The 144,179-nt window shown below is 37.9% G+C and overlaps 2 protein-coding genes across 6 annotated transcripts; one reads left to right on the top strand and one right to left on the bottom strand.

Annotated features, from left to right (window-relative positions):
• Positions 1–55,401: 55,401 nt before the first annotated feature.
• Positions 55,402–69,034, bottom strand: C1H5orf22 (chromosome 1 C5orf22 homolog). Of its 4 annotated transcripts, none has more exons than XM_032682872.1 (11): positions 68,897–69,000; positions 68,123–68,227; positions 67,252–67,376; positions 66,375–66,520; positions 64,368–64,517; positions 61,910–62,372; positions 61,225–61,287; positions 60,159–60,280; positions 59,275–59,341; positions 58,533–58,672; positions 55,402–57,160 (listed from the first exon to the last, which is right to left on the bottom strand). In XM_032682872.1, exons 4-11 carry the CDS (start codon positions 66,413–66,415, stop codon positions 57,028–57,030), a joined length of 1,179 nt encoding a protein of 392 aa, XP_032538763.1. In that variant the 5' UTR covers positions 66,416–66,520; positions 67,252–67,376; positions 68,123–68,227; positions 68,897–69,000; the 3' UTR covers positions 55,402–57,027. The 4 variants fall into 4 exon arrangements, with proteins under 4 accessions (XP_032538763.1, XP_032538772.1, XP_032538756.1 ...); XM_032682881.1 differs by lacking the exon at positions 68,123–68,227 and adding an exon at positions 68,387–68,492 and having other exon boundaries at positions 68,897–68,992; XM_032682865.1 differs by lacking the exon at positions 68,123–68,227 and having other exon boundaries at positions 68,897–69,004.
• A 26-nt stretch (positions 69,035–69,060) lies between these two features.
• Positions 69,061–139,142, top strand: DROSHA (drosha ribonuclease III). 2 transcript variants are annotated; one of them, XM_032682831.1, is made up of 33 exons: positions 69,061–69,134; positions 70,719–70,838; positions 71,969–72,826; positions 74,558–74,650; positions 75,630–75,861; positions 76,421–76,562; positions 79,440–79,594; positions 82,590–82,670; positions 84,451–84,537; positions 84,645–84,731; positions 85,516–85,587; positions 87,102–87,183; positions 88,379–88,453; positions 91,865–92,034; positions 96,613–96,737; positions 99,388–99,487; positions 102,366–102,473; positions 106,938–107,045; positions 109,409–109,547; positions 110,224–110,284; positions 112,214–112,273; positions 114,213–114,312; positions 116,912–117,014; positions 119,474–119,544; positions 120,592–120,636; positions 123,379–123,536; positions 125,097–125,202; positions 128,707–128,848; positions 129,798–129,880; positions 129,991–130,094; positions 131,808–131,900; positions 132,737–132,783; positions 135,736–139,142. In XM_032682831.1, the coding sequence occupies exons 3-33, from the start codon at positions 71,976–71,978 to the stop codon at positions 135,864–135,866; spliced, it is 4,011 nt and encodes a 1,336-aa protein (XP_032538722.1). In that variant the 5' UTR covers positions 69,061–69,134; positions 70,719–70,838; positions 71,969–71,975; the 3' UTR covers positions 135,867–139,142. The 2 variants fall into 2 exon arrangements, with proteins under 2 accessions (XP_032538722.1, XP_032538732.1); XM_032682841.1 differs by lacking the exon at positions 70,719–70,838 and having other exon boundaries at positions 69,077–69,134; positions 135,736–136,181.
• The last annotated feature ends 5,037 nt before the right edge of the window (positions 139,143–144,179 follow it).

Below are 144,179 nucleotides of genomic sequence, written 5' to 3'. Positions count from 1 at the left end.
CATTCTGTCCTTGCCAAATACATCCCGCCAGCATTGTTGTGGATTCTTTTCTCTCATTCCTCAGTGACTGCAGCAGAGGTCACAGCCTCCCCATGAACCACTCAAGCCAGGGTACTGCCTCTGCACTTCACAGGAGGAAGCCAGCTACCTGCACATTGCATCCAGTCACAGTGGTTGGGGTCTGGAAGCCCTGAAAAATAGAGATGAGTAAACTGCTTCAAGAATTCTTCCTACTCTGAAAAAAATCCACAGTCTGTCTTTCACTGAGTCAGTCATTCACAACATACTGTTTATAGGTAAGGAAGGTTAAGAGGTTACAGAATCACAGAATATAACTGCTATCATGCAAGAGAAGATTTATATAACACTGCAGACAGGTTGTAAGTCACAGAGTCAATCTATGAGGTTAGCTGACAAGGTCTAACAAGTGTCTGGGACTTGCCATCCAAATGCTGAAGCTGAGAAAGCTCAAACTTTTAGCTGAAAAATGTTACTGATAGTAACATTTCCTGATATGAGAAATTACTTACCACTGATTCGTAGCGTCACAAGTGAGTGTCTTTTCAAAGGAGATAATTTGTGCCAGGAATTAAAATATAATTTGTTGGTGTCATCATCCTGGCCAGGGGGTCTGTAGCAGACTCCCATGATGACATCTGCACAAATCTGTCTTCTTTTTTAGTTCTCCCTCCAAGGCTCAAAACGTACTTGATGTCTTTGAACAAAATCCGACACACTCTCCAGCATTTAAAAAAAAAAAAAAAAAAAAAAAAGCATGACAGTATTACTGCTTTCTAAATGGTAACTTATAGAAAAGAAAATATCAGGAAATATGAATTTTCTTTTAATTTCCAGGTGTAAAAAGGACCTCTGGAGGTCACCTTGTCCAACGCCCTGCTCAAGCAGGGGCTTTTATAGTCAGTGGCCCAGAACCATGTCCATTCAGAGTTTTGAATATCTCCAAAAACGGGGACACCACAGTCTCTCTGTGTAACCTGTGCCAGTGTTTAGTCACTCTCACAGGAAAAAAATTGGGGTTTATGTTGCAATGGAAATTAATTCCAGTGGTTTATGTTTTCTGATTGCCTGTAAAATTAGGAGTTGAATAAATTTTGAAGAAAATTAAAGAAACGTTATTTACCAGGGTGATTTCTGTTGGCTGCCTTCTTTCTTCGCCATTTATCTTTGAGAGAAAAAAAGAATTTAGACGCCTCCAGCTTGTAAATTTTAAAAAATATATTTGGATTTATTTTGGTAACATTTTCCATGAAAGTCAACTTGCATTTTTTATTAACAAATCCTTTTCTAGTCACAAGAAGGCCATGACACTTGCAGATTTTTCACCTGGTCTGTCTTCATGCTGCTGGTGTTCAGAGATGCTTATTGCTATCTTAAAAATAAGCCAAAAGAGGTGTGTGTGAAAAATGTTTTGATTCCTGTTCCCTAACTAAGGATAGAGCTGTTTATTGTTCTCTCTCTGACTCAATTTACCCAGATGTCTAGTCATGTCTGCCTTACACACAGTTTGTGTTTCTAAACAGGATAGATGAGGTAAGCAAATACTATTAAATTCTCAACTGAAACAGTAACCAGACTTTCAACGAGATTTAAGTAGCAATTTTTCTGTGCATTAAACCAGACTGTCATCACAATCTTACCTAGAAATATTTCTGAACATATTTTTTGAACCCACTTTATAACTTAATGCAATCATCACATAATCTGCAAATCCGAAAGAGAGAATGAATGTTGTTCACTGTAAGATACCATGAAAAGCTTTACTTTTCACAAAATTGCCAGAATTTTATTTTTCAATTCAAGCAGTATAGTTCACCCTCACCTATCTCCCTAATTTGGTCCTTTTGTGCAAATCTTCTCACTTACTTTTATCATTTAACAAGTAATCACTGGCTTGAAAAATTCTTATCATTTCTCAGAACCCTAAACTCATTTTATTTCAGGCAGGAAAATTTGTATCTGTTAAAGTAAAGCAGCTTCACTCTTTATTTTGACAATGCAATAACAAAGAAACATGCAGTTTTATAATGAAAATCAACCCTTCCTTAGCTGCAGGTCAATTATATTGGCTAGAGAACATTTAAGAACTTGGAATGGCCTGTAATGGAGACTTGCAACCCTCTAACAGGCAAAACAAACCAAAACCACAAAATGTTAATTTACTCTAAGAATACTCATGTCAGGCACAAGGTAACTTTTCCATCTTTATTCATCCATTTCACAGACACTGCACTCACTCCTTTCATGGGAAAAAAAGTGCAGTATAGCTTTCTCGTACCTGAATTGATTGGAATATGGTAAAGCTTCTAGAGAACTAAATCAGTGAAAGAACACTTAATGCATGACATTGAGCCATAATTCCTTTGGGTTGAGCTCATTTCCAGTTCTCCTTATGATTATAAATACCTGACTGGAAAGGTGCAGACTGGCCTCTTTAGTAAACTTCTGTTTATAGCAGCTAATGTTAAAAGATGAACAAATAAAACTCCCCCAAAAAACCCAAAAGACCCAAACAAACAAACAAAAAGAAAACCTCAATACATCACGAACTCAAACTGTTCTGCTAGAAAAAAAAGAGGAATGAAAATTTCATGACACAAAGTGCTCTGGCTTACTTTTAGAGGTTACATGGGAAAATTGTTATGGCTTCTTTATTTGCAGGATTGATGTTGCTGAAGAGTCCAAAGAGAAACAGGCATAGCCCATTCTGTTAGGGCTGCCAAATCAATGGAGAAAAAGAGATTTATGTCCAACAAACGAATGTTTAATCAACAAAAATGCAAAGAGTAAGACAAAAGTCTTAAAAAATAGATCTCTTCTACAACTTAGGTAATAAACTGGGGATATATTATAAGCTTCTTTTGTCTCTTTCTCTCTGTCCCTTTCTTATTGTGTGAAGACTAATTTATTATGATTTATACCAAGAATTCCCAAGACATGCAAGAAAAAAGTAAGTGGTGATAATTCATCATCAATCACCCTAGATAATTTAACAAATTATCCAAATCTATGAGACCCTGAAAGATATGTTTTCTCATGGTGTTTTTACTTTTATTTAGCTTCCTGATTTAAGTCACGAAAGTAATGGGGATTGTGGAATTTCTAGTTCAAATCAAACAACAACTGAAATGTTATAAAGTAACTGTATTATGTTACTTATGTATTATGTACTATACATTGTTCAAATTGTGCTTATTCTCACTGCTCTATTATTTACTTTCTGCATGACTCTGCATTAAATTTCATTTTCATCAGAGAATCAAACTAAATCAGACATTATCAAAATGTAACAAAAGAAATTAGTTTCCCCATGCTTAAAGGCCAAAGATTAATTCATTTTAAATAAATATGAATTTTAAAGACTGCCCTTTTTTTTTTATAAACTTCATATTGTGACAGATTAAAAAAAAATACAAATAATTTGATGATATAAGAATGCAGGGTTTCCTGATATGTTTTCATATTTCCTATTTTAGTTGAGGATGACATAAAAAGCAATATCAAAGGAGTCCTGCATGGCTTTTCTTCATTCTTTTTCCTCTTGAAATGTAAAAAAGCCCATTTCTTACTTTGTAGATTAGTGCTTTCTAATTATTTAAAATCATAACTAATTTATGCTCTCATTGATCTTGAGAATACGCGAGAGAGAATAATCTAATGCAAGTCCCAAGTTTCAGAATAAATAAGTACGAACATAAAGTAGCAAATCTTTCCAAAATTAATACATCTTAATTTTATGTGACTGTTAGATTTACCTACAGTTCACATGCAAATTGAGTCTAGGGCCATATATTACATTAAATAGCAAGATCAGAACCCCAATTTTCTTACAGTACAAGAGTGGAACTAGGGCTTTTAAGAACACAAACTCTACTTAAAGCTCCTACCTAGATAAATTTCTTAAGCAAATGATTAAATTTTCACTTCCCTCGCTGGTTTGCTCATCCTCCCAGTTTTGATTATATGAACTTTGTGAAGTAAAGACTATCATTTATTCCATTTTTTCATGGGGCCCAGAACAATTGTTTGAGTGAGCAGAATACTTCGAATAATACAGGATTGTTTTTTTTTACTCTGTGCACTGAGCTAGCAAAACTGTCATTCTTCTATCTCTCCACCTCTCTTCTACCAAGCACTTCAGTGTTTGGACAGGTAAAATCAAGGGTAGAGAAAGACTAGTTGAAGGAAGGCTTTGCCTGTAACCTACTACTTCTTTGTGCCTACTACAGAAACAAAAGTGAAAGGTGACTTTGCAGACTGCCACCCTCCCTGAACTTAATAAAACTACAGTTTTATTGACTGTAGTAAGTTTATTAACCGTAGTTTAAACTGCAATTATATTAACTCCCTGAGTTAATAAAACTACAGTCTTTGCCATAATATCCAGTTTGGGGGTATAAGAAAAGATCGTAACAGTGTTTTCTTTTGTTGAAGGCACTCTTATCTTATAAAACACAAAAGATACTACTTCCCATGTATGGGACCATCATATCCTACAAAGCCATATAGGTCCAGAACCATGAAATCTTGTGTAGGAAATAGAAGATGTGGCAGTTCTTGAAAGAATAACAACTGCCTCCAGCACTATCCAATATAGAAAGAGATAGGTTTTCCTGTCTGTAGGTACCCTTGAGGTAAATGTGGGGTCTGGAATCCCTTTTCTCCCAGACAAAGGTAATAAGTTCATCTCACCTCTTTGAACTAATCTGTACTATCTAAAGGCTGAACCTTACACAATAACTAGTTTGTGGGGGTTTCAGCATCAGGAAATGAGCATGATGCTTTCTGAATCATTCTCCCAACTGGGTCACGTCTGGATCATATTGACAATAGATATTTTAAAAACTCCCCTCCCCGCTCCTACTCCACCATCATCAGCAGCATGAGTTGTGGGCGTTCAAACAAAACGCAAACAACAGATAACTAGCTTTGCCTTTGTACATTCTTCTTCTTTCACTTCCAAAATAGACAGGAAGATCAACTTCTTAGTGGCTCATTACTTGCCTTTTTATTCTCTTTTATACAAAGCAAGAAATTAATTTGAAAACAAGCACTTTAAAGTAAACAAAATTACATTTTATTGCTGTATTAAAAAAAAACCAAACCAAAAAACAAAAGAAACAATCTCCACACAAAAATGAAAAATAAATAATGCCAGCCATAAAATTGTCCTCTTGAGATAGCTTCATAGCATGCTCTAGTACTGAGTACTTGACAGAAGTTCAGGGGTGTCACTGCTAAACAACACTGGTAGTTCAAGAAACTTCCTTAGACCCTGGGCAAGAAAGTCCGTTTATAACATCACTGCTGTCAGAAGAGAGCTGGGGTATATTTTAAGTACTAGTTATGAGGCACAGAGTAGACACAACCAAAAAGGACTGAATTTAATCATCACAGATGCATCATATAAGTCTGTTAACCAACACAGAGGTGTCGTTTGAAATGGTATGTTTACTGCAACAATCTCAGTCAAGGGTAAGTATTTACGAGAGATCCAACAGGTCCAGGTACCTGACAGGAAGCTCTTGCACTCATCATGCTAGTTCAGGATCAGCAGAAATTGCTGTGGTTAGCTAAATTCACCTAGCTTTTCCTTCCCATCCACTTGAATGAAACTGAGTGAGAGGACTGAGTAGAGATTACCACTGGCCCCCAAAACAGCCTGTTAGAACCTTATGCCTGACTCTCCAGTATTCTTTCTTTACTATGGCTTTGGGTCTGTATGGTTAACTTCAGAGGAGGTGGCCCACGGCACAAAAAGAGGACACTTCTTCTACCAAACACTGTAACATTCAGTCCTTCATACTGGAAGTCCTCAGCAGTTTGTTTCTAATTCTCTGCTACAGGGATGTAAAATAAATGGCTCAGCTCCTTGAATTCTTTACAGAGCAGCCCTCTTGAAGCAAAGAGAGTTGCTCACTGTATTGGGTGCAGGAGTTAGAGACCAATAAATAGAATATTGAGTTAAAAGAAGTGATAATCTTCAAGAAAAATTCTGTAGCCAAAAAGCATTGTCCCTTTTCTTCCTATGCTGGATATCCATAAAACAGAATATAAAAAAGTCATGGAATAATGCCACTATACATTATATCATATAGTTAATCTTATGAAACAGATCCATAATTACTCTAACTTAGAAAATTAATTGATACAGAATGATGAAAAAGGAAAAAAATACAATAAAGACTACTGTTTCTGAATCACATGGGAATCCTTTCTTAAACCATAAGAAACTGCACAGTAAACAGAAACAAAAGTGTAGCCAGCAAGGCTCAGCTAGGAATTACACACAGAAATGTGACAAGGGTCTCCTACCTGTCTCTGGTAAGCTGCTCCTTACAAGCTGTTCTGATTCCTTTCCTGATATTTTGCTTCCAAAATTTTTCTGGATCTGGCTACATAATGCATTTTCAGCTAAGAAAAAAAAGACAAGAAGGCAACAGGCTCAGTGTCACTAGCCACAATGCATACTATATTTTAGAAATGTTAGTGGACATAATACTTTTGATGAAATATGCATCCTGTTAGACATGCAAAATTTAGTAGCTATTGCTCCTTGCATATATTATATTTTAGATTTCAACCAAGTGTTAAATAAAGGATAGGGTGTCCAATTTTATTTTGGTTCCCTCCATGTCCTTGGGCAAGTCTTATCTTGCAATCTCAGTTATACTAGACTGTAAAATTATCAAAGAAACAACTTTATCTTCACACATGGAAAGAGCCAATTGTGAATATTCTGGTCAAAGTAAAGTCTTACTGATCATTTATTTAACTCTTTCTTACTTAGAAATATTTATAACCTTAATTCTTGCTGCTTACTTCCTGGGTATTTCAGGTGACAGGGACTTGAAACACATGATGAGGTCTTCTAGGCTGTCTGTTGACAGATAACATTCAGTGAATAAACAAGTTTGAAATAGGAAGAAGGAGGGCTGCTGAAAAATCAAAATTCAAGAATGTGTTGTTTTCAATGGTAAAAATATTTTGTGTGTCACAACTAATGAAAATACAATCAAACTTTCTTAAGGCTTATTTACAGCCATACACACACTTGTACACAAATATTTTAGACCGTCACAGAAAAATTAAAAATCACAGCTGATTGCTGTAACTGATTTGACTGTAGTTTTTTAGGTCCTATTTATTCACCTGCCACCTAGTAGTTGAAGAAGCCTTGTGATCAACACATGCCCACAGCTCACTCCATTCATGTTCTCAACAGTGAGAGCTGTGTCTGTGCTGGAACCTGTATGAACAACCATATTATCCTCATGTTATGCTCAAGCTAAACCTCTCAGTTTTGAAGCTGAGGTCAGGTAGAGCAACGTATCAGTACAACTATGTCAAGTCACTTTTTAGTGTAGGCAGAGAAAGTCCGATGTGATAGGCCTGTCTGTGCAGAAATAGCTCTCTTCTTGGAAGTATAAGGTGAGTTCCTCTTGAGGGTTTGTTATTGGAGTGGGAGAGGTGGAGGATCCAGATCCTTGTTTGGGGTGTTTAAGAGGTGTGTGCTTTTAGCAGTGCTGAGTGTCTCTGATCTTGACCTGCAAAGCTCATGTCTCGGGCATCTCATATGTTATAGCCTATACCACTGAGATTAGTAGGTAGAACACCACATGCTTTTTGTGGAAATTTGAAGTAGTGTTTCTTGTTGGGCACTAGACGTATTCCTATATATTATTGAAAATCCATGGGGGATTGGGTAGTGGTGGGTTTTTTTCAGTTTACTCATTATCTCCCGTCTTAACCATATTGATTTTGTTTGCCCTTTTATTTTGCTAGAAGGCATCTTGAACTGAAGCCTCATGAAAGAGACATTTTAATTACCTCACATTTTTTCCCACTGTGAATCCTCCAAGCATTATTGAACCCAAGTTGTTTTTAATTATTCTTCACTCTTTCAAAGTCTGTTTTCTAAGAAATCAATATCTGATCCTGTAGCCACATTTAAACTCTGTTCTGTTCACGGACTTTCTAAGCTATGTCCTATGAAGCATATAACACGAAATGAGCACTGGACAAGCCTTAAAATGAATCTTTGGGTTTTGATAGGATCCCATAAAGATGTACAGAACTGCATTACAGGGTCAAAGCTTTACACTGAAGTTAATTTTGTTTGTTGAAACAATATTTGCACTATTATCATACACATTTCTCAATTCATGAGCTTACAGACCAGATTTGGACTCAAGCTTTAAAAAATCCAAAAATGTGAATTCAGACTAATTACTCCCTATGCTGAGAGGTTTTTCCTCAACAATAGGAACAAACCTATCCATTTTTCATTGCCTCTCTGGGACCAGTGCCACTGCCTGACTCAGAGTACTAGAGTCAAATGCACTGCATGGCAGAGGAAGAAGAGAAAAAGGACATATTCTCCACCCTCCTGGATTCCTCCATGCACCCTAAAGGGGTCCAACGACATATAGGTGAGGCTATTAGAATAAGTTTTCTTATCAGCTTTTACTTAAGTAGTCTAGGACAGACAAACCAGACCAATCTGTGCTGTGCTAAACTAATCCATAATATACCAAGAAAGTATACTAATCCATACTAAGGATTTGATCTCAGTTTAACATAAGTTATAACCAACACATCACCCTTTTGCCTAAGAACATTTGAGCTTCATTTTCAGAAAATGAGCAGAAATTTTGACTAGTTGAGGTTTTCAATGACTATTGTCATACAAAGTAAATAAAGGATTTTCAAATGCCCAGTATGCAACAAGGTGAGAACTAACCGAAAATACTTTTGACAGCCTTCAGGAACTTGGCAGTCCACTCAGCAGATTTTTCTACTGTTTAGTATCAGAAAACCACTCTATGCTATTGAGCACTGTTCTTGTCTATAAAGAGGTGATAGTTACCTTGGATTTATTGGTAGCTCTACCATCTACCACTGTTAAAGTGAAAACAAGATTGCATTGTCAACATAATTATGGATTCCTACATAAATGTACTTTCTGTTATGTATTATTCAGTATTCTGCAGTGGTGCTTCTGTCACTTGTCTAGAAAAAAAATTAATGATCTAATTATATGCTACTATATTGGCTTCTTATTTTTCCAATTTAATTGATTTAAAAAGTTACTGATACTTTGAAAAGTTGCCTATTTCCCCAGTTGTCTGTTCACGTTAATTATCACATATTTTGACCATATTTGAAATGATGAAAGACATCTGAATTTGTGAAAATTGTACACAGTTTGGCTGAATGTGTTGATACACAGAAAAATCCTTCAGTGTTAACTCTATTTCCACTTTGCTTTTAAAAGTCACTTTACTAATAAGTGCCTTGGAAGTGCATACCTGTTTATTGCACTTTTAATTCTAGTTTTTCACTTCTTTCTGTGCATTAAAGGTTTTAGATGAGAAACCTTCCTACACTAATTATACGTTATAAATATATGTCAGAAACAGTACATAGGAATAACTCTTAGTACTTTTCCAACAGGTCCTGATTAAAGTAAACTTTTCTTAATACTTGGAAATTTGGATGTGTTTAATGTTTTCAATGATCTTGACATTTTCAATTTTTAGCTCTTTTGTTAAGTACATACAGCATGCAGCATTGCAGCATTGCCTGGTAAATAAAACTGCCCAAAGGCATAGACCACTACAGTGAAGAAAGGAATTAGCTACTCCTTAGAAAGACAGCTTTGCTATAAATATCAGAGAAATGAATTTATAGTTTCAGAACAAAGTATGTGTTTCCACAAGTACACTAAGTTCTGCCAAATATCCATGCGATCAAGCTGAAGTAGCTCCTGACCCTCATTTCTACCCCTTTTTAATCTTTTCTTATCTTGTTTCCTAGAAATGGTTATGCAATTATTTGTCATCTCATGTTGTAGCCTATGTCCAAGCATATATTATGTGATCTTATGACCCTGACCCTACCTTACTGAAAAAAATTGTTGTTGAGCTATGGCTACCAGTTTTAAGTGAGGGATCCCAGAGGACATTACATCAGGCAAGATGAGAAAGAAGAAAAGAACACAGAGCCCAGGAATGAGTGTGCTGAATTAATAATAGGTTAGTAACTCCAGAATTCAGAAGTGAATCACCCACATGAAAAGATATAAAAAACTAACAGAAAGTGGGAGGTCAGAGGATGACAACTCAGGAAGATCAAGGATCAGCTTGTTCATAGGAACAAAGGCTGACACATCTTCATGCACCTGGGGACAGATTGGACAGTGGATATGGGTGAGGGTAAGTATACAGATGCCTGGCCTTGAGCCGTGCTGCTCCCAACACACTACTATGAATGTTAGCCAAGAAACTTTTTGGATACTTATAGTCTGTCAGTATAATTCTGTTAAGTCTCCATGCACAGTAAACAGATGCCCAAGCAAAAGCAACTCAGAGATCTGAGGATTTACAATATCATTTGTAAACAATAATAAGTTGTGTCTTGACTACATAAAAAATCCAAAACCAGGAGTGATGTACAGTGTTCCGAATAGAAATTCATGCCAATGAAAGAAGAAAGAAAACCTCAGGTCAAAACAGGCACCCCCACCAATGCCTTAAGGACCAATTTAAAGCATGAGCAAATCAAGAAAAATGATTCCGATGAATTCGTAGGCCCTAATATTTTTCAGGGCTTTACTAAAGTCCGGGTGGACAAACTCCTTTCCCTCATCCGCTAAGCCGTTCATCCATTTCTGCCATTCCATTCCAAACTAAGTGAGAGCTTTGAAGAGAATCCTTACTGACATCTTAAGTCAATATCCCTCTTCCTGGCTTGTAACACTATCACCTCAGCTGTGGATTGCCATGGGGGTTTAGTGGGATGACATTTCAGAAGCAAAGTGAGGGTGAGAAAAGCTCTGCATCGATTTCAGGACTGCAAGGGAAATACTAAAAATGGAAGAAAAAGTTGGAAATTACTGAGGCTTGATGCAGACAATTTATGTGGACTGAGAGAACAGTTTGGTGAGAGCATTCCTCTATTACTGAAATTCAAAAGGCAGACTTTTTACAATTTAATGAAAAGGGACTTAATAATAGCACTTAGGATAAGAAGCAACAAAGGTGGGCATAAGAGATAGACATAATTCACTTGAGAACTGATTCTTGTGTGCACTACTACAAAAACACCAATTGACAGCGGTACAGAAAATGTATAGTGGAAGAAGCTTGTAGTTAAATCTTAATATCCTGAGTTGGAAGTGGCACACAAAGATAATTGAGTCCAACTCCTGGCCCTGTACATGACAACCCCAAGAATCACACCATGTACCTGAGAGATTTGTCCAAACACTTCTTGAACTCTAAGAGGTATGTGATCCTTCAGGTTATCTTTTTCTTTTAAAGTGGCAAAAAGAAACTTTTCGTCTTAATTTCTGTTCAGAATGATGAGAGGTAATTCTTTGCCATTATGTACTCTTAAAAAGCAGATGTACTAAATTCAGTTATGCTTCTTAATATTACCTGGCCTATCTAGAAGACTCATGTCACTGATGTGCTTCCTGTTGCTGGGGGGTAAGAATAGATAGAGTGATCTTTTAAAAACAGTTTTAAAACATGATATATAATGTCCTTTCATGTTTGAGTTAAGAAAAGTACAAAAGAATATGCAACAGTGCCAGAAAAAGAATAGCATTTTAAAACAATTCAATTATGTGAACTGAAACTTGCACCTCTTTTAAGCTATGGCCGAGGTTTCATTATAAATATCTGGCCTCATACTGTTACAAACCAAACCATTAATCTATCTGTCTCTTGAGGAGCTAATCTGCATGATTGTTTGTTAATTTGAGTGCAGCTGTGACTAGATTAGGAATAATTATTCTTTTCTTTGACTCCTCTGCTTAGTGCATTGCTTCTAATTTACAAATACAACAAAGGAGGAAACAGATTAATTACAAGGTAGAAAGTGAAGGGAGAGAAGGAAAACAAGAAATAACCGGTGGTTTTATTATTCCTGATAGAGTTAGATTGCATCTATCTGGTCTATTGAAGACTCAGGTTTTGGTTTTGCATTCATTTTACTAAATACAGTTGCTAATCAGAAGCATATTGTACCACTGCCATAATTTTCCACTAAAGAGGCATCCACTACATGGTAGCCTGCAGTAATTTCATGAGGGAAAAAAAGTATTCATGCCAAACTCATAACAACTGAATAAAATCTGTAATTTAAAGTCTGATTTAAGTACAAATTTCTTTGTTTTCTATCCTTACCTAGAGCTAGTAAACTGCTTTCTCTTGAACTCAAGCATTGAATAGTATTCCAACTCTGGTGAACACAGTGCTGAACAGGGAGATGTGATTCTGCCATAGGGGATTTTGCCATGTCAGAAATTATGTTCACCTACGGGAAGAAGACCCAGTGTCCTAGCCCACAGCTGCAACTCCTGAAGAGTTCCTAGTCACTAAATTAGAAGGACTGTGATGGGCTGAGGAAAAGGATGTTGTTGACTTGTGGATTTCTCTATTGGTCTGTAGGCAGATTGTTGGAGTCAGGTAAGCATGCCAGCTTGCATCATAGACCAGGATCTGTTGCTCCTCTCCTTACTTTTTGTTCAGACTTCCTTAGATTTTGAAGTTCCTGCAGAATGTTGAAGGTTGGTGTCCAGGTTTTTTTCTTTGTGTGTGTTTGTTTGTTTGTTTTTAATTAATATTTCTGATGGAATAATGACTTTTTTTTGTTCTTTCTGTGCTGGCAGGTGGTGGCGTATAAACGACTGATTAAATGCAGTGTCTGCTTTGTGTTTTCAGTTCCAAAAAGACTACATTTCTGTAGTGTTTCAGTTTATCTTAAAGTGGACCAAGTGACCCAGCATGTTTATTGCTGTGGTCTCTGAGCATCTGAAGAGCTCCAGGTCCATTTGTGCTGTGTTCTGCCAGGCACTTAATGTGATTGCAAACGGGAGGGAGCGAATTTGCCTGGAGAACAAAATGAAAAGTGTCTGTAGGACCATCTGTGGGTTCACCAAAGAACCCAAACACAAGCTGAGGCATTTTAACAGGTGGAGATATATATATATATGTAAGCGTTTTTGGTTAGATTCTTCTCTTTGCATGACTTAAATATGGTCTCTAGGCAACTGGATTTGACCAAGGTGTGATCGTTAGTGATGTCATCTTTTGCAAAGGCAAATAGCTCTTTGAGTGAGGAAAAAGCAATTCCTTACTGTAAGGAACTGACTTTCAATGAGTCATTGCCCAAACATGCCCATAGGACTATGGAATTGATGAGAATTTCTTCACAGCTTCTAATCTTATCCCACTCACTAAATGTAACAGCATTTTCAGTCATTTCTATTCTTCCCGTGAAGCTGTGCTTAAAAAATAATTTTTCCATTTTTTCCTCTCTTTCCTCCCCATTTCTCCTCTGACTACTATTTTTTTTTTACTAGTTGTTCTTTTGGCTAGAAGGTATTCTTTAGGCCAAGTGACTGAAATCGAGTCCTTCTTACAATTTAATTCTCTTAATGCCAAACTACCAAATTTGGCAGCCTCAAAAAAAAAACCAAAACCCTGCTTCCTTTCATCTCAGGTGAGACATCCCTGTAACTGCTGATGGATTGGATAGGTTCCTGCCAAATCACAATTTATGTAGCTACATTTTAATCTTAACCACTCACTCATCTAATATTGTTTACCCAGTACCATGGATTTAATGACACGTATTTGGGATTCATATTACTTACTAGTATCTGTACCTTAGAAGACTGAAATGGTTCCACTCAAATTAGACTGAACAGCAAGAGTTTCAGATTCAGTGAAATGAATGAAATATGAAAATACTTTGAATTTGGGAAAAGAAAAAACCCAACTATAAACCATAAATCAAACCAACTAAAAACACCCTTTTCCAACAAGATAACAAAAGACAAAATGTTGAGTTTTCCAGCTCGGTGATTTCAGTGGCTCATGATTCAGCCTTGCTGGTTTGCAGGTACTGCTGCAAAAGATCTAAAGGACACTCTTACGTACAGGTTCTGTCAAAACATACAAATAGGCTTTAACTGTAGTATATGGAATACTGGATAGTAAGATGATGTGGTTTAACCCCAGCCAGCAACTAAGCACCACACACCACTCACTCACTCCTTCTCCAGCAGGATGGGTGAGAGAATTGGAAGAGTAAAAGTGAGAAAACTCATGGGTTGAGATAAAGACAGTTCGATAGAGAAAGCAAAAGCCATGCACACAAGCAAAGCAAAACGAGGAATTCATTCATCATTCTCCGTGGGCAGGTAGGTGTTCAGCCATCTTCAGGAAAGCAGAGATCCATCATGCATAATGGGGACTTGGGAAGACAAGTGCTATCCTTCAGAATGTCCCCCCCTTCCTTCTGCTTCCCACAGGCATGACACCACTCGAATGGAATAAACCCTTGATCAGTCAGGGTCAGCTGTCCCAGCTGTGTCCTCTCCCAACTCCTTGTGTACCCCCAGCCTCCTCAATGGTAGGGTAGTGTGAGAAGCAAAAAAGGCCTTAACTCTGTAAGCACTGCTCAGCAGTAACAAAAACATCCCTATGTTATTGACACTGCATTCAGCACAGATCTAAAACACTGTCCTGTGCCAGTACTGAGAAGAAAAGTAACTCTTCTCCAGTCAAAACCGTCGCGAAACTAGTGAAAAGGATACAAATATAGGAGTAGATTGCCATGGGTGGATTACCTTCAATCTGTTTTCTCTTGCATCATAGTAAATCTCTTTAACTTTCAACAAAAACCTACATTGCAGAATCAGAATAGCAATTTACATTCAGATTTTAGGCAGGTAGTTATGATTTTGTTTTTTGAGAAAGAGGAAGAAATATGTTCCAGACCTCAAGAACAATGACTGTATCCATCCCTACAGTTCTTCTTATACCCTATTTCTAAGTGGTATTACTGGGAAATGATAAACAAATACATTTTTTTAAAAAAATTTCTTTCTATTTGATGTGAAGGTATAATCATGCTCTACAAAAAAATAACAAAAGCATAAGTTTTCCTTCATTCTCCTGTTCCATGTAATTTTGACCTAAAAGATATCATTAAATATTTATGGACTGGTCTAAATCACTGATTGTAAAATGCAGTCAATTATCTCGCGGTTCATTGATTTCTGTAATTCTGGTTTATCTTGCTATCAGACTTAATCGTTTTATTAAAGTAGGCAGGGAAAGAGACATGTTTAGGTAAAGCACATAGGACATATAAATCCCCTCCAGACTCTACGCTAATAATCAGTCTGGTGGAAGAGCCTCTGTTGGAAGAAAAACATTGAAGACTAAGGGGAAGAAACCAAGGAGTGGGATGTACAGAAGGCATATTCAGCACTCATGTTTCTGTGGCTCTACAGTAGTGAGCCAGTGATTAAAAGTGCTAAGTCAAATGCGCAGTTCTAATCTGGCAAGTAACTACACCCAATGAAACTGGTGATTGTGAAGTTCTGGGTAGGGTCTCTGTCACAGGAATTAAGGGGAAACAAGGGAAGGTAAAACACTTGATCTACACAGTTTATTATGTCAGACAGTGAGAGAAACACCCGGGTTCCTGACAGGACCAGGACATGTATCAGATTTGTTATTTTCTCTCCATAAAATCAATTTTGCACATTTTAATGGGTATTCTCAGCTTTTTATTGTATTAGGAGTTTGTAACATGTAGAGTTTTTCCTTAAGTTTTGGCCAATGTCTGTAATTCATATCGCCACAGAACCCTCAGATGTGTCAAAGAGTAATTACTTTCTTATCAATACAGAGCTAGCCTGAATTATGATCAGTGACCTGAGGTTAAAAGGCCTAGTAACTCATCTACAACTTCTTGGATTCCTTCTTTTGCCACTCTCCAGTTGTTTAGTTCTTTCTCCACTAACATTTTCTTATTTTCCAGAGTAATTAATCTGTTTATTAGCAATGCTACTTCTCTACCAAGTTCATATACTGAGTACATTTTGATGCCTTCTGAGTCTAGAGGGAAACTGCAGTATTCCAGTGAAAAAAGGGAGAGTTAAATAAATGTTAAGTGGTTAACATGAGTTAAGAACATCAGAGAAAGTAACAAACATGTCCTTATGTCTGTTACTCCAGAAGTGGAACTATTAATTTTCAGAACTGCTTTTATCATGGATTAAAGTCTGAACAAGCAAAGCTCTTTCTAAAGTATAGTGAGTTGGCTGATGAGGACAACAGGAAGCATCCTTTTTCCCACTCATATATTCACAGCCCTTGTTAATCTCAGCACTTTGAAGTACATAAACTACTAATTCAATTAATTCTAAAGTGTTGTTTCTATTTTTGTTTTAAACTGGAGCTTCAGTGAAAGCATAAAGTATCTGTTATCAAATGGATATATCTGGTGAACATGTTGAGAAGTGGGAAAGAATATAATTCTAGAATATTTATGGTGTGAAAGAGGGGAAGAGCATTCTACATAGAAAACAATTTTTATTTTCTGAGTATCTGTTTCAGCTTTGTTTTCATGGCTATATTTAATAGATTTATTTGGTGATATTTTATCATTCATTAAAAGCCATTTGACTTGCTGCTTGTTCTGCAAGATTTTCCAGAAGCATCTAACTTTCCTCATGGATTGTACCAGGTAATGAGTGTAGGCAGGTAACACAGGGATTTAGAGACTGAGGTTTTTATGAATTCAGTAGGAACCTACTGGCTGGGCTACAGAATAGGTATGAAGGATACTCTATAAATAAGCACTTCAAGATTAGATCCCTTCATTTGGTTTTGTTCCAGAATGGAATGTTTTAGACATTTTGAATGGCTTAAATAAACCACTTATTTTTCCCATGCACAGTGACACAAAAGTAAATCAAATGAGGCATTTGCTGATTAAGCTGCTTTTCTTTGACCTTATTATCACAGCAACACTGAACACGCTGATATTTCTTACCTCTCTGCCGATGGAAGAATCCTGACACAGGCTAAAGTACCAACGTCTCTGCCAGTGGGAGAACTGCTGCTATTTCAGAGGAGTGCAAAAGAAAGTGCAGAAAGCTCAGATCTAACATAGCTCATTTGTTCTAAACATTTAGCAACTAACAGAACAGAAACCCTGGTGTCCCCTGAAGTACAGAGCTTCATATTTTGAAATTGAAAATCTTGCTTCTCGCAAATCAACTGCAGACATTACACATGCTTTCAAGTTAAACTCTTAACAGTCTTGTACTTAGCAGTCTGCTACTCTCCAAAGCTTAGTCAGATTTCTACTCTCCTGCTGCTGTCATGCTTTTGGAGTCAGTGCTTCTATGCTAAATCGAAACTGGAAGAATATACTTCTTTCAAAACCTGATGCCCGGGTTTAAATTCAATTCATCAAGTGCTTTTTAAAAAACTTTTGTATGAAGTTTTAGGTCCTCTTTTCTTTAATGAGGATGGAAAGATGTAGAAAATTCTGGTCCAGCTATTACCTGTATTGATTTAGGTTTCACCTTGAAGTTGTGGATAGTGGAAGAGGGTAACTTCAACTGACAGGCATCTGCAAAGTCAAGATTCATTCAAGAATGTGACTACTGTGTTCCTGATACAAGAGCAGAGGTATGACACAAGTCAATCAGGAGTCCTGATTTTAAATATTAGTTGTGAGCTAGAGTGGTGTCATTTCTTTCAAGATCAACAATCTTAATCCCCCTATTTCTCCTTTCTAAATTAGATGCCTTCTTACAAATATTTTGCTGGTAGGCATTTTAAAAAAAAGTGAGGAAAAAGATCTGATTGATTAATCAGCAGATGTTTGTGTTTTCCAATTACTTCTCATTTTGATGGAGATCTCCAAATATCACACCAAGGGATTATGGTAGACTGAGAAAATTGTGTGGAGGAGTACAGACAAACCACCTCAGACATTTAATTTTTCCAGTCAACCAAGCAGATGAACTCTCTACAGCGTGGTGGTCAACTCCTCACAGCACAGTATTTCTGCACAAAGGCTTCTGGGGCATCCTCAGAAGCAGAAGGGACCACTGTGCTAGGCTGGGAAAAAACTGGATTTGCATCAATGCTGTTGCATATAAATAAGTCTGTGTTTCAGAGCTGCCCCATCATCCAGGGTAGTGCCAATGGGGAAGCTACATCCTTTTCTGTGGGGCTGCAAATCTTCATCTATTCGGGCATTTAGAAAATAGATGCTTTAACAGGCCTTAGGTTTCTTTGGGATAAAGTAGTGGCCCAGCCACCACAGGGTTCTGAACTGCTTTTGTAGATGTCATAGTCTGAAATCTGGTAGCTCCAACATGCCTAAGTCCATCTCGGATAATATCAAAGGGGCTAATAGCCTGCTGCTGAACAAAAACAATGACATTCATCTCCTTCCTCTCCACTGAGTAATTTAAGAGATGTGGGGAACTAGTGGATTCTTAATTTTGGGTTGTTGCTATAGCAACGCACTCAACATTTACACCAATGAGCTGAAGAGGAGCTATTACATTTTTTTTATCCCCTGTACATTGGCCAGCCATCACAAAGCAATAACTCATCCACTGGAGTGTAAACAAAATAATCTTGTTTACTACTTGAACACTTAAGGACATTTTCTAAAAAGCTGAAGAAGGCTAATGTGTTTGTAAGTGTTCTTTTGCATACAGCAGCTGAAAAAAGTGCATTATAAATATTAATAAAAAATAATTTGTTTGTACTTCAGTGATGTAAATTGTATGCTAAAGAATGAAAGACAGTACGTGTTAATTAAGCAGAAACTTCCAAGAACATATGCACAGTTTCTACAAATCTGACTAACTTCTGTTCAGTATAGCTTTGTCATGTTTTATCTTCACTGAGGTAGCTCTATTGATAGTTTCTGTATTATTGAGACAGCTGAAAAACTGGATAGAGTTCTGCAGACAGTTGAAAATCATTAGTAATGGAAATTACATTACTCCCTTTAGACTTCTTATCTTACTTAAGAACGTCTAAATGTAGTAGTTATACCTATGATATAATGCAATATTGGTGCAACAAAGTAGACTTGTTTTCAATGCCTACTACTTATCTGGAGAACTATTTTATTCTGACTTGAATTTTATTATGAAACTTGGCTGGAAAGTCAGTGGCAGAATTAAAACCAGTCAAATTATTTGAGATTAAAATGGAATAAGGTGGGAGGAGACTATTTTTATTAGATATTCAAAATAAAGTAGCACATGAATCTCCTATCTGAAAAAGAAATTTCTCAGCCTGTTTCTTTCAGAATATATACTGGAGCATTATTACAGCTATATTGTGAAAAGAAACTTAAATAAAAGTAGTTATTTTTGCTGTGCACCAGTAGATGATACATCACAAACTCTGCTTGCAAGATGTTTGTACAGATTACTTCATGCACACTCCTTTGGGAATGTAGACCCAATTCTCATACTTCATATTTTTTTCTATCGGTGAGAATAAGCACTCTGTCCATTCCTGTTTGAGAGCCTCTGAAACTCTTTCACAATACCAGAAAACACAGGCTACTTTCAAATCTGCCAGAACAAGTCTTATTTGGCGTAGTAAGATCACAGAATCACAAAATATGCTAAGTTGGAAGGGACCCATAAGGATCATCGAGTCCAGCTCCTGGCCCTGCACAGGACCATTCCGAAGAGTCACACCACGTGCCTGAGAATATCATCCAAATGCTTCTTCAATTCTGTCAGGCTTGAAAAGAAAAAAAGAAACATGGTTTTAATACTCAAAGGTAAGTATTAAAACATGGTTTTAATACTCAAATGCAAGGTGACACAGTTATACACTCTCTGTATATCACTTTTTGGAGGGGCAGGAATGAAAAATGCTCACTGGGATATAGGGAAGTTTCAACCCCATGGCCTAATGCTCCTCTCTCTCCTCTCCCAGGAGGCACAGCCCCTCCATGACCCAGTGAACCAAGGTTAAGGAGGGCTGGTACCACAGCTGGGGCCCAGGGTTGGTTGCGGTCCAGCAATCACCAGGTGAAGCTGCAGCCATGACAGAGTTCTCAAGATAGGAAACAAGGAGGGCAAGATAAAGTCAGGGTCATCAATGCAATGGCAGGGCACAGACATTCCTGCAAGAAAGCACGGGGGGGAAGGAACACTGACAGGCAGCAGAGGGAGCAACAAGAACTAGCCGTGATCATATCTCAGGTCTTGAACTAATCTGACCTTCCTTCCCAAGCAGATACGGCCTGAGGGTTTTTCTTATTAGAGCACTGTGATAAATAAGCAAAAGGCAGAATCCATTACAGAATGGATTTGCTTTTCCCAAGTATACTCCTTCCCAGTGAATTCTCTCCCAGACTGAGCTCTCAGTGAGGAAGCAAAGTGAGAAATTGCTGTGGTTTAACCCCAGCTAGCAAGTAAGCACCATACAGCCTCTCACATCCACACACCACCACCACTCCCAGTGAGGAGTAGAATATGAAAGAAAAGGTAAACTTCATGGGCTAAGAACAGTTTAATAATTAAAATAAAATACTATTACTGCTATAAATGATAATAATAATTTTAATAAAAAAGAGAGAGAAATAAATCCCAAGAGAAACAAGCAATTCACAACTGCTCATCACTGCTGCCCTTGAGCATAAATTGGTCCACCTCCTGGATAACTGCTCCAGTTTATATACTGAGCATGACATTCTATGGAAAGGAATAGCCCTTTGGCCAGTTCAGGTCAGCTGCCCTGGCCGTGCTCCCTCCCAGTTTCTTGTGCAGCTCCTTAGCTGCAGAGCATGGGAAACTGAAAAGTCCTTGACTTAGGGTAAGCTCTACTTAGCAACAGTCAAAACATCAGTGTATTATCAACACTATTGTCATCCTAAGTCCAAACCACAGCACTGTACCAGCTACTAAGAAGAAAATTAACTCTACCCCAACTGAAACCAGGACAGAAACTTGTCCATACAATAGTGAGGAGTGAAGCATTTAACTTCTACCTTGATGGGTTCTGTAGAGAAGCATTTTCACATATGGAAAATTGTTCTCCAAGTGAGAAGAGTTTCAAAGATTAATAACCAATTTTTGTTGATCACCTGTTCCACTAGGCAAACTCCTGCTTTCTCATTTAAGAACACATTATCTACTGCTTTATCACAGACTTCTTCCCACACGGTTAATTCTCATCAGCTCACAGAAGCAATATGTTCCTCATCAAGTCTGTTCATTTTAATGATTTTTAATGGGCTTTACTTCTTTGCTCAGTGCCTCTTCAGGAAGCTGTATCAAGGTAAAAAGAAATTTCCCTTTCAAATTAATTCAGTTAGCACAAACTCATGAAAACTGGAAGTACAAAATCAGTTTGGACTCTATACAACGCTTACAGTATTAGATACGGTTTGTGATTTCTCAGCAGTGCTCAGACAAGTGTTTCCATGCCTTTGCATGCAGAATGTAATTGTAATACTTGTGAAAGTACAGATGAGCTCCTACCCTGGCACACTACCATCCATATTAGTAACTGGAAAAGAGGAGAATATGAGACTGTAAAGGACTGACTGCTGTTTCACTTGCAGAAAGCTTCTGCCGAATTACAACTCATTGCAATGCACACTCAGTCTGTACCATTTATATGACACCCACATGCTGCTCCTGTCCTGTGTATTCACTGTTAGTCTTGCTCTTGTTTCATCTGCCTTAATGATACATTTCTATTCACTTGTGTTGTTCTTCTATTAAAAAAAGAACTTAATATGATCTGACTCAGATAAACTCTCTGTTATATCTTTTATAACAGCTCAAAGACATAGGCCAACTTAAGTGGATACGGTGTTATACAGAAAAATATTAAAAATCACCGGAGTCTTCTGTTCCACCAGGAAGGTTTTTGGCACTGAATTTGCTTCTTTTTCATTCTTCTATCTGTTGGTACTCTGCACTGGCACCATGGAGGGGAAGGAACTCTCTAAGACTCTAATACCATCTCACTGGCCTCACTCAAATCCTGCCTCATAATTCTCTTTGGAAGAAATGGCTATTACATACACAAGTGGGGATGAAACTGTTGCCTTGTCTGCTATTGTCTCACTTCTCCTGACAAATTTTTTCCAAGTGTTTATTTGTTACCTTGTCTTAGTCCCTACACATGAATTTTCAACCTTTTATTTATTTGGATAGCATTTTGCATACAGAGGCAAAAAGATTTAGATAGTACCAAACAAAAAATATTTCAGTAAGAAGAAGCAAAATAAAACCACCTCTACCTGAGTGACTTCAGCTATTGTCAATATCAGATAACTCTTTAGCTCCAAAGTGTGACATTTCACAGAAAATTCTAGCTATTTAGTTCACATTTTATAAACATGAATTAATAGCCACAGCCACTATTAGCTGCAGCTCTTGACTAAATGTGAATGAAGATTAATCATGCTCTGTATACGAGAGCTCAACAGACAGCATTGTCAAGCAAAAGCACTTGATTAATATTCAGAAGGCTTTAGATGGCTGAAAAAAACTGTACAGTAACAACAAAAACAACAAAGCAAAAATGCAAACAGTCTGCATTAGCAACTCCCTTGCTGGTTCCAGCATTCAGGCTACTCACAGTGTCGAGGACTGCTATTCAAATATTTTTCTCCTATGGGACAATTAGTTCTGTAAATATGGATCTGTTAAGAGAGTATAGGTGCATGGGGAAATATAATCCAGAAACCATCTGCTACAATTTTCTGATAGAAAAACCCTTGACCCTCCAGTGTAGCTAAACAGAAAACACAAATATTACCAATACCTGTGTCTCCCACTAACTTGAGTGCAATTTCTGCCCAACATAAACACTAGGCATAACACTAAACAGGAACTACAGATAACAAATCATCCCCCATCCACACTTCAAGGGTTCAAACTTGTCTCCTTCTGCTTTTCCAAAAGCTTATATTAGCCTGTGCATTTGCTCATTTCATCTTTGGCTAGGTAGAAATAGAAAAGAGAAAAAAGAGATGGGGAACAGATATTTTTATATATTTTGTTATTTTTACATTGTATTGGGATGCACGGCAAAATTTTGATAGTGAGGGGGATGGAGAGACTACAGAGGTGACTTCTGTGAGAAGCTGCCAGAAGCTTACCCCATGTCCAATAGAACCAATGCCAGCCGGCTCCAAGATGGATGCATCACTAGCCAACACCAAGCCCATCATCAACCACTGTAGTGCCTCTGGGATAACATATTTAAGAAGGAGAAAAATAAAACACAATAGAGGCAGCCAGGGAAAGGAATGAGAATATGTGAAAGAAACAACTCTGCAGACAGCCAGGTCAGTGAAGAAGGAGGGGGAGGAGGTGCTTCAGGCACCAGAGCAGAGATTCCTCTGCAGCCTGTGGTGAAGACCATGGTGAGGCAGGCGGTTCCCCTGAAGTCCATGGAGGTCCACAGTGGAGTGGAAATCCACCTGGAGGACCCAAAGCTGGAACAGGGGAAGACCGTGAGGAGTCCCCCCTCTCAGGAGGAAGGAGCAGCAGTGGCAACATGTGATGAACTGACCACAGCCACCATTCCACATCCATCTGTGCTGCTAGGGAGAAGAAGATAAATAAAATCGTGAGTGCAGTTGAGTTCAGGAGGCAAAGAGGGTTTGAGGGGGAAGGTGTTTTAAAATTTAGTTTTTATTTCTCACTGCCCTACTCTGATTTAATTGGTAATAAATTAAATTAATTTCCCCAAGTTGAGTCTGTTTTACCCTTGATGGTAACTGGTGAGTGGTCTCTCCTTGTCCTTATTTCAAACCACTTCACAGGAGAATGCAGAAATAGAAGGCATCAAAATGGAACTCTACTTAAAACCAGATTATCATGTAGTTGGTGGTGTTGCCCGTAACGAAAACACAAACCAACAGAGTGCCGGTTTATGGGTGCTTTATTCGGGGCCCGGGAACCTGAGGACTAGCGTCCCAAGTCAGGATTCCGAAGACCCTCATTTTCAGTTCAGTTTTTATACCTTTACACAAACATGTCTACGTGCAGTTCTTACTTGTAAGCAGTTACACTTAGTTACAAGCACAAACTCATATTTCATACTGATAACAATTGGTAATCATCTACTTTTAATCATAAATCTGTTTAAGTTGTCCTACTCCATAGAAACCCCATAGAAACTGTTCAGCAGACCCTTACTATATCTAAGGTAACAAATCGTTATATACATGCTTGGCTAAATCTTTTGATTATTGTTCCTACCTCTTCAGTACATTCCATTCTCACGAACAAGGCTGCTAACCTACTACTTTGGAGTGCTGCTCTCTAGGCCTACTCTCCTACTAAGCCTTAGCCATTCTACTACTAAATTTGAATCATTCTGCAACAGTGGCCTTACGGAATGGTGAAATATTAAATGCATTTATTCTAGCAATTTGTCTTCAGGTAAAAAAAAGCTGAACCTTCTGTACTGACTTGTCAATATAAGAATGTTTTGGCTAATCTAGGTTTTTTGTTTACACTTTCATGATTCGAACAGGAGTTATCGAAATTAAATAGTTGCCTTGTGCAAATTTTGATCAAAAGAGCACTAATAACCTATCTCAGTGAATTCCTTAGTCTCTTCACTTCTGTTTCATACCTTTCCTGCCTCTGTAGCCTTCTAAGCACAGATGCCACTCATTTCATCTAGCTGAAACTCCTGCCAACCCATCTCTTGTCCTCAAACTGTTAACCCAGTTGTTGTTCACTCAGCTGCTTAGAGGTCTTTTCTTGTTAACTATATCCAATTTCTCCTGGATCTATGCAGTCTACTATTTGTTACATCAGGCGCTCATTGCATATGTATTGTGCAAACCAGCACCAGGCTCTATTAAGAGAAAGATGACCAGCAGGCTTAGGAAAGCTTTTATTCCCACTCTGCTTAGCACTGGTGAGACTGCCCTGGCATACTGTAACCAGTCCTGTGCCTCCCTGTTGGAAAGGAATGTGGAGAAATCAGAAAAGGTCCTGCAGAGAACAAGTATGATGGACAGAGGCTGTGGGCAGGTGCCCTGTAGCGACAGGTGGAGGGAACTGAACTGGTTACATTTGTTGAGAGGGATCTGCCATGTACAGCTATTTAAAGAGCTGGACCAAGGTTATGGGGCCAAATGCCTCCTGGCAGGGCCAAATGATACATTAGGAAGTAGCAGTCACAAATTGTTCCTTCAGGGGTTCACACCCTGAGATCAGCTGGGTTGGTTAAAGCATGGTGCTAGAAACACCAAAATTGTGGATTTGATCCCTGTATGGGCCATTCACTGAAGCGTCTCATTTGTTCAGCATCTGGAAGACCTGGCTAGACATAGCCACAGATGATCCAGACTCAGCAGTAGCCCTGACTTTGAGCAGGAGGTTGGTCTAGACAACCTCCAGTACTCGGTTTGTGACCTGAGATTTGGTTAAGCTATGTCACCATCAGCCCCCAACTAAAAAGTTCATTTTCTATTCCTAGGGAGAAGATAATGCTGTGAGCCACAAGGACCCCCAATTCAGCTTTAGTGATAGACTTGGCATGAATGGAATGAAACATCAGAAAAAGAGAATAATTAAGGTAGAAAGATATGCCAATATTTGAGTTACTAAACATCTCAAAACTTTGTCAGCTATTCACTCTCATATTTATTATAGGTAGGGAGAGAAATTTATCTTTTTTTTTTTTTTTTTAATTCCTTGGTTTAGGTCTTTGAAGTTTTGGCTGGTGATTAGTTTCTTTGCCAATAGGCTGCCTAGCTTGGTTACTGTTGATGAAGCTGTTACGGTTATTAAACAATTCTTTGTAACGACTTAAGCTCTGTCTTGTTTTCAGATAAGGCAAGCAAACACATTGTAATATAAGTTATAGACAGGAGAAGAAAAAAAGTTTATTTTTTTTTATATAGGATGTGTGAATGAATTTACTGGGGAACGTAGCTCTGTCTCCATTAGCATAGGCTAATACTACATACAGTCTGGATTATTTCATGGCAATTACACTTCTGTCCTTTCCCATAAATTCTCCATCTTTTAGTTCAGTTTCAGCCCTGACATACCATTGTCACATTCATCTCACTGAAGTCAAAGGGAACGCACTCATAAGCCAGAAACTTGGGACAAGAGAGAATACAAGAAAGTAAATCAGCACTGAAACAGTAAACAGACTTAAAACATGTTCAGCACATTCTGTAGGTTAATACACATGAATACATCTGAATCACAGATGGACTTCCTTTGCACCTTCCAAACAACATGACTGTATTGGATAACACCTTTTAAGAGTAAATAGTTTCTAATGAGTAAGGGTCATTTTCAAGCCCCATGACTATGTGCTCAGATAATGAATTATATGATGAAATATTAGCAGTGGTCAGGATTACCAGCTAAAATAGCAACGCTAAAGCAAATATACTCGACACCTCCCAAAGATAAATGAATATTGAGTAAATTTTGTAAATGACACGTGAGAAATGTGGTACATCAGCATGAATGAACTCTGCCTTTTTCAGCAACATTTTTATGGAGTAATAATTTAAGTGTGTCTTAAATATTTTCAAAGTTCCCCAGTAACCCCAGTGGAGTTATCTCAAAGCACCTAGAAGCCTAACTCTTACTGTATTTTTGAGGAAAATATGCCAAATATACTTCTGCACCTTGACTATATGATACTCTTTATTTTCAAGTTAACTTTAATTTATCTCAAATATTAGATCCCCAGAACATTAAGACACCACTGAAATATACTGAACTATAGATATGAAATATTCCAAGATCAAAGCCAACTGAAGTCATGAAGAGACAGAATCAAATGACAAAAGCACCTTTTACTCTTCTCTTGTACATATGTTGTCCACCCACACCTTCCCTGAATACTTTGCCAATTAAACTGTCATTTCATGCTGTTTTCTCTATATGATTTGGCATTGCACTTTTCTGCTAGAGTGGTTTTTCCTATCTGGCCTAAATGTGAGCCTTTTGTCTGGGATCCATTTTATAGAATGAGCTCAATTCTATAGACAGCTGGCGGATTATTGCCCTCACTACTGGGGCTAATCACGAAACGGTTATTGGTCTGGATTTATAGTCTTGCAAAGAGTTCCATAGAAGAAGAAGATCAGCATTGTAAAAGTTATTTTCAGCTATACTGAGGGGTTAATTCCCTCTCTGCAGCTGCGTTTTCCCTCTCAAATATGCTTCCATGGTAACATACACACAGCTACTGCAATGGTGAAGTTAATATCAGAAGTTTAGCTTTCCAGTTGCTAATGTTCTGCACTGAGTCTTAACTGAGATCCTAGTAGTACATAATAGTAGCACATAGCAGTCTTTGTGTTACTTTTCCTTCCTGATCTGTTTCCAATTATCTTCTGTTTCAAGTAGTATTTTAAAAAGGATTGCTGTACAAAAGAGGCTATTTAAAAAAAAAAAAAATATTCTAATGAATTTCTAAAAAAATTCTAAAGGTAAATACTCTAAGGGAAATGGGGATAATTCATACTTTATAGCAGATTTATTTAACAAATTTAGTAAATATTCCAGGGGAGGAGCAGCAGTTAAGTAGGTGGATAATATCTTGAAAAAAGAAGCTCTTGGTATTGTCAATGCTGAGCACAATCAGATGTTAAAGCACCTTCTGATATCAGCATTTGTGGAAAATTTCAGCCAACATCTTATTGTTCACATCAGAGTTGTTCCTTTTTACTGGGAGGGCATCCATAAGTTCTTTGTTGCATAGCTTTGATAATACGTGAACTATTGAAATCAGAATATTCTATGTGGTCTATCCTTGAGCATCCATCAACGCTGATGTAAAACATCCAGAAATAACTGGATAGAAGTTTTATCCATGGGTGAAAAATCTAATTTGTTATCCCACTTGCACATTTTGTTTATTTAACAGGCTTTTTAGGTGGAGTCTATGCTCAATTGCAACTGCCTTGCAACTAAAGAACTACTTTTGCAGTACTGTTATGAACACTTGTATTATGCAAAATGTGGTTTTGGGCATTGCTCAAAAGCTTCTTAATTCTGGAGAACCTTAGGTTGGCATTAATGTAGCTAGGTCAGTTTAGTCATGCAGAATACGGGGAACATGCTATTAAGTGATTATTCACAAAAATCTTATTCTTGAAGATATTTCCCAACTCCTTGTAGGAACTCTGCTGCAGAATGAGAATCTCCAGAGGGACATTTAGCAGTCTCTTTAAAAAACAACAACAACAACAACAACAACAAACCAAAACAAACCAAACCAACCAAACAAACAAACAAAACCCAAACCAAAACAAAAAAAACCAAAGCTTTTTTCTTCTTGTCTTACTGTAGATAGACTCCAAAATAAGCATCAAAGAGGAACTGCTACCAACAGATTTTTTTTCCACTGCCACTCCCTTTGTCATATTCTAACCAAGAGCATAACGAGCCTGTGGTCCCAATGAAAGTAGGATATGAACGTTTCTTTTAAAAAGTATAAATAAAGATTAATTTGATATGCATGGACAATCTGATTTTTGTTACTCTTAACTTATAAATGCCTAATGTTACATAAATCCTGTCACTTCTTAATAGGTTAAGTATGAAAGGGAAAACCACTTGTCTGTTTCGGTTGCAAAGACTACCTTTCAAACACAAATAGCTGTTGTAATGTCCTAGTCTGAGAAATTAAGCTTTGGGCTGCATGAACATTTTCCATTACATCAGTGTGGCATTAATCTGCAAGTAAATTCATGGCTAAGGGTCACATTTGCAAACTGATGAGACATACACTTAAATGACCATTTCTGTTTGCAGGCAGTCTGAGTGTAAATCAGATAGTTGCATGTGTAGCAGGCCAAATAACAAATGCTAGAAAATTTCCAGCACATTTCCTCTCCCCAAACAGAGATTATGAATGAAATGCTAAATATGCTAGCAGATGAAAATTGCTAATGCTTTATCATGTTCAGCATTCCATTGGCAGTGACTGGAATGAGGTGACAATTAAGTTATTGCCACTCATACTGCTGTTCATGTGCTTTGTTTTCTGTCAGCATCCTGGGGGAGTCAGGTTCTCTGCTCCTGTGGTTAAGAAAGTGGAATTGTGGAGCCCTGTGAGAGTCTTTCTTTACAGTAAAATGTTGATATGTTCAACCTGAAGTCATTCTTCACCATTATGTTTGCTACTGAAGATGCTTTGTATGTAAACAGTTTAAACCTATGTGACAAAGTTCTGTATGATACAGAAGTTTATTAAAGATACATTTTGATGAGTGAAAACAATGAAAAGAATCATGTTGAAATGTAAAACTTGTAATAACATGTAGGTTCAACTTAGCTTTAGATGGTAAAAGTATTGCATAAAAAAGAAAATTTTATTCCTGACCTAGCATATGAGAATAAATAAAGGTTTTTACTGGGCTAACTTCAGTTTACAACTGGTAAAAATGGATATTTGCCATCCTTTAAAACTGATATGGTAGCTTATTCCTTTCTTTTTACAGTATAACTGAAAAAGGATGGAAGATTAGAGAAAAAGATTATGAAAGATTCCAGGATGGTTGACAGAAGAATCTTTAACTTTTAAAAAAATCTCTTATATCCAATCCAGTAAAGATTAAATGATGGCAATAAAAGATATAGGACTGTGTTTTCCCAAAGTTTCAGTAAATGGGACCCATGTTTTTATCAGCAAGTGATCTTTCTCTTCATTTTCATGTTTCAGCATCATTGAAAAAAGGCTGTATATATCATAGTATTTTTTTCTATGAACAGTAGTAACTATAATGTTAAATGGGACTGTACAGTCAACAGTTTTTCTACATGTAGCCTTACAAACTACTAGTAGAGTCTCAAGTCCATTCATTTAAAGAATCAGTGTCCTTCAATCCCTCAATTTCAGTTAGCCATATATTGCCTTCTTCAATAATCTGAGATCAAACATTACAATTACAAAATGAACCAATTTCAAACATATTTAAGAGCAACAGAAAAGCAATTTTTCAGACTCTTGGTACATGATACTAGTAATGAATTTTCATGATCTTTGGTAGAAGTAATTGAATTTTCCAGGACAATTTAGAATTATTATAACCATATCAAAAATAACTACCTAAAAATGAACAAAAATGCATCACACACATGCTCTTTTGATTTTTACAGCTTTGATTAATTCTTGTCCCTGCCCTTCCATTTATTTGGTCACTTAAAATTGTATGCTTATGATAAAAAAAAGGATATATCCATTCGCTGTAGGTGAGTCTGTGTCAACTGTATAAAAGTGCTTAATAAATGAAAGCAAAATTATCCTTGTAAAGTCATTATGAATTCCATTAAGGACAAAAATATGTTTAATTTCTCCCCTCTCTCTTCCCTCTTTCCTCCTTCTCAGCAGCAGGACTCCAAAAATACCATTTCAGGCCCAAGAGAAGACATTGTAGTTTCCGGAGACTTTTGACATAATACGCAAAAGTAGATGGAATAAGAAGAGAAGCAAGAAATTTTACACATTTCTGACCAACAAAGTGTCAGAAGTGTCAAGAAACTTGGAAGCTTACCAGTAATAGGAGTTGGAAGTTCTAGAATTGTCTCATAGTGTCATTGTGGTAGTGCAGTGATCCTAAATACGTGTAAATGAAAAGCAAAAACAAAGCAAAAGGAATGTATCAACAAAACTGTTCTATGAGTCTATAAATAACAAAAGTAACTTCAGTGTATTCTTGTAATCATTTTGCAGAAGTTCATTTTGCTCATCCAGACTGAAATATTAATGCTATTTGTAAAATCAAATTTCAATATGTAGTGCTTTTTTAAGGAACAGCTCCAACAGATCTATCTCTTCAAATATCTCTTTTACAAAAAAATTTTGAGAGACCTGGGAAAAAATGAACAAAGTTTTCCAAAGAATATTTACCGGAACATCAGAGATGGCAATCCATCAGTTTTCTACTTATTTGCTATGGAAAGTGATGCTTGACTTTCTGATCACTAGGCTTAAAAAATCAGTCTTTTAAGAGATCTTCAAAACTTACTGGTAGGAAAGCAACAAGAAAGATAGTCAATCAGGCCTATTTTTCTCATAGTGGAACATGGAATTGATAGAATCTGATTTCAGAGTACTTCTCAATATCTCCATGCAAAGTAGTAGCTCTTTAATATCCATCCTCTGGTTGCTTTCTCATTTGAACTACCTGATGATACCAAATACTAGAAGCAGGGGTTTTATTAGAGTGGTTTTTGTTCACAGCCAGTTCAGGAATGAGACAGTTTAGAAGCAGAACAATTATTTTCCAGCAGTTCAGGCATTCTGAAATGCAGGCTTGGAGTGTCAAAAGGTCAATTGCATCTGGAAATTTGAATCTGAAGATTTTGGAAGAGCTGCAAAATTGTAAATTGGGTAGACAGCACTTTATTTGGGAAGTGTAATTACTGGCCTTTTTCCTCCACTACAGTAAAACAGTCTGGGTTTTTTTCAGCTTGCAGCAACATGTGCCAGCCACAGCATTTACATAATTCTTTGGCCAGTAGTTGAAAAAAATATTTTTTTTTCAGTCTTCTAATTGTGTATGTGTGTATGTGTGTGTGTTTTCAGTGACTGCAATTAATTTGAAAAGACAACTCACATGTACAGGCAATGAACACTCATTGAAGTCATTGATAAAGAAACACAACAGGAAAGACTTAATAGACTCCCACCTGCTAAGAGTAGAAGGTATGTCAGGAAAAAAGGAGACTTTCTTTCTCCTTAAAATCTTTTCCACTGGGATGCAGTTCAGCACCTCTTCCCATACAGCCATCACGTTGGCCTTTCCTATATGCAGGGGACCCAGTGTGCAATCCTACATGCAAGGTGACCGTGAAATGGGTTCCAGGCCAGGCTTGGCAGTCAGGGAGGCCAGTGACTCGAGCAGGACTAGGGCTGCGGCTCCAAGGCAGCTCCCAAGTATGAGGTGAGGGTCCTTCCCTGCTTCAGGAAGTCCAACCAATGCTGCAGTCACCTCATCTTGCTGCTGATCCCTGCAGAATGAATGCCTGCAGGAGTTCCCAGTGTGCAGCTCAGCAAGGGAAAATAAATGTGATGGTACTGTGTAATTCGTAAAGTCATGCCTTGTGTCTGGCTAAAGCATTAAACACCTGCTCCAAGGGACTGAGACAAAGGAGGAATAGTTTTATATTTAACTAAGAACCTAAAGAAAACAGGCTTGAAAAAGCTGTTCAGCAGGTGTCACAGAGTACTGCAGTTTGTAGCACATTAGCCAGACCTGTACTTGCCACCCTGCAACAGACACAAGGCAAGGGAGCACATCCAGAGCAATGCCAGATGGAGACAAGTGGGTCTTCTCCTGCTATGGATGTCTTGTCATCTCCTAGGATGTGCTGTAGTTCTGCAACTCTGGGCTGAAGTACCAGCTGCAAATACCAGGCTATGGCCTTGCGCATCATGTTGGCTGTAGCCAGCAGTGCATCTTCACATAAAGCACAGTGTTCAAAACAAGGCCTGTTAATCTAAACTGCCACAAAAAAACCACCCAAACAAACAAAAAATACCGCAACAACAAGAAGAAAAAACCACCCCAAAAAACCTCCTTCCTTTTTTAAGCGCAGACTCTATTTCTGTTTGCTGAGATAATTGATAATTTTAAGCTAAACAGTTTGGAAAATGTGGGCACTTCAGCTGCTAACTTTGTTGACAAGCTTATTGCCACAAAATGCATTGGAGATTTGGGTAGCCTGCACTGAGCCTCAGCAGCCACTGGACAATTGACTTGTGTGAAGGCTGTTGCAACTCCAGTGATGCTGCTGGGACAGGAAGAAAATGCAAAGTCTTACAACAAAATCAACATTTCACAGATTTATTTGTAGCTTCTGGATGACATTTCAGAAGAACTTATCTATTCAGTTGCTGATGCATTCATTTTAATCTTTCCTCCTGATTTTTGACCTATATGATAAGGAGTAAATCACCTGTAGCCTTTAATGACTATTGACATCTCAGAGTCACTGAATCTGAAATAATTAGCTTTTGTGAACTGACCTATGTTGCCATGTGAACAGGTATACAGATTCGAGCTATAATGCAGACGAGGATTTAGCTGGTAGAACTAAACTTCAGCAAATGTTGGTGTTAATGAGAGTTCACAACCATCACCACAGTTTGTCAACAGCAGTCAGATTAATTTTGACTGCCAGAAAGAAAAAAGTAGTTGGAATTACCCATGCTGCAGTGCAATGAAGATGCACAGTAACAAAGCTGATGGTTAGTAAAGGCAGCTTTTGTTCCTAGATCTTCATGTTTACTAAAGCATCATTAGAACTCACCCAAGAAATAACATCTTTTGCAGGGACTGAAAGGTGAAATACAGGCTGGGTCTCCACTCCTCTATTTAAACTAATCTCTAACCTGAATTTACTGGAGGTTCACTTACAACTTCTATTCAAGGTAAATTTGTAGCTCTAACTTGAAGGACCAACACCATTTTTACCTTTGATCATCCAGACTTTAAAATTAAGTTCATCTTAGTTGCACATCATTTCTTCCCCCTGTAATGCAGGCTTTCTGATTTTATACCTTCTCAGAAACAGTTGCATTTCCAGAACTGGTCTAATCTGGAATGAGTTTCATTTTCATTCATTCTGAAAGAGTTTTGTGCTTGCTTGACATGCCAGAATCTTTTTCATGGGCTTGAAAAATTCCCAGATACACTCCTTATCCAGTCTGAGAGGAATGGGATACTTGGTATCTCAGATCAGCATGTTTAAGCCATAGTTGGACAATTCTTATAAGTCTATTAGATAATTGGCTAGCCCAAATGCAGTAGATGTTTGAAGAAAATTCTTATAGCTTTGCATTCAGAGTGCTATTTGAAGTTTGAGAATAAGGTATTTTCCTCACCCCTGTGCTACTTGTCATCAGGCTCCACAAAAGTCCTGAAAGTCACTGGCTCTCCTGTTACCATGCGACTGAGTGCCTCTGTCCTTGAGAAATAGTATTTAACGAAAGCCATAAATCTTCAATACAGTTGAATCGAGTTTGCATTATACAGCATTGCTCATCATCTTTTGCCAGTTTTTGCTTTCTCTATTATTGTCACTACTTGAGCATTTAACTAGGTTTGTCACTGTGTTTGTTATCATATCCTTCATCATTAAAAAAGTGTTTTCACTAGAATTAACACTAAGTTCCTTTAATTGATGTTAGGTATGCTAGGTCACTAATCTAACAGTCTTTACATGGTCTTCTCAATAAGGGTTAACTTCACGTATTAAAACAAACTCTGAACTGAAGACGTGGGGGTTTGTAATTACAGGACATAAACTGTGTAACATTTACTGATTTGTTAGACTATTATGCATTCATCTTTTGTCAGTGAAGTAATTTTGGAAGAGTTTTTTTAAATCTACCTATCAGGTACATATAAAGGTAAAGTGTACACAGAAAATAAACATGATAACCTGACTTTAATTCTACAAGAACCAAAAAAATAGATTCTTACAACTGTTCAGAAGGTGTATTCCAATGTATCAGCACACAGATTTACCTGAATTTGAACCCATTATATCAATTTGTGTGTAAGAAATATTGTAGTCTATAGTTGAACTGGGTCTTAACAGCAAAGATAAATCTTAACAGAAGCTATTTCTTGTGGTAAATTGACAGATCTATATCCAGTTTCATTGGGCTTCTAACTTCCTGTACAGAGGTGTGACATTTAAACAATTCTTAAGAGCTGTCTACCTTTCACTTACTTTCTGTCAAGAAAGACCTGCAAAGATATCCAGATTTTCAGGCTAGAGCTGCCAAAAATCTCCTGACGGGTAGAATTTGCAGAAGCACAATGCTTCACTATGAAGCACAATTGATTCTTAAGTGACCATTATTTGCAAAGTAGACAGTCTGTTCATTAATGGAACTGATGAAGACCTGAGATGTTAACAGAGAGCATTTTACTGCCAGTTTTCAGAGCTGCAAGGGGAATATGCAGAAGGAAAATGAGCCTTTAGAATCTCTCTTCCTCATCATTACAGCTACATCTTTAGCAATGCAAAGAAAACAGAGGAACAATTTTGATGAGTTACCTTTTACAGCAATTCAAGCCTCTAGTAGTTTAATCATATCATGTGCTTTTCTTCAGAAGTCTAGTCACTAGGCTCTTATGACTATTTAGCCTTGATTTATCAGAAGTTTGTGCCAGGAAAAATCCCAGACTTTTCCGAAGTGCAGAACCCTGAACACACTCACAGTGCTGCTATCTTCTAGTGATGGAAGGTACACGTCCTTCTTTTGCAGCCCTACACAGAAGTGGACTTGATACTACCAGTGAAGAGTTTTCAGGGTGTATGAGAAGCATCTATATTCTCCTTTCAGCCCCTCCGTGGTTACCCCTTCTAATGCAGAAATATAACCTCCTCTCTCACTTGAAAGTTCCGTTGCAATCATGTTTTGACCATGAACCCTTAGAAGTATGGTATGGACATGTACAGTTTGTTTAAAAGAAGAACTAGTTTCCAAAGACAGTAACAGTAAAAATTACTTTTAAAATGTCAGTTATGGTTCTTAAAGGCTTTATTTTGAAGTTCTTGGTGAGTAAGAAGAATACAGCCAGATATGGCTTCATTTCTATCACCTCTGCTCAGAAACTTGTGAATACAAAGGACAGAATGATGGACCTTTCCATGTTTAATGGATCACAGGGTCAATTCTCAGTCGTGCTCTTGTTTGTCAGCCTTGGAGGGGAATTTCATTCAGCTCAGGCAGAAAAATCACTAGGAGATATCAACATAGGATTTTTCTGTGTTCCAAGAGACTCTAGAAATTCCTAGTGCCTTTGGATATTGTTATGGTGACAACACGAACCAAACTGCAGTTTGGTCATTTGACAGACTGACACATATCTCAGGAGTTCAGCCAGGAAGTTAGAAACAATAATTATGATCCCCTGTTTCAGTACATTTGAGATAATTGATGAATAGACCTTTTGGGGTAAGCTTTTGTCCCTTGCTGACCACAGCCACCATGTGAATACACTTAGAAAAGACTGCAACAACCTTTTAATATTGAAGATATTAGGTAACTGAGCTGTTAAGCTATCTGTCCAAACACATCTTAACTTCTTTTCAAGGTCTGATATACCTCCACTGTCAGACAATAAATTTTAAACTCCACTGTGACATTTTGCCAATCATCATAATTTCTTCTGGTTACATCATCCAGTCACTATGCCATGGGATTTGCAGAATTTACACTACTGCCATATGACCTGTAGCACCATTGTTTTCATTAATATTTCAGATTCTCAGAGACCAACAAGGGATACTATTAATTCCAAGTACCATAATGCATTGAAAAGAAGCTCTAACATAACTAACTTTTATCTCTGGTAATCTGCATTTTAGATATCATTTATGATTTCTGTTATGTTTTACATCAGTTCATAGTTTTTATTTGCATCTGCTCTGTGTTGCAGTTTTCTATGTTTTTGTGCCAAGAAGTGTTATGTCTAAACGTATTTACAGTGTATTATTTATTTAAGCAATCTTGTCAAGGTGGGGTTTTTTTCGGTTGGATTTGCAAAGCCCTTATCACAAGCCTTCCCTGTGTTCTTGAAACAGGCAGTTTGAAATGTGAGAATTTGGTTAGAACTGAACAGTTTCTTTCCTTTCCTCTTAATGACACTTTCCTGTATATACCCAGAGGAGCTGCAAAATTACATTATAAGTGGAAGCAGGTATGTTCCAAATAATTTGGTTTGCCTGAAATTGGACATGCTAAATGCATTGCAACAACACCATTTCCTTATCAATGCAGATTGTGTGCAATGACAAAATATATATATTACATCTGATGATCCCAAAAGTGCTAAGCAATTTTCATCAATTGACAAATTACCCAATGCAGAACATTTAATGCAACTGCAGGAGGCCTGTATTTTCCTGTAGAAATAATAAACAGATTGCAGAGCCTCAGGTACAAGTACAAGCCTCAGGTTCTTATTCCTAAGTAGTTTCTTTCAGTAAGAAGTCAGCTCATTCATTGCTGAAGTATATTGACCTACAGTTATTACTTCTCCATTAAAAAACACAAATCAATGACATGACCTGTCTCAGTCCCTTCCCACTGAATTACTATAGTGTAGAGTCTTGTGAATGAATCAATTGTACCAACGTAAATTAGAATCTCTTGCTTTAGGCTTGTGACATCTGACTCAGTAAAGACAACGCAACTTCTTCTGTCAAGGATGATGGGTGAAAAATTATGTTCCATTATGCATGAGTACCTTGATCAATTTATTATTTGCTGAAAACAAGCTCTTAAACCTACAACACCACCTTCTCAAAAGAAAAAAAAAACAACCAAAACAAGTTACAAGTTTGTACTCAACCGCCTTTGAGGATTATTGCTAATTTTGTTTCTGATGGGTATATGTGATTCTGCTATAAATCAAGGGACAGCACCATATGACAATTGAAGGATGATCTGTGTATTTCAAAGGAATGTGCTGGCTACAAAATGGTGTCACTTCTTCTGCCTGGAGGTTTGAAGTGCCATTTGATGGAATCAGCCTCAGGCAGGCTTGGAGGTTGGAGTTCTACTACCTCCAAAGCAACTAATGATGCTAAGTACAAAACTGAACCGCTTAAAGCAAAGCATTACAAAGCACAGTAATTTTAAAGGGAATGCATAACTTGTAAGACAGATGCTCTGTTATTTGATATTCCTTTTTATTGAAATTGAATATCTGATCTTCTGAATTTAATGTGTGCTGAAGCACCCATACTCTAGCTCACTAAAATCACATGCATGTTTGCTGCTCAAACACTTCTATTGGGCAGATTAATGCAGTAAAAGGACTGGGCTTATGCAGTCTCTTCACTGCACATACTCAGTCAGAAAGTTTATAATGTTATCAGGCCCATGGCTGGGTACACAATGTTACTGTGTTGTTGACAGGAACTGCAAATACATGGGGTATCTTTTTAATCAGTATGTTCTTATGGCTCTCTTTGGAGGAGATGGTGTAGCTGTAGCAGAACTGTAGTCTACAGCCTTCTCTTTTGAAGTCACTTTTTGAAGATAATGGGCTACCCTCCATGCCATCACAGTCATCCTACAGATCTCACAGAAGCTTGGCTGTCTGTCCGCATCACCTTTGTGCTGGCCCTTCCACACACTGACAGACTTTCTTTGAAAGCAAAGCATGTTTTACCCCAGTGCTCCCTTCTCTAGCTTTCATACCCTAACTCCTATCCCTCAGTACCTTGAGCTCACATATCTTGAAATGTTCCTCCCAAACTCTCTACCCTGTCCCCAGCCTTCTTCGTAAGGACTTCTAGCAAGGGAATTTGTAAGCTTGATATACTCGAAATCTTATTAGCCAACACCTTAGAATACAGTTCCTTCCCCAGATGCCTCTTCCTCACTCCAGTCCTAGAGGTACCTTATATTCCCAGTGTAGCAGCCATTTGCACCTCAATAAATGCAGTGGCTCTGCTGCAGGAGCAATAAGGAAGTAGTATCACCTGTCCTTGAAGCCTCAAGTTGTTCTGGTAGCAGCCTTACCCCCTACTTTCTCTGTCTGTGCACAGAGAACTATTTTCCTTCCTTGACTGTGAAAATTTTGGAACCAATGGTAGCCCTTGACCTAGATCTCAGTTACAGAATCAACACTTCTATGGCAGTCTTGGACGTATTTGGCTTGGGGATTCTACTCAAGAGAGTAACACTGTCACTCCTCCTTAAATGTACACCATGACTAGTGATTTTCTTTCCTTTAAAAGCACATGTAGGCATAAAACAAGATATGGAGACTTAAAGATTTAGATGTTTTCTTAACCACTACAAGCATGTGTGTTGAATTACAACATTAATATTTAGAAAAAGCCATACATTTTTATGCTCTTTGTGATCAAGTAAACCCGCAATGATATTAAGAAATTCTGTTCTGCAGTTTCTAGTTATGAATAACAATTCACAAATTTAGATAAATTAGAGCTTTGACAACTTTGATTATTTCTCTAATTATACCATTACTTTTATACAGAGCCAAAAATGGGAAATAATTTTCAATCATAGGTGCCTCTCCTAGGCAAGGGAACTTTTGATGTATGCTTGTACATAATTTCCTAATGCATGGAAAGAACTGGAAAAGACATGGCAAAAATCAATTCCTTCTAATACCATTTCACATATATTTTAGCTACCCTCAGGTTTAAACCCTGATTAAACATTTGCAAAGTTAAGATAAAGAAAAAATAAACTTCGAAGATATTTTTATTTTGCAAGAGCAACAGAAGCAAGGGCATGTTTTAGAATTATAACTGAAATACATTGACTGGTTTTTTCCTCTTGCCCCTTCCAACCTAATAACAACTGCAGTATCTCAGAGATACATTCTCAGTTGTAAGAAGATCCCTATTCAGATGAATTCTGTAGAGCATAAATAACATTTTCCAAACTGTGGTGTTTCTCTCTGACATGAGACCTGTCCCCCACCATAAACAACACTCTGCTATTAATGTCTGCTTTATAGCTTTGTCAGGGCTTGCATCATGGTTTTGTGCAGTCTTTGAAAAATCTTCTGCAAGAGGTGATCAATTTTCCCTCTGGTTCATATGCTACAATTTAAAATGCATTGTGGTGAACTTTAAATGAGAGCATAACAAATTAAGCTAGAGGAAGCCCTAGGCATTTATAATATTAACAGCTGGAGCACTACAACAAATATTTTTCAAATTAAAAAAGCTCTAGCTCATTAAGTGTGAGGGAAAGTTCATTTCAGATCTTCAAATGTGACGGGCTACTAAACAGACAATTAACTTTTGAGTCATGTCTTGTCCTCCAAAGTAAATGTTAATAGGACTTGAACAGTATACCTAAGAGAGAACAAACAATCCATTTCATACCTAGTAATTTTTTAATGAGCCCACTGATAGGCCACTGTTAATGCCACATATATTACATTCCTAAGTTCAGCACACATACTGCCTGCCTCACTGACTTCGAGATTTAAGTTCTATGCGATAACCAGAACAACGATTATGCTGCCATAGTGAGAGTGATGGTTAGAGACAGTCAAGGCTATGTTTCCTTTCACTTTCATATAAGCAATTTTACCATTTTACCATTTTTATCTATTGCCTACTGTTTCAGTCCTGCATATTGCAGTTGGTACACCTGTGGCTGTTTGTCTTGCTTTTTTTATGTTTGTAAGGACATCTTAACATGCATAGAGCCCACATTTAAAAAAAAATGCTCTTGGGGATAAGAAAGGCGGGTTGAGATGCAGCTTGAAGTGCACAATGTTTTTTATGGTGCTGAACCATATGCTTTACTGTAAGGAGGAGCATTAGAAATGGCTGCACATTTTTCTACAAATTACTCAGAAAAAATAAAATTCCCAGAAGTATGAGTAGGGAGATGATAATTTGCAAAGAAGCTTTTAAACGGAAAGGTACGACAGGCACAGTTTCACTTCAAGATAAGCCTCTATAGAGTAGCTCCTTGTTGACACAAGATAAAATTAGATGAACTGATGTGACACTGTATCTAATTGTATACCAGAGATCTGCACAGCCAAGCTCAGGGTTTGAGCTTGTGGTGACAGAGTTTTCTGAGCTGCATATTTTTTCATTACTTATAAAAGAATAACAGAATATCCTGAGTTGGAATGGACAAATAAGGATAATTAAGTCCAACTCCTGAAATGAAGAAGGAATGTTAACTGAAGAGAGAAACCGCATAGATTTGAAGGAGGAAGATATTTGCATTAAGGAAAGGGCATGCACAGAAATGTTCAGATTCCAGATATATATACCATGTTATCTTCAAGAACAACAGTTACTGCATAGTTGTTAAACCAAGATAATGTTTATCAGAGATTTTTCATGGATACGCAACAGAGGACAGATATATTTTGAAAAAGAAGTTTTTAAGCAGGAAGTAGTGAAGAAAACCCTGTTCACAAAAGATAACTGCAGCCAGTTATCATAACCCTACTGACAGATTGGATGCTGAGAGATCTGAGCCTGAACAGGGATTTTCTTGAAAAACTTACCCTTGGGCACAGGGAGACAGAATCAACTTCAAAAGATTTTGTTTTCACCCTCCTTCATTTCATTTTTTGTTTTGTGAAACAAGAATCCCCAGATCGGAAATCATTAACCTCATTTGAGGTGCAAGGATACAGATCAGGACCACCTGAGGGTTTAATACTCTCCAGCAAGGCACTTGGGAACTGCATCTCACCCGGGAAATAGCCTTCAGCTCCAGTATGTTTAACTGCTTTCCTCTGAAGCTAAGCAAACTATTCCTAGAGCCAACTTTTGTCCATATGGTACTGAATTATGATTTAGACAACATTGCTCCTATTTGCTGTCCTGCTCCAAACCTCAGAAAGCATATCACATTTTGAGACAGCCTGTACAACTACATACAGAGAGAACACAATCCATAAAGCCACTTTTTCCAGGACAAGAACCACACTAATTTATGCCTTGGAGAAATCAAAGTTCACTGCTGAATTTAATGCCAATAGCTTGACAATTACATACAACATCAGTTTTTACAAGAAGAAAGGGCAATAGTCCATTCTAAATTTTTCTCTGCAGTACACTCCCCTCTATTTCTACAGAGTAAAAGCACATCTTCAGAATGTTCTTCCCTTCCATATCTTTCTGAAAAAAAACCCCCTCTCTTTTTATTCTTATAATCCCCATAGGCTCTTGCTGGATATTATAAACTTTCAAATCACCAATACAGGTCTACATTTCTCTTTCTCTTGTGAAAGTCTAATTCTACTCTGTCAAGTTTATAGATTACACTGGCATTTTCATACTTGTCCTGTTTCAGAAAATCAGAATGTACAGATATTTTTAAATTGCTTTAACTTCAAACTGAATAATAATTGGTAAGCATTAAAGGCAGCTTCATCTTCATCTTGGAGAATAATTTATCTTGGAAAAGAGAATAGGTTGGTAACAGTAGAATTGAGAAATGTCAGCTTCATTCAACTTGTCTCCACAGGAGAGATTCAGTACAGATGGATTTCAAAACAGCAAAGACAATGAAATGAATGTTAAAGAGCAGTTCACTGTCTATGTGCAATCTAAATCTACTACACTCTTCACATTCCTATTTGAATGCAATTTGATGCAGTTATTCTAGTATAATTTCATTGTCTTAAGAATTCAGATCAGAAGCTGTTGAGCAGTGAACAAAGATAATAGCTGTTTAACCTGGAATACTAAAATTGTGTCTGAAGACACAATTCCCTCCTAAGGGAACAATAAGTAGGTACCATAAGAAATGTTTCCTAGCAAAATGTTTTTATGTCACCACAGTTCTTTGACAATTCTTGGGCTATTTCAGCTGAACACAGTTTGAATCAGTAAGAAAGCCACCATCTTTCTTGGTGAGTTTCCTTGTCTGTTTTGATGGGTTTAAAGCTCTCAAAGTTGCATCACTTTACACTAGATGGACCAGGATGAATTAGTACAAGGCAAAATTTCTTGAGACAATGAGACATCTTCTGGTATCTTTTAAAGATCTCTTATCTACATAATGAGAGAAAATGCTTTCTAAAAACATCCTGAAGTTTTACTCAGAATACTTTCCCTTGAATGTACTACACTGGCATTCACATCTAGAGGGAAACAAGCAATATGAGAAAACAGGATGAAAATACATTGTCTCAAGGAAAGCATCCTAATGTTCAAGAAATTAAATTCCAAGTCCAGTAGAAAAGCCTATATTATAAGATCTAGTAAGTAAAGACTTGACAGTGCAACAATACATTTTCACAAATCTGTGGAGGCGTCTGCTAAGAAAACGGACAAAATTATTTTATGTGGTATATCAGTCTATGTGCTCTCTTTCTAAATTTCCAGACAGATGTTTTTGACAGGCCTAGAGGCAATGGGTGCAAACTGAAATACAGGAGGATCTCTCTGAATATCAGGAAACACTTTTTCACTGAGAGGATGACAAAGTACTGACACAAGTTACCCAGCTGAGTTGTGGAGTCTCCATCCTTGGAAATATTCAAAAGCCATCTGCACATGGTCCTGAGAAACTGGCTGTAGGTGGTCCTGCTTGAGCAGGAGGCTCAGACCACATGACCTCCAGAAGTCCCTCCCCACCTCAGACATTCTATTATTCTGTTTTTCCTAATTTTGTGGCAGGTCCTGTGCCAGGAATGCATCTGAAGACAACCTGGCTTGCATTCTCAGATCCTTAAACTCAACAGAGAGGTTGCAAGCCTTTACGGAGACTGTAGTTCTCCAGGCAGAACACTTCCTTGGTTCAAGGCACAGAAAAATAAGTACTCATTTTTCATATAAAAGACTGACTCAAATCCTAAAGTCATAGTAAGTAGCAAAAGAGAAATTTTAACTTATGATTTGTTTCTGAAGGATTCAGCTGAAGTCAATAGCTTGTGCTCAGCTCTTCTCATGCAAGGTGACAAATTCCTAAGTCTGAACTTTTACAAAGATGGTTTGCTAATGTTGTCCTACTTAAAAACTTGACTCAATCAAAACTTCACAAGGATTAGGAGTTGATTACTTTCAGGTTTGTGAAGTCTGCAGGATGAATACTCAAGCATTCATGCACTCTGACCCTTCTTTTGAGTCTCACTGTTCAAAAGCAGTGAACAGATCCCAGGTAAGTAGCTTCATTCAGAGTAGAAGTCACCAGCTCCTTCCTTCCCCAGTTTTGCCATCACCTCTTTCATGTAACACCTGTGACATCTTGAAAATTTTTAAAGCCTTTTAGTTACTCCTGTGAAAGCTGAAGTACCTGTCCTCCCAATAAGGTACTTTTGGTTGAAAACACGAGAGAGAAAAGTGACCAAGACCCATTTCTGTGGCTTATCAACGGAAAGTAAGCATCAAGATGTTCCAGGCAGCACCAAAGCTTGTTTAGTATAAGAAAAGCTTAGGATCTTAGGCATCAGATACAAGGAAAATTACCTCCATGTATATCTGGTATCCTCTCTCAAGGCTGAGTTGTAAGAAAAAGAGGTACAACTACAGAGACAAGTAGCCTGAAGGAAGGTTCTTTTCCAGCTGAAGACCAACTTTCTCAATGGATAGGGAGGCAGATACCTGTGCAAAGAAAAAGTAGCAACAACAGCATATACTTCCTCTTGACAGTATGTGCTTACACAGTATTACCTTAATGAAAGAGAATGTGTTTAGCTTAGAACAGCTCAGCACATTTCTGGCAAGCATTTATAAGTTAGTCTGCAAGAGAAGATACTTAGTCAGAGAAACAATTACTACTCCAAGTACAAAATAAGGAGGAAACATCAGTCAGTGGCTATGTGAAAAAATGAATAATATTTAGGCTTCCTTTTATGAACACTTACTTGGAAATATCAGAATAAACTGTATTTAACTCATACTGACATATTACTTCAATAGGCATCTTTGTTGCACAAAACATGCATTATAGATCAATGTGAAGTGAAATATATTTTAATTAAAATTTTCTTTGTCTTTACTATAAATTCCATCTCATGAATGCCACTCACTAATTCTCATTCACTATATCTCTTTCATTCTCAGTGATTCAACCCTTAAGCTAGGGAATAACAACAGTCAGGAGCTCACAGATCAAGGATGCCTGCTAATAGGACAGTAATTCTTTGGGCTTCATACAAGACAGATTTGAAGTTTGTTAATGTGGAAGTTTTCCAAAGCTTAAAGTACTTTCAAGCATAGGACCCATGATCATGCCAGCTGTACTTTGTTGTTGAGTAGGACATCACTTTGAAGTGATCAAGTAAAGATGTAAGATGAAAACATCACAAAGGGACAGGTAGGGACAGTCTGCTTTCCCACTGTTTTTTACAGAAGGAAGCAGAATCAAATTTGCTTGCTTTTTGCAAGACCTATTCTCTTACAAGGACCGAAACAGAATCTAGATGTTGTTTTAATCATTACATGATTTTAGAAAAGCAACAGGACTGAAAGAACCCTGAGGTTCCTCTGAAGACAATGTCTGAAAATTATTCTAATGACTACTGTGACAGTGACTCAACAGGTGGCAGTTGCCTTCTGCCCACAATGGAGCCAACATTATTCTAGGAGATTAGAACATCAAAACATTTTGATAAAAATTACAGGAGTCATTTTATTCCAGTCCTTCACAAGGAATGCTAATTCTTCATGTTTAACAAAGAAGCTTTTGCCTAAGAAGTGTACAGGTAGAAGAGAGGCTGTATAACAGACATACCTGTTTATTAGCTGTTCCCAAAGGTAGACTAGAGCAGACTCCATCTACTTTGTTGATGTAGATACAACCTGGATTTCCCATGAATGGCTAGAGAATCATCAGGTAAGGACCATTTGGTTTTGACAACCAAGAGAATCAACAGTCAGTCAAGGAGTTAGGCTAGAATCATAGGATCATTGAATGGCATGGGTTGGAAGATACCTTAAAGAAAGACCCTAAATATCTAGTTCCAACCACCCCTGCTATAGGCAGGGACTCATTCTACTAGAACACCTACTACTACAGGTTGCTCAAAGCTCCATTCCACCTGATTTCGAACACTTCCAGGTATGGAGACTCCATAACCTGTCTGAACAACCTGTTCTAGTGTCTCACCACCCTTATAGTAAAGAACTTTTTCCTGATATCTAATCTAAACCTACTTTCTTTCAGCTTAAAACCATCTCCCTTGTCCTATCACTACATGTCCTTGTAACAAGTCCCTCTCCAGCCTTCTTGTAAGCCCCTTTGGGTACTCGAACGTGCTATAAGGTCTCCCTGAAGCCTTCTCTTCTCCAGGATGAACAACACCAACTCTCAGCCTGTCTTGATAGGAAAGGTGTTCCAGTCCTCTGACCAGCTTGATGTCCCTTCTCTGGACTTGTTCCAGCAGGTCAACATCTCTCTTGTATTGAGGGCCCCAGAACTGGAGACAGTATTCCAGCTGGCGACTTACCATAGCAGAGTGGAGGGGCAGAATCACCCCCTCTACCTGCTGGCCACATTGCTTTTGATGCAGCCAGGATAGACTTGACTTTCTGGGCTGCAAGTGTACATTGCTGGGTCCTGTTTAACTTTTAGTCCACAAACACTCCAAGCCCTTTTCTTGGGCTCCTCTCAACCCATTCTCCACCCAGCCTGTATTTGCTCTTGGAATTGTCCCAACCCAGGTGCAGGACCTTGCACTAGGCCTTGTTGAACTTCACAAGGTTTGCATGGGCCCACCTTTCAAGCCTGCCAAGGTCCCTCTGGATGGCATCCCTTCCCTCCAGCATGTCAACTGTACCACAAAATTTGGTGTTGTCAGCGAACTTGTGGAGGCTTCATTCAGTTCCACTGTTCATGCCGCAGAGAAAGATGTTAAAAACTGCTGGTCCCAATACCTGCCCCTGAGGAATGCCATTTGTCACTGGTCTTCACTTGGACATTGAGCTGGACATTGGGACATTGAGCTGGACATTGGGACATTGACCACAACTCTTATTAGTAGTAGGCTAGTTCTCCAAGAAATGTTGGATTAGAGGACGTAACAGTTCTCCCTCAACTCTTTTGGAGGTCAGCAAAACAACTTGATTCTTTCTGTCCTGTGTTTGTTCCTGAATCCAAGGCTCCTGCAGTGAGATGCTGGAGCTTTCAGACTGTGTTACCCCAGTGTAACCTATACACTAAAGAACTTCTACCTGAGAAGACAGACATTAAGTACCATTTTACCTCATCAGAAATCAGAAGCTTTTACATGCAAAGGCTTTACATTATTAAAGTTCTCTTACTTTATGAATACTGGTCTGCCCCTAACTAATAGTGAGCAGTAAAAGTGAAGAGTATATGCCATTGATTAAGGACATGAAAAGCAGGCAGAGCAATTTATGACCATCAGTGCTGAAGTATTACAGGAAATAAAACCTCACAGTTAATATTAGGAAGATCTCAGTGACAAGGGCACAATGCACACATTTAGCAAACAACAGCTCAATTTTCCTTTTTACGAGGAATTTAATGGTAGATGACATCAAGTGTCTTAATTATCAAATACATGAGAAAAGCTTTTCTGAAACAATCTAATGTTAATTCCACTTATAGAATAGAATAATAGAATACTTCGGGATGGAAGGGACTTTTAAAGGTCTTCTAGTTCAACCGCCCTGGAAAGACCAGGGCACCTTCAACTAGATCAGGTTGCTCGGAGCCCGAGTCTGACCTTGAATGTTTCCAGGTATGGGGCATCTAAGTAGTGCTTACACAGTGTCAAGGCCTTTTCTGTCCCTTACACCACCACAGGTCTAGAACCTTACAGATGACTGAATGAAGAAAGCCTGTCAGTAAAGGCATGAGATAAACTACCACAACAATTTAATAATCCAGGAAAAAAACAAAAAACACATAAGGATTTTACAATTTTTGTGATTAATTCCTGAGTCTCGTGTCTCAGGATGCAGTTAAAGACTAGTAGGAATGAAATCTGCTGTACATATATATTATTGATTACTTAATTTCATAGGAGGTAATGTCCAGCCCTTTTAAATGTCTGGAAGTAACAGTTTTCACTTTGTAGCTGTTTTATTTTCCAGTAAGAAAGCCTTCTAAAGTATGAAAATGGCTCAACCTGCAAAAGGGTCAAAATGGCTATAACCTTCATTTAACCCATAGAAAATGAAATATCTTGTCTGTGGTAAGGGGCCAGTTCAGATGCTTTTGCCTTTGCTGCTGCTGTTGCAATTGCCCAAAATGCATACTATCTTGATTCTCCTCAGATTGTCAGGCAATTTATTCTCAATCTCCAGCACTGTGAAACTCATCAATTTCATATTATCTGGCAAACACTGTGTAAGAGCCCGTATTTCCTTCTAGTATCTCACTACCCCACTGTTAGAAAAACGTCCAAATCTATTAAAAGTATATGCACAGATAAGTGTCATCAAAGCGCGTCTTTCTCACAGGCTCAGTGTTGCACAGGAGTCTCTTACCTTGGGCAAACTGCAGTGCAGAGAATAGCTGTATGCATTGCATATGGAGTTGCTGACCTTGATCTTAGCTCTGTTTTCCTGCTGCAGGTGTTCTGGAGCTGTCTTTGGTTCCATACTCCTGATTTGCTGACCCGTGCACTTGCTCTTCTTCTCTGCTACATTGTTTCTCATGGTTGTGTCCACTTGCTGTGTTTGACTCTAGACACACGGGAAGCAACCTCTAGGATAGAGAGCTTTATCCCAGGCTGTGGCAGTCTGTGTGAAGATCAAAGAGATTCAGATAGACCAGAATTAATGAGGCTTCTTGCCTTGTGTGTGATGCCATCATATCAGAGAGGCTGAGCATCTCTGTCTGTGTACTCTCTGGTCAGTTCATGCTGCTGCCTCACTGGGAGAAATTGTAATGTCTCTTCCTATTTCCTGGTTTGCTCTTTACACAGAGCTTGTGAAAGTGTGAGGCTGAAAAGTCTGAGATGCTAATCCACTGCAGAGTTTGCTTGAAGAAGACCAACAGAGCCATCAATTATCTGGGGAAATGAAAGATGGAGGACAACAGTCACACTCGCTCCCATATCATGGTGATAGATGTCTCATTTCTTTAGGAGGCTACACACTTTTGAGAACTTCTCCAGCTCCCCTCTAGGGTAAATTGCTTCTCTGTCTTCCCTCTGTGGATGGGTATGGCTTAAAGTGTTAATTCACCTCCTTTTGCATGATAGCTTATTACACAGTGCAGGATAAATAGGTCTGTCACTGTCTTTTCCTTCCATGACTGGAGAATCATCACCAGCATCCTTTGCTGTCTTGAAATCTTCCTTAATTTATGAAGTAATTAAAGCTTCTAAATCATAGCTGGGATTATTTTTCTGCCCTATCGAATACCCATGTAACTTGTGTGTGTGCCTGCATGCGATTCCTGCTTCTGGGAAAAAAATAGAAAATTGTTTTGTCCTTAAATTGCTTCTCAGGCTTATGTTTTGCAACTGGAAGATCAATTTTCCAAATGCGCCAAATACAAACAATACATTATTTTCCTTGTGAGTTACATTCTACATTCTTATTTTCAGGGGAAAAAAAATGTTTTTCCTCTCTGTAGCTATCATTGTTTGAAAAGAATATATACAACTTGACCTTTACCAGCAGAGAGATCATATCTAATGTTATTCCAGCCTTAGGAAATACATAATTCTGAAAATCAAAATTGTATCATCAAAACATAGCCACAGCATTAGTCCTGCTGGCCATAGGGAGAACTCTCAGAGAATAAACGTATTTGAGATCATGTCAAAGGTACTTAGTAGTCACTCTCTCATAAACAACTTACTAGATCTTGTGTTTTCACTGCTAAATCACAAATACACAAAGAATCAGAGACACAAAAAATTTGCAGTTACAAACATGACAAATGATGGAATAACATTTCCTTCTTCCTTTTCTCCTTTACTCAGTAGAACACTCACTGTGGTTGTGAAGGTTCAATGAACAGTAGGTTGATAAAGACTAATGTATGTTTAAAAAAAATCTTAGTAAAAGATGAACTGCTATGCACTATATCATTACAGATTGTGTGTACAGTTACAGGTATGCACTAATGTACATGTGAGGGATTGCATTGTGCAGATTCCAGTTATAGAATTTAGCTACAAGTTCTTCTAAGACCAGAGACCAATAAGCTGTTTATAATTTTTTATAATGCTTTCTACAGGTAAATCCCTAAAGACAATGATGACATACTTATTCATACCTGCCCTATGTTTCCAAGTTCAATCTCATATTTACTTAAGTGATTCCTAGTATGCCATGTTGCAAAGTGTTATCAATAAAATGATCACTTTCTTTTTATACCTAGGTAAGAAAATGAACATAGGATGGTCATATTCATAAGTATTATGGTTTAACCCTAGCTGGTAACTAAGTCAGTACTATGCTGCCACGCACTCATGGTAGGATGGGAAGAAGAATCTGCAAAAAAGAATTAAAACTCCTGAGTTGAGATAGGAACAGTTTAATAATTAAAACAAGGTAATATATAATGATAGTGATAATAATAATGATGATCACAACAACAAGAATAATAACAGAGGAAGAGAGAGAGATAAAACCCAGTAGAAACAAATTATACACAATCCAATTGCTCACCACCTGATACCCAGCCTGTCCCTCAGCATCAATCAGACTCCCTTCTGAGTAACTCCCCCAGTTTCTATCCTGGGCATGACATTCTATAGCACTTTGGCCAGTTCAGGTCAGCTTGTTGTGGCCATGCTTCTTGTGCAGCTCCTCACCAGCAGAACATGAGATGGTGAAAAGTCCTTGACTTAGAGTAAGCACCACTTAGCATCAGTGTGTTATCAACATTATTCTTTACTGAATCCAAAACAGGTAGTAAGAAAATATTAGCTCTATCCCAGGTAAACCCAGGATAATATGAAAAAAATAAATTTCTTTTCAGATAAAATACGTACTGACCTGATTTAAAAACTCACCAAAGCTAAGAAATAGGCACAAATAATGGAAAAAAGTTTTCAACAAAAATAGTATAAATATTATCAGGAATAAATAAACTCTTTGGTGCAAAAAACCCCAAAAGTTCTGGAAAGCTCCTTTTCATTCATGAAAAAAATCAAACAACTGCACATTGTAAACCAATTTGTAAGATCCAGAAGTATGTTATGCTTTTTACTAACAGGGAAGAAAGCTAAAGGTAGTAAATAAATTATATACAATAAATAATCTATTGTTAAAACCCTTTCATCAATTTTATTGATTACTCCTGTGGAACTGTGGACGTCACTAAAAGGGAGCTCTAGGAAGTGGACTTGGAAGCTGCTGTGACTTGCAGACTACTGTGGTGGATATTTTAATTTTTTTTTTTTCTTTCACATTATGCAATGGGATATAAAATATGACAAGGACTGCTTCCAGAAGAAAAATACAGAAGAAATTAAGTACAATAAATCACCAAATCACAATCGTCAAGTTTTATACAGTATTTTAGCATCTTGGTTGACAATATTTTACTTGTTCTTAGCTACTGTTAGTAAATTCAAATTTTTTAATAAAAAATGCATTTTTCTTCCTAACTATGCAAGCTGGAATATTTTGATCTTATTTCAACTAATATATTCAGGTTTTCAGATGAAATTACTTGTATTCATAAATTTCCTTAATCTTAAAAAAATTTAAAAGACTACACATTGAAGCAAACATATTAAACACATTAAAACATAAGCAATGTTGAACAACTCTGTATGAAAAATTTTTACAGACTAGTAAAATTACCGATAAAAGTAGTTATTGCCAGTGAAAAAGAGGTGAATTATTATGAATTATAAAATTAGGCATCAAAAATTAGACAATAAAACACAAAAGGGAGAAACAGAAATTGGAGAGAGTATTTTTGGGAGAGAGCGGGGAGGAAGGATGTAAGACACAAAAGAAGGGGATAATACAGCACATTTATATCTGAAATTTTGTCCTAAAAATACCTTAAAGTAAGCAGGATCTCTTTGGTTTCAAGTCACTTTTCAAAAGCTTATTGGCCTGTGTCAGCATTTACCAGGGTTTCCTCAAAAACCTGAAGAATCACAGGCAGCAGCAAAAATAAACATATTAGTGGGAATTCATCCCCAATAGCATTCAGTGCTTTTAAAGTACTTCTTCTCCATGGGGTCAGTCCCAAGCATTTTGTTCACTGAATGGTCCTTCTTTTCAGCTGTTGGACCTAATTACAAGGACATTTTGGCAACAGGCTTAAGCAGCATGACTGTATTACTAGCTCTTTAATATGATGTCTAGTTTGATGATCTTAGTGTTACTTACTCTGCATTGTGCTCAAGGTTATGACTTAAAGTAGGATCCGTAATACTGACATTAGAGGTGGCTAAAGTAGAATATTTAATACTACAGCATTCTGGGATTAGAGGTGTCTCATGCCTTATGTATTTTTAAGGCTGAATATTGGATTGTTGTCTAGAGTCAGAAAATATCAAATGAATTAAAAGCTTAGAAACAAAAAGGAGACAAATAAGGCAAAGGAAGTAGATTAAAAAAATAAGGATGAGTCAGTGGGAGGGGAAGGAAAAGTGGTGTTACTAGGATTGTTTGCCTCCTTGAAATCTGAGAAATAGGAAAAAAGGGAACTACTTCTATTCTTCTTCACTGTCTAATGATACATGGAGTGACTTGTTAGAAAAGGAGAAGCATTCATAACCTCATCAAAGGCAGAAATTTTAATCCACAGGTTTTACTCTGTCTAATTTCCTATGAAAACCAGTGTACTATATATATATTTTATAAACATATATCTATTATTGCAATTTATAAACAAGGAAGCCAAAATTAGTGAACTATTTCTGTTCACTATTAGTGAACTATAATATTGACCTGCTTTGAAACTTTTGGACTATCTGGGAAATGGAAGTCACTAATGCATCACCTTTTTGACTTTCACTTCTCAGGAACTTCAGTGAGCTAGCTTTGAGAAGTCCCATATCTACTTGAAATAAAATAGCATGGAAACAAAATCCATCCATGTTCTGATTTTAGTTACAGGCATTCACAAAATGCTGCACTTAAAAAAAAAAAAGGAACAAATTCAGGGTTTGAGGAAGGACTGAGTTTATCACATCAGTATTGCCTTCGGAGAAGAATTAGCACTATGTCCTGATTGAGGAGGACCAGCCATGTTCCAGTTTAATGACTGGCCTAGAGCCAAGGTAGGGAGGAACTCAAGAGAAGCTAGTCTTACAGAAAAAATGGGGCATCTGAGTTCGGGCAACCGGAATTACAAAAGTGATAGCAGAAACTCAGTGTTAATGGGAATTGGGTAGCTGGTGACCTGTACTACTTTGAGGTGATAAGTAAAGTTGAAGTAAAGAGAAGAAAGCCGTAAGGCAGGCTTTGATACATTTAAGTCAGGCATTTGAATTAGTCTGGCCATTAGTGTTCAGCGCTGAGCAAAATCAAGTAGCGAGGAAAGATCACCTGGTGCAGGGCAGAGTGTTCCAGAAGGCTTTTGTGCACCTTGGAATCTTATTAAAGTCATGTTTATGGCAATTATAAGGATGGCTGGAAGAGATGCTGGGTAGCAAACAGAGCACAAAAGACATAACCATTAGAAAAGAATGTAGTACAGTGATATTCAGCATAGTATCTCAGCTCCATATTAATAACTCTGCTGGGAGATATTTCTTGACTGGCTGACAGCACGTTGATAAATCTGAGATTTAGTATTGCTTAGGGCAGGTGACAAAGGGTCATATGTCAGACGTGGAGATCTAGCCCTAAATTTGCACATAATGTACCTCATTCTGTAAAGTAGTGAAAGATGAACACAAACATAATATTTGTTTTGTCAAGGGCCTTAAGTAAAAATATGACAACAATTCTGCTAAAGGCATGAAATCCCACAAGAAAGCTCCCTAGCAAACAATGCAGTCCCCTGTGGTAGGAGATGTGCAAAACCATCAGGACATTTAGGGAAACCAATGAAAATATTTAACTTGCATTTAGCAAGGGAAAGCTGGAATGATTTGTCTCTCTCCAGTGAGATCTCTGCTTCCTTGAGAGGGCTAAGTATCACTATTTGAAATTATGTATGCTCAAAGTAAATTGCAATTAAACTGTAAAAAAGTACCCAGCCACAACACAGAACTAGACAAAAATTCAGATCAGAGCCATTTCTTGAATATTTGGGGATGTGGCGAGCAACAGCCTTCCTTTGTAGAAGAGAGTTACTGAGAGAGGGGGAAGATGAGCGTTCCTGTAAGTCTGCAGGGAGGTGAGCACTAGTGAATAGATCCAGCACCTTCATGAGCTCTGCTTGTGACAGAGAAGCAGGACAGCTAGTGGCCCAGAGCCTCAAAGACAGGGAAGGAATTAATATACCTTTGTGGTGGTGCTATGATCCTCTGTTGGGGCCAGTGTAGACCTAGCCAGACTGCCTCTCTCCCAAGACAGGCCTATGGCTGAACGTGATGACAGTGAGGGAGGAAGTCTGTGCCAAGGCAGGAGCTGGGACTGGGACTGTTGGGTCCCTGACTTGCCATCTACATTGGGGTGTGGGAATTGCACCTCTGCTGTCGGCACAGAGGATTTCCTCCTGCAAGAGACACTGAAAACTAAAGGCAGAAAACTGGTGTTTACATCCTCCCTCCTGATGGAGGATAGGATATGGAAAGGGTTTGTGGCGCTCATGGGGACAACAGGGGCCATCAAACAGGACAGGAGGGGCCCTTCCAGGTGCTGTCCAGTGGATGCATAAGGAGACAGGACCCATATCCTGGGTGTTCTAGAAACAGAATCATAGAACTGTTTAGGTAGGAAAAGACCTTTAAGGTCATTGAGTCCAACTGTTAACCCAGCATGGTCATGTTCACCATTAAGCCATGTCCCTAAATGCCACATCCATCCATCTTTTAAATACCTCCAGGGAAGGGACTCTTCCCCTAAGACTGAACTTGTTGGATAACTATTTTCTTCTTCCACAATAGCAGCAGGAAGAAATATTTATGCAGTTGACTCTTCAACCCCCATAGTCCAGCTCTGCCTGAGACTAGGGTGATTGACTCACAGTACAGTTACCAGAGGAAGGGAAGGGACAGAGCTGTCAGAGACAGAAGCCTCAAGGAGAGGAAGAAATGGTAACAAAGGACACGATAACCTCAGCCATCTGACTCACCCTCTGTTCATTTTTCTTGAAAAAGCTAATTTTGTTTTGCAGTGACAAGCTGGGAAACTGCAGTGTGGCTGGGCTGCAGAGCTGGTGATGCACAGAGAAGACAGACACTGCTCAGCATATTTGGTTTAAGGCTCTATTTCGTACTGTATGGAAATGTGTGATAGTTTTACTGTTTATGCTCAGGTTGATGGTCCATCTTGGAAGCTGAGTCACAATTATGACAGAACTCTCTCTGCATATCTCTACTGCTGAGACCCATCTGCAAACATCTGCAAATGCCCTCCCAAGTGGGCATCCTCACTCCTAAGTGGTGCCAAAAGGAGAAGGAGAGCTGGCAAGGACACCTAGCTACAAGAGACAATATGAAGCTGCTGTCTTATATGGTGCTGCTATGTTAATATCCTCAAGTGAATTTATTTCTAATGGGCCTTCATGTCTCATCCTTATAGCACTGATTAGAGGAGTTATGCACTATGATTTCATTGTGTTGTTCTGCATAATAGATATTGAAATGAGCTGAGAGGACATTGAGGCAGACAGGAAATGGAGGATTTTGTATGTGTGGTTAATACATAGAAGCGAGAAACAGAGATACCTGTTTCTGGTTTGGCTTGATTACTTTTTGCCAAAGTAAAAAACAACCTTGCAAATGTCCTTAATGTAGAAATTAATGTCTCTATAATTAGGTGAGACTAGCATTTTCTGGAGTGTATTACACAGTTTGTATTAGTCATACACTTCAGAAGATAACAATTTGACATTCATAAACAAAAACTGTGCTTGAAAGGAACATTTCTTTAATAACCTGGATAGCAAATAGACGATTCATGATGTTAGTTTAATTCTGCAAAGCCACAGTGAACATGTGTGTGTAAGCCAGCACAGGGAGGGCACAGGAACAACCATAAAACCACAGACAAAATGCAAAGAGTAAATTTATTTTTGTTACCTCACCAACCAAGGAATCCCCAAAGCAGCACCCAGGCAGAGATGCAAACATTGCTGAGTTTGGTCCATGCTAAAGGTTCTCCCAGTTGGATCCCTCAGCCCTGGCTGCCGGGCAGTGTTTTGATCTCCCTTGCCCAGACTTTCCCCAGGGCTCTCGCCCACCTGCCCGTGGCTGAGGGGCTCAGCTGTGCCCTACATGTTTGGGTTTTTTTGTTTTCTACAACCTTATGCAAAGCGCAGCAAGAAGCATCTCTAACTTTAAAAAAACCCCAATCTTTACACAATCAGCACATGATCTGACTGCCCTTCATTTCTATATGTAATGTATGGCTGTTCATAATTTATGAAGTTTATTAAGGAAACTGGGTCCAAGGTTAGGCATGTCCTTGTGACAGATGTGTCACAAAAACACAATGAAGGTGGGTCCATGGTCATGGAATTTATTCTACTGGAAGAAATATTTTAGAATGATTATATATTTACAATCTATAATACAGTAATTTATATCAACAGCAGAAGCAATAAAAAACTGTAAAAGTGCACAAAGTCATGGTAGAGCAAAGAGTAATGTTAGCAAATGAACCTAACTATTTCAGAAGAAATTACATGCAAAATATATTCATAACAAATAACAATATTCTAGGTGGCATTTTTTTCTTTCCCATTTCATTTTCATTCCCTAATAAATCCTGTGGGGTTTTTATCTCTAAAAGTGGCAGTTTTATCTATAACTATATTGATTTCTAAATTAAACATTTCTAAAACTGTTATTTTCCAAATAGCAATACGGAAATGAGCAAAAAACTGGTACAGAAGATTTTGCTGCTGACTTCAATGAAGCTAAATCTTTGTTTCTGAAGAAACTATCAATTCAATTCCTTACAGGATTCCAAAGATAAAAGCATGCACATGTAAACATACTTTTTATCCTCAAAATTATGTAAAAGTGAAAATATCAAGCCAATGTCTGTACATTAAGGACATTATATGAGTCACCAATGAAATACTAAGGCAAAATAAGACAATATTAATCAAAAAGTATAAATATAAATGATATTCTGTGGATAGGGCAGAAGCCATAAGCTGCTCTATAGAAATGAGAGGTTCATCTCAAGTACAAAAATTACGAGAGATCACTATGTAAACCTACAGTCTTAAGGGCATTATTCAGATAATTTTTTAAAAGATATAATGCAACTAAGGAAAAAATTCTGTTACTCACCAAACTCAATTAAAAAAAAAGTTTAATTACATAAAAGATATCTATTAATTTTAAAAAACTATATATTTTACAGTTTTTTTACAGACACAAAGAAATCAGACAAAAAGTGTCATTTTATAGACAAAAAGTCATTTCTCTTGCACCAATTTTAAGAAGAAAGACAATAAAAATAATAATCACAGAACTAATCTAAACAAAGCCAAACAGGTAATAAACAGTTCAGATGTAGCTGATTTAGAGAAAGTAATGCAACTCAAAACTAGCTCTGGGTCAGCTTGGGTTCTAGTGCCATCTGGTGAAATAACAGTAGTTTTCCCCTTGCAACCACAGCTAATATGCAATTTAAATCCACTGCATTACACAGTAATACATGAAGCAAGGTCACAAAGAAGATGAAGTGCTTGAGTAGTCTAAGTGCACATCCAGAGAGCCATACACCGAATCGAGTAAATTGAGAACCTTCCCTTGAATCATGTCAACCTGCTCCGAAGGGCAATAGTCATCCAAACTTGATCTGTAACAAGGAATTGAAAAAGGCATGAGAGAATACAGATATCACCAGCATGACCACATTGTGTATTCTTGTAAGGCTCTGTGGCTAGGCTGAAGCTACTTTCAAACTTTGGCAAGTTCTGCCTCCCAGTATCCCTTCAAAGTGTAGTGCTGTGGATCTCCTCACTACTTTTTAAGCTGAATAGAAAGTCTGCAGAATGTGCAGAGCAGGAATGTGACCTAATATTCTTTCTAATTTTACTCTCTTCCTGAATCTGACACAGAACATGTTGGCAGACAAAGTTCAAGCAAATGATCTAATTAAAGGACACATGTTAAGTTAAAATTGAAAAATTCAAATGCTACTAGTAAAGTCGGTAGAAAAATCTGAAAAACATCTTCACAATCCCTGGGATATAACATTTTTTACAGTATCTATTAATGAACTGCAAACCAATATTAGCAGAGCTGACACTTCTTGAATTTTTATCTGTCAAGATTTAGAGAGATGATTTTGTTTTCTCTGCAACACTGGATGACAATCCTGTAGCTGGCACAGGGAATATAGTTTTCTTTTATTGTAGGGATTAGCCATACTATTTCTTATTGACAAAGCCAGTTTCATGTCAGTTTCTGCTATTGTTGCCTGCCCTTTTAAGGGCACGCTTGGTGTTTCTGAATGATTAAATTGCAACAATTTGAAAACAGATAACACTGTGGCCTCCAAATTAGGTTTGGAGATCCCTGGCTCTCCCAGGTCCCTGGCCTCAAGTTCCATCCTTTTCTCCTAAATAACACCCTTACAGTCCTGGAAACATAACTTTTACTCCATAACAAAGCTTTACTAGAGCCTTAAAGAATATAGATTGCTTTCAGCCTATTAGACGAAAACCAGTTCCAGCAGAAGTTTCACTGAAAACAGAAATCCTGTCTATAGTACAATACCCTAGAGCAAGAGAAGAAGGAACGTGGAATGTCAGCCCAGGCAGGCTTGTCCTAGCTTTGCTCTAATTAGCACAAGTAATGGAAGTAGTGAAGATGCATGAACTCCAGTGACAGCTATCAATCCCAACATACACAAGGCCTCATTACAGACTTTATATAACTTATGCTGAAGCGGATTAAGTCATCATGTTTTCACAGCTTTTGAAATCTGTGCCAGCTACTTTAAAGTCCAGTAAAACTGGCCATCAGTGCAGAGTCTTCCCTTATCTGTGTAGATTCTGTCACTGCTTTATGATCAGTATTTCCAAATGTCAATGTTTACTATACTATAAGGCTTCCACTTTAAGACGGGACTTAAGATGCACCAACCAATGCTATACTGATAAAATCATTTATCTTCATGAGTACAGTCAGAGCTTTTTAAACTAAAAGTGTCCACATAGTCTTACCGAGCAACAGTCACAAGCGTAGGCTTGGGCATATCTTTTAGCAGAACTTTAATGGATTGTATGAGGCCTTCGATCTCGTCTTCAGTGCTAACATGGTGAGGAAGCTCCATATAATCACAGGTTAAACCAGCCTGATGTACCTACAGGTAAATTAAACAGAGATTTAATTTCTGTTAATGAATTATTGATACAGCTTAAGAAGGTCTCTAGCATACCACCCCTAGCCCAGTAGATAACTTACACCTTTTTAGACAGTAAGAGTTGTGGGTTTTTCTGCCCCAGCTTGTTCTTTAAACAAAACAAATAAAACTCTGGAGGTTGTATGGATTGTTTCATTATCTCCAGTACACTGTACCTTTTCTATAAATTCAGAGTGTGCTGCAGTCCTTGAAGATGATAGTTCTGATGCTTTATAAATAGGTATCTTATCTTAAATTCTATAAAGAAGATCAACAGACCCTGGCGAAATGAACCTCCCTTCATAGAATGAGGCTCAAGATATCACAGTCCTGAAAGATCACACTAATGTTGCCTAAATATAGACAAGCAGAGAAGAATTTTAGCAGCTTTAAAAAGAAAAGCTGGCGTAAGTAATGAGACAAAAAAAACCAGGAAAAGTAACAAACTCTCACAAAGTCCTGAATCAAGAAGCAAATCTGAAAGGAAGTACGAATTTTCCCTGTCTGTTGAAGCTATGCTTTTGAAATTCATCTACTTTTTGCTCTTTTACCTTGCCACCTACCATTTCATAGTCCGGGCTTTCCATCCTGGTTTTCAAACTGTGAACTAGTTGAACAAGTGGTTTCATTCTGGAGTTAAAACAAAACAAAGAAAAAGAAAAAAAAAAAGAGAAAAAAAAAAGAGGAAAGTAGAAGTTATTATGGCCTAGGATATGAAAATGAAATTTGCCTCTCTTTGTCATCTTGCACCTGAAAAAATGGAAATTATCAGTACTATTGTACTGTTTCACCAGGTCTTTCTTATAAAGCCCTTATACTCATAGCTGCCTCTGGCAAGTCCTCTTTGTGCTTCTTTTAGGGTAGACCTGCAAAGGTCAAGTTGTCACTATTACAGAGGTCTGACAGTAATTGCTGCATTTGATGTGGAAAATAAATGATTTTCCCATCAAGGAAAAGCTCAGATTTTCAGTGTCTCTTTTCAGCTGAAAACATTTACTTTAAATGCACAGTGGGCGACGGGGCTGAGGCAGTTCAGATGTTTGGCGGAGACTGTTGCTCAGATACAATTTTTCACTCATTTCCATTTTTCCACAGAAAGCTGACCCTTGGGGAGCACCAAAGAATTGCTTCTCCATGCCTCCTCAGTTTGTTGTTTTTTTGAGAACACTGATACAAACTGATGACTAAGTTTTTAGTCAACAAAATGCCTCCATCCATAGGCAACAAAGTTTGCACGAGGCTGGAGAAGACTGAGCTTCAAAGGCTTACAGTGGTGCTGAAGACAGCAGACTGACTTTCCTTTTATTTTATCTGACTCTTTCTCCTCTAGAACTAAAGGAAAAACAGTATCCTTGCATAGATCCTATCCTTCTCTGTTATCAAAGTGCTGGGCTATATCAGTTCCAAAACTTCTGTTTGCATTTTAAGCCATTTAGAATTCTCGTACCCAGGATATGAAGCCCATTTCTGGAGGGTTTCTTCATCATCACTGTCACACAAATCTGCAAATGCTGCTTCCAGATCTTCCAGCTGATGAACACGGTTTTCAACACAATCCAGCAAGCCTTCCTTTAGATAAGCATATATAATAGTATGTTAGTAAAAAAATGAAGTAAGAATATCATGGCTTACCTTATGATTTAAACTCTGTAATGACTGATCTACTGGAAGTGGGGAATCTGAAACAACTGATTCATTACTATGGCACATCAATTCAGGAGGATCACAGTGAATGCCTGTAGAAGCTGTTATACCTTCAGAATAAATCATCTCACTTTGCTCTGTCTTTCCGACAACAATCCTAAAAAAGCCAGCTTCTAAATATGTCCCTGTTTTTATTGTTGATTTACTAAGAGATATGAAAATCAGTTTGCCAATATTCCACATATCTCTATTTCTTTATATATATATTAATTGGGTTTCATTAATTTGTGCTAATTATATGTGTTGAATCTCTCTAACAGTGTCCAGATGAGATTATGAAAGCTTACACTTCCTATCAGAAGCCGAGAGCACATAAAATGAAAAAATACATTACAGTGGCATAATACCATCCTTTCCACGTCTAAATAGACAGGTAAAATACCAATTAGACATTCATCACAACTCTGGCTATCAAGCAAGAGCAACTAGGGCAAAGAAGGAGAGAGCCTGGAGGGGTTAAAAAAAAAAGAAGAAACCTCACCAATCCAAAGTCCTGTCGAGCCACAAAAAGAACAACATTGCAGATGACTTACAACGTTTTCATTCCTTCCTTGTCAATTACCATTTGTTTACAGAAACTAATTTTTAAACTCATGCTAAATATTTATGCAATTCACTCATTTAATCAAAACATTTAATAGGAAAGAATTTCTAAGATTCTGCTGATTAGCATTCAGTGTGCCACGTAGCTTAATTTGAGACCACTTCATTAAGCACCTTTGATAGGTTCCTTCCTGTTGGCGTAACTCATTTTTGTTGAGTAAATAAAAAGAATCATTCCCTCTACATCCCACAAGGAAATATCATACCTCTGTTGCATTTTTGTGCGGCTTCTTGAAATTGTACAACTCTTGCAAGAGCCCATATTCTGTCTTAGACAAAGAAAGAGGAAAAAAATTAGACTCTTCAAATGAGAAACCAAATCTTCAAAGCTTTCCTTCTTCAAAAAAATAATCTGATTACCAAGATCATTCCCCTACTCTAGTACTGCAGACAATAATGAGCATAACAGCCTCTCATCAGGACAAGCTACCACTCTTTGGACAATCAACACCACTATGCCCTTTGAAAGGCAGTCTCTTGATACCACTGTGGTTTTCTAATAGCATGTTATGAAGGGTAAAAGATGACACAATCTGCCATTCTATGATTCCTCCTTGATGACTCTTGCTGTAGGTATTTGGAAGGTTACCTGTGGAAACCCAAGCATAGCTTTTATGTCCCAAGCAACAAGCACAAGTGAGCCATATACCTCTGAGTTTCAATGTACACTCCACACCATTATCAAATGTAAGAATCTTCCCCTATTTGGCGGTTGTAAATTTCTGTCACGTACACTCCACTAGAATGTCTCTCTTTAAAATATGACCATGAATCATTAACCGTGATCAGCTAATCTGCTGACTGAGCTTAGGTGAAAGTTTCTCCATAGACATAAATACTAAGACTATGACTCTTGTGAATGGTATAAGGCCATTCAATTGTTATGCTTACCTGTGTGTACATTTCTTTGAATGGATTTTTAACTGAAAAAAAATCTAAGTCAATGTCCAAAACATATGCATCCCCTTTTTGCAGCACTTGGCAGACATCTTTAACAACTTCCCTTATTAGGCATTCACTGTTTTTGAGACAGCTTGAAGCTGAGCATTCTGGTAAGGTTCCTGCCCTATTCAGGGCACTTGTATTTGGTACTTCCTTTTTGTTCACACTTGGGGTGCTGTTATCAAGGTCACCAAGACCCATTGATGAAGAGGCAGAAGTGGTGCTTGCTGTGTCATCTGTATTTAGCTTCAGTCTTTTAGCAGATGCTACTTCACCATTTTCTTCATGGCCATTCGATGATTCAATAGGGTTGATGAGAATGACGTGCAAATTTAAGGACTTCTGGTTTTCTAGCTGATCAGCAGGAACATAAAGACCATCACTTAAAAAGTAATGATCTGTGCCTGTAACCCTACAATTGACAGTAATTCACAGTTAATATACATCTTGGCAAAGAGCTTAGGAAAAAGCATTTTATACTTTAAAGATTCAGAGAAGAACAAACAGACTTTTGATGGGTAATGAAAGCAATAAAACTGTGAAGACAAAATTTCAATCCTCAGATTTTTAAATTAAATTTTTTTCCACTTCTTTATTGTGAAATAAATATATATAAATTCATCCTACACTTTTTATGATAGTCCTACAAGGTTTTAATGGGTAAGAAAAAATGCTACTATGATTAATTTGCCATTGAATTGCATTTTAAAGACAACATCCAGAATTGAACAAGATATTGTCAATATTGTGGCATATAAGATTGCAAAGCTATAGATATTTTGTCTTTTCTAATTTTCCAGAAAATTATGTTAGTTGGGCTTGCGAAATGCCCTGAAATGCATAAATATTGATTTAGTAAAAGTAAAATATTATTAATTAATAGGTAGAATTTAACTTCTTTTACCACTGACATAGATTCCCTGCTCTAAGTGAGAGAGATGGTAACTAGAGTATAAATAGCTAGGTATCAGTTGAATCCACTTATATAAAAAAAACCCAAAACAACTAATTTAACAAAAGCAACAGTACTAAAACCTCTGCTTATATAAATAATGGAATTTTTAAGTCATATTTCAGTACATTAAGCCTTAAGCGTCATAAACTCAGACTAGAAATAAGCTTAAGTGTGAACTTCCGCTCATGTCTGTTAAAGCCTCATTTGATTACAGGGTATCACCATCAATCAGCCACAAAGACAAATAATTTCATAAGCAGGACACATTTGAAGCTCAGTTCCCCAGTGTCTTGTGGATGGATTAGCCTGAGCTTGCCAAGATGAGAGGCTGGATCACAACTTCATCTTGTTGACAGGGCATTCCCAGGACCTCTTCTCAGAAATTCTGCAGGGTTCAACATGAGCTCATACTACAGCCTTTTCCTTAGTGGACACTAACTAAGGTATCTATTGCCTATTCATCTGTTGTCAACAAAACTTTAAGCAAGTTTGTATTTCTGAGGACTCTTTCCCTTTTTTCCTTCACGGATTTGGTAAGCCTAGAATCTGAAGTGAAGGTACCTGACAGTGTTCAAAAAGAAGCCTGAAATGTTGGTTTTGTGACAGCTGAGGCCACCAGTGAGAGAGCTATTCAGCCATTATGAAGTATTTCTATATCTTGGTTAAATGATTAAATGTAATTGAAACTACTAGCTGCTTTATAATTATTATCATCATTATCACAGTTATCATTTATTATTATTATTAATATTATTATTATTTAGGTTAACTGTAGGCTTCAGATTCAGAATTGTAGAGCTTTAGCATTTTATTTAAGGTGGTAAAACAAGGCATTTCTTTTCTGTCTTCTGTTAAACTTGCTTCAAAAGATTTACTTCAATATGCTGATAAGAGACATGATTTGTAAATGCCCATTAAAACTGTACAAAATCACAACGCAGTGAATATAGTGAATGCGAAATTATCATGGACTGCATCCTGCAGAATGATGAGGGGCTCTGATCAGAACTTGAATCACAGAATGATTAAGATTGGAAGAGACATCTGGAAGTCTCTAGTCAATCATCTGATCAAAGCAGAACTAACTTCCAGGTAGATGAGGCTGCCCAGATCAATCATCCTTTATCAAAGGATGGAGAATTCACCACCTGAGTACCTGTTTCAGTGTTTAAGTAGTAGACTAACTTAAAAAAACCCAAAAAACAAAACAAGCAAAAAAACCACTCCCACACCAGAAAAACAGAATCATGGCTGACACCAAATAAAAATTTTACTAGGCAGACCAAAGAGTAAATAGATATAAGTTGAACTGCATTAGGCATTTCCTAAGGAAATTACAAATACAAATTACAAATTAAATTTTCATCTTTATCCAAGAGCACAAAAAAATGCCAGTGAAAAGCTACAGAGACAACTTTGATATTACTAGCATTATGACAGCAGACAATTTACCTGATTGTCGTCGTTGATACATCTTTCCCAACAAGAAAACTGTGTTTTCCTTCTGAGATCTGATGAGCCCAGGGTGGGTGAAGCCATACTACTTGAGAAATATGGCCAGCATAAACAGCAGGCATAATCCAGTTCTCAATACTTAATTCACTGTAATCAATAGAGAAAGACAGGAGGTAACAATATCACTTTCCTTAAAAATAAAACATGGTCAAGAACACCACAACCATCTTCCACATCTTTAAAACCTCCAGGCAAATCATCTAATATTAGTACTCTGTGTAAGGGTAACATCATCAAAGAAAGAACAAGAGGGAAATCTATGTGTGTAGTAGATTTAAATGTGTGTAGTAGATTTAAAAAAGTTCAGACATAGAGTGCAATCAGCTTCACTCTTAGTATGGTGCTTTGATGATAAACTACTTAGTGGCGGACATGGCAGAGTTAGGTTACTGGCTGGACTTGATAACCATAGAGACCTTTTCCAACCTTAACAATTCCGTGATTCTACATCCTTTTACTCTTGATACATCACACAGAGGAAAGTGCAAGCAAGGACACAACATCATTCTAAATAACTTCAAACTGACCTCATGAGAGTGTTTTATTGTAAACTGCTCTAGGTAGATTTTAAATATCATCCCAGTTATTAAAGTGAGTCACTCCACAACTGCAAGATTAGCATCTTTCCTCATTATCAAGACCCTATTTAATTACGTGTATGATGCCAACTGTATCCTGGGTCACATCAAAAGAAGCATGACAAGCAGGTTGAGGGAGGGGATTATGCCCCTCCACTCCACTCTTGTGAGACCCCACCCAGAATACTGCATGCAGCTCTGGGGCCCTCAACATAAGAAGGGCATGATCCTGTTGAACCAGGTCCAGAGGAGGCCATGAAGATGATCAGAGGACTAGAATACCTCTCCTGTGAGGACAAGCTGAGGAAATTCGGGTTGTTCAGCCTGGAGACTGCAGAGAGACCTACAGAACCATCCAGTACCTAAAAGGGAAGAAAGCTGGAGAGGGCCTTTTTACAAGGGCATGCAGTGATAAGACAAGGGGGAAGGCTTTAAACTGAAAGAAGGTGGGTTTAGATTAGATATTAGGAAGAAATTCTTCACTGTGAGGGTGGTGAAGCATTGGAACAGGTTCTCCAGAGGAGTTGTGAATGACCCATGCTTGGTAGTGTTCAAAGCCAGGTTGGCATGGGGCTTTGAGCAACCTGGTCTAATGGAAGATGTCCCTGCCAATGGCAGGAGAGTTGGAACTAGATGATCTTTAAGGTCCTTTCCAACCCAAATCATTCAAAGATTCTAAGATAGAGTCCACAAAACTTATTAGTCAAAAAAAGAGAATAAAATATTCACTATGGGTAGGACGATCCAAGTATTTACACAATTGCATTAGCTTGTAATTGCTGTAAATCACCATAACACTGAAGCAATCAATATTTATTTTAAAACGAGAAGAGAAAGACAATAGCAGACATCACCCTGTGGCTTATTCCCTACCTACCTCAGATGGTGGTAGAAAATATTGGTCTTTATGATTCTAATATGAAAATCTTGTTCAATTTCACATATTCACCATGCCAACAAATGATATGCTATTTCAATCTCAAAGTCAATTTTTCAGTGTGAAGAAAGAAAGACTGATTGAAAACTACAGACAAAGCATCAACTTAGAGTGTTTTCCCGTTACCCAGAGGAACTACTGGGGCTAATATCATAATATACTACTGAACAACTAAACAAAGCAAATTCATACATCTTAAATTGCTTGATGTACCACATAAACATTTGGCCACATTCATAAAACACAAACGTAAGTTTTTCCATTAAAAAAATAAAGTTTCAGCAAAAGTGAAAAGATGGAAGATACAACCTGAACCTGAATTATACCTCCTTTGTTCATGTCTCCTACTCAGTCGTACCAATATTCACTGTGAATCAAAGGCAGCAAGAAGTAGACTTAAAGTACTCTGAGGCAGTACCCAGGACTTACCTAAAAAGAGTATCTTTGTCAAATACAGTATCTGCAGGCATATTAACAGGAATAAGAAGGTCTGGATGGGAATCAAGATGAACAAAACTGATGTTACTGGCAGGAAGATGCTTTGAACCAATGGCACGATAGATGAAAGGCAGCACCTAAAGCAATATGAATAAAAACATTTTAATGATAACCAGTAGGCTGAAAAATGCAACCACTCTAACAGCAAAAACACTAGTCTCCCTCTTATTCCTTTAGAATTTAGATTAGAGGGAGGAGAAGACAGAAAACAATACAAAGGGGAAATAACTCCAGAGGCAAGACAACTCATGAACTGTAATCATTATAAGCCTAAGCATTCCACATGAGAAACTGCTAAAGAATCACAGCCTTACTCCCTTTTTTCTTCTTTATAGGAAGTCTTGCTTGCAGTAGCTTCTCACTAATGATTCAACTCAATTCCAAGGGCTTTTTTTTCATTTACAACTAAACCCCAGGACTGCCTTTCCTCTTCTGCAGAACACTGCCCCTGTATTTCCTTCCCCATACATTCCTCACCATGCGTGGGTGCTGTGGAGCACAAAAACATTTTTTTACTCGAGGTTTATAAGTTAACTGATATAGAATGAAAACTGACCCCACCACGATTTAGACTTTAGTTGATCATTAAACCTATTCCTCTTGAAAAATTAATTCCTAATGACTTAGTGGCTGCAATAAACATATAACCTTTCTCAACTCTCCAACCTTCTCCCCCGCTGAAGGTCTTCACTCAAAGGTGTGAAAAACAGAAGATGAGGCAACTCACCAATTTATAGCATAGAAAACCACTGAAGTGCAATAATACAGGGTGGTAAAAATGAGAAAACTGATGGCTGATTTGTGATACCTCTTACACTGAACTGCAGTACATGGAGTCTTTCTCACAGTTAGGGGACATCAACTGCCTTGGCTGCCAGAGCAAATCCAACAGGGATTGTGAATCACAGCCCTATCATACAGGGAATGTGAAGACTGTAAAGAAGTAACAAAAACTACATGTGACGTCTACATTACAACCACACCTGAGCTACTTTTCTTGGCACAAAACTGATTAAGATGACAGATCTGGCATACTGCATGGGCATAACCATAAAACATAAGTATACTATTGCAACAGTAGATAAAACTAGGTTAAAAATAACAAGGGTTCCCTGATCCATGACTTCTACTTCTTTGGAAAAAAGAAATAATCTGGCCTACCTGAAAAACCTACAATCTTTGCAATTAAAATTGAAGCTTTGTTCAGGTAGGGGTAACTACAGGTTGCAAGAGACTTGAGAGACTGAGGTCTCTAACCTTGCAATTAAGAACAAAATTTCCTTTATGCCAGCTGTTATTATTAATCAATGCATGATGCATTTACTGACAACTTGTCCTAGAGGAACATCACTGTCAGCAAAGGATTATTTAAATTTTCTGTGAAGTTCTTACACTTGGAATAAAAAGCCATTTGCATTTTGTGCATCTACATTCACATCCTGAAAATGCAGTGTATACATTTAGTATGAAAAGACTTTAAGTTACTTGAAAACAGAAGTATAGAGACTAAAATAAAGAAGAAGGATCATTAACTGGCATTATCTCAGTATTACTATCACAGTGACACTCTAAGTCCTTGGTTACCATGTAAAATCAGCTATCACAGTATCATATATCACAGTATCATATATTTCAGCGAGTCTTAGCAAAAAATGAACTGCATTAAACTATTTACTTACAATTTCATTATTTTCTGTAATGGACTTTACTACACTAAAACTTCCTGTTTGCAAAGAATCTAGTAAATAATCTGTTATTTAGGATGAAGGCCTCAACTTATGCTACTATAAAAAAAAACCAAAACATGAGAAACCAGAAACAGCAGTTCAAAAGCAATTCCTTCTTCACGCCCTTTTTCAATGACTTAACCAAGAAAGCAAAGCTCCACATTTAACATTTCTCATCAACTGGCTGTCAATCTGCTTGTTGGAATGTGATTATACCTGCTGTCAGACACTAGGTTGGGTTGAGTTTCTAAGGACTGCTCTAATGGCCAGCAAATTATAACAGCAGTGTAATGTAAGTATAATTTCTTTTTAACTACAGCAACTATGACCCAAAGAAGAAAAAAGACAGCAACAATTACTTAAAAAGATGTCAAAATCCGATCATGGAAATAATTAACTTGATCGGTGAATGGGAAAGGAAAATCAGGTCTCCTGGGCCCTGAACTTCATTTATGTTTCAGCAGCAGAAAGGAAGGCAGTTTTAATGTTTGTGCATGGCTATAGAGAGGAGGACTATTCCCAAGGAAGCGCCTGGAGGGGGCAGAACCCGGATACATGGCGGGAAAGCGCATCCCCCGGGAAGCCGTCAGCGCCAGCACAGGGGATCCACCAGCCAGACCGAGCCTCCGCGCCGCAGACAGACAAACAAACAAACAAACGAAGCCACTCCCCAGACACCACCGGAGGGACGGCCCATCCCACGGCAGCCCAGCGCCAGGCACTCACGTCCTGGTGGTCCTCCACCACCCACACCGGCAGCGCGGGGTACTCCCGCAGGCAGCCCCCGCGGGGCCGACCCCCACCGCCGGCCTCCTGCTCCCCACCGCTCATGCCGCCGCTCCCTCCCTCCCTCCCGGCAGGCGGTGCTTCCGCCCGTAGGACCTCCCATCGCTTTCCTGTTCCGGAGCCGGAGCACTGCGGGCAGGGCTGGCCTGGGTAGCGGCGGCGGCGGCGGCGGGGCCAGGTGGGCTCGGCGTGCTCGGCTGCCCTCGGCGGGGCGGGCGGGGGCTCCCCGGGGCCACTCCGCGCTGCTCTGGTGCCGCGGGTCTCGGCGGTCGCCGGGATGGGGAGGCGCGCAGGTTCTCAGGGGACCGGGCTCGGCGACTCCGCGGTGCTGGCGGGGGTCGGGGTGGCGGGCAGGAGCTCTTGGTGCGGGCAGCAGGGCCTGGCCGGGTGTCGGCTCAGCGCCGGGCGGTCTCCGTTCTGCCACCCCTCCGGGAGCAGTCGGGAGGCCGGGTGTCACAGAGTCACAGGATGGGTCAGGTTTGAAGGGATCACAGTGGGTCATCTGGTCCAAGCTCCCTGCTCAAGCAGGGTCGTCCTAGAGCACATGGCACAGGATTGCGTCTAGATGGTTCTTGAAAATCTCCAATGGGGGAGGTTCCACAAGCTCTCCTGGGCAATCCGTTCCAGTGCTCGGTCACTGCACAGTAAAGAAGTTCTTGCTCGTGTTCAGGTGGAACTTCCTGTGCATCAATTTCTGCCCATTGCTTCTTGTCCTGTTGCTTGGCACCACCGAGAAGAGCCTGGCTCCATCCTCTTGACACCCCCGTTTTAGATACGTAGAGACATTGATGAGGTCCCCTCTCACTCGTCTACTTAAGATGTGTCGGTGCCCTGTTGCTGTCAGAGGTGTGTCGTCAGGGAGAAGCGAGTTTGTTCGGTCTTTTTTAGGGACCCAATGTTGCTTTAATGTGCAACGGCCCCCACCAGTGCAATACATTTCCTCTTCTAGGTGACAGGAAAAGGGGAGTTTGTGCTTTTTGGTGTTTTTGTACTTACCTAACTTTAAATAAAAATTGGATGTGACTAGAGTTTGCAGCGGAGGGAACTTTAAAATAGTTTCTTGTATTTTTTGAATTTCTTTTTCCAGCTGTGATTCTGTGCATTCTTGAAGGAGTGGTAGAATTAAGGTGGTAGAACCAGAGCAGGTCTCTGGTGTTGAGGAGATCTTAGAGCCTATTTAAGAGAGCTGATAAAGAAAACCCATTATTTGAATGCTATGACATATTAAAAAGAAACACACTTAAAGACAAGGCACTATGGTACAGTGACCTTTGCTTAGCCTGTTTAAATAAAATATGTATGTAAATGTTAGCAAAGTCTGAAACAGTTTACTGTTACAAGCGTGAGCTGTGTACGAGCGTGACAAGAGAACTAAAGCAAAATTGATTCAGTATGTAATGCCATAGAATTATTAATAACAAAAGGTTGCACTACTGCTGTATAAAATAATGGAAGTTGACTTTCTTTTTTCTCCCTGGTTTTTTTTGAGAGCCTTTACAAAGTTGGAGGGTACTGAGCAGGTACAGGCTGACTGAAAGGAACAAGTGACTTTATACCATTGTGGCTGCTGCTTCCTAAAAATGTGGGATTCTCACTTACTTTGGCATTTGGTTGTTCTGGAGAGGGAATGAATATCACTACCACCAATTCCGGAGGCTTCCAGTAAGCCGTGCGTGTGTAAGGAGAGTCTTAGGGTCCTCTTGATTCCTCCTCTTTAATGTCAGTACTTTTCCTCTCTGTTTCTTTTCCTTTCTCCCTGCAGTTCACCAGAAGTTGTCTGCTTTCTCTCAGCAGGAGCTACATCTTTTGCTGCAGTGGCACCGAAGTGCAGCTGCGAGTAGTGCTCTGAGCAGTCCAGGTTGGCCATGTTGCACTATAGCAGGTGGGAGAATGTTCTGTGCATGTACTTCACCGTCAGGAAAACCTCATTAAAAAGCAGACTTTGCTTTGTGTTTTTGGTGATCTTTCCAAATGTCTGTGTCTTCCCTTTCTTTCTCTCACTTCCCTTTATGGAAAATAGGATTTCAGTTTTGTGGGTGCTTAGCTAATTTTTTTCCCTCTCCTTCTATTCCAGCCATAAAGTGTTTTTTTCCCCCTTTTTTCAATTTTTGAAACTTAACATTGTAATTAAAGAATCACTTTTAACTGATGAAGCACAGTGGTTTTCATTTATAAACATTAATACAATGCCTTAAATACATGCGTAGCTTTGAGCAACACTTAAGCCTACTTGAAGCAGTGGCAATTGCTGAAAGGTACCAAGGCCAAGAAGGCAGCTGAGGGATTTCTTGGGAACCATTTATTTCAATGAAAATGAAGGAATAGCACAGTCTACACAAAATTGTTTTCCGTAACCTGTAAGATTCACATTCAACAAAAATATACCTACCTCACTTAAAATTTTTTGAAGGGTCTGTTGAATTGAGTCCTTTAGTAAACTGGGGACTCAGTTGTGAATGTAAATTACTACTATCTCATTTAAAATTTGCATGATTTGTTGGACCAGATAACTTGCAATGGGGTGTTAGTCACGTCATTCTGCCCAAAGTTTAGAATTGTGTTCTACAAAGAACTCCTTTTTATGCAACTTTGGATTACAACTGCAGTTATTAATAATGAGTGGTTTCTTCGGTGTGGGGTACCTGAGGTTTTTATGTCAGAGTTTCTAAGTACTAGTAGAGGTGCTTGAATCCTTGACCAGTCATCATATCAATAGTTTTTTGAAATTAACATTGCTCTAAGTCAGAAGGCATGGTCCAGCTTTGGTAGAAAGACTCTAGAGTGCATTCATGGATTAGAGGCTTAAAGGACTCAAAGGGACATAAATGACCTGTACTAGAGGTCTGAGGAGCACAAAGCTCCCAGTGAAAGTCGGTGGACATTGTTTACTGCTTCTCTTAAAGGAAACTGCAAAAACTATAGTTTCAGCATTTTAGGATTAGTTCCTGCAAATGCAGTAAGGACATCTTACAAAAATTGTGTGACACTGGACTTCTACTTTCCTTATTAAAGGTGAGCCATGTCTTTCCATTCTGGACGAGGATGTCCCCGTGGTCAGGGAGGACCAGGAGCAAGAACTTCAACGCAGACGTACCGCCCTCAGAACCTAAGGCAGCTTCACCCACAGCAGCCCTCCATACAGTACCAGTATGAACAGCAAACTGCCCCTCCAACAACCTATTCAAACCCTCCAGCCACTGGTTACATGCCTCCCAGGCCAGACTTTGTGCCCTATCCTCCTCCAGTGCCCCCTTCCACACAAAATCCCATCAGCCAGTGTCCCATGAGGCCACCATTTCCGAACCATCAGATGAGGCAGAGCTTTCCAGTGCCTCCATGTTTCCCTCCCGCTCCGCCACCAGTGCCAAATCCTAGCAACACTCCTGTGCCAGGAACTCCTGCTGGACAAAGCACCTTTCCTTACATGATGCCTCCTCCCACAGTACCACACCCTCCTCCCCCACCAGTCATGCCACAGCAGGTCAACTACCAGCCTGTGTACTCCACGGGATACTCCCAGCAGTCGTTCCCACCACCTAGCTTCAACAGCTATCAGCACAACTCTGGCTCCTTCCAGAGCAGCACTGCCAACAGCAGTGGTGGCAGCAGCCATTTTCGGCACACGGGTCAGTACCAGGGAGAGAAGCCTCAAAGTGATCGGCGGTCTCCAGACAGGAGCAAACACTATGATGAGCACCGACATCGTGAACACGGTCACATCCACGGGGACAGGCATCGGTCTGCTAACCATGGGGATCGTCGGGATCGAGGCCGGAGTCCAGATAGGAGGAGGCAGGAGAGCAGTCGGCACCGGACAGATTATGACAGAGGAAGGATATCGCCTCATCACAGAAGTTACGAGCGAAACAGGTAACTTGAGGTATTTTCTGCCTGCAGGGGGAGTGATGTCATCGTTGCCCCGTAGTATTTGTTTGCGTCAATGTTCTTCCCTCACCCTTGTTTTTCCCTCTAGCTCAGGAGGTAGCCAGTACTCAGGTCTGATGGAAAGACCTGCCTGTGTGATTCTGTTCAGGGTGAAGACCTCAGCAAACCAGCCTATGATCTCAAGAGAGGACTGAAGTGAACATTACCATAAACCTGTTAAAGGAAGTGGGACAGTTGTAGGCTGTGTCGACGTCATTCAGATGATGAGTGTGCACTGCTTATTGTGGGATTTATCATGAAGTTTCTGTCCCACAATAGATCCACAGTTGGGTGGACTAACAAGTTGTCTGCTGTTAGCAGAGTATGAAAACTGCCCGTGTGATCTTTCCTGCCTAATGTATACAATAATTTCATAGAATCATTTAGCTTCGAAAACATCCTTAGGGTCCTCAAGTCCAACTCTTTACTAATGCTGCCAACTCCACCACTTAACTGTGTTGCTAAGTGCCACATCTACATCTCTTAAATGCCTTCAGGGCTGGTGATACTACCACTTCCCTGGGAAGCCTGTTCCAGTGCTCAACAACCCTTTCAGTGGAGAAATTTTTCCTAATATCCAAATGAAATCTCCCTTGCTGCAACTTCAGGTTGTTTCCTTTCATTGTCACTTGTTACTTGGGAGAAGAGACTGACCCCCACCTTACTGCAACTTACTGTCAGGTAGTTGTACAGAGCAGTTAGATCCTCCGTGAACCTCCTTTTCTTCAGGCTAAACAACCCCACCTCACTCAGCCACTCGTCATATGACTTGTGCTCCACACCCTTCACCAGCTCTGTTGCCCTACTCTGAACATGCTGCAGCTCCTCAATGTCTTTCTTGTAGTGAGAGGCCCAAACTGGACACAGGACTCAAGATGTGGCATCACCAGTGCCGAGTACGGGGGGATAGTCACTGCCCCAGTCCTGCTGGCCACACTATTTATAATACAAACCAGGATACCATTGGCCTTCTTGGCCACCTGGGCACACTGCTGGCTCATGTTCAGCTGGCTGTGACCAACATCCTCATCTCCTGTTCCACTGGGCAGCTTTCCAGCCACTCTTCCTCAAGCCTTGAGTTAATTTAAAGCTCTTTTGCCCCAAAAGTATGTTTGTGTTATCAAATACTTTATGCATATGTGCAAGCTGAGTCTTGTAGATGAAAGTCATAGTTTTGGCATCATGCAAATTGTCTGTATCTGTCCATTTTTTTGTGTATGCTTGAGTTGGCTGTAAAGAAGAGAGGGCTTGCCTCAAACACTTGCATGACTACTATGCTTACAAAGCTATTGTGCATGGGATGGGGTTTTTTTGTCCCTTTCTTGAGGCTTTCGGAATGGTTAAAGATGCAGTATCTTACCCTTTTCCATTCATAACCGGAGAAGAGGAAGATGGTAACAAGTCCTGTGGTGAATTCATAGAAGTTGCCTCTACATGGTATGAATTAAATGTCATATTGAGATAGATGGCTTTATGACAAAGGCAGAGGAGATGGATAGGTGACTGTCCTTAGCAAATTTCTTGGACGTCAGCATCAAGAATATCTGCGTTTTTAGCAGTCAGCACGTGGATATCATTTTGCGTAATGTGATCTCAGGCTGCTTCTGTGTACATTTCAGGTATGGAACGTATGAAATTCCAGATTTCTCATTTAACTTATTTTTCTGACTTTCTAAGGGAACGGGAGAGAGAGAGGCATAGGCACCGTGACAGCAGAAGATCACCATCACCAGACAGATCCTACAAAAAAGATTACAAGAGAGCAGGAAGGTAAGGGAGGTTGCGTATGGTCTCTTGAGTATTTGAGGCTCTGTGCATCCACTTGTGCAGTTTTGTGTATGCATATGTGTCTGGTTTTAAACTCAGAAAACCTGAGTGTCTTAAATTTATAACCATCTACTTATACATGCAAATGTCAGCTATCTCAAGACCTTGTAGAGTTAGAAACAGGATTTATCTCTGGAGAGAGACTTTCACTGCTGTGTCCTAAAGACTTCCTCTTACATATCTTTCCAGTCTGTAAAGTACCACAATTATTTAAAGTCATTCTATCTTTAGGTTATCTTTTAGGGGTTTTTCTTGGTGCTCCTTCTGAATGCTGGATAGCTGAAATCAGTGCAACATTATTGGTTTTATAGGTAGAGGATATGAAAAAAATAGTAGGTATTTTTCCTAATTCATGTTTTGAAAGCATTACTCTTGCAATACATAAGGACTGTCACAAATTGTGTTGTTCACAGGGATGTCAGAGTGTTAGAGTAACAGAAGTGTGGCTTCTGTATAATCCTTCTAATAAAACCCCAAGTCTTTTGTCATGCAAATATTTTGTGGGCTATGTATTAAAAGTTCTTACTGTAAGTTTTAGTTGTGAGTGATGTGACTTTTAGTTTTTACTGATGAGTTTCTAACTTTGGAACAAAATTAAAATAAATTCACCTAGAACAGTAGTAAGTATTTTAATCTAAGATAACATATATTTTTTATATATATTATTAATATATATTATTCTTGAGTAAGATTTAAAATAAAAAAGCACTTTGAATTTTAAGTAATTTTAACAGTACATCAGAACTACAAAGTGCTCTTCTACTCCTTATGGTGCAAGTTAAAAGCAGGAAAGGCAACTGGATTTTGCTGCAACTTGTATGATAGAATGATCTACTGCTCTGAAGCAAACTGTTTTTCATTATAAAACTGTCACTGTTAAAATAATAAAGAGAATTGCTTTTGCTTGCTTTCTCCCATTAAGCCGATCTCCAAGCAGAGAGAGAAAGAGACCGCGATGGGAGGAGGACAGAGAAAGGTGGTCTGAGAACCAGAGCTCCAGCAAAGAGAAAAGTTACACTGCTGTCAAAGACAAAGAATCAGAGGAGAATGCATCTGAAAAAAATGAAGAGGAAGACGAGGAGTTACTTAAGCCAGTCTGGGTTCGCTGCACCCATTCTGAAAACTATTATTCCAATGACCCCATGGATCAAGTGGTATGTTTGTGAGAACTTTAAAATTACTGTACACGGTCCGTTATTGATTATTTGATTGCTTGATTAATAGGAACCCTTCATCAGGATCATGTTTTATGTAATTTAATTCTTCTCTTCCCCCAATCATCTTAGTCTTTTAACCCTGTTAGCAGCTTTATATGTTGGTGCTGTTCTCTATTTTCATCAGTTTCTTCTGTCTGTTAGCATTCAGATTAGTGGTACATGGAACAGGGCTACTTTTTTTTGTCTCCAGGAAGGATTTTTTTTTCCCTGTTGTACCTGTGTTTGAGCAAAGATACCTCAAGCACCATGTATTCCCACAATCTTGGAGAAATGTTATACTAGCAAAGGAGGTAATTTCCCTGCTAGTTCACCTAGTGAAGCAATGTAATAGTATGCTAAAACCTTAATAGGTATTTCCATGTTTCATTGAACTACATAGATCTGTCTTCCCCCCCCCTTGCTTTTCTTCAGAAATGCTGCTACATGTTGTGTTCATGTGCTATTTCAACACTGTTTTGTTTTGTTTTGTTGTTGCTCTGATTTTTTTTATTGACAGGGGGACTCTACTGTGGTAGGAACAAGCAAGCTCCGAGATCTGTATGAAAAATTTGATGAGGAGTTAGGAAAGCGACAGGCAAAGGCCAAAGCAGCCAGGCCACCATGGGAGCCACCAAAGACCAAGCTGGATGAAGATTTAGGTAGGCTGAAATGATGACAAAGCTCAGGAGAAACGGAGTAATCTCTAGTTAACCTGTTTTGGTAATTGTGTGTATTTAATAATGTTGGTAGGTTAATCTGTGTTTTTAAAATCCCTCCTTTGTGTTGCGTAACCATGGGAGTTTTATTCTAGCTTTTGACTGAAGTAGAGCTAGATTCTTTACCCAGAAAGCTTAGGGGAAAATGGAGAGTATCCAGCACTACTGTATGCTGGTTTCTTCCATAGCATAAAAGCACCCGAGAATGATCAGATAGTCCAGAGAATGGTACATGAGAGGCTTTGAGGAGCTCCTGGTCTTATATTTCTAAAAACTAAGAAAGAGTAGTGGTGATAAACTCATAGGTGTGCTTTTTATGGCACCGAATCTTTCTTCTGGATTGTACTTTTGTTGTGCAACTCTCCTTACTATTATCAGACTTACACATCTGTTTACATAACATACTTTGTCTGCATTGTCATGTGCCACCCATATGGATCATCTTGCTAGCAGCATCATTTATTGGGGAAATAGTGGTTGAATTAGCGGGGCATAGATTTTTATATCAATTTGTCTACTCAGAAGTTAGTGAAAGCTATTTTTCTTATTTAGTTTTGTGAGAACTGTTAGCTCTTCCTTTCATACTTCCAGCATTTCATAGTGTGTTTTTACTCAGTTGCTTTAGTTCAGGAAATTTGTAGACACAGTAATTTAGGTACTCTGTTGGATTTGCTTCTTAACTGATGCTTTGTGTTTACCAGATGAGCTGCTTCAGACTCTCATATCTCAGCTTAGTAACTCTTTAGAATTTTTTATATGTAATTTTTAAAGTTGAAATAGCGACATAATGGCATAGCTAAATACATGCTGATGATGTAAAAGGATACAGTCAAGATGAGAAAAAATAAAACACTGATGAAATAAAATGTGAATTCACTTTTGTAAAGAAAACCATTTTTTTAACTTTTTTTTTGAACAGAAAATTTGCATATTCATTCAAGAATTCATTCAAGAATCACTAGAAAAGTTAACTGTAGGGGGTTTTAGGAGGTGTTTTTTCATGTGGATGAATCAAGGACAAAACTGCTAACTTCAACGTACCTGCGTAAAGCCCTCACTTTCTCAGATCTCTGCCGGAAGAAAGCCTGCTGCTCCAGGCTACAATGATTGGTTGATTGGGCCAAGAGCAATTTCTTTGTGTTTCTTTTTCCAGTATTTTTGGAGGACCTGAAAGCTCTGTGTCTTCACTGGTCCCCTGGGATGACTCGGTGTCTGTGCCAGCTTCTCCTGCAGCCATGCTTCTGTACTGTCTAGTAGTTTGTCTTATTTTGTACTTCAGTAAATGCTGTCTCTGTTCTGCCTCGTGTTAGCAGTAATTGTGTATTGTAGTGAGATAGCAACGCGCTCCAGGAACACTTTTAGATCATGAAAGGCTGATTACGGAAGAAATTCTTTACTATGAGGGTGGTGAGGCACTGGAACAGAATTTGTGAATGCCCCATCCCAGTGTTCAAGGCTGGCTTGAGTGGGACATTGAGCAAAGTGATCTAGTGGGAGCTGTCCCTGGCCATGGCAGAGGGTTTGGAACTAGATGATTTTTACAGTCCCTTCCAACCCAAATCTATGACTCTGTGATTTCAGTATGTGAAATCCAGAAGTTCTGCGTTGGTCTTTCAGAACTCCAGCTTAGTCTCACAGGTCCTGTGCTCATTTTGCACCTGAAATTAGACTTAAACAATAACCAGTTGTATATCAGAGAACTTTTAACACTGAAGTCTTTGTGAATATTTGTAGTGATGCACGCATGCACACGTTTAGAGAAAACTCAATTTCAGCTGAGTATATCTGACCATACATTCCAAGGACATATTTTAATAACACTTTGTGCCAAATTATGAACTGTGTAAAAATGCATCTTAAAAAAAAAAAGAAGGGAAATATTTTACTAGTGGTATTCTCTCATTTTTTCTCTCTCCTTTTTCTTTTAACTAAGGAGAGTCTTGTATTCAGTAAGTATGGGTATTTTAAACCATAGTTTCACAGTATTTCAAAGCACTAACTGTAATAATATATTTTTTCTTAAGTCAAAACTTAGAAATGAAAGAAATATTGTGTTTTATTGCAAGAATAATAAACCTTTCTTGCATCCTAGTATATACGTTGGCTATGAAAGCATTTATTCAAATTATTTAAATTATTTAAATTCCAGGTTTTCTTCTTGCCTGTGGTTTCTAATATGTGTTAATGAATTTATTAGAAAGAATTGATTTTGACAAATGAGTCTGACAGTACATATTCTGTAATAATTCTATCCATATGTGTTGTTTCAAAAACACTTAAACAGACAATATCCTGCTACAGACAGGACCGTTTTTAGGTAAAATGAAACTAGACATAAACATTTTGCTCATAGCAAGAAGAATTAACTTCTAAACAAGAGGTTCTGCCTAGCTTGTGCTAGTGACCTTATGTGTGTTTGTTTCTCTTTTTTCTTTCTCTTTTTTCTTTTTTTTTTTGTATGTGCTTTTTTTAACTTTACAGTAATACTTGTGTTGGTTATAGCTCTAAAATCTTTAACATCAAGTGATTGAAATTGGTTTTCTGTGACTGATCAGTGGTGCTCCTGGGCAGCCAAACAACATTCTGTTATGTGTGCAAACAGGTGCTCTTCTTATAGGTATTTAATATCTATAGCATTTTTTGTCATTTTTAATTAAAAATGGAGTTACTGTCCATCTTCTTCTTAGTGCGAGTGTCATGCACAACTTTAACTTTGAGTATGCCACGGTTAGATATGTCATGTTAGAGAGTGCATTGCTACAGAGAAGAGAGCGTGTGTAAGTGTTTTTCAGCTGTCTTTATCTCTACTGTGTGAACCAGAGAGCTCCAGTGAGTCCGAGTGTGACTCTGAAGATGACAGCAGCTGCTCTAGCAGTTCGGATTCAGATGTTATTGACGTCATTGCAGAAATTAAGCGTAAAAAAGCACACCCTGATCGTCTCCATGAAGAACTGTGGTACAACGATCCAGGGCAGGTACGGTGAGAGGAAAAAGTGCTGTGTGTCCAAAAGTCATTCTCCCCATAGACCAAAAATTCTGCCTTGTTGTCAAACATGCCAGGTGGCATCTATTTCAAAATGCTTTCTTTACCCCCTTTTCCCTTTTCTCTCTCATCTTCAAAGCACTTCACTTTTGATTTCAAGAGTATGGTTCCAGCTAATTAATCGTGGGGATTATTCAGTTGGAATCATGTCTGACAGCATTAATAAAGCCTGAATTGCTAACAGTGTGCTAATGTTGTCCTCTTAGCCCTGAGATAAAGGTATACAAATGAATTCTGTGATGGAGAAAAGGCAACATGTTTATGTCCTTTACAAATTCACCTTGAAGCTCTCAGCTTGTAATGATAAATAATGTTTTAAATATGCAGTTAATGGTTCTAATTTCTTGTGTAGCAGTTCTTTTGTAATTGCGTGGAGATTGTAGTTCTCATTAAATGTAATTGCTGAGCTCATGAAGTGTTGTTTTGAACATTGCACAGAAGACTAGCTTTTGTTTGCAAATTCACCATCTTCATCTTTCTTAGATAAATATTTTACAGTCTATTCTCTCGTTGTCAAGTGGCATCTCAGTAAATTTATTTTTCTGGCACTTTGTATGATGCATGAGTTTAGTGTGCAACAAATCATAATGTGAAGAGATACTGCAATGCATATTGCCACTGTGGTAATTCAAAGGTCTGTTGAATATTCTATTACAGATTCATATTTATGCTTCTAGTTAAAAAAAAAAATTGATTGAGCATAGCTAGCTATTTTTATTTGTATGGAAAACAAAAGTAGTGAACTGTTTAGATACTTAACTATAAAAATGGCGTAGCTCTTGGGCACACTTCAAAGTAATGTTCTAAGCAGAATATTAGCTAAAAAAAAAAAAGTGAAATAACAGTAGAATGAATAGATTCAGGAATGTTTAGTATATGAGTTTCCTGCTCAAAAACTCTCTCCCAAAAACTTTCTTGAGATTACCTCTTCATCTTTCTTGAAAGGGCTGAAATTGGATCATGGTGAGCTTGTCAGTGCTGTATTACTTTTGAGTAGGTTTTATTTGAAAACATTTGAAATTTGCATAGGTATTTATCTAGTATGCCAAGATGCTTTCTAGCTGCGACAAAATAAAACAGGAATGCACTGACTTATACAAGTACTCTGTCTGGCATGGAACTAGATATGTAGGATGCATCTTGCCAACCCTTCAATCTGAGAAGTTTGTTTGTCATTTTGGATAATCTCCAGCAATGCTGACAGTTGCCAGAAAATAAATTGTTAAATCCAATGCCACCACAGTGGCCTTTTCCTTGCAAGCGTTATCTGCTTGTTTTTGCTGCCTGTTGGTCAGAGAAGGTTAGAAGGTATTGCCTGTGTAAATTTGTGATCTTTCACCATCATTTTATCATCACTTCATGATTGCTCTTCTGTGCTTTTTCCATGAGCAGTGTCATGAGGGACAAAGTATATATGTATTTGACTTGCTTCTCAAGTCCTGGGCCTTATAAGTACTTCATATCTCTCAACTTTGGTCTGTGCATTTAATATAACAGAGGCAATATTAGTGCTGAACAATTCTAAGAAATAAGGATGAGATTTTTGAAAATAAGTGATGATTATTTAAATAGCCTCTGTAGGCCCTTAGTTTTGGAGCACTGATGAGCAATTAACTGTTGACTGCATTTTTAACTCTCTTCTCTTTTGTGGCTGTCTAAGCCAATGAGGAAGTACGTTTTTACCTGTAAGCATGCTTCACTTTCTTTGAGCCTGTACTTTCCTCAAGGGTCTCAGAGTGCAGGGAAAAAAAGTGTGAACAACAAGCTCTCACGTCACTGCATTGTTAAGACTGTGTGACTTAAGTTGTCGAAGTAAAGTGCCCTGCTTCTTACATTCCTTTGTACTTACTAGTCTTAAGAAACTAAACTGAGGTCAACATTCAGAGAATTAACATCAGAACGTAAAACTTCTGTCCCTATCCTAACTGCCTAAAACTAATATTAGCAGCAGTTTGGTGGTTCTTACTTCCTGTGGTGTCTTCACGTTCTATCTATTGTGTGATGATGTTATTTAGCCCCACTATGGGTGATGTTTATGTTTTCAGACTGCTTGTAAAAGTATGAAAAGTTCTGCTGGTTTTGTATTGCATTGCAAGGTTATCAGCTTTTTTTTTTCCTAAGTTGAAAAAAGTTCAAGTTCTTAGATTCAAACTTGGATTAAAACCTGGGTTGGGAACTTAATTTGTTTCTCTGGTTTGGTTCTGGTCATCTTTCGTTGTATTTCTGCAGCGAACATAATGCTAAAAGCAGAAACCTTTAAGGTGTTGCAGTAATTGATAGTCTGCATTGATGTTGGTCATAAAAGCAAAAAGGAAGACACTAGCTTTATAATATGTGCATTGGCTCTTTTTGGTATAGCTACTTGATGCACCCATATAGAATACTGAAGTGGTATTTTTCCCCCTTTATCTTTTTTACTGATCTGTTCACAGGTTGGATTTGAAGTGTTCCCATTAGTTCTCTAAAGTACCAAGTAAAATACTCAAATGGTTTGCCTTGTCCCATGGCAGAGGGCTTAATTGGAGATGGATTTTCAGTCAGTGAGTTTAGTGGAACTGTTTCAATGTTGAGATTTTGGCATGTAAATATTGGCACATGCGTGTTTAGGACTTGAATTTTACTTTAGACAGGCAGTGTGCTGTTCGTACGTATAGGAAATGGAAAAGATATATGTGATAGCAGAGAGGTAGAATTCTGCTGAGAGTGTTGGTTTCCATCTTGTGCTTCTGAAACAGTGATAAAGTTCTAATGCTATTGTGCAGTTCTCTTACATTAGTCTATACTGTTTTCAGTTTTATTGGCTTAAGAACATCCACTTAATCTAAGCATGACAGGCTTTTAGAAGCATGAGCACTCTGGGCATTAAAACCAACATACTTTTCCAAAACCACTTTCAAGAAAACAGAATCCTATTTTGTTTTTGACAGATGAATGATGGACCTTTGTGCAAGTGCAGTGCTAAAGCTCGACGAACGGGAATAAGACATGGCATTTATCCTGGTGAAGAGGTATTAGTAATTCTAAGAATTGCAATTATGAATTCAAACTTACTGCTGTAAATTCCTAATTGGGTTGATTTGAGTTTTTTCCCCATGATTTACAGGCTAAGTAAAAAACTCCTGTGCAGCTTTAAATCACTTAGTTGTGTAACCTCATATTTAAAATGCAGTACTGGTAATGAAATCCACCTGAAAACTAGGGAAAACTTTTGCCTGTGTTTGTTTGGTTCTATGTTTGGGTGTTTTTTAAGTTTCTGAAACACAATTGCTTTAAAAAAAAAGATCTTGTGATTTAATTTCTACTATCTTCATGCGTATGAGTAGGTTGTGAAGGGCCTGCTTTGTGAAGTGATTACTTTAAAAGAAAAACTAAATAGTAATTCTGCTGTTGAAAGGAGCACAAAGATTGTCAGGAGGTGTTCTTACCTTAGCATGTAGATTTTACAATTTATTGTTGTACTTTTTCTTGAAGCATTTATTTTTCGGTAGGCCTTCTTACATATATTTACTGAAACAGTCTTTTATTTCTCTGCAGCTAAAGGAGTTATGCGTGTTTCTGTGAAATTATCAAGTTTGGAAAAATAGCTTTGGTCTGAAGCTTACTCGAAATCACTCTAGTTCAGGATCAGTTCCTCAACTCATTATCTCTAGTGTGTTTCTTACAGAGAAGGAGGGATAAAAGGAGGAGAAAAAATATAAAAAATATATATGAATATATATATAAAAATAAAACTCGTTGCATGAAGGCAACTGCTCCCTGGAGCAAGGCCATCGGGGAATCTGAGGTTTCAGAAAATCTCCAGGATATAGTGATTTTTACATTGTCCTGCAGAAGAAACTGCATAGCTTTAAACTAGCTGGTGTGTAACTGTTGTTTTGCAGCAGTGAGAAGCTTATTTTGGGGTTGAACAGCCTGTGTGATCACCCTACTTACTGGATGGGTTTTACCAAGTGTCCAGAGCAGCCTAGTGGTATAACTGTCTTGCCGTTGCCATCAGGCTAACTTTTGTAGCACTGTTTAGAGTAGTACCCTGCTCACTGCAGTGGTTTTGGGTTTTTTTCCTGTGCAGACAGATGTACTCTGGACAGGCTGGTGGCAGCCTCCGAACTGCAACAAAATGGATGTAGGGCATATGAAAAACGGTTTTTATCTGACTGTTGAGGGGTTATAGGTCTTTACACAGAACTGCTTCAGAAGAAGTTGGGAAACAAGAATCCCAGGTGTCTGGTGTTGCACCAGAGTGCATGGAGAGCTGGCTACCTTTGTACCTTATAGTCAGGCATTACAACCTGGGAAACAGTGGGGTTGCTGAAGCTACCTCTGTGGTGATAGAGTAGTCCCTTCTCTTCAGGTCTCAGATTTGCCCCAAGCAGATGAGCTGATACCTGTCTGTTTTGATAAGACCTTACCATGTGAAGTCTAGGTTCCTCTGTAAACTTTTAAAAATATGTTTCCTGCAACAAATTTGTACAGAAGAGGAAATTAGCCTGGCTTGTAAACAACTAAGTGCGGTGTGTAAGAAAGGTGGAGAGTCAAATGGAAAATGAAAAAAATACAGCAATATTTTTCACCTTTTTTTCCCTTTGAGTAGCATTAAAAGTATTTCTGAAAGTGAAAGTGTAGATAAGGCTACACTTTCCCTCTCCCCAGAACGATTAATTATGACTACCTGCTTTTATTTAATTTTTCCTAATTCATATTTCATGGCTATTAGAAATGCTTTATTCTCTCTTTTAATCTAAATTTGCCTTGACTCTACATATAGTTCTACTTATCTCTTTCTTTAAGCCCATTAAACCGTGTCGCCCCATGACCAATAATGCTGGAAGACTATACCACTACCGAATTACTGTGTCGCCTCCCACAAACTTCTTAGTAAGTACTTCATAAATAATTCTAAGTAGGACTCTAATTTTGTTTTCAGTGACAAAAGTAGTACTACTTCTTGCTTACTCTGTGGTGGTTTTGTTTGCTTTTTTAAGACAGACAGACCTACTGTTATTGAGTATGATGACCATGAATATATCTTTGAAGGGTTCTCAATGTTTGCACATGCCCCACTAACAAACGTAAGTATGTTCATTGCTACGTCTTGGGGTTTGTTTAGAAGGTATGCTATTTCTACCCTGAAGCCAAACTTCTCTAAAACAATAATACCTGTATGTTACAAACATCTTGCCAGCACTGTGGACAGGAGAAAGACAGTTCTACTAGTGAGTCTCAGGTTTTGTCTTGACTAATTGTGGTAAGCAGCATCTTCAAACTGTCACCACAAAGAAACCTTCTTCAAAGATGAAAAAAAGGAATTAGATGTTTGTCTTGCTAGTTAGTTGAATGAATTCTCAGAGTGCTTATTGGATGAAACTGGTATAAACCTGTAAGTTTATCCTGAAGTTCTTATGTGGTGTTGCCTTAAAACCACATTTTAAGACATTATAGCTAACAGAATTGGCAGTGTGCTAAAAACATCTTGCTTTCAGACCACTGTATCAATCTGACTTGTGTCACCAACAACAAATTCACTTCCAAATATACAAGTGAGAAGATACAGGTTTACTGAGGTTTACAGGTTTACTTTTGCTTCTGAAGAAAATTTCATTTCCAGTAGATGGCAATATTTAACCTTCCTTTACCATCCCTCCTGTCAGCATTGCGTTATTACAAAGGTGGAGGTTAGAACTGGTGCTTCCTTTGCACATGCTTGTGTCCCTGTCTCTTTGCATGATCCTCCAGAGTAGGTGTTTTAGTAAGTGCCCTTTTCAGTAGACAGTAATACCTTTGCATACAAAATTGTATTAACTATATATTTGATGCTGTATAGTTCTTCATGCTGAATTTCTATTTTCCTTCCAGATTCCTCTGTGTAAAGTAATCAGATTTAACATTGACTATACAATTCACTTTATTGAGGAGATGATGCCTGAGGTAAGAAGGATAATTAGTCTAAAAGTCAGAGTGGGTTTAAGAATTGTTGATGTGCTTAATGGATTAAACTCTTCAGTATGTATCCCATCTTGTGAAGTCTCTAAGAGACTGATTGAGTTCTGAGTTAATGGCTGAAGAGGAATTTGCGCTCACAGGTACTAGTGTAAATCCATCTACCTAGGCTATCATATATCAAAATCAAATAGTAAGAAGTGCTTATATCCATAGGTTCCTTTCATTTTAAATTATATACAATATATGTCAGGTACTCTTTAAGCTGAGGTAGGTATTACCCTTCTCTTACAGATGACAAAAATAAGGCATATGTGGAGGTACCTGTTTGCCAGGACCACATAAGTCAGTGGCAGAGCTGAAACTTAATCGTAAGTTTGAAGCTCTGAAGATTGCTTATCAGTACTTAATATAAGCTGTTGCCAAAACAAATTTCCTGTGGATACAAACAAAGCACATTCAGTTCATAATCTGTTTATGGTGGCTTTTTCTATCACAAACTAATCCCTGGTGAAGCCAGTTTGTGAAGTAAATTGCTGCAGTGGAACAGCGTGTGTAGGTACAGAAACACCCCTGCATATTAACTACAAAGATAGGATCGGTGTTTAATTTAGTCACATATATTTGCATTTTTTTTCTAGTTATCTCTTTTTCTGTTGCTCAGCAGCATCTAAATATATGCAACAGCCCTGAAATTCCTCAGAAAGAATAATGTGATCAAAGCAATTCATTTCTTCTTAGGGAATCTGCCGTGTTGTTTGCAAATCTTGATCTGAAACAACAAATGGCCACCAAGCAAAATAGGGAAGTGACCATTTTGGGGACTTCTGGTCAAATGGCTACAGTGTTATTCGTGGACCATCTGTACTGATGATTTCTTGTGAGAGAGATTGTGGTGTTGGGTTTGAAAGTTATGATTGATATTATACATGCACAATTTATATCAACCCAGAAGTTCCTTCACTGGACTAGCCCACTTGATGAAAAGAATCTTTTTTTTTTAGCCCTTTCGTCTTTTTTCCTCCTCTTCTGTTGTCTGTTGAGGTCATAATCCTCAGTTTGTGTTGCACTGATATGTTGCTATGGAAGTGATAATGATACCACAGGTGGTGATTTATAAACTTTTAATATGAGTATGTAGGGAAAATGAATTATGCAAAAGATACTTCTCGGAAATATGTCATCTGCTTAGCTTGCTCAGGTGAAAATGGTTTTAGTGCTTGGCACATTGTTGCCGATTCATAACTTCTGCCTCAAGTGTTGATTTGAGCATTCAATAAAGAGTTTCAGTATCATTCTTTCTTGACAATGCTTTCTGAAGAGACCACTGTGCTATGTTACAGTAGATGATCACAGAGATATTTAGACTGTTTCCAAAACCCAGTATCTAATGGTTGGCAAATATGAAGACACTGGAGTTTTTTATTGTTCTATTTATACATAAGTGGCATTATTTGTATTACAGTATTATATAAGTTTGGTTTATTACTTTGTTTTTCCAGAATTTTTGTGTGAGAGGTCTTGAGCTGTTCTCTTCATATCTATTCAAAGATATTTTGGAGCTGTATGACTGGAATCTTAAAGGTAACTTTGCCTTTGAAAGGGTCCTCAAAATAGCAATGTAAATGCAGTTTTATGTGAGAGGGACAAACACTTTATTGTTCAAGAAGATGAAATATATTAGAGTTCAATAGTGTGAACTCTTTAGCAATGAAAATGCACAAACTTGGCTCTGTATTCTCACAGATAAACTAAATTTCTGCCTTAATCCAAAACTGTTCTTTTTAATCAAACAGTAAATATTATGGTACATTTAATATTTCAGAGTATCATAGGCATGGTATTTTGAAAGCCAAAGTGTCAAGTCAACTATTCTCTTATTTTTACAAGCTAACAAACAAGTTACTCATACCATATTTCTCTACAGTCAACTTACAAAGCAGTGTCATACAGACAGCTGTGGAGGGATAACATATCATTAGAGCTGAATGTTTTTTGACTTGACAAGATGAAAATACTTGTTTCTGTGAAGACTGCAACAAAGGAGAATTTCGTGGATGATACTTCCCGTGGTCTTAAAGAAAAAGGAATGTATCAAAGGAATTATATTTCAGTATCTGTAGGTCTTAGTGTCTTGACTTTGTGGAGATGCACTCTGCACTCACTGCAGTTAAGCAGAGGAGCACTCAGATTTAATACATTTTGTGTAGTCTTTGGTGTGATGCTAAATATATTCTAATATCAGGTTATCAGGTTGTCTTTCATATCACCGCTTCTGATAGTTCTTTTTTAACACTAGGTACTTACTGGTTTAGTCTTTATTTTTATGTAAAGCTTTATATGACGAATAGGAAATGAAAAATACCTGCACAAAATAGTACCATGGAAATTTTCTTTGTTATTGTAAACAAAAAACACTCCGCTAATTGGGAGGAGCTAATAAACCAGTGCTCGTATCTGTAAGGCTTAAGTGAAATAATTGATTATATAAACCAATGTTTTTGTATTACTGTTTTACGTAAAAGTACTGGCGGCTTGGTTAGGTTCTTTTTATTTTGAAATTATTGTAGATTTCTTTTAAATTGTCCATGTGAAAGCTTTCACTGCAAGTTCTCTCTGTTCTTTCTGCTGTGCGTTTCGTTACATTTCGAATTGCGACTTGGGCCCTATCAAATGTAATCACCATTCAATGATTTCCTTTGCAGCAAAGTTACTCTTTTTCTTCTTTGGCAAGTATGTTGCTGTTCATAAATTTTCTGTATTTTTTTTCATATTTAAGGTCCTTCACTTGAAAATGATTCTGTTTCCTGTCCCAGATATCACTTCATGCCACGATTTGTGAGATTTCTTCCAGGTAATGTTTGTATTACATAGCTTTATAGAAATTAGATTTAAAAAACCTTCCAAAAAAATCCCTTGAAAAAACCTCTACAAAAAAAACAAAACCCTTATTGCAAGTCCCACAGTTCAGTCAGCGCAGAGATCTGGTGCTTCTACACGAAGCCTTTAGTGCAATACTCCCGGGCACATGGTGTGATTCTTGGGTATGGTCCTGTGCAGGGCTGGGAGTTAGACTCCATGATCCTTGTGGGTCCCTTCCAGCTCACCATATTCTGTGATTCTGTGCTTGCTGGCAGTGTGGATGTTTACTCAGAACTGGAATTCAGATGGGCAGGCTAGGTCTCGCTTCCAGCTTTCATTTCTGTCATCGTTTTAGGCAGTGCTGGGTCATCCTTGTCCTGCTCTGTGGTGGAGCTGTGGCATTTGAGGAGTGCTGTTACCTAATCTCGCCTATTTCATGTCCCCTCTCCTCTTCAGGGTGTGGTTATGTTAAAAATCTTGATGTGCAATTTTGAGGGTCAGCACGATTGGCACCCCTGAGCACATGTTTTTCTGATGGTTTCTTTATCTTAATGCAAGCTGAGACCTTGTAGCAAATCGTGAAAGACAAAACCCACTGTTCCAATACAATTCAACCCAGCCTGCCATCCAGTGACGAGCTTCGGTGTGTAGCTCATTTTGAGTGAACAGCTTTTGTAGACATGTAACACATCCTAAGACACTAGGACAGACTTTCAGTTGATACTAATGTCATGGCTCTGTTGAAAATGTGTCCTGCTGTGGTCCTGCCAGTGATTACTCCAGAAGGGTTGCGTGGACAGAAGGATGCGTTTCAGCTGCTGGACTGAGGGCGCACATGAAACATGGAACAATATTCATCAAGAGGGCTGTGGCCTGGAGGTGCTCTGTGCTCTGGGCTTTGAAACTTAGTTGGGATATTAATTATAGCTGCAGCAAAATGAGGTTTGGCTCGTTACCATAGAGAGTACTGATGGCTATATGACTATATTTCTAATTGTTGTTCCTTCCTGGATACAGAGCACTGTTCAATCAAAAGCAGAGCTCTGAGGCTTGCTAGCAAACATTGATTTGGTTTTGCTGAAGCAATTTACAAAATAAGCTATCAAGCCACATGTGGCTGATTAACTTGACCTCATCAAAAGATGAGAACAAGTTTGACCTGCCTGGTTTGTGTAGCTTGAGGGTGTTTTCCTGTTCAGGGTTTTTATATTCTGATTCTTCTTTTTTTATTTTAATTTAGAAGTCAGCTCTTTCTGTGCTGTTGGATTGTTTAGTGATAGAGAGAGATAAGTCTCTATAACATGTTATTCCTCTGTGCTGCTTCTTCTTTAAGGTTCCCAGCCTTCTAACTCTTTTTAAAAATGTCTTTTTTCTGATATTTCTGCATATATAGTTGCCTTTTAGCATCTTTTTGACAGGTATTTTTTAATCAAGTTTTCATTTTTTATTGATTATTTTTTTGAGATATCCTTGGAGATTTTTAATTTTTAGATAGTGGGAATCTATCTTCTTCAGGTATGTTTGCAGAACATGTCTTATGTCTAATCAAAGAATATGTTGGTGCATCAGATCTCCACACATCCATCAGCTGTCTCTGTAAAGATAGAAATGAATTGCTGATTTCCTATCCCCTCTACTTTTCTTTCTTTCTTTCTTTCTTTCTTATTTTTCCAACATGGTCTAAAAATAATGAGGTTGGGGATGTCAGGTTTTCTGTGTGGATTTACTTAGAGACAGGCCTTGGGGGGTAGCTCTGAGCTTCGAGCTAGACGTACCAGGTGTACTGAGTGCCGGAGATGCATAACATGTGGAATAGTTGCTGTATTGTATTCATTGTCATAGGTTTTTATGTTGATAAATATAGTCCGAGAGTAAAAGACTAAAAAAACACATTTGAGGTCCCAAGTACTGCATGTTCTGACCCAGAAAGGGTCTCCAGCTTTGATGGTCTATAGCAACCCCTACCTTTCTGTACACGTTTTATTTTAATGATTGTTGGATGTGGGCTACCTCTTGCATAACAGGATAATCTAGTTTGTTGACAAAGAAAAACAAGTCTAGTAAATGGAGTCCCCCTTTAATTTGAAAGAAAATTTTGCACATTTAAAAATCTGTCCCTGTAGCTATTAAGAAGTATTTTCTATTTCCAGTGAGGCTTGTGGTATATTTTCCCCATTTAAGATTCCCTCTTGGAGTTTAAGTGAGTTGACTGTTCTAAGAGGCCAGGTTACACCATTCCCTTTCACCTTTTCTCTGTGATAGTGCTGTAATCCCAGCTGAAGTAAGAGAAGTGCTTGTTCCTTTACGTGTCTTGTAGAGGACATCATCTTACACAGCACTACTGTTATGCAGCAGTTCTGCAAGGATTTTCCAGTGTGCCTGGGTTCATATTCCTTGTGCTGTGGCATCATCTCCCATATTGCTCTAAGGCTTCAGCATTACTTTTTTGTGAGTGTAGTGATAGAAAGAATATACCCAATGGCAGGACCAGAGTGTTTTTACTTCCTGAGGAACTAAATCAGTGTTCATACTCTGTGGGGATGAAACTTGAAGATTCCTCCATACCTACAGATTAATACCCTGTTATTGAAGGAGGGAGTTGGAGAGATGTATGTCAAGATTAAAGCATTTTAGTAACGTGTAGTATCTTTTTACTCGTGTGAGCGGACATACTGAAGCTGAATAGTCGGTGTCTTCTGAGTGGTGATCTGTCAGAACCATCACTTGTCTTTCCTGTTTGCATATTCACATCTGTAGCTGGCAACCTGAAGCCAGTCAGATTATACTGTCTTCTTTTGTTACAAGCAACCTTTGCTGTGCATTTTTCCTGGAGTCTCAGAAGTATTTAGCAATTTTCACATGCCCTTGTTTCATTTAGTCACAGGAGACAGAATGAGGCTCTTTAGCCTTCATTACTGCAGTTACAGCATGCAAGCAGTACAGATGATTTTAAAGTGCAGGGATAGCTTTCTACATTCATCCAGAAGTATCCTGTAAAATTTTGAGTGTTCTTAAAAAAAGCTGCATAACGCCTAAGGGCTTTTTAACTACTGTTGTAAAAAGAATGATAAAATCGTGAAAAGGAAGATATAACTGGACAACATAACTGATTGTTCTGCGTACTCACTTTAAAGTTTTTTCAGGCAAGTTAGAAACTTTAGCTTTACAGTACAATAAAACTGTTACTCTCGCTACCATTACTGTTACTGCTTTAGTTAAGCCAAGTGTTTATGCATGTACGGTATTCATCAATAAAACATTTGCCATCATATTTGTCAGATCACTTAAGCATTTTGCATTTTATTTTGCTCATACAAATAATTTGTGTTCTGCATATTGTGTCTTATGCTCATGCTTTTAGAGTGGATCTCTAAAATGTATTTTATTTATTTATGGTTTTAAGATGGAGGAAAAGAAGTGCTGTCAATGCATCAGATTCTTCTGTACTTGTTACGATGCAGTAAAGCTCTGGTACCTGAAGAGGAGATTGCCAATATGCTTCAGTGGGAAGAACTGGAATGGCAGAAATATGCAGAAGAATGCAAAGGGATGATTGTTACCAGCCCTGGCATGGTAAAGCAAATAATTGTCATTTATGAGCAATCCAATGACATGTACATGTCTTGTTTCAGACAGTTTGTTACAGGCTAAATTGAAAAGGGAAAAGATGACCAGTGGCAGTTGCAGATTGCTATAGGAACAGCTTATTGACTTGTTCCAACCCTGAGAAGAATTATACCCTCTGCTGCTCTACTGAAGGGTGGATTTCCAAAGGGGTGCTTTTTCAATATGCATGTTAAAAGGAATGGCAATATTTTATGTGTGCAAAACTTTCCTATTTTCTCAGGCAGTCTTTATGTGCATGATTTCGTTCTCTTTTCCCTGACACAGGACCACAGAAGTAATAACTATTTACTATTTACTTTCCTCTTTCTCTTTTGACCCCCTATTGACAGCTCTATTTAATGTGTGCTGTTCAAATAATGCCCTGAATATGGAAGAAGTGTTTTTCTGCCTATGTAGTTTTTTCAACATTGTTTCTGTGTTGCTCTCACTCACGCTGAGGAATTTTGTGTACATTAATTAACGCATGTATTAATTTTCAGTGCATAGTTTGAAACCCCTATGGCCTTATTATTTTTGGAACAATTAGTATTTTAAAGCATGTGTTCTCTGAATACAACTCCTTTCAAATCTGGTGTTAATGTGAATTCATCCCGTTTTTCTGACTTTCACTGTTAAGAAATGTGGGTCACAAGAATAGATGAACGTCCTGCATTCAGGACCCATGGACTGTAGGGTTCTATTTGCATGGTTTGGTCAGTATCGCAGAGTGGTGCCTTGGTAGTGGAGATGTGTTTTGGACCTAATATGCAGCATTCTGATTTGTAATATCTTTCTTTTTCTGACTTCATTTTCCTCCTTTGCTCATAGTTCACCTTCTTAGTTTCTGAAGAAAAAGTGTGTCTTGATATCATGCCTAAGGAGAGATTTTGTTTGTCAACCAAAAAACCTGTCCCCACATTGCAGCAAAGGCAACCTGCTAAATATTCTTTTCCAGCTCATATTTTTAATTAGGGCAGCATTACATTTAGTAAATTACTCAGTAAGGTAATAATAAGTAACTTGGGCAGGATAATTTTTCCCTTGATTTCACTCTGAGTGGTTTTGTTCTGGCTAAAACTCTCTAGAAGTTTCTAAAAAAGAAAACAGGACTGTTTCTGGGAACATGAAATACAAAAATACGTGTGAACTCTTACTGTGGAAAAATCTACCTCAGCTGCTTCAAATGAGTGCTAAACCAGGATGCCATAATAGAAATTGTTAGACAGCCTTAACAACCTTAACTTGTCTGTGGTTTCTGCGGTACAAGGTACATGCTGGTCAGCGTCTGAATGGTATACACTGACATAACTTCAGTGATTTTGCTGAAGATATGCTGATTTCAGCTATCTGACAACTTGCTTTTTTTGTTTAGCATGAAGGAATGCATATATGCTTGTTCCTTGTGTCACTGAACTGTAAATGTCTGTATTATACACAAGTCAGTGCTCTTTGTGAGTGGGATTGTTAATACTGAGATTTTGTTTGATTTTTTTACTGGCAAACTTTGCATTCTACGAGGCAATGTGTTTAGAGATGCATGTGGACATCAAAATATGTAAGCATAAAAGAAATACGTAGCACTTTGAAATGTCATGTTATAATGGCATCATTAGAACATGTTTTTTCTTTCAAGATTGCAATGATTTTCTTCTTAGTTTGTGGATTTTTCTTGTACATTACTGTACTATTGTATCGAGCAAGGGAAAAACAGTGTGAAAGTATCGTCTGTGCATTTTACAACATTAGAAGATAAAACAGTTCCGTTGGAAAGACAATGTGAAACTGTTTTAGAAAATGACAGCTCTTCAATTCAATTTTATCCACTTGACACAACGAAGTAAACCCACTAAATTTTATTTTGCTCTTTTCTTCCACAACATCTCTTCAGAAATAATAATTCCTCTTGTGATCAAATCTAGGTTTTATATACATATGTATTTTAATTTTTTTAAATGCTAGGTGTGTATATATGCATGATGGAGGAGGGGAAAAAAAGCTTCAATAGGCAGATAAATCCCACTTAAACAATGAACAATAGTTCAGCATTATTTAAAACTATGTAATTTATTCATGATGTTTCATTAGTTCGATGAAACTTCGTGTTGGAATAGATTTAAAAGTTCAAAAATTTAAGTCATCTTTTAATACTTCACTCCTCCTAAAGTATTGCTGATATTCTCACTAGTACATATATATGTATATTTTAAAATACTTCTGTAATACATCTGCATGCTATCTCGTTATGTGTTCTAATGTCAGCATTAGATTGGTTGATGAGATTTGGAGTAGGAAACAAAGATAACAGGCCTCTATTCTGTTAGAATTTCTTTGGGTTTGATGTGATTTTAAAGGCAAGGTTGTCATTATTAGATGGTCTATCACAGCACTTCTAAAAGAATACAGGGATAAAACTCTGAAAGAGTATAATCTAATTTGCTTCCATCCTGTCTGCTGGTGCACCTGTTTATACTCTCTGTTTCTGTACGTTGCTGTTTGTTCATTTAATGTTCAGAAATGGCACCAGAGAGGAGGCTGGTGTTCATCATGAAATGAAAAGGCATAACCCAGCTACCCCCCTCTCATAACTGACAGTGAGGGAGCAATTGTGATTAGGTCTTGGAGAACTTCCTTTGTCCTGGTTGTTATCAGCCACCTGTGAACAGTTGTGTAACTGGGTGGTGAAACTGAAGGCAGTGTCATACAAATAAACAGGAGTCTGGTTTTGAGTGGTCCTGAGATCATATGTTTAATACAGACCCTGCTATAGGCATACTGAAGGCTCTCTTTTTCCCATTTTTGAGGATCACATTACTTCTATTGAAGTACCTAAAATGGGAAACATTTGAATAGAAAAATATTGTCTGTAATTTTTAAAAAGGCATTGATTATAATTGGTGTATTGAGTATAATTATTGTTTCATATTTTGTTAATCATATTTTGCCGACCTGGCTATCAGAGGAGTGGTGTATCAAGGCTGCTTTTTTAAGGAGGGCAGGGATGGCAGAAATTCTCATTTTTAATGTTAAGAGTGGGGAGAACCAGCAAACAACTTATGAGAAGACATGAACTTTTCAAATGGGCTTTCTGCAAACCCCACAAAGGCATATAAATTTCAGCTCTGGTTCAAGGAACGATATTCTGTCTGCTACAAATCCTTCCCATGTTTTTCTTTTGTTTTTTTTTTGTTCTAATCCCTTTTTGTAAGTGCTGTGAGGAAAACTTTTTCTCTTATTTATTTTTCTTTTCTTTCTTCCTTTTTTTTTTTTTTTGGTAAACCTGACAGCTTTAACTAAGGTAGTTAAATTTTAACTAAATTTTTTTCCCCTAATTTTTGACTGGGGAGATGTAACTCCCCAGTCAAAATATTTTCCCTTGGAAAATATTTCTATATTTGAAAAGCAAATTTTTAAGTAAGTTTTTGTTTTTCTAGAATAGATTAGAATTATGGCCACCTGATGAGGCTGACCTTTATATATAGAATTGGATTTGCTTATCCATGCAGAAAATTATTCCTGTGAACAGTTCTACCAAGGTGCTTTGAAGGGTGAAAGCTTTGTTCTTGACACAGTTTTTATTGTTTTGTGAAGAGAATGGTGGGAGCTGTTTCTCTAACACTGAAACTCATCTTTGAGAAATTCACAGTGGTAAATGAGAAGTTTTGAGATGCAGGTAACTAGAAGTAATGCCCTCTTTCTGAAACCTAAGACAAGCAAAATATACTGGCCTCATCCAGCTGATTGCAAAGAGGGGAGTAAGCAGGCACATAACAAAGCAGCTTGACAGGTAATGGAGATGATGTTTATTTGGAGACAAACTGTGCCCCTTCAGATGAGTTTTTGAACATGTTAGATCAAGAGCTCTGTAAGCAGCATGTCTACTACAGTGACGTGCAATTCCTTATTTTCTGCGTTTAGAGAGCTGAAGCAAAAGTTGCCTCCTTTTACACTGTCCATTTTAACAATAAAAAGAACTTCTGTTTTGATTTGTAAAAGGGGCAAAAGTCTCCCCATTATACAAGACTGTCTTCCTCATTGTACACATCAACCCAGGAGCCTTTTCTAAGAGTAGCATGACACAATTTTTTTTTGATACTGTTTAGTCAGTGTGATTGAATGGACCTGATAATGCTTTATTTGCTTTGGGAAATGAGGAACAGAACTAAAATTAGAGAGGTAACCTGATCTTAGCAAACTGCTAAGGCACATGGGACGTTGGATGCCAGAATGCTAATCCTGATTTTTATTTCTGGTGTGATGCTTGACCAGGGAAAGTTGTTTTACGTTCTTGGAAATAGTCAAACTGTAAATTTCCAGACTTGTAAAATTAAAATGTGCTTTTATTTTCTCTTTAAGTGTTAGGTCAAGTAGCTTTGCTTCAGTCATTGTAGTTGCCAAATGTTTATTACAGTATTAATTGTTAGTTCATTTGCATCTTATAAAGCTTGGAATATTGCTGCTTCATGGTTCCTGGATAGTGTGGGCTAGAGGCAAAAAATTTTCCATGAAGCTGTTGTCAATTAGTTGTATTTTGTGTTTTTCTCCTAGAAACCCAGCTCAGTTCGTATTGATCAACTGGACCGTGAACAGTTCAATCCTGATGTAATTACTTTCCCTATTATTGTGCACTTTGGGATACGACCTGCTCAACTCAGTTATGCTGGAGATCCTCAGTAAGATGCTTTTTCTTCCATCTTTTGTTCAGGAACTCACTACTGTTGTTATTTGTGGCTTAAATAGGGCTTGTTTATGTGCTTAATTGAGCCTGATATAAAGCTTAGTGCTTATGACATTGGACACAAGCTCTTGTAAATTAGAGAATATAAGATATAATTTTTTTCTGGCATACTGCCATATCCTACTTAATCGTCTCTTTCTGTACCTTGAAAGATCAAGTCTACATAGTGTTTCCTAGCCTGGAAGCTGTTGCATCCATGGTACTTTTCTCTGTACCTTCTGTATCCTGATACATTTTGGGAGGAATGTTGAGAAGGAGCGGAGAGGGAATCAGGACTTCAGGTGGAGCAAGAAATACTGTTTCACTGTGGATTCATGAAGGGGTGTACAAGTGATCACTGGATTTTGTTCCCAATTCTTTTCTTTAGCTCTGACAATTTCAGGGAACTCTTCCAGTGTTTGGGAAACCTGTTTTCTGCACGCTGACTGTATAGAGTCTGTCTCTGGTGTATGTATAGTTAAGGTTGTCTTTTTCCTCGTGCATTTTCCTTTGGTGTCTTTTAAGGATGTTGTGCAGTTTTGAGGTCCAGACACTCATATGCATATATGACAGTCATATTGTTTTACAACTGCTTGCTGAGAATTTTAGATTTAACATGGCAGGAAGTGGGAATAAAGAGTTGTTATCCAGATAAGAACACTTTTCTTTTTTTGCCTTGAAGATTACTTTTATTTCTCTTCATCTTTTCGTTTTCTTGTCCCTCAAAAGGAAATAATTAGACTCAAACATATAAGAATGACTTCTACTTTGATGTTGAATTTATTAATATTTGTGAAGTTCTAGTACTTTTCATTGAAATCAGTATAAAGATGCAAACATTATTCTTCCCACACTTTTTTAACTTTCTTTAAAATTTCCTTGTGGGTTTGGTTTTGGTTTGTTTGGGTTTTTTTCACCTCAAAGCTGATTACAGAATGTAGGTATGCTTCTTTTTATTAAAGTAACAACTAGTTTTTGTGAAAGAACTCAAAGGTACCATCATAAGTCTCAGGTTTATCTCTGGTGTATGTGTGAAATTGGTAATGCACAGAGGAGATTTTCCTCTAATGTGTCTTTTATGTTTTTCTAATATGCAATTTTTTGGTAATGGTAATATGCTTATTAATTCTCAAACTTAATTGCAATGACAAAGCTTGTTTCACCCTTATCAATGCTAACAGAAAAATGTGTATTGTAGATCATGGTTTCAGGTTCTTGTTTTAGGGTTGAAACCTCTTCGTGGCATTTGTTTTTTTCTTTTTGGCTGATTGTTCATGTACTCACTTTTCTTCTTTGGATGGTGATTTGTCAGAAATAGATGTGCTATTCTGCAAATTGCAAAAGTGCAAAGAACGGAGCATGAGAAAAATCTATGGATTGACCATTTCAGATGTGTTCATAGTCTGAAAAAATACCAGCATCTCTAGAGGCAGAAAGTATACATTCAAGCATGCTGCAGAGAAATAGCTATGGAAAAAATACCAGTAAGAAAAGATCTGTTTATCTGCCTGTGAATGTGGGATCCTGGGAAGACTGTGAAATAGTAAAAGAGCTGCTGCTTCGTTTGTTGCTGAGCCACTAATGTTAAAAATTCCTAATAAAACCACTGTTCCAAGTTGGTGCTGAGGAGGATCTTCTTTTAAATTGCAAATATAAGAAAAAAATAACTTCCCTCTGTACTCTAATTCCCTGCTTCCTATTCAAAGTCTGATTATATGGGTTCTCTTGAAAAAACTCTACAGATGTGATATTTTGAAGATAGCATTGTTTCCTCAGGACACAAGGTCCTTGTCGTGATTCTCTTGGTTGCTCCTCCCGTTGTAACTTTTGAACCTGTTGGTCAATTGCAGCTGAATGTAATGGTGGGATGTGGGATGTTGTCTACAAATGGAGTAAGTTTTGTGTAAGCTTGTGCTAGATTGCTGAAAGACTCTCACTGAGAAAATAGTTCTATTATTGAGACTCGTGTAATTACACACCCCCAAAATAAGAAAATGCTAGATGGTTGGAAGAAACCAGAAACCTTAAGTATGTGCTAACCACAGAGAAAACTTGAATTGCTGTTTCCATTCAGCACAAACCCATAGGGAACGAAACTTTCATTTCACTGTTCACAGAATAACTTAATGTTGTGCATGACTTGTAGACCTCTTCCTCATGTTTGAGAAAATGTAAGGACAGACACTTCCTGGGAAAGGTTACTACTGCTTTTCAGTGAGGGATAGGCAAACCACGTGGAGAAGAGGGAGTTTTCACCTGCTTGAATTGATTTGTTATGTAGCGCCAAGTCTTTTCAGCATGTGGAGGTGGCCCTTTGGAGAGGACTGGCGGGTATCTGGGAGACCTGGGATCTGCCTTGAGCTTTGCTGTTCTTTACCTCACACTGCACACTACTTTGTTTGCCCTGCTGGGGCAACTGCAGGGTCACTCTCACCTCTCTTGGAAAATGCTTTGGGATTATTTTTATTCTGGAGCAAAAAGATGCTTGTAGACAGTCTGTGTACGTTGTGTGCATTATTAGCAGCTGGTGTGTTCATAATGACAAACAGTGAAAGTCTTTCTCCTTGTATTGACCAAAATATTTGTTTTCTGATTTTGTCGTTCAGATACCAAAAGCTGTGGAAAAGTTATGTGAAGCTGCGTCACCTACTGGCTAATAGTCCCAAAGTCAAACAGGCTGATAAACAGAAGTTATCACAAAGAGAGGTACACTGGGCCTTCCTAGAATTGATAATTGAGCACTGTAATTCGGGATGGAATGAAGCCATGTGACTGCCCTGTTTATGGAAACAATAGAAATCTTTCACAAAAGATTTTCTTTTCAGGCTGTTAACAGAGATTTTATTTTTATCTATACTTGTTATTGGATGGGATTTTTTCCTTTTTTCAGCTGTCAAACTACTGCAAGTTTTTTACCCAATGATAGAAATAATCATTATGGAACCATAATGTCTTTATAGCTGTTGCCATTAATGGTTTCAAGAATTAGAATAGAGAAGGACTTTTTATTTCACAATGTACTTTTAACTGGCTCATAATTTTAGGCATTTCTCTTCTGAGATAAGAACTGCCATCCTTGTGTTTGGTTTTAAACCATAATTTATTAGGTAATCTTACTGCATTGCTTAAGATCTTTGACTTGAAACTGTGTGATTGCTGTGTATTTTTCTCTTTCCCCCCCCCCCCCAAAAGTGATGAGCAATAAGCATTTCCAAATACAAATGCTCAACTAATTGGGAATTAAAATCAATAAAACAAAGACCCCTAAATATAGACTAAAACAGCTCTTAGGTATCTATTTTTTTAAAATCTTGAACTGAAGCTTTGAATTTTTTTGGTGCCTGTCGATCAGGCACTCTGTAGAGAGTAAAGAGTACATAGAAGAGAAATTAACTTCTTGGGTACCGGATGGTATTTAATTAAATGGTGTTGTATGTCTATTTATTGATTAGAAATACTAATTATTCTTAAAATAATAGACTACCCTGAGTGGGGAAGGATCCATGAGAATCAGGGAGTCTAATTCCTGAGACTTCCCCAGTTTATTGTGTACCTTTGGTTGCAACTAAGTGTTTGATACTTTTGACATTGCACTTGATTTCTATTATTGTTGCAAAGTGTAATATGCTGTTGCATGAGCAAGAGTCTTAGTTAACATTTTATTCTTGCTGATGTTAAATAGGCTTTGGATTCCTTACTCGTAAATAAGAAAAAAACCATAACATTGTGTCTTAACTGTGCTACAGTTGTAAGGGGAAAAAAATTTCATCCCTACAGGGGATGATTTTGTTTGCCACAACTACTCGGAGCAAGTAGAAGGGAAGAGCATTGTTGTATGGGCATCTTTTCATTAGGGGGTAATGGATGACTCATTTGTAAAATTCTATTGGATTGTTTAAAAGGGGGTGATCATATTTTGCTTCAAAAAATAAATTTTTTTTTTGTATGTAGGACTTACTGCTGATTTTTGTTTCTAGACTGTATTATCTATGATAGCAAGTTTTTCTAGTAGTTTGCCATCAGAGAGGCATACAGGGCTGAAGCAGAAGCTTTATGTGAGGATAACTTATGTATTTTCCAGTGGAGGTGGCAGTAACTCAGAAGGAGCTGTAGGACTGTACCTAACTGGTACATGGGCTTTTAAAGATTATGAATCATATATTATGAGCCAGTCAAACCGAAATACAGTTAGGTGTAGCAAATACTGTAGCCCCTATCTGAGGAAAAACTCAATGATGTAACTTTCGGTAATGCACGAGGGGGTGCAGTGCTGTAAGCATCTCTATTCCCTTTACCGTCAGTCATCCATTACTCTGAGGTTGTGCAATGGTATTATTTGTGACAAGGTCATGCCTGGGGGCTTTGTTCCTTTAACCTAACTTACAGCAGGTGCATAAATTGGGACCTGAAGGCTCACTTTGAAGTCAGTGGAGGGAGAAATGCATTTTGAAGCCATTTATCCCCCTTCATTGAATATAAAAGGAGCCAGGGCTAACCAGCCTCCTACCCTAGACGCCTCTGTACTGAGGTGTCTGAGGTTTGATGAATCTGTGTCTGGACAGATGCACCTCTTGGAACTACTCTGGGAGTCTCTGCAGAACAGAAAACAGAGCCTGTTCCTGCCCAGATATGCTCACAGGCTTCAATCTGGAAGCTGGGGAGAGACAGCTTTGAGCAAGTGCCCTGTAGTGAAAAGCAGAAGGAGAGACGGGATAGGTTGCAGCTTTGAAGAGTTTTGTGTTCTGAAGAAGGAAGAGCACTGAGGGAGTCTTTACTATTAGTTCATACTGTGTGGAGAGCTTCCAACCCCAGGGCTTTATAGCATTGGAACCAGGAGATCTTGATCCAGGGATGATTTGTTTTATCTGGTTTTCTTTCGTTCCATTGTTACTGAAAAAATTTTCTTTTAATGATTCTGTCAAAATTTTTAATGATACCGACCCTTTCATAGTTTTAGAGACAAATAAACTGTTTGCACAACACCAAACAGCAGTGGTCAAGGCAAAACAGATATTTTTTACATATTTTAATTGAAATAATATTGGTAAATTTCATCATCATAGTCTCCAAGACCAGCGAATGCTGACCCCTTTTCCAGGCTGGATGTACTAACATTGTTCAACAGAAACTATTGCAAAGTAGTCAAGATCACAAAACCAAGGCCTTTCTTTTATTTAGTCTGTTTTACTCCTACTGAATGCTTCAAGCCAAGAGTACTCATGGTGATGGACTTGAATGAAGAGGTTGTTTTGTACATGGGATAAATAAGGTGCTTTCATTATAAGCACTTGAACTTTCTTATTTATCATACTGAATGTATGAGTTGGACTGGTTTGTTCTGTAATTTGCAATAAAAAATATAGTAACTCTGTTCTGTTCTTAGTCTACCAAAATCCTCTGTTTACACTGTATTCTAACACCTCTACCACAGCCTGTGATTAGCATTTAACAGATTTGTACGAGCCTTAGAAACTGCACACTAAAAGTGAACCTTAAATGGGTGTTGTGAGTGCACTCGTGTGCACATTTGTACTGCTTTGTTGTAGAAAGTTCTTCATAGGAGTTCTGTTCTCTTCCTGTTCAGGAAGCACTGCAAAAAATTCGTCAGAAGAACACAATGAGACGTGAAGTGACTGTCGAGTTGAGCAGCCAGGGATTCTGGAAAACAGGGATACGCTCTGACGTCTGCCAGGTGACTAAACTGCAGAGATGTCTGGTTTGTTTTCTTTCTTGATAGCTGCCATTTTCCTCTTGCAAAGTTTTGCTGCAGTTCTAGACTGAAGAATCAAATGGAAATGAATCAGTAAGTAATGAATCAGCTCAGTAAGATCTGTTGATTTAGGGAACTGTTCTAGTGTCCTGTCCACTCCCTTCACACGCAAAAAAAAGATATTTTAAAATTTTGATTTGCTTGCCATTGGTTGATTAACACAGAGGAGAGGGGTTAGGAATGTCCACCTTGAAGGCTAGATGTTGAGTCTACTGTGGACCTCTAAGGTCTTCTTAATCCACCAACTAGGTTGGTTTTAGATATTTTAATTTTATTGTGTTTTTCTATTTAGATAGTTTAAAAAAAAACAAGTTTTACACGGAAGCATGAAGAAATATCATTTTACTTAAAAGAAAGTTAAAAAAACCCCAAAAACCCACCATAACTAACTTTTGGATTAAAACAGGTAAGCCTCAGTAGAAAGATATCTTTCAGATTCTGTATTTCATATTCATGACATCTCCAAGGAAAGATCTCCAAGGAGTAGGATATCTATCAGATCCTATTCTGAAGCAGTTGACAGCCACCAGCTTTGTGATATGAAAAAATAAGTGCAATTTTTATACAATATTGTAATAGTAAAGTTCAAGTAGTTGTAACAGCCAAATAATTATTCTAGAGGTATGCTTGCATTATTTTTTTAGCTGTTGTTCTGGAGATGAATTCAAGAATTAAATGTGTGCAACTTAATATTAACTTAACAGTGTGAAGTATAAACTTGGAGGGTTGCTAGGCAAAGGTGTAGGTAGAAATCCAGTTGTAAGTCTGGTAAGGCCAAAGGGGAAATTCTAGAGGGAAAGAAATACTAATAACTTAAATTGCTTTTTTTCTGCCTGAAATGTTTCTTGTGCTTCTACTAGTGCTTCTGAAGTGGAAGAAAGAGAATAGTGGGACAGTATCTTCTCACATAGCTGAGGAGAATTACAGCCCTTTTCTAATTTTTTGTTGTGAACTGTATCTATTTTTACAGCTTAAGTAAACAGTGTAAATTTCCAATTTAGGAGCTTTGTAACCAGTCTGTGTTACTCAGAATATCTTGTGATTCATCTCTTAATGTCTTGGATATTCCTTTTCGTTTGTTGTTGAAGGACAGCAAAACACCAAAGAATGATGAAAGTAAAGCTGTTTCACAGTTTTTCTGCCCATCTGCAGCCATAACATCTAAATCAGCCAGTTCTGGTATGAAGGGCCTTTGATTTGATTTCTTTGAGAGGCCAAGAGTAGGCAACTGTATGTCTGTGAAATGAAAGATTGCTGCTGTTGCTACATGCTTTTTCCCAGATTAAAGAAGACTAAAACTAAATACGCATAAATCAACTCTGGGGGCAGAGCTAAAGTGCAGCGATTTAAAATTACTGCTTTTAAAAGCATTAGAGTTTAGAAGATTGAAAGTCTTCTAAGTCACTCTTGATAGATTATACTTGTTCTCAGTTCCACATAGCAGTAATGACACTGGTCTTTGCAGTCTCAGAAATGAACCACTTGAAAGGGGAGGAAAAATGGTGAGTGGAACGTTCAAAAAAATTAAAAAATGGCTGTGTTCTGACAGGCTCACTTGAAGTTACCCAGTAGATCAAGTGCAGTATTTGGCCACTAAGCTGGGCAGCACTTTAATTATAAAGTCTGATAAGATGGGGCCGTGCTGAGAAGATATCTCCGTCTCCGCACTCCACCCAATTGTTGCTTGTATTGCTGCTGGTATGCCCTCAATAGCAGTGTTAAGTGTTCAGCATGAATATCATACATTTCAAAATATTTAAGATCACCTGCTTCCTCTTAGTAGCTTCAGATCAGGAGCATCTGCCATCCTGGGGGATGGTAGCACTAGCTGAGGGCACCTGAGAGTGTCTCTGCCTTGCCATGTCAGCTGCAGCAAGAAAAAGGCACCCATAATATTTAAAATTGTATCTATTTAAAAACAGAAAAGCAATAACCTGTATGTTTATAACCAGATGCAAGTACCAAGGTTATGGGATAACTCCTGTGGCTATATGGTTTCAGAAGACTCTTTTTAATCACTAGCCAATCTTTAGCCTAATAAAATTTTTAAAAGATATATTTTATTTTTTTCTAAAGAGATAAATACATAAAACATCAGAAACGTCAAATAGTTATAATCCAAGATGACAGATATTAATTGAATCAGTCAAGTAGTTAGTGCCATCACTTTGTCAATATGATTGCAAGAGTCAAAGTCCTTCTGTGTGCTCCCAGGGATCTGTCAATTCTTTGTTCACTGCACTAGAGCTGATAAAAGTCTAAAACTTTGTATTTCAGTCCTCAAAGGTAGGACCACATGTATTGCTACAAAGAATGTTAAACCTTTGTTGAGCGACTCTTTCTGTCTAGTACAGTGGAGCATACAGGCAGGGAGGCAGAACTGTCCTGTGAAACAGTTTTGGGTTGAGTTATTTTGGGGTTTTCCATTAACTCCTTCTCTGAAGGAACACATATGAAGCACACCTTTACAGTTTATATAGCAATAACAGGGAATGTTCTTATAAATTACCCAGAGAAAAGTCTAAATGAGTGACATGGTAACAAAATAAAACTTCATTTACACTTTCTTAGTTTGCTTGGAGTGGTTTTGCATCTTTCTGCCTTTCAGGAATCCCGGGAGTCTTTTTCTTGCTGTTATCTGGTTCTTTCTGTCCAACAGAAACAGACTAGGAGGTACTGGTTGACAGCTGGCTGAACAGGAGCCAGCAGTGTGCCCAGGTGGCCAAGAAGGCCAATGGCATCCTGGATTGTATCAATAATAATATGGCCAGCAGGACCAGGACAGTGATTGTCACCCTGTACTCAGCCTTGGTGAAGCCACACCTTGAATCTTGGTTTCAGATTTGGGACCCTCACTATAAGACAGATGCTGGAGCAAGCCCAGAGAAAAGCAATGGAGCTGGTGAAGGGTCTGGAGCACAAGTCTGGAGCAGCTGAGGGAGCTGGGGTTGTTTAGCCTGGAGAAAAGGAGGCTCAAGGAGGATCTTATTGCCCTCTACCATTACCTGAAAGGAGGCTGTAGAGAGGTGGAGGTCGACTTTTTCTCCCACGTAATAAGTGACAGGACAAGAGGAAATAGTCTCAAATAGTATCAAGGGAGCTTAAAATTGGGTATTAGGGAAAATTTCTCCATTGAAGGGGTTATCGAGCACTGGAACAGGCTGCCCCAGGAAGTGGCAGAGTTACCATCCCTGGAGGTATTTATAAAGACATTTGGGACGTGGTTTAGTTGGTGTACTTGGCAGTGTTAGTTTAGCAGTTGGACTTGATGATCTTAAAGGTCTTTTTCACTCTAAATGATTCTGTGATTACCTTTCAGTTCTGCATTCAGTTCTCAAGAATTTCACAGTCTTTTACTTAAACAGAAAGCAGTGCCATTGGTTAGTCTTAATTTCTTGATCTTGTAACACTCAACAGTCTGTATCTTCTACTGTTCTGTCTTTAGTGACCTGCAGAAATCTGTAATGTCATTTATTCTGTAAATTACACATCATCTACTTTGTGTGCTTGTTTTTCTTGCTTCTCTCCATGCTATATACTCATTTCCTGTAATCATACACAATCCTTTTTCTGAAATTAATCGTGATAGACTTCATATTTTGATGCCCTTAAAACACACCATTCTTTTGAATATATTCATGTCATGTCACTAATAGGAATGATTAGAAGAAATTAAAGTGTCACAAAAAGTCACATGCAAAAAGTCTTTAAATCCTGCATTTCTTCTCTCTCTCTTTTCATTCTTATGGAAGATTTGTGATGTTGATATCATACTTGCTGTACTACTGTACCGATAAACTGTACTACTTGCTTATTTCAACCCAGATGCATCCAAAGTCAATATTAGCATAGAATTTCTGCTTTAAAATACTTAAAGAGGGAGACTCCTGTTGTTACAAGGTAGAGTTGTTGGGTTTTTTTCAATTTTATTGACGTTTTCCCCAACAGAAAAATATTGTCTGTTTCCTAGATGATGAAACAGCAACCTTTCTGATATTTCTTTAGCACTTAGGGCCAAAAAATGCCAGACTACAGCATTTCAAAAATCCCTTAATTCTTCCTCAAAAGGAAATGAAGCAAAGTACTGATAACTGTGCTTGAAAATGGAGTGGCTGTGAGTAGCCAAATGTTGTTTGGTGAAAGCTGATTAAAGTTGTTTAAAAGGGGTTAAGAAGTGGTTAAAGCTGTGCAGATGAACCAATACAATTACTTAAGTGCTCTGATAATGAAGGATGGGAAACCATGATTTTTTTTTTTCCTCATTTAAACCAAAACACTAAAACTCAGTGTTGTGACAAATGGAAAGTGTTTGTCTTTATAACTTAGTCAGCTGAGTACCCTGTACACTGAACTTCAATGTTTTTCCTTATTCCAACTGTTTTTTAGCATGCAATGATGCTTCCTGTCCTCACCCACCATGTCCGCTACCATCAGTGTCTGATGCATTTGGACAAGTTGATAGGCTACACTTTTCGAGATAGGTGTTTGCTGCAGGTAAGATATTAAAAAAAAAAAACCAGCTTCTTGATGGTTTGTCTTTAGAATATTCCTGAGTTTATCCTTAACCCTACCTGCTGTACAAACTTGAGAAATGTGCTACATTGCCACAGCTTGCATGTGCTGATTATTTCCACTGCAGATCTTTCAAAAGTTTCAGTTTTCCCAAGAGACTTCTAGTTAGAAATGTCTGTTGGGCATGCAGATATACACCTGCCTTTGCTACCGTGGTAATTCTGGACTTGCTTGTAATGTGTAGAAAGACAAAAAGATGCTTACTGAGAAGACTGTCAAATATACATTACTTCCATCTAAGTTATTTTTTTAGATATTGATGGAAAATACAGTGTTATTCTGCAGATGAGTGTATGTGCCCTGCTACTTCTTTTTATAGTCTGTTCTTGCAAAAAAGAATAATTAAAGTGTTGCCTTTTTGTTTTTCATTCATAGCTAGTGAATAGAAATTTGCGAATTTCTGTTCAGCACTTGATTTCTGAAAGTACATGATGAAATTTTTGCATTAACAAGCAGGCGTAGGAACTGGAGAGGAGAGTTTCTTATTTGTTTTAAATGCATCCATGTCACATAACCAGTCTTTTATGTTAGTGCATATTTGGAATCGATCACCTCTGAGACGGATGCTTGTCATGGTTGCTCCTTTCCTCTTAGACTTTTTCTGAAGTTAGTGAAGACAAATGGGGACTTCTTTTTGGGATTTCTCCTGAACTAAGCATCATCTCTCTCCACTGACTGAACTAAGTTCAAACATGGCAGTTTCTGTGTATATCTAGAGATTTACTGCCAAATTAATTTAAGCAGAGGTTTACAGAGGTATTTTTTCTTGTAGCTTTTCTGTTTTCTTGAAGTTGTTTTCCAGACCTTTCCTACTGAAAGTTACATCAAACATTGAGCATCTTCTAGGATTTGGTTGTTGCCAGGCTGCGATAGAAATGTTCAAAATGTTGAAACCAAACACACAAACCAAAAAGCAAATTCCAGTTGAAAAGAGATGAAAGCATAAAAATCAAGTGTATAAGCATTAGTCATGTTTGGTTATAACAAATATGCTTTTTAATACTTGATCCTTGCACAGATGTATTTAAAACCTACAAACATTTTCCAGAAGAGAAAGAACTTTAAGAAATATATATATAGCATCAGTAACCTACTTAAGCATAGGCGATGTTAGTTGTATAATTTTGCATTGATTTTTACCTGGTTTATCATAGTATATTCTTTTTAAAGTACAGACAGGAAAAAAAAAATTACACTAATTTATCTATTCAGAGAAGCTGTAATGTGCCATCCAGTTCAGATGGAACAGAATTTGAGAACGTGCAATTACGGCAAACTTACTAATATTAATAAGGAATTTAAAAGGACTTGGAGGAAGTTCTTATTGTTGATTAAATCTAATTTTACTCTCTAAGTCTTATGTTTAGAAAACATCAGAGAACGCTTGAATGAATTACTAAATGTCTTTGCTCATAGTCTGCAGCACCAGTCCTGCAATATGTCAGAAGTAACTTTCTACAGCTTGAATTTGCCAGTGTATCTCTTTCTTATATACAAGTTTTGTGTTCACATACTTTTGTACATGAAGAACATTTTGAGCTGTGTATGTGTAAAGAAGGAGAAAAGGTATGAGTTTGCAGGATGGAGTTCTGAGAACAAGCTGAAGTTCTGTTTACTGCTGCCATTTTTGTAGTGGTGGTGTCAGCAGCAGAGTAAACTTTTGATAATGCCAGGTGGTACAAATGTAAAACAGAATACTGCCATTTCTCTTTACTTCCAACTGAATAGTGAGCCCTGTATAGTCATGAGGGAAAGAGTTCTTCTGTGAATAACTGTATCAGGAGTAATATACTTGTTGTTTGATTTTTTGAACTAGGAAGACATTATAGATACTTAAATAATGCAAATGTGGATGGTTGAGAAGCTCTTTTAATTGCTTGTATTTTTATATGAATATTTATACTTCAATGTTAGAGAGAATATATGTTTAAATAAGCAAATATATTGAAATCAGGTCAACAAAGCTGGTAAGCAGAAGTCTTAGGGCAAATTGACAGTTCATGCTTTTTCTCTTCTCAACTAATTTTTCTTTAAAGAAAAAAAATGTTGAAAGTTAATTAGTTAAAGTGATGATTGGGTAGAAATGTTGCTTCTTTCTGAGATCTGAAATAGTACATCCTACATTTAAATTGCTGGAACCAAGGTACTGATTGACTGCATTACTCTGTAACTTTTCTTCAAACTGAAAAATAACAATTAGTAGCTGTCATTCTTAGATAATGTTTTTCTTCCATTTGCAAAAATACATCTAAGACTTTTTTTTTCCTGTATGTGTTACACTATAGCTTGCCATGACTCATCCAAGCCATCACTTAAATTTTGGAATGAATCCAGATCATGCCAGAAATTCCTTATCCAACTGTGGGATTCGACAGCCAAAGTATGGAGATAGAAAAGTTCACCATATACACATGAGAAAAAAAGGTATGCTGTTACACCACTAACATTTTTCATTTACTTCACACTTAATCAGTATGAACACCCTTTGTCCATTATCATTTTGTTGGCCATTGTTCTTTTGAGAGATCCCTTCAGTGAAGGATTTCAGTGGTTATACACAGACATCAGTGAGATCTTTCTAAAAGACTGGATTTTGCAACTAATTCAGCAGATAAAGAGCTGGGAAAAAGCAAGGATAATAAATGGGATGATGTATTTTCTTTGATTTTTGGCAGGTGTTGTTTTCCTAATTTGTTGATCAACATGGTGAGCAAACTGGAGGATATTTTGTAAAAAGTCTTATTAATGTGAACATGTGGTCTGTCTGCTGCAGAATATTCCTTACCCCTTAGAAGTATATTCAGTTGTAATGAAGTAAATTGTTTATTGTTTATCTAATATTTGAAATGTCTTTTTCATGCAAAGGTGGTATTTTTATCTGGCTCTCTAAATGCAGAAATACAATGGTGGTGTAATGGGACTGTGGTCACTTAGGCAGAAAACATCTATAAGGATTATATTTGCTGTAATAAACCCTGTGAATAACAGAATGATCTTCTGTACAGCAATTACAAAATAACGTTTTGAGTAATGATTTTCTATGTGTGTTCAAATTGAATTAGTGGCTGTTTATTTAATAGTGCATTGTTTATATTTCTAGGGATAAACACCCTGATAAATATTATGTCCCGTTTGGGACAGGATGATCCAGCTCCTTCCAGGTAATGAAAATAGTTGTTTGCAGATAGGAAAGCTGTTACAGAGAGAGATATTTAATAGAAGCAACCAGCTTACTGTCAGCAACAGCTTTGGCAAATAGTAGAAATGAAAAGTAATTTTGAATTGACTTTTATATTATGAAGATGTGCTGAACCTCCATTAGCAGTGACATACTAAATGTTTGGTCATGCCCGCAGAAAACTCCTGAGGAAGGCTTTAACAGATAATGTTATCATTTTTGTTGATCCCTGAAATGAGGAGGACTAAAAGGCCACCTTGATGCTTTCTGCAGAATAAAAAATAAGATTTGTTGTTGTTATCATTGCTATAAATTGGATTCTCCATCATGTTTTTTCAGAATAGTACCTTCCTGGCCTGGAACCTTGTTAACACAAGTGTGATGCTGAACATGGGCTTCACTGATTTACTGGTCTAATTTTGACAGATGCAAAAATCATTAATGTTGTAATGCAATAATCCTTAAATGACCACTAAGAATTCTGTGCAAATTAATAATATTTAAGATGTTGTTTATAGCCACAGGCACCATATTAAGATCAAGTTGAGTAAACCAAACCCACAGGGCTAACGTAAGAAGCAGTTGCATGTGAAATCTCCTAAATGCATGAACTAGATGGCTGAGTGTATTTTAATTAACTAGTGCTGTGCCTTTTAAGAGTCATAATTTTAGAGAAATCTCTGAAATAAGAGAAGTTGAATTTTGCATAAATAGTAGTTGCATTGTTCCCCAAATGCTGTCTCAGCTAGACCATGCCCTTTTCTTCTCAAGCTTATTTCAGCCCTTTTAGCATAACATGAGATAAGGCTAAATTGCATTAATTCTTGTGAAATAACACACAAATATAAAGTCCCACTTCTGAGTGACCTGTGTTTTCTGCTGTGTTGCTACATGGAGGAATTGTAGATTTGCTCATACATTGTTTTACCCAGCAGAGGTACTTGAATTCTTTCAGCCCATAACAAAAGCTTGCCATTTCAGAAATTACACTAACTGTAAAATTGTTGGGGGAGTGCAAATTACAATAAAAGCTGCCAAACACTTGAGAAGGATCTTCTGCATTAAAAAAAATAAATAAATACATTCCTATGGCAATGGCCTTGATTCTGTTACAATCACACATCAAGTCAAAAACAGTGCTGCTTACATGCTTTGATGTATAGATCAGAAATTTGTATATATTCGAAGACAGACTGGCATTCTTTTTCAGCTGTTGTGTCCTGTTAAAAGCAGGCAAAGAGCTTGGAGGAAATGAAACTTTATGCAAGACAAAAGCAAATCAGGAGCAATGATAGAAGAGAACACAGGAAATAAAAGATTCTACTAGCTTTTAGTGGCATCTTTGGATGCATCTTCTTGTACAGCCATTTTTTCTTTTGAGCTTACAGGAAACAAGGCATTTAAAGGTGCTATGAAAACTGAAAGTACTTACTGCCTCACAGCTCTGCCACACCAACAATCTCTTGCAGTCATCCCACCCTGCAGGTGTTGATGTTAGTTAGGTACAGCTGCCTAGTTGCATCCACAAGGTTGAGGACAGGGTGTTTGTTTCAATCCCCTGGTGCCCTCTGATGGACAAAGAAACCCGACCTCAGGGCCAGTCAGTGGTACTGTTTCTTTCTCCATTTGTGAAGCTCTGACAATAGCTCAGAATGGAACATAAGGAAATTTCAAAGATGGTGATGTCAGTCCTGAGTTTCACGATTCATATAGTTGTTACTCTGTTTTGGAAAGGACAGTAACCCGGAGAGGGTGGGGGAGGCTGCCAGAATGACTGTCATGGCTAATTAGCAATCAACTCTGATTTTTTTCTATTTTAATTCTAATGTGAAAATAACCAGCATGTGTTACTAGCTGATAGTAAACCATAAAGTGTCTTTTTCGATAGTAAACCATAAAGTGTCTTTTTCAGGATTAACCACAATGAGCGTTTAGAATTTCTGGGAGATGCTGTGGTGGAGTTCTTAACAAGGTAAATGGGGAATTCTTCAGTAGTTCTCACCTTTGTATGGTATTATCATACTGTTGGGTTTATTAAGCTTTTCAGTGTCTACTTTATGACTGTGTATGTTTGCAGTCCTACCTGATATTTAGACCTGCACATCTGCACACAACTCTCTTTCAGTGTTGATGATAAAACAAGAAAGATTACAAAATTAAAAGCTACACTTTATGTTTCCTGGAGTGTGATTTTAAGTTGATTTGGGTTAGAGATTAGTCAGCTACAGACAAGTTGAACTTTGTATCCTTTTTAAAAAAGAGATATTTTTCTTGGTGTACCATTTTGTTTCCATAGATCCTTTTTCTCTTGTTGCAAGGCAGAAACATTTATTGGTAATATTGAATGTGTTCTTTTATTTCTAGTTATTAGGGCTGTAGCTTCCATAAAATCTGTATGTAAATAAAATAGTTGAGCACAAATGTAATTTATTTAGAAATAATGAAAAAAAGCCAGGGTTCATCAGAGGTTGCTTCGGTTCTGGTCTGAGTATTCTGAAATCAATTAATAATACAGGGATATTATCTGTTATCTCCATTGGTCTATCTTACCTGAGTAGCAGAGGCAGACATGTAGGTTGCACTAAATAAAGATTATAATCCATTTTCAGCTGCTTTGTTCTACTGTTTTTAATAGGGGAGTAGTCTTGTTTACTAGTGAACTGCTCTTTAAGCCAGGTTGTTATTTGAACTACAAAACTGCCTTTGTTGTCTCTATTCTCTGCTAGCCTGTACTAGCCATTAGCTACGTGATATTAAAAACTATTAACCTGTAAAGGTCTCCACTGCCCTTAAAACTCATGGCCTTTTCCACTCTTACAACAGTACAGGCTGATAAAATGGAAGACTTGCTGATTAAAATGTCTTGCATTTTTCATTGTCATTGTTCATCAACCATCAGTTCACTTTCTGAGCTAACTTTTAGTCTCTATTCAGAAAAAAAATGAGCTCCATTTCAGTTCAATAGAACATGTAAGCACCTATTTAAGTCAGATTTTTTTTTTCTACCTCTTTTGGCTTTAGGTGTCTGCTGTTGTGAATTATGATGCTTGATTAGGTTGTCTCTAAGTTTTATAGCAGTTTTTGTCTTAAATAATCTTTATCCATCTGCATTTTCCTCCCTGTGTACCAAGTTAATAAAATATTGTAATAATTAGTGCCATACACTGCTTTAATTGTGGGATGTTGAAAGCCCTCTGCGTGTTAACTTTTTTTCAACGTGGGTTAGATAGTCTTACATGAAGGTGTTCAAAATCATTGATTCATTATTCAGATTTTGATTGGATTGCTGAATTACTTGTTTTGTTTCAGTTCTATGAATTATCTTACTTGCATGATGAGAAATACCATTAAAAGTTGCTGAAAGCCTGTGATTTTTACTATTTTTTCCTCTGGGGCATTAATGACTTCATACATTTGATAAATATGAGTTGTTGAGTTCTGTTATTTGTCTCCATTAGCATCTCTTAAAAGTACTCTAAGAAACTTATGCTGTTGGTCTGGCCTGAATTAGCAGCAGCACTGAAAGCACCGACCTGCAGCGTGGAGTTTCTCAAGTCTGAGGGTTCCCTTGTGCTTTACTCCTCAGCATCCTCTAGGTGTCAACCTTGCTGAACCCACCGCTGCTGATAGATAGAAACCTCAGATGAGGGAACTGGAGGTCATGGCAGGGATTTAGATATTATGTGCTGCCCAGTAGAGACACAGCACTCTTCCACCCCTCCTGGCAGTGCTAAGCCATCAAATAGCATTGGGCATTGTTTCTTCACATTACTTCAGGGTGAATTTCCACCTTGGGAAGGGACCAATTTTATCAGCTAGGGTCTGAGAGAAAGTCACAGTTGTCTGGAGGTATATGTGGTTCATCTTTAATCAAATGCTGACAGCATCTGATTTGTTGGTTTTTTTGCCAGTGTCCACTTATACTACCTGTTTCCCACTCTGGAGGAAGGAGGATTAGCTACGTACCGCACTGCCATCGTACAAAACCAACACCTGGCCATGCTGGCTAAGGTACAGTTTTATGTGTCTCTGTACTTGACACCTGTGTTTAGAATACTGTTGGTGTGTGGATTGCTTCTTGAGGGATCTGTCTGCTTTGAACATCAGTTTCTTTATTGTGTTTTGAGTACAAGATTTGGGATACAGGAACTCTTTTCAGTTTGAAAGTAGATTTTAAAGATAAAGTAGGATTTAGTGTTTTCTCCAAAGTGTGTTTTTGGAAATAGGAATTTTTGCAGGCAAAAGGGTAAGTTTCTAGCTTATGTTGAAGGTATGTCTATATTTACCTTTAATGTGCACAGGTAATGAAGCTGATAGTAGAAATTTTGTGAAGGAAAAGAAACAAACTTGATGTTTATAAAAGGACTTTCTCATAGAATATGTAGGGAGAACATGGCAGCAGGTGGTAGAGAAAATGGGGGAAAAAATCACTGTATCTGCTCCGCAACCTATGCAGTCATTTTCAGATTCACTGTGAACTGTCAAAACGAAATATGTTAGAAAAGCTTTTGGAGAAGGGTTCTGTTATCTCATGGGAAAAATTGAGATGCCTCAGAATTATATTTCATTTAATTCTGTGAATGACAGAACTTCTTATATTTCTATATGATACTGAGGTGTGGTACTATCATATAGAAAGTCTCTATTCATAGATAGGTATTCCCTTATTCATTCTTGATTTTGTTAGCTTTTTTTTTTTTAAACACTTAGTGGTGTGATTGGTTAAGCTGCACATGTGCACACACATCCACTTTGTACTACTGATAGTTTTCAAGTTGCTCTTTAATCTTCCCTGTCTGTAATCACACAGTAACTTAAACAAGCATATCCGATCTTGAGATTTTGCCAAAAAAAAGGTGTGATTTCTAACGTCATCTTTTTGCTCAGCTCTCAGGAGAGGCATGGGCTAGGGAGTGAATACAGTTATTTTTCTTCAAAGCTTTCTTTACTGATTTAGGTAAGCATTGAATCATTTCAAATCAGTTTTGTTTACAAATGTGGTATTGAGGTGCCTGACATTTGAATTCATGATACTATTTTTAAACCTGCATCAGGAAAGCTCATATTAAGGTCTGTTCACAGCCTTTACCACTGTACATGGAAAATTTTTGAAAATTTTTATTGCAATATTTTAAAAATTGTAATTATATTAGATACAACTGTAAATATTAGATATCTGCATATACCAAGTTTCATGTGTCTTATATGATGTTCCTGGTTTCATCACTGCAGTGTCATGTTGCATTCAGTTTACTTAATATAATTCTCAGCTTCTCAACTTTTCTTGAGCTTGTGGAATGCTGTTTTAATTGAGGATCTAACAGTTTCTGTAGCTTTTAAGGGACATTGTAGCAGAAATTTTAAAAAGAATCTGAAGTGTATTGTGGTCAAAAAATGAGGAGCGAAAACCTATGCAAAAAAGGCTGTATGCAAGATCTGAAAATGGGTGTAAGACATTGGAGGTGGGGGAGACACTCTAAAACACAAACAATACCTGTCAACATGAACAAATGATATAAGAAGTTTAAATTTTATATAAGACAATTATTACTCTGCTTTTATGTTGACTCTACGGAACGCTCACCATGCATTATAAAGTGTGATGGAACATTGTAAGGGGTAATTCACTGTGTTCTGGAGCAGTGAATAGTGGAAAACTCTTTTTTCCAACTGAAACACATCTACACAATGCACCTCAAACAACTTAGTCTCCAGCTTTACCTCTTAAATATAATCCAGGAGGATGAAGTTGAAAGTTAATGAGAAATTAATCAGTAGAAACTTACACCCAGCTGGGAAGAACCTATTGTCATACAAACTTTGCAAGATGTGCAAATCTCTGTAAAACTCCCAATAATGGTTTTGTGTGAAAAAGATGAATATAGAAGGAGAATTTAGTAGCTCCTACTCACATTTCTATAGCAGAATTATCATATGTTATAGAAGATATGTGACTCACTACCTGGGATTCTGACTGGCAAGCAGAACTGTAGTTCAGGCAACAGATGCACATTTGAAGGGAAGAAGGAAGCTAGGTGGCACTGTGCATTATAATATCAGCTTTCTGCTTGCAGTGCCCAAAGGCTTTTGTTACTACCACCTGTTGACAGTCTTAGAGGAAAAAACCATATGTTCAGTGGATTGTGTCTACCAGATTTCCTATTCCTCACTGTTCTTGTTGGCAAAATATTTTTCCTCGATGTTAACTCCTCTCCTTTTGAATGTACCTTTGACATTTCTGAAGGCTAATCATACAAGGGCAAACTACCAGCAAGAAGCACAGCATATTACACCATCTAACCACTATCAGGGTGTTTTTCTGTCACAGTCTCAGCCCGTCTCTTGAATTCATTCCTAAAACTTACCAGTAGCGTGTTTTGATCTGACTTCCTTTGACAATCTGATTTGATAATTCGTAGTTTTTCCATGGTATCACACTGTAGTTGCTTGCCTTTAATAAAATAATAGGAAGTTTTCTAATTTGAGCCTGTGTTTAAACTGAAACTATGGAGAAAAGGTTCATAGTTCCCTCACAATTCAAACCTAGTTGCTGCATGATAACAGTGTAATTGAGCTTTAGTGGTTTTAACTATTTTCTCGTATTCTGCAGAAGCTGGAACTAGAACGATTTATGCTTTATGCTCATGGTCCAGACCTTTGCAGGGAATCAGATCTCCGTCATGCCATGGCCAACTGCTTTGAAGCCCTAATAGGTAAAGTGTTTGTATGTGCAGACAGTTACGTTTTATCTGTGTCTATGTGCCATGTTGACTGTGATGGAGGAGATGTGAGTCTGTTGAGTAGTGCTAGTATGAGTAGGCAGTGGTAAAGCTTCTTGCATCTTCTTTGTCTCTTCCCATCTCCTGCACGTATGCCGCATTAAAACACGAGTGTGTAGTATTACAATGGAAATCTCACCTTCCGTATCCTGCCTCCCACACCCCGAAGATGGAGCTGTTTCATACTGTTGTGGCGCAGCACTTGAGTCTGCCACTGCTGAACTTCACCTCGCATACCCACCATGGTCTGCCACCTGCCCCTGGTCTGAGGGGAGCAGTTCAGTCACCGTGGCCTGGCAGAAGAAGGGCAGGTTCACTGCTTCCAAAAGTATTTGAACAGACCTGCAACCTGAGCCCTGAATTTTAAACTGCAGCTTGCTTTCTGAATGCAGAAGGCACTCCCAATCAAGTCACCAGCCTACTTCCTCTGTGCCCTGCTGGCCTTCTGTGAATTAAATGTGACATTTGCCAAGTAAATATTTTTTAGTCTTTGCATTTTCCTTACAAATAAAAAGCACGGCAACATGCCATAGCTGGTGTAATAAAGCTACCAAAACCCTCTAGCTGAGGGTGAAGGACAGTTGTGTCAAATTTGCAGTTGGACACTAAGATGCTGATTAGTGACTGGCTGCACTAAGTCCATAGATTTATGCTGGAGAAGAAATCAGGACCTGACCACAGTTACCAAATAAACAGGCAGTAAGGCAGAAGTCTCGTTGGCTACGTCTACACAAGCTCTGTTTTAAACAGCATATTTTTATGAACTTGTTTGAGTACACAAAGCAAGCTAAATCTCATTGGTTTGACTTCATATTCATCCAAATGTTCTGTACAGGATATTAGCTATGGACATGGTTTAGCCTTGATCCAGGTCTTTATGTACTACACAAGCTCCTATTTTGTCCTGCTTTGAAAAATAGATCATAGTTGGCTTAGATGTCAACAGTTCTGTGCATTCTGCCTTGGGCCAGATTGTGTTTCCTCTTATCAAGAAATAAGAGTTTTCTTTTTAACTCTATTTTGCTTTCCATGAATGCTTTGATCTTTAATTTAAAAATAAAAAACAAACAGAAGAGGAACACTAGATATGTATCTGTGTCATTGTTCATAGGCTTCAGCTTGTCTAGGATATAGTGATGAGAATTATTTGGCAAGCATTGAGATGTGCTGAGAGAGCAGGCTTGCTGTTTAACCTCTAATACAAAGTTATTCGGAAAGGTAATTGAGCAATAAGATTTTGCTAGGGCCATAGCTAAAATCTGGGAGCTTGTTAAGGGGTTATAAAAGTATATGTGGGGTCTGAAGCTCCTACTTGAGACTCTTTTACAAAGTCTGGTGCTTATTCCCTGTGACAAAAATAAAAATGAGAAGTATAAGCAGGCTGCCTAGGACATTTTTGAAATTCTGTGCTCTCATAGTATACCTCTGCAAGACAGTCTTATAAACCCCAAACTGTTCTCCAAAGAGTCCAAAGAAAGTAGTTGACCTAGTGAGGAATTAAACGGAAAGAGGGAGGGAAGGACAGCAAGGCAGTCTTCCTGTGTATGGGAACATGGACTCCTTTTCTCTGTGTTCTTGAGATAACTGTGTATTCCATTTGCTTTTATGCAGATGTGCTTACAAGAACAAGCTGGAGATTTTTATAAACCCTCCTGTAAAGCGTATCAAAGGACAAAATGTTGATACTGAATTTATGAAGTGCTTGTGCAGATACAGAGTGTGTGGAGTACACCCAGAAATATAACATGATAGCACAAGTTTTGCAGAGCTTGTTACTGACAGGCATGTGGAGGGGGCTACTGAGGGCTGTATGTGAAGTTTAAAATAAATAAATAAATAAATAAATAAATAAATAGCATGCTCTCCAAAAACTGAGAGATGCGAAGGTGCAGTTTCCAATGTATTGTTGTATCACAGTGTCTTATTGTGATATTGGGAAGACCTTGAGGTTTGTAATATTCCTAATATATCATTTATATGCAGAATATAATGTTACTGGAAGTACAGAATAAATCCAATTATTTACTAGCTGTTGAAACGTATTTCATGGGTTTCCCCTATGTGCATATATTGTATAGTTAGCTGTTTACTGGAAAGTACTTTTAGAAATGTATTGCTTCTTGGCTAGTTTGTTTAAACTTTGCTCTTTGGATGTATCATTTTCTATCACTGATATAATTATTTCAGGTTTTTCTGTGCATTTTATGACGATTTATGTTGGTGTTTAACGTACTTTAAATTTCTCCAAAATAGGTATTGCTACAGCAAGCATGGTTTTAAAAATAAATGTGTTAGAGGTGAAGAAGGCAAAGATCTTTGACTTTCCTGTGCTTAGTAATTTTCTAAATACTAATTGCATTATTGACCTTTGGCATATTGGTCCCCTCATGTAGGAGCTGTTTATCTAGAGGGGAGCCTAGAAGAGGCAAAGCAATTATTTGGACGTTTGCTCTTCAATGAAAAGGTATTTGTATGATTTGATTTCCATTTTAAAAATAACTTAAGATGTGCTCTCTTGTCCATTGTTTTACTTGAGGATCACAAACGAACAGGAATACTACATGTGTTGTGCGTAGTCCCTGGAGATTGAATATAATATAGTGTGTTTAGGACAGCAAGCTCTACTGGTTCACGCAAAAAAATTATGGTGTTTCCTCTGGTGTGCTGCAAGTTGAATGGCTGAAGTAGGGAAGAGTGAGTGGCATGGGAAACCTACAGGCTTCAATTCAAAGGGCTGCTCTAACAACAGAAATAGGTGCTGTGGATCCAGCTGGCAGGCTTTGAGGAATGATGCACTATTCCTGTTTCGTCGGTTACATCATCCCACCCCTAAAAGCTTGGGGAAAAAAAAAGAGGGCGTTTCATCCAGCATCTACCCAATTGCATAATTCAAGTCTGATCTGTTCTTGCATACTGTATCTTAGATGATTTTTAGTGCAAATATATACCATATAATGGTGAAGGAAAATACATACTGCTGAGGACAACGTGTGGCAGCAGTGAGCAGGTGAACTGTACAGAATTCTCCTTCCTCTGAGTCTGAAATGACAAAGCTTATTAGAAATAGAAGTATTTTGAAGCTTATTGTAACTCAGTGTTTATTTCCTGCTCAGTGGCTGTAGTGAAGGAAGCCCATAAGAAATAGAAAATAAGTGGTTTTCTTTTTCTTTTTCAGTCCTTGCCCTTGTTGAAATCAAACTTGATACTGAAGAGTACTTGCAAATAAAGTTAGTCCTGAGGCTTAAACAAATCTTTTTCTTCCTTTAACCATGTTTTATATGTTTCAAGGATTTTTCCACCTCTTTGTCACAAGCTAATTGGGAGAACTACAGGCAGTTTGAACAGCAAATACACGGTTTTAAAAATTAGTTTGCCAGCACTATTGAATTTGCAATAAGCAGAGTCAGCATCTGAAATAGTTCAGTATTTCAAGTAATGACATTTTATTTAGTACTGTGGAATTTGTTAAATGACTCCCTTGAGCATTAAAGACATCTTTCAATGTTTGCAGGACCTGCGGGATGTATGGCTTAATTATCCACTACACCCACTTCAAGTAAGTGTATCCCTTTCTATAATAAATTTCATAGCTCTCTTTTATTTTTAGGGATGCTTCTCTGTAGGTTTCTATTGTGATGACATCTCAGGAATTGTGCTAAAAAATAGCCAAAGGAATATATATATATGTTTGCCTTTGTGTTTGGTTTGAGATATGGGGGTTTTGTGGGTTTTTTTAAAAAATTAGTCTTTGTCTCTCTGAGGATTAATCATTCGCTTTTCCTTGACTCACATTTGTTATATAACTGTGCCTATAAAATACATCCAGTGAGAGATAACATTTTGGCAGCTTCTTGTTCGTCTTCTCGAAGTTGGGGAAAAAGGGTGCAAACACTATCTATGTACATATTTTCTTAACCTGAAATTAGGACTGAAACCTTAATAGTAGGAAGGCACATTAGTTGAGTGGAATAAGAGTTTTAATTTGATTCTGTTTTTGATGTATGCGGGTGTGTTTGTGTGTGTGCAATGATATTATGGTTGTTTCAGTGATGCCGGTAACTTTATTACCAAGTAAGCACTAAAACTGTGAAAGTGTCAGAAGGCTAACTTATTCTCTGTATATTGAAGGATACAACTTCACAAGTTGTCAGTTTATGAGGCTGGAAGTTGGGACAATGGTTTCCTAGTCCTTTTTCCATGACTCCGTTTTGGGGCAGACCTAGAGCAAGTCTCAGAGCCTCTTTGCACTGTAGCTCCTTGTCTTCACTGGAAACAGGAGTGTGCAGGGGTGCTGCAAGAACAGCAGTGGGTGCACAGCCAAAATCTTCAGCAACAAATGTGTTTTTTACAACCATCTCTTTCTGAGTGTAAATAGAAAAAGCTCTTAATGGGAAGATAAACTTTTGAGACTCAGCACCAGCTATCCTGCACGGTGGCACAAATTCCCGAGAATATTTTTCTTACTGTGAATTTCTTTCTTTTCTCTTACTTTATTTTAACCTTTTAGTCTCTGCTTTCAAAGACTTAGAGATTAGAGAGAGTGAGTGTATGAAGCTTGTAATTTCTCACTACTACCTTAAGTTGTGTGATGAAAATTTTCTTCCATGTCCCAAAAACCATCCTAGGTGGTTTTACCAGTAGGTGAAACACAGGCTGCTCAGGTTGGCCTTTGGGCACAGCTAGCCTGAAAAATTGCATTTTAAAAGTACACCAAATGAGATCCCAATTTAAAAAAAAAAAAAGCTCTGTGTAAGATGCACACAACTGAAGGTCTGTAACCCTGTTATTTGGCAGTACCTAGGTCTGTAGAAATGGTAATGAGAAAATAATTAGTGGTCACATGGATATTTATGGACTCTTTCTAAAGACATGTGAAGACAAGTCCTACCTCCAAATGAATAGGAGACAAAAAAAGCATGTAATAATGCAGATGATACTGTCTGCTGAGTTTACTGAGAAGCTGTTAGAAAGACACTCAGGAAAGGCTTTTAAAAATGTTGTTGTTGTTTTTTTTTAAAAGCAATAAAAAATGCAGCCCCAGTGAATACTGTCAGTCCTTACAAGATTTAAAGGAATGGCTGAAACATAAGAAATGGAGAACAGGAATGAAATGATTGCATTTTACAAGGGATGGTGATCACTGGCAGATTTCCACAGAGATCTTTGCTGGAGTACAGGCTGTTCACATCAGCAGCTTAGGGAAGAGGATGAGCAGTGAGGTGGCAGTTCGTTGACAGTACCAAATTCTTCAGGGTAGCAGGGACAACAGCAGACTGAAGAATTTCAGTCCAATTGTGAGAACACAAGTGACTAACTGTGGAGTTAAAAGAGCAGACAAAATTCTGTGTAGGTAACTAGAAAGTGCTGTGCCTGAGGAAGAAAAAAGCGGTCTCAGTTTCACATGCAACTGAACTCTGAACTGACCATTATCACCCAAGTGTGAGATTTTCATGCAAGGATATGTAGTTCTATGAAAATGTGAGCCAAAAGCTCACTACCGTTTAAGAACAAAGACAATTTTGAATGTAATCAATTAATAGAATATGGACAGACAACAAACCAAAAATGATGTGAATACCACTTTAAAAAGCTGTGGCTATTCTTACTTTTCTTTTCGGCATCCTCTACTGGATGATTCCTCCTGTAAGGCATTACTATACAAAAGAGATGCCCAGAGTGGCTGGAGGAAATGCTTAAGCCATTTCCCAGCTCCACAAAGGCATTTAACACTGTTACCACATCTCAAGGACATCAGACAAGAAAGTGATAACTAAAGATACTGACCCAAAGCAATAATTTTAATTTTGTTGTGTTGTTGTGCCCTTTTGAATTTCATATACAAAGTATTTATTCTTGATTTTTGATACTAAAGGAAAGGGGAGAAATTGATTTGGGTTTTGTCTCTCTTGACAAGCTGTCAGTCTGCCAGCCCTATTCTAATAATTTTTGAATCTTTTGCTCAGTTACAAACAACATGATAATACTGCAAAATGCAGACATGTACAGTTGTACGTTTTGTGGAACTAAGTATTCCATGCTATCCACACACAGAGACATGTAAGTGGTGTGTTTAAATGCCTCAACTGTTAAAAAAGCATACATCTGAGCTCATGTCTTCTTTGCGTGGTAGTTACCCAAGACCAAAAAGCAGAGGAAGCCTGGTTTTCTTGGTTCAGCTGTCCATGGAACAACTTGTCCATCATATTCTTTGCCCTTGATTTACAGAAGGCTTGCTTTTCTCTGAAAAGTTCTGCAGCAGTGTCAGCTTATCATTACTCGCACTTCATTTTTCTTGCAGCTGCAGGAGTCCAATACTGACAGGCAACTCATTGAGACCTCTCCAGTTCTTCAAAAGCTTACAGAGTTTGAAGAGGCAATTGGAGTCATCTTCACTCACGTTCGGCTTCTAGCACGTGCGTTCACTCTGAGGACAGTAGGCTTTAACCATCTGACTCTGTGAGTACATAGCAAGAGTCCTTACATAGCTCTGTTGTCCCTTCCATTATATATCCCCGAGTGCCTTATTTGTAAACAAACTATGTTATATCTGTTTTCTGGAAGCGAATAGAGCAGCTATGTTCACAAACCTCCCTGGCTCAGTATTCCATCTCTGACAATAGTCAGTAGTGGATACCTTGGGAAAGACTATAGGAGATGTTGGAGACCTATCCTGGTGTTTATCTTGAGTTTTCTGCGTCACTGATATTTGCACATCACTCCTGAGGCAGTAGCAAAACATACCTGGAGGTACATTTGGGCAGAGGAAGGAAGTAAAATCATGCTTTTTGGTCCAAGTACAACCCTCTTCTGTTGTAAGCAAAGATACTGTTTCAAGGAAACAGTATCATAGAATCATACTATATGTTGAATTGAAAGGGATCCATCAGGATCATTGAGTCCAACTCCTAGCTCTGCACAGGACACCCCAAAGATCACACCATGTACCTGAGAACATTGTTCAAATGCCTCTTGAACTCAGACAGGATTGGTGCTGTGACACTTCCCTGGGGATCTTTTTCCAGTGCTCAAGCACCCTCTGAGTGAAAAACCTTTTCCTGATCCAAACTAAATTTCCTCTGAGTCTGCTTCATGCTGTTTCCTTGAGTCCTGTCACTGGTCACGAGAGTGAAGAAATCAGTACCTGCCCATCTGCTTCCCCTCATGAGGGTATTGTAGACCAGAATGAGGTCTCCTCTGTCTCCTCCTCTCCAGGCTGAACAGACCAAGTAACCTCAGCCGCCCCTCGTACAGCTTCCCCTCCAGACCCTTCACACAATATTGTTTTGTGCAAAAAACTGCACACAATAATCAAGGTGAGGTGGCCCCAGTGCAGAGCACAGCAGGACAATCACCTCCCTCGACCAGCTGGCAATGCTTTGCCTGATGCCCCCAGGACACAGAGGGCAGGCACAGCCTGATACCCTCCTGGCTGCCAGGGCACTGCTGACTCATATTCAACTTGCCATTGACCAGGCTGCTCTCCAGCCTCGTTCCCTAGTCTATACACACAGTCAGGCTTGCCCTGTCCCAAGTGCAGAATCTAGCACTTGCCCTTGTTAAACTTCATATCAGTGGTTACCCACTCCAGGATCTCGTGTGAGTTGAAACCTCGATCCTTTTCTTTCTTGCGAATGGACAGACCTTTTTCTCTGTTGAAGTTGTTGCATTCATTAGTTCACTTTCTTACCAGAAGTTTCAGATAGAGACCTTATCCTGTTACAAATTTGATGTCAACTGCTCTTCTCCTTGAATTAGTCCCAGATCTGTGATCTAATGGTTGTGTTTGTATGTATCTATCCTCATCTGCTTTTTGCCTGAAAGTTGGTGTTACAACAGTAATGAACTATGTTTTCATCTTACCTGATTAACACTGGAAAATTGTCTTAAATGTGTTCAGAAATGAGCAAGGCTCACTTTCAGATCACTCTTTATTTTAATTTGTGTGTGCATGCTCGTTTTGGTTTTTTCCTCCCTGAGTGCTTATTGATTTTACTGCATTGATGTCTCATTTTTCAGAGGCCACAACCAGAGGATGGAATTCCTGGGTGACTCCATAATGCAGTTGGTAGCCACCGAGTATTTATTCATACATTTCCCCGATCATCATGAAGGGCACTTAACGGTGAGATGGCCATCAATCATGCTCTCCATAAGAGCAAGAGTGGGATGGAGACTGAAATTATGGGAACAACTAGTGAATTATTCTGAGTTTGATTAATAAAAGAAGCCTCAGCAACCGCTGCTCTTAATAAGGCTTTGTTAATTTTAAGTCATGAGCACTGCAGTGAATAAGAAATGGTGATTTATGAGCCCAGTGCAATAATTTCAATAATTTCTGTTCAGTCTGTGAAATGGATCAATAATTTTAATGATGTCAGCGATGAAATTGGGGCATTGTTCTTGTTTAAAGATGGGTGTCTTAAACCATTTATTTAAATAGGTGTATCATGTGACTTTTTTTTATTCATAACTTCTGGTCTGTTGTACTTGCAACCCAGCAGGTATAAAAAGTTTATACAATCTATTTTAGTCTGGTTTTCCTGTTGTCTTCAATCTGGAGCTCCTGTGGTAGCTTTTGAATTTAATGTTACTGTTGCTACACTCACCTGTTGTTGATTGCTGTAGTCTTTTAGCCTCTCTTACCTGGGCTCTGAAAACTCAGTTTGAGGATGTTTCAACAATTTACAGGACTTTAAACATAGCTTAATAGTATATGTAGTTTTTTTTCCTGATTGATTCATTTAGTACTGCAGCTGAACAGGTGGCTTTGTTTGCAAGTAAGAAATTTTCTTGGACTTACTAAATTTTTTCTTAGTTTAAAAGTCTTAATTAGAACAAAAAAAGCAATACATGTATCAGGAGTGTGAGTCAAGTTTTCTAGTTAAATTAGGAAGTAGCCTAATTTTAGAGTGGTTTCTTAAGATAAATAGAGAAATGGCAATACTAGGTCTCTAGCAGGCAGTGTGTTACCAAGAATATGATTCTTGGGTCTTTGAGGCTAAAGCTGTTTACAAGAAAGAAAATATGTGCTCTGACTAAAACTAACTTCAATTTTTCTTCACTACTTCATAAGTTTCAGTTACATATGTATGGATTCAGGAGACAGTGGATATAAAGCCTGGTGGGATTTTTTGTTTTATACATGACTTTAAAGAATGTAGGCATTAGTGGTGTTATAGTAAGATAAATCTTGCAAGAACTATTTGGACAGAAGGATATGAAATGTTGCTATTAATGGGTATAAATACTCAGAACAATAATCAGAACATCTTTGTGTTGCTTAATTTAATGATTAGTGAGTTGACAAGTACAAGTTACACAGTTCAAGTTTGTAGGTGAAACTACAAAGCTGGAGTGAAATGGATGCTGAAGCAGACAATGCCTAGAATAAAATTTGAAATCTGAGAATGCACATGCAGAGAAAAAGAAAATTATCTTAAAATGTTTTTAATTTTGAGGACAAATGAAAGGAGACATGTGAGAAAGGAGACTGATAATGTGGAATCTGAAGAGAAACAGAAAACACTGAGCGCTTTCTCCTGTCATCTGAGACCATACTTAAATTTGAGAGAATAATGAAACATCAGCTGATTGGTGTCTGGTGCATCGAGGGTGATTTTGGCCAAGGATTCCACTCGACTGACAATGCAGTGGCTTCCCAGAGTGGAGTGATTGCTTGTGGAGATATGTGTGTAAATTAACTATATTTAAGAAAAAGAAAGGAGAACATAGTCTTATCTACATATTTTGAGATAGCCAAATAATGTGCCAAAAAGAAGTTAACATTTCATTGGATGTTGGAAGATACAGCTTCTCCACTACTGGCTTATGGGTTCTTCTGGTACAGTCACAGGTAGTAGTATGCTATTTGAAGATGAAAGAATTAAAAAGTTTTTTAAAAATTGCTTTGTAATTACAGTTAAGCTCCAGCTGAGCATCTGTCACATGTTACAGCATCTGCAGTGATGCAGGCTGTTTGTTGCCAGAGTGGAGACTAGCTCTAAAAAAGCTGCTGGAAAGGCACAGGTATTATGTCTTCTCCATATCATTAAGGGGAATTGAGTTTCTTGCTGGATCACACTTGTAGAGGAGGCAAATGCTAATACAGAGCAAGTTAATAACCACAGTGCTAAAAGGATAACTGAGTGGTTTTTTCCATCTCTAATTCACTGTGTAGTGTATATGTTGCTCTTTGTTTTATGATACTACTAATCATGAGTATGGATCCCATCAAAATAAATACTCTGTAAACGCAACAAAAGAAATCCTGTTACAAGAAACAGATTTTTGTCATGGGACACTGCACTTCTGTCTCGTGGGTTACATATGGTGCTTGGGAATTTTGGAAAAAAACAAGTAGAAAACAAGTTTAAGCAGAGGTTAGGGAGGCAGGTGATAATCCTATCTATGGTCTGCCTAGTTTATGAAGATCAAGTTGTGGGTATCTGCTTCATACATCATTGCCAAACAAATTATGAACATACTGTTCTTTATTTATCTGTTGTGAGAGATGAAGTATCAAATAGAGCAAATAAATCTTGATTTTTCATAAGCTTGGTCGACAGGCTGGAGCCAGGTAGAATATAAGTTGAATCTAATAAGATGAGCAAATGTGATATGGAAGACAAAGAGAGAAAAAATGTGTATGCAGAGTCTCAACTCTAGATTACACATAAACAGTGGAAAAAAAAGACGTTCTTTACTTCTCACCCCCCCTCCTATAATACCTCTAACTTCTTAAATTAATGCTGTTTCATTTAAAGCAAAGAAGCAAACAAACAGAAAAAAGCTCACCTTGCCAGGGGTTCAGAAAATTGTATAAACCCCTAAAATTCCAAAATACTCTTTTAAGCTGTATGGGATTATATCTTTGGCAGAACTTTATGTTTAAGCAATCTGCCTAGAGCCAAGGTTAAGCATTTTGGGACACCCTGCTAGAGAACTAGGCATCCCTGACATTTTCATACATTGAAAATGTTACAGGCGATCCTTGTGAGGGATGCATTGGCTCAGCTGTGCTGCCTTTTAGTAGAGCAAATAGTGCATGCAGGCTGTCCAAGTATGTACTTTTTCTCAGACCAAAGGAATGGAGAAGCTTCCTCATCTGCTTATTCTGAAACACTGCACTGTCTTGCTTCAATATGTATTTGTTTTAATTGCTGCCTATTTATTTCTTATTTTGTGGACAGTGGGGCTGCTCCATAGACTCCAGAATATTGTTTACTTACACTTTATGTGAAAAAATGTATATAACTGTGTATTACTTAAACTAGAAAACTGCATGTTAGCTGAAAAAGTACAGGACTCCTGAAGAGATGGTGTATAATTGTAAAGAAGCTCACAAGCAGGCATTTTAAATACACGACATATATCCAGAAGTAATGTGTTCATAGAATAAATAAAGATTGGTAAGAAGAATTGAAACAGAAGGAAAAATCAGCAGTAGAAAGAATGACAGTGTGTGTTTATGTAAATCACTTGAGGTGTCCTGAAACAAAATGTCAATAAACTGAGAAAAGTGACTGCCTGTAAGGATAAAGGTCACTTTTTCTCCCCAACTCTCCCTACCTTTCATAGTCTGCTATTTGTAATTGTTACCATTGAATGAAACTTCTTTCTGTCTCAGCTGTTGAGAAGTTCTTTGGTGAACAACAGGACACAGGCCAAGGTGGCAGAAGAGCTGGGTATGCAAGAATTTGCCATCACTAATGACAAGACAAAAAGACCTGTAACTCTTCGAACTAAGACTTTGGCTGATCTCTTGGAATGTGAGTTAATTTGGTTATAACAACTTAGTGACTTCCTTTTCCTTGGGGCTTAAGAAAGCCATTAGAAATCACCCCAACCACTACTAAAAATGTGTGTTCACGTTCTCATGTGAATTATACCTATACCTCTGAAAGCCAGATTTTTGAACACTAGCATAGTTTTTTCAAGTCTGTATGAAAGCAGAAAGAGGCATAATTGCAGATAGAAAGCTGAAGACTTAGAAACTGAGGGGTCACGGTGACCAGGTCAAAAGCATGTCTTGAAAATTAAAGTTTGTAGTCTGAGTTGAGCTATTTAGCAGTTTCAGTGTTTAATTAATATGTTCTTGTCACTGTTGGAAGACAAAGTAGTTCGTTCAGCAGGTGAATATTGCTGTGGTTCATTTGTCTGCGTTTTGGGAAGTTTTAAAACAATCATTCCACAAGAGGGAAGGCTATGTGGAAATTAAATTCTTTTTAGTCCATTTTTGAAGTTTGTGCTACCTTCTTTCCAAAGAAAGTAGAAACAGTGATAAATATTCTGCTAAGAAAGTTAATCCCTATCTTGTATATTTTGATATATTTTGTGATGCATTCAGACCACTTGGCTTTTGCCAAATCCTCTAAGCAAATGAAAATAGCACACAAACAGGAGTGATTTATATCTAGATTTTTTAATGGTACCCAATAGAGATTTATTTGTAAGTATCCATGGTCTGCTGGTTAAAATGTGAGATTAGGAGCTGAGCGTTGTTTCTAGCACATTAAATGACTGGGTGGATTTGGGTAAATCACTTAATCTCTTGGTCAATTTGATTTTTGCCTGAGTATGTAGGATAATACCCTCATTGGATCACTGCTGTGAAACGTAATTGAATATGGCTTTAAAGTACTCAGTGACACTTGTTTCTGAAAGTGCAAGCCACTAATATTCTCCTTAGATGAGTAACAGTACCTTTTCCCCCCCCAGCCTTTATTGCTGCCCTGTACATTGATAAAGATTTGGAATACGTTCACACTTTCATGAATGTATGCTTTTTTCCACGGCTAAAGGTAAGATCAGTCAGATTCCTACTTTTCTGCCACTATGTTTTAACACATTATTGCATTTGAGACTCTTACCACAGTCTCAATCATAAAACATCTCTGTGAACTTCTTACAGGAGTTTATTTTAAATCAAGATTGGAATGATCCTAAATCTCAGCTTCAACAGTGCTGCTTGACTCTCAGGACAGAAGGAAAAGAGCCAGATATTCCTCTTTACAAGTAAGAGCAGGCATCTTATGGATACCGGCTAATTATAAGTCTTTCTTGTATATGGAGGAAGATATGATCAGTCACCCTACATTTTTCCCATAGTTTGGTTTTGTTGTAGTTATCCAAGCCCTCTAGTCTCTGTCTGAAGATGGAAATTGTTGAACCAATGTTTTCTAGGCTTTAGGTGTTTTAAGCCATTACGAGAAAGAATTAGTAAGCATTTTACCTTCTACAGTTTCTAATCCACAGTCAGGCACTGAAGGGCAACACAGGTTTTGGACGTTTTTGGTGTGCAATTCATCCCACATATGTTCTCCTGTTCAGTGATAGAGGTCAGAGCAGTGAACCTTTTAACTTGTACATCTCAGTTAGATGCCTGAAGCTGGATGGGATGGATCTCCATTCTCTCTTTCAGTTGTAAAACAGTGTAATAGCTGCTTCAAAGAGACAATAATAAACCTAAAACTGTATATGGCATACATATCCATTCAATTAATGTAGAATGTTAGCCCCCAAAAGAAGAGATAAAGGCTATCCATAAAGTTCAAGGTTTGTGTTGTTGTGATTATTGTATTAAAAAGATAGGAAGAATGATAGTCTGAGTGTATTTGTCACATTTACTGAAGTAAGGTTTTCAGTGAAATATAGCAGTTCAGTTATAGTGACAAACAGTGCACTTCAGAAGTGCTGTTGCTTTAATACTGCAACCACTGCCCTGCAGATCTGACTCCTCAGTGTCTCTCTGTGAGGGTTCTTTGAGTGAGGGACATGAATACAATAAAAACAACACCCAGTTTTTGTAAAAACCACTTAGGATCAAGTACCAAATCTTTGTTTTGTTTTGCTGTGATGATAAATTGATTTTTATAGTACAGCTTAGACCTAGTAATACACTGTTATCTTCCTATTATCTTGTTAAATTCCTTTTCTTCTTATCTGTTTCACTGTAGTGAGTACTATTGGTTTTAAATTCAGGATGGGTTTTATTTGCTCTTGTCACAGTGCACAGAAAATAGAGTACTTTATTTAGATACTTTAAAAATTGTTGTGAAATTCGTGCTCCATCTAAAGAGAAACAAGGTAGTAGCCAGAACTTCATCTGAAAGTGGGGAGAGATTTTGGACAGCAGGAAGAAACTGCAAAAGAAGCAATTCATTGCACGTCTAGGGGATTATCACTTCCTCTTTAGATGGTTGTTGATGCGTGTTCTAGACTTTAGCTCAAATGGAAAGTTTGTTTTGTGACTAACTTTTCAAAGCTGAATGAAAATTTCTTTGTGCTGTGATAGTTCAGTGTGTAGGGAGCTACCATGTAGGCCTTGTAAAACCTTGCCAGCTGCCAAACTCTTAGTAACTAAAATTTTAGTGCACACATAATCATATTCCTGTGTTTATTTGCAGTTGCACAGCTACACATAATTTATTGTTTTATTACAAGTCCTTTCACTATTTTTAAACACATCATGTTATAAGTTTGCATTTTTGCTTATAGGTTAAATTAAGTTTTAATTTTCATATGTTGCTCCTTATTCCAGGGAGGAATAAATGTGATTGATATAAACACCATTCTGGTAATCTATACAGACATTCTTCGACCCTTGCTTTACATTTTGCACGATTGAACTATAGATATTGACCAGACTGAAAGTTTGGTGATCTATGTGCCACAAACAGATTATGGTTTTTGATACTTCCTACTTTAATAAAATATTTCTTCTTTCAGGACTTTGCAGACAGTGGGACCTTCTCATGCCAGGACATACACAGTAGCTGTGTACTTCAAAGGGGAAAGAATAGGATGTGGTAAAGGTCCAAGGTATTGTGAAAAATTAATCACATGCTATTAGAGTGTGGTGGCATACAAAATGACTAGCCATGGAGATGACAAGTGTGTGGTTTGCCTTAGAAAAGGAAAGGTGTAGAGCCTTCTTCAAACTATTCTGCTTCAGGAATACCTGAAGGGTTCAATGTCTGTATAATTTTGAGTCTTTTTTTTTTCTTTTTTTTTTTTTTTTTTTTTTTTTCTTTTTTTTTTTTTTTTTTTTTTTTTTGCCTTCAAGGTGGCTAGCAATGCTAACTGATTTATGGCTCTCAGTCTAGAAATTGCAGAGCAGCTTCCAGGAAACAGTGGCTACCTTTGGATTTGCTACTGGACTACTGTGCAGCTTATGCTGGCAATTCAAGTGCAACATTATCATGGATTTTTTTTTTCTTATGTTATTACTTCTAGGCATTTTGGAATGGTTCTAAGTGTGCAAAGACCATGAACCTCAAAGACCTCACGTTATTTTCTGCTACCAAATCTGGTGGTGATTGTTATAAAAATATCACTGGCTTTTTAGCATTCACACATCTGTGATTTTGTTCCTTTTTTTTCTCTCAATTATAAAAGTAAATGCTTTAGTGAAGAATGGACTAGAATATTTTGTTAGTGTTATTGATCTAAGTTTAAAAAATATTCTAACTGCATTGTAGTACTATTTCTCACATTTTATGGAAAGGCTGATATATGATACACTGTGGAAATTACTAGCTGCTGGTTATCCACAGAGTTTCATTACAAGAGTAGCTAGTGTTCCACCTTGTCAGAAACTTAAGTTAATTCTATACAGTTTAGATCTCATGTAACATGTTTTTGTTTGGCTTTCACAGTATTCAGCAAGCAGAAATGGGAGCTGCAATGGATGCACTTGAAAAATGTAAGATATTTGGATACCAAAGAAAATAATATATAATTTACTTTGTCATTCTTTAGTGAGGCAAGGTGCAGGTTTTGTGGGGGATAAGTTTTGAACAGAACACATGCTAAATGCTGACAGCTTCTAAGCACCAGTTTTTCCCTTTTAGTACTTTCAAGACAGTTTTGTAGCAGTTGAAGTTAATACGATACCAACAGGTACTTGTTAAAGAGAATTGCTCAGCTACAGAAGATAAAAGAGAGCTGATCAGCTCTAGAGGATGCAACTTTGAGGGAACCCTGTGCAGTGAAGATTCATAGAGATTTTCTGTGCTTAAGTATGCAGCGGAAAAAGACTGCATAGTCCCAGACACTGTGGTTGTCTCATCCTTTAATTTAGGGGAGGAGGAAAATAATACTTTAGAAAATAAAATTTGATCTCAGATTATCAGTTGACTAGGTTAAAATCTTACAGGCAGATTCCCAACCAATTAAAATTGATATTTATCCATGAAGAAGGGGTAATACCAGCCAAAGATCCAGGGATCTGTGTATACAACTCTAAATTCTGTGCTAGATAGCCAGCATGGGAGCAGTCCTTCATTGAAATGGAGTCTCAGATATGAATGTATGCAAGCTTCTTATATGAATTAACTTGGGTCAGTTGGGTTAAAGTGCCAGGTGTGGATGTGCTGTAAGCAAATAGATTACAAGCATTTTGTGCAGCAGAAGCTCTCTATTGAGAAGAACATGGAGGGACCATTTTTTGCATTTGAGTCAAAGGAAAGATGCAGTTCCTCAGATGCCAGAGGCTTTTAATCTGTTATTTCTGCATCTGGAAATTCAAGGGCTTAAAAATTTCAGAAAACAATGAATCTGTGTAATTTAGAAATGTTTTTATATACATCTGCTAGGCATATACTTCTCACCATCAGTAAATTTGACAAATAGAAAAATATAACTTCCCTTCTCTGCTGAATATTTGCAAAATGTTACTGGAGTTTTCTTTGAGTGCATTTTCTTTTGACGGTATCACCACTCAGAGACTTGTGAGCTTCATGGCCTATCAGTCCAAGGACTTCACAGCTCTCTTCTGGCATATATATTTGTATAAATACCATAAATCTCTAGAGGTCTGTGCTCCAGCTACCCCTCAAAACAAGTTAGTTTCTCAGTGCCTTGCCAGTCAAGTTTTGACTGTCTTTAGGGGTGGAGGTTATACAACCTTAAAGGGCACCTGTTCTGTTTTGTATATGTTTGTGGAATGGAGTTTTTTTATTTGATTTGGTTTGTTTGTTGTGTTTTTCAATGCATAAGTAGTTAACTTCAAGTAGTTTTCATATACCTTTTTTTATATATGATAGCTATGATGAATTTATTACATTAATTTCCTTCTTACCATCCTAAACAGATTAGAACAAACAGGTTGCTACCGAGCTGAGTTCTTCAGAGTTCTTAAAGAATCATGTTACAGGCACAGTGATGGAAATCTGATTTTCATTTTGTGGTGCACATGAGCAACAAAATATCCCAGAACTCCATTAAACAAAGCACTAGTGTTTTTAAAGCAACAGCAATTGAAAAACAATTTTATTTACATTGCTTTCTGATTTAAATAAATATACCCTCCTAAGCCCAAGTTATAAATAACTGATAAATAAACCTTTTATTCCTGTAGTATATATAATAAAAGGCACAAATTTCACTGGCCAATAAAACAAAGCAGTAGAAAGTTATTCTACTCTACAGCAAACTTCTGCAGTTTATATGGCTTCTGCACCATATTCTCCACCTGAACAAATCTGTGCTGCCTGGAACCCAAAAAAAGGAGTAAAAAGCTTGGTGCCAAGGTACTCTTCCCTGAGGAGCCTCAGCTGAATTCTTTCTCAGTAGCCAGCTAGAGAGAGAGCAGTCCTTTGCCAATGCATCTACCAAATTTTTTTATGGCTTTAAAGGTCAGTGTAGTAACCTTTTACATTCATCTCAGACACAAATAGGTAGCCAGTGCTGATCCCAGAACTCTGTGTAATCCCAGCAGGATTTACCAGCTACTGCAGCCTGTCACGTCCTGTGTCACTTCTTTGCTTTCTGACTTGCTGGAGGGTGCAGGTCTCTGCAGCACAGACACATATGAATGTCAGCACCCTGGTCATGCAGAAAATATTATATTCTGTGAGCAGTGCACTAAATTTAGAGCAATTCTGTTCAATTACATAAGCTGTTTTTACAGTCCCAGTTCTAACATGTACATACATAACAGCCAATAGATAAATGCCTGAAAACAGAAGCATGCACCTCCCCAGCTATTCCTCTATCACCTCAGCCTTGTCCAGTCTGTTCTAGCCAGTCTTCACTCATCCCTGTTCTTCAATTACACTAAGGCTGTCTTTTGGCACACAGCCAAATATTAACTTTTTCAGGAACAGATTTTACTGTATTCCATCTTGCTATACTATTACTTTCCCATTAGGATCCCTGCCACAATATGGGGCATCAAGTCGATTCTGCGTGGTCTAAAATAATAATAAAAATAATGGAAACATCTGTACAATGCTTGGAACTGGTGGCTCATACTTTTTGGAGAGAGAACAAGACAAAAAACCCTGGCAGCATTGACAGTAGTTTCACATTTGTTTTTCAGTATTGACCACCTGTTGCTAAGGGAACAGAATGTAAAATCCAGGTAATACCTGGCTATGTTGCTATACCAGAATTCTATATTTTATTTTTGTGAGTGTATTAGATTTGGCAGTGCTTTGTAGCAGGGGAAACAGAGGTAAAGAAATCATAAAGAAACCAAAGTCCTATGACACAGTCTTGGTTTACTATGTATTATTAGAAATAAATGAGTGAAAATGGTAATAACATTATTCTCCCTTGCCTCTAATCTCATCAAAGTTAAAAAAGAAAAAGAGCTGAGACTTTCTGTGTTACCAGTTTGTTTATTAATGTATAATATTTCTCCTTGTATCAGATAACTTTCCCCAGATGGCCCATCAGAAACGGTTCATTGAACGGAAGTACAGACAAGAGTTGAAAGAATTGAGGTGGGAAAGAGAGCATCAAGAGAGAGAGCCAGAGGAGACTGAAGAAGCAAGGAAATGAAAGGAGGGCACAGCAGCAGTGGCATATTTACTTACTTAATAACTCTGACTGTGGCCTATGGAGACCTAACCTACTTTTTTGCAGATGGTGAATGAAGAGTGCCTGTTGATATCAAAAAGAAAATTGTAATCTCTTCTTTAAAAAGTGTGTGCACATATAGTGTTTCTTTAGTTTGGTTTTAAGTTTAGCTTTTTAATAAGATTTAGTTTTAAATCTTTTTAATTTTTATGAAAAGTTGTTGGATTATTTTTATTCTTTTATTGTGTTGTATGAAGTAATAAAGTATTAATTTCAAAATCTTATAGGAGGAAAAGCTGTTTAGCAGTTGTCTCCTATGTCTAAATGCTGTTTTGTCAGTGACCAAGAAAGTTATTGCATGAATTCTGCTGTGGAGGAGGAAAGTCGTGAGAAACTAATTCAGCTGAGCACTTAAGCATGTATGTAACTTAAGTTTTGCAGCTAAATTTACTGCTTGATTCTGCTAAATCAGACCTGTAAACTTCAGGTCCTTTTACAGAAAATGGTACAGTACTTTAAGCAAAAGAGATAAGTTTTGCTTTAAACAGTGGATTCCACATCTGGAATCCACTGGAATGTGACACAGGTGTGTGTGGAAGCATGAGGGTTTTTGTTTTTAAATCAGTGTCATAAAACTTGAAGAAAAAGATAATTATGAAGCAAGAGAATGGCAATTGTTTTTGCAGAGAATGTATTGAGTTTACAGTTACAAGTTTAATTTCTTTCTTGGCGTCTTGCTCTGTGAGGCTGCTGTCTAATGGATTAATTTGTCGAGAAGATACCAGTATGACCATAACTGTGAAATAGTGTATTAGAAACTCTTTACAGGTGCTGTTCCAGATAGGTTCATTGAAAATGGTTTTTATTAAAAGGAGGACAGAATTTGTCCCCGAAGTGTAGTTCAAAGGTGGTGTACAGTTTGAAGTCACACAGTTTCCTTGAATTTTTGGTGTCTGTGGCTTGTATTAGAGAGATGTTTCTTCTATAAAAGCTGAGTGGCACCAGAAATGAAAATCCATTATCTGTTGGTAGTTTTTCCCACTGGTTACCAGCTTCACTGTAACTGTTGGTGCATTGTTTTTACTTTAAATTTGCCTGCTTCAAGCCATTCTTTCCCATTATCCTCGGTTCTCAGTTAAAACAGTCCTTTAGTACATATTGTGTAGTCATTTTTTATCTTTCTTTTCTGATAACTGAAACAGATACAGTCCTTATTTTCCTTAAGTGTGCATTTTCTTCCTGCTTCAGATCCTTTTTGGCGAGTCATTTATGCATCTTTTTTGGTGTAATATAGAATTACGTGTTAAGATACTGGGCAGCTTTGTGAGCATGGATGCACGAGTCTGGCCCAAAGAATTCAAAGGGATTCATGAAAGAAAACTTTTGTCCAACGTCCACACTACGCCAAGCAACTAATTTGGCAATTGTCTGAAGCGTGTTTCTGTAGGTGTGTGATGGGCATCCACAAAAGCACTTTGTTGCGGGTGCCAAAGTAGACACAAATGAAGCTGAAAAATTCAGACTACCCAAATGTCTTCCCAGAGTTTCACTTCTGAGCTAATCAGTTTGTATTTTAATACGCACATTTTTGTACACATGCAATGTGAGTTGCACTTAAATGTGGAGGGGAGTTTTAAACCTGAACCCACAGCACTACCTCACTTCTCCCAACCTCTGTGATTGCCTTTTCTTAATGGATTGGTGCTTTAAATCCATTTCAGAGGATGAGAGAAAAGAAAAAACAAACACATTCTGTAATTTAGAGAGTGATAATAAACCATTAAAACATAAAGGAGGAGATCAAAACAATGAGATGAAGGCAAAGAACTGCTCTCTGCTGAATGCTGCTGCCATTTGACTTTTGAGAAGTGATTGTAACTTCTTATAGCTTCAGTCTGTAAATGAAAAGCTGAAATGCTTCTCACTAGTAGCAAGCTTGAAGAGCAGCAGCAACTCCCCTGTCCTTAAGTCTGTTGTATTCCAAGTGCTTTTGTAAAATCACTCATCTGCTTCTAGTGGTCGAAAAAGTGGGGTGGTGAGGGTTAAATGTAACTGTGTATACCATTATTATATTTTTCCTTCTTTCCTGTGACCAGTTTTATGTATTTAACAATTAGAAAGTGCAGTGACTTCATTTTCAGGTGTATGGTTTCTTAGCAAATGCCTCTCAGCATATCTGATATCACCAAAGTACCCCAGTGGAGTTCTCAGCTCATAGTTTAACATTACTTTAATTTGTCCTATACAATATTTCACTTTTCAGCTGTAAGAAGACTGTAAGCTTATTCATAAACATTTTCATAAAAATAGATTGAATTTATCAGATAGGGTCTTTGGGGGGAGGAACCCAGAACTGTTCTTTTTTCTTCTTTGACCCAGAAATTGCCTGAAAAAAATGAACTTCTAAAACAATTTCTGCATTCCAGTTACTGCAGTTAATGAATTTTAGGACTTCTTCAAAATTCAGATGATAACCGTGTTTTCACAAGCAGGCTATCTTCCCTTTTTTCACTGTGTAAGTGTGGGCTAGGAAAATTGTCTGAAGCAGTTTTGTTTTCCTTGTCTTGAGGACAGAAAACACAAGGTAAAAAAAATTGTGTTCCTTTTGTTTGTGTTAAAACTGCAGTGTCTTTCTGTGTATGCACTGTCTAAAAACAGTGGCTGTGAATGTTTCTGTGAATTTGAGGAGATGCATAGATTGTGTAAAGTGAGCACAGTCCTTTATAACAGACACCAAGGAGAGGAAGCCTCTTTAAGTTGCCTTTGATAAAAATTATTATTTTTCGCATGTTAATCAGTGGGACAGCTGTAGCTTTTAACTAGGCAACTTGGGCTGCTTTTTTGTAAATGTGAAAGGGTTTCTGGTTTACTGATAAAGTCAGGTCCTTTTTTGTTTGCTCCAGAGCCTGATCTGTTCTGCTCTAGAGGTTCTCATGCCAGAGCCATTGACTTGGTTTGGGTACAAGTAGATGAATGGAGAACAAGACTGAGAGCTGCATGAATCCAAAAGTGAAAGCACTTTTTTTTTTCTATTTTATTTTTAATGTAAATATGTACAGAGCATTTAATGGAATTGTAGCTGATTTGATTAGGGATTTTAATTGAATTTACATAAAGTTCATGATTGTTATTTGTAGACCCTAAGTTTGCTTTGTAAGATTTCGTTTTTTGGAGGATTATTTAACAGCAATGCTAAGAGAACCTTGGTCTCTAAGATTGTTGTAAACATCGTTGCTAATAAAGTTTCCCAGAAAAGACTTCAGGCATAGTTGTTACTTGCTAAAACAATTTGAAAAGATCAAAAGGCAAATCCTGATCATCTGTCTCCCTACTTCAAAGACTCTGATTATACAGGCTGCATATTTAAATGAAGTAAGCGGTTCACTTGTGAAAAGTTTGTTTGGTGGAAGTTTGTAAAGCCCTATAAGAGCTTAGGGAATTGATCATCTATATCATTTACCATTGTGTTGTCTTTGATGAGGATGGCATTGCAACAGAAATTTCTGTGACCCATAAATCCTACCCTGCTTCTCCCCCTTCCTATCCAACCCTACACTTCACAGATTCATGTTCTTTCTCAAGCCCTAAGATTAAATAGGTTAGATGCTCCAGCTATGCATATTTCCCTATCCATCAGGGAGCAGGTTTACCTTAGAGGCCCTTTTCTTCATCTGCCTGCTGCAGGTAACAAAGGGAGCACCAACTTACACCCAAAATCTTGCTAACTAGGTATATTTCTCTTTTTCTAAATCCTCACTGCATTTCTCAAAAGGATTTCAAAGTCTTTCATGAATAAGTGTATAAGTCATATACCTGTGACATACAGTACAATCATACCTGAATGCCTCAAGCTCTTCACAGCACCTTTGTGGAGGGAATAAGGGACTGTTTATTCTATTGCTCAGGGATGAAAACTAGGATGAAATATTCCCTTGGGTCCAGGCCTCACGATATCTGTAGTAGGGCAATGATGTCTCATCCAGTGGATGCCTTAGTCTGTGTCCTTAGTATCTTCTTTTGCAGGTCTGCTGTGTTTCTCTTGACATGCCTTAGAGGGTCTGTGAGGGAGTAAAAAGAACTTGGCTGTACAGGCACTGTCCCACTCATCCCCTTTTGCTGTGGAGGATTGAAAAACAATGATCAAGATCTATAGAACTGGTGACTCTCCTATGAGAAGCCAGAGCCCAAACAGTGGGTTGCTTGTACACCTTTTTAGAAGAAGTAAATAAATAAATAAAACCTTCTGCTTAGAGCAGACATTTCAAAAGTAATCCATTAGCAAAGGACAGAGTCTTGAGCTGACAAATTTTGAACTTTCACTGGAGGCAGAAGCAGCTCGTACATCAGTGGTCCAGAAGTGATGCAGCAGTGATGGGTAAGTGTTTGTCACTGGAGGTAGCTTGTTACTTATTTAAGGATGGAGATGGTGGTGGTGGGAGCCCATGGGACCCCACTGATGCAAGCTCAGCCAACATTTCTGAAAAAAATAAAGTTACTTCCCTACAGATTTCCTCCTGTCATTACTTCAGTCATTTACTGTGTCAGAACAGTTCTGACATGGTGACTAGTTTTTGCTGCCAACTAGAATTACAATTCAAATATTGCAGCTCTGTTTCCAGAGGGATACTTGAACTGGCAAACAAAAAGCAGCAATTTCTCAATCAGCAACATTTGAAAATGCTAGTGTTATTCAATATCCAATTATAAATTTTTTCTTTATTAAAAAAAAAACTATTTAAAATTCTGTAAGATAAGAATTTTTAGTGACCTCATTGGACAAGTCATCCAAAATTACTGCTCTTACCTTCTGCTCTTGTGATAAAAAACATTGTCAAATACACGAGTCTTTTAACTTGGTCATTATTAAGAAAAAATAAATATCATACCATCCAAAGGAAAAAATTAAACATTTTTTCCTTATCTTTGATGTTCTAATTCCCTGTCATTCAATGCTGTTGTCTTCTTCCTTCTTCCAAAAACCAAACAAAATGTTTTCAATGTGTTTCACCTGTCGTAATATGTCAGATATTGCAGCCAATATCCCATCTCAATTGGTGTCTGTACATTAACAACCAAAATCAATCTATATGTTACTGCTTACTGGTTTTTGAACCAGGGCTTGACCAGACATCCAAAACAGTGGGACAGTGCCAACCTTGTAAGCCCTCAAAACTTTCAGAAACAGGTTGTCAAAACTTCTCATTCCTTTTGCTCCCAATGCTTTTATTATTATTATTATTATTACTACCACTACTACTATTAATATTATTATTTAATGTTTTCATTGCTTGTTTATTTGGTTTTAATGTGGTCTGTAGCACTACTGCCTGCTATTTCAAGGTTCCCTGATCCTTACTTTTGCTTAGCAGATATGGTATCAATTGCTTGCTCACTGTGAGACTAGAATATAAATGACCTTGAACTCTTTACCCTTGCAAGCCATACCTCAACAGTTACATCAGAAATCAAGTGCCCACAGCAAGAGCAAAAGCCTCACTGCACACCCGTGGAAGTAAAGTACTGAATCTTTCCAGTACAATTTTGGTGGATTCTGTCAGACGTTTTAAGAGAGACTCTGAGTTCTTCAGGCACGTAGTGATGTGCTTTTTCCAGCTTATGTTGTGAATTTATGCAATTGGAATAAATTTGGCATCTATTTCAGCTGACAGCTTATAAATGGACATTTATACATGTAAGCAAGGAGAGAAAGGTTAAGAAAAGGCAAAGCAGATGCCTGAAACACTACAAAAAGGCTTATTTCAGCACTGACTGCCGAGAAACAGATTGATTGGGATAGAAAGATGTTAACTACTTTGAAATGCAGACTGAAAAATATGGGGTTTCACTGTAACATAAATACAAGTCTGTACCATGTGCTTGGGATAATGATGGATTTAAAAAAATGAATTCAGAGTTTAGTTTTATGCAAAGCTAGAAAATAAATCTTAAAGCTGAGATATAAGAAATCTATACTTATTACAAGTGAGGCAACAAAACTTTCATATCTTAGAGATACAGAGGGGGGAAGTAATCTAGCAAAACTGTGATAGGTTTTTAGATTTTAATTAGGAACATATTTGAATATGTGTGTTTCGTGTACATGCAGATATGTATGTATGCATGTATGTATTTATTTACTTATGAAATATCTGAGGTTTTCACTCACTGCAATGTGATACTTTCTTTACCAAGGATAAAAAAAAGTCTTCTCTCTGTGCTCATTGTTTAACAGGTATTTAGAGGTCGTTTATATTGAAGCAGTGTCCAGAGATCTTCCCTAGGACTGGGTCTTTTCATGCCAGCCACTACAAACACAAAATAATAGGCAGTTCCTGACCCAGAAAGAAATAGAAAGGAAGCAACGACTTAACTCAAAGTCACCGAACAGGTCAAGGGTAGAAATGAGAACAAAACCTGAATCTGTCAAGTCTCAACTGAGATTTGTCCTCTCTTCATACTGCATAGCTATTTATTTACAGCATTTAGCTTTAGATGTTGTAGTTAGTTTATTTCTGCATTAATATGGGTATTTTAAATTTCACGCACAGCAGCCTAGAATGGGAGTTTACCTAATCTCTTCCATACTGAAAGCTTATAAAAGTGATTTTAAAAAGTGAAAGGAAATTCAAGCGGCTGGCCCTGCATGGTGTGAGCCTCCAGGTTTGCGTTTCCTTGCCTTTGCTGTTGAATTCCTGCTGCGGCAGCTCAAGCTTGGAGCTTCGAGGTCCACTGCTCAGCACGTCTCTACAGTGTGTGTGACAAGCGTCACTCAGGTAGTAACAAGCTGCATTGTCATGCTGCGTCGGAGCTGAGCTTGGCCCTGTTATACACAGGCAGGAGAAGGCAGGTTTCTCTTCTGGATTCACAGCTCGGTGTTAATGGCTGTTGTTTTTTTTAAGCCTGATTGTATCCTCACCAAATCCATTAGAGGTTAGTGTGACTCTAAGCACATATGATATACTTCCAGCATGGTGACAAAAGGGAATAAGCAGATGAACAGCTGTGCTCTCTCTGTTTATGAAAAGTACTTGGCTTCGAAGTGCCTAAGCTATTTCCGTGGTCTCCTGAAAAGAATGAAAACCTTCTAGAAATGGCCACAGATAGGTAGAGGGGGCCATGGGTTAACATCACAAAAAGAAAAAAGCGTCTTCTCTTCTTAGTCTTGTGCTACCATGCATGCTTGTTGCTGCAGGAGGGTTAGTGGCTACCAGCCCCCGTGGCAGTAATGGGAAGGTGGAGATGGCGGCTTGAGTACTATCCTGGGCTGGGGGCACTGTGTGCTGATGCCGAGGCAGGCTCGTGGGAATGCATTCAGTGCATTTTCAGCTGATAAGAAGGCAGGCAGAGGAATGAGCATGGGGTTTAGCCTGGCCTTCACTGACAGAAACTGTTGAAATGGTAGTGAGAGCTAAAAGTAGAAGCAGGTCCTTCACTTTACAAGCTGTGGTTAACCTCTGATGAAAACATTATTTCCTGCAAAGCAATGAGGAGTAAGAGGAACTCCAGAGGACAGTAGATGTGCAGAAGAGCTCAGTTCCACCAGCTGCTGCTTCCATACTGTTTGGTAATGGCTCATCTTGTGGATTCACATGTTTTGAGGGATTTTTGTCTGGTCCCACACGTGCACACATTGTACAGGCATATGTAGGCATACGTGTATATGGAGTTAAACAGAGAAGAGCGTGTGTACAAAGAAGTTTGGGACTGTGGAAGCTGTGCAAGTGTGGGAGTGAAGGAGGCCCAGAGAGACAGCTGCATGACTCCTTCGCCTCTTAGGCAGATCTGTCATTTCTGGCTACAGGATTGGTTTCTTATTCTGTTTAATGATGCTGACCTTTGTGTTGAATAGGTTGGCCTGTTGCAAAGCTAGGATTTGTGGCCTTTTGGGACTTTAGTTGTTTGGAAGACTGAGCATATTTTTTACTGCACTGGGTCCAAAGAGAATGACTTCTGATGACCCAACTGCCCTTATAACTCATTTGCCCTTTATCTTTTGACAGACAAAGTGACTTCAGACTTAGTCATATGTTAGAGGCTGTCTAAATTTGAAGAATATTCTGGAAATAAATTATATCCTATGGCAAAGAAAAATTCAAAATTGTTTTGAAAGTTCCTATTTTTATTACATATTGCATGTACTTTCTTGGGAGAAACGAATCTTGAATTTGCAGTATGAAGTTTTAGAAAGGACTTACCTTGAAAAGCAGAAAAAAATTAATTTGGATACACTGGAGGGAGTCCTACCTCAAACTGTATTGTCTTCCACAAGAGATCCTATGTCTCTGAATGAACAAT

This window comes from Chiroxiphia lanceolata, chromosome 1 (assembly GCF_009829145.1).
Source record: "Chiroxiphia lanceolata isolate bChiLan1 chromosome 1, bChiLan1.pri, whole genome shotgun sequence".
Lineage (NCBI taxonomy): Eukaryota > Metazoa > Chordata > Aves > Passeriformes > Pipridae > Chiroxiphia > Chiroxiphia lanceolata.
This window is presented reverse-complemented; position numbering and strand designations above follow the sequence as displayed.

Coding starts and splice junctions, on each gene's coding strand:
- C1H5orf22 (XM_032682855.1), bottom strand. CDS start 69,001: ATGAGCGGTGGGGAGCAGGAGGCCGGCGGTGGGGGTCGGCCCCGCGGG. Junction 62,373..64,367: donor GTATCAACGACGACAATCAG/GTAAATTGTCTG, acceptor TGTCAATTGTAG/GGTTACAGGCACAGATCATT. Junction 59,342..60,158: donor AAATGGGCTTCATATCCTGG/GTACGAGAATTC, acceptor TTTTAACTCCAG/AATGAAACCACTTGTTCAAC.
- DROSHA (XM_032682831.1), top strand. CDS start 71,976: ATGTCTTTCCATTCTGGACGAGGATGTCCCCGTGGTCAGGGAGGACCA. Junction 84,732..85,515: donor CACATGCCCCACTAACAAAC/GTAAGTATGTTC, acceptor TTTTCCTTCCAG/ATTCCTCTGTGTAAAGTAAT. Junction 107,046..109,408: donor GAGATAGGTGTTTGCTGCAG/GTAAGATATTAA, acceptor GTTACACTATAG/CTTGCCATGACTCATCCAAG.